This window comes from Pan paniscus, chromosome 8 (genome assembly GCF_029289425.2).
Source record: "Pan paniscus chromosome 8, NHGRI_mPanPan1-v2.0_pri, whole genome shotgun sequence".
Taxonomy (NCBI): Eukaryota; Metazoa; Chordata; class Mammalia; order Primates; family Hominidae; genus Pan; species Pan paniscus.
The window spans coordinates 74,387,920-74,532,098 of NC_073257.2; the positions used below are offsets into that span (position 1 = coordinate 74,387,920).

Consider the following 144,179-nt stretch of genomic DNA (forward strand, 5'->3'; position numbering starts at 1 on the left):
TTCTAACTAATTTGCCAGCCAAATTTCTGTTTTCAGTACTAACTTTAGATGACTCTCCTCTCATGACAGCTTGACTTGTCACTCCTTATTTCTATAATCTATCAAAAATAGGACCTCCATAGTTAAAAAAACAAACCGTCATAATTTATATGGCAGACCCTCCAAGTTGACTGGTACTCAGGCACCAAGTCAGTCCCAACCTAAGGAATATTGATTGCATCAGTTCTTCCAGCTTTCATTCAAAGATTGCTTTTGGCAGGCTGGGCACGGTGGCTCAGGCCTGTAATCCCAGTGCTTTGGGTGGCCGAGGTGGGCAGATCATGAGGTCAGGAGTTCGAGACCAGCCTGGCCAAGTTGGTGAAACCCCGTCTCTACTAAAAATACAAAAATTAGCTGGGTGCAGTGGCGGGCACCTCTAATCCCAGCTACTCAGGAGGCTGAGGCAGGAGAACCGCTTGAACCCGGGAGGTGGAGGTTGCAGTAGTGAATGGAGATCGTGCCACTGCACTCCAGCCTGGCAACAGAGCAAGACTCCGTCTCAAAAAAAAAGATTGCTTTTAGCAAAGACATTGACTCAGTTTCAAATCATGGTGAGACATCAAAGGAAAAAATTCTTGGTTTGGTTCCTTTAGGAAGAGACCCGGTTAACCTGACATCTGAATTCATGGCACAGTTACATGTGACTGCTGACTCCTCACCTTGCAGCCACCCCAATTTGGGGAGTCTCCAAAACAGTATATCAGGTGCTTCTTGTGCCCAGAACAACCTCTGGGGTTGGGATAATAGTAATAGCCACAGTAGCTAACATGTATTGATTATTTGCTGTTTTCTTGGAATTTTACGGTTTTATATATAACCTCTTATTGAATTCTTGCAGTGGTCCTATGATTACCATTTTACAGGGCCTGGGCCTTAGAAGAGTTAAGTTGAACTGCCAAAGGCCAGTCGGTGAAAGTAGCAAGGCTAGGATTTGAACCCAGGACAGTGTGCTTTCAGCACTGCAATGGCTGGAGACTGTATGGTGTGGGCCGTGGGAGGGAGCTGGGCTATCGTGCCTTTGCCTTTGTTTGCTCCATGCCTTGGCTCCCCTGCCCTGGAGCTCTCAGTCTTGCATATTCTTAACGTATATGCTTTCATTTCATCTTGTTTTGTTTTACATTAGGGGCATTTTTTATAATTCAGCTAATGTTTCTACTTAATGCATTCAGAGAGTGAGAAGTTCCAAAAAAGTTTCCTTTCTGTACATGTAGTTAGGTTTTGCTAAAGAAAGGTGAGTTAAACTGGTGATTTACTAAAAATAAGATTGATGAGGGAACCTTATCTCGTTTTGAAGATGACAAATATGGAGACTTTTCAACCACGGAGGAAGACAGAACGCAGTAGCGGAATGAAAAGGAGATTAAAGCAATAAGGAAAGTAGCTTTCTGCCCCTTGACAGAAGACGTGTGTCCTATAGAGAAGCTTCTCAGAGTGCTGGGGTGGGGGTGGGGAGAGGCATGGTGGGAGGCCAAGTGCTCCTCAACCCCTTCCCGCTCTCAAGTAGTTCCACTTGGCTCTGTCTTATGTATTAAAAGTCTACATAAACTATTGTTTGGAAATACAATTCTGCTGCTAAAAGTATGACATTGTACAATGGTTATTTTACTGCTGGTTACTGGTCAGAAAAACATTTTTTTTTTTTTTCTGACACTGGAACTAAACCCTATGAATAAATCCAACTAATTTCATCCTCCATCCTCAGGTGCCCAGGCAACTAGCAGAGTCCTGTATATGATGAGGACTAGCAATAAGTTGGTTGAGTACATTTTTCCCAAAATATTTTATTAATAGTACAAGTTATTGATTGCGTCCCAGGAAGTTTATGGCAAAAAAATTAAACATACTATTTTCACTGGTGTTGATAAGACTTGTGGTTCATTTAGTCCAAAGCTTTCTGGGTTCTCCACCCTAAGCATTTTATTTTAGTAATTGATCTGGGTTGAAATCGGTCTAAAGTGGAATTATTATCTCCAAATTATTCCAAAGTTTTACTAAACTTAATTTCTTGGGCTGCTTTGCTGCCTAATACAACAAAGATGTTGAAGTATACCAGACACACTATTCTGATTTCCCAGATAACCTTTGAGTGACTGATTCAGGGATGACGGCAGCTTTGTTCTCGTAACTGACTATTTAAGGAACACTTTTGGCATCACAAATTACAAAAAAAAAAAAAAAAGAAAAGAAAAAACATAGGGAAAAAGTTCAGTTGAATAGTCCTCAGAGGGAAGCAGAAATCAGGGACTCCATTCAAAGTCCTTGGACACATGTAAATGAGGTTTGCCTGAAGCCCCTAAAGTTTCCTCCCTTCAATCTGTTCACCCCTCTGTGTCACCCTTCAGAGCCCTCAGGCCTCTCCTTTCCTTTTGTGTACTGAAGAGAATTACATACATTCAGTCACCTTAAGATGTCACAGGTGGATGCAATTTAATGTGTCACCCTCCCCTTGCAAAAGAGCTGCCAGGCAAGAAAAATCAAGTCAATAGTGTCACATTAGTGACCTGGATATATGTGAACCACTTTTTTTTCTTTTTTAGAAATTTTTAAATCAAGTCAGGTGAGGTGTGATTCTCTCAGCATACTTATATTGACAAAGCATGCCTAAAAAACTGGCCTGTGCCCTCGGTGAACTTAACGTGTAGTGGTGGCATTTACAGGCTGCTTTTCTTCTTCTAGATACAATTTATGAGGATGCTCCCCAATACTATCTGTAGCTATCCCTGCCCCAACTACTCAGAGAGAATCTGTCAGAGATGTGATCTGAATCCACTAAAGCCCATATGGCAAATTTCTTCAGCATACCAGAAAAAAAGCAAACTTTAGACTGACATTCAAGGCCATCCATGATCTGACCACATCTGCCTTATTAACCTTATTTCTCAGTAATCCCTAACCATATACAAATGAAACAGTTTCAAGTTTTTAGGTAGACCCTATATTTTCATGCTTTTTAAGGTATCAATTACAATGGAAACAACCCCAAAACTTAGTGGTTAAAACAATATGCATTCATTTTCCTATTATCAGTTACTATAGGTCAAGAATTTAGGAGCGGCTTAGCCATGCGTTTCTGGCTTGGAATTTCTCATAAGGTCGCAGTCATGCCTACACTTGAGGGTCTGCTGCCAAAGTGTCTCACTAGTAAGTTGGGGCTGGTTATTGGTGAGAGGCCTCAGTTTCTTTCCACATGGATCTCTCCCGGGACTGTCTGAGTATAGCTACTCTCTTCCTCCTAAGTGAGTGATCCAAGAGAGGGAAACAGCAAGGGTGTGCTATCTTTTTATGACCTAGCCTCATGTGTCACAGAGTATCACTTCCATTATATTCTCTGAGTTAGAAATGAATCACTAAGTCCAGCCCACAATCAATAGGAGGAGAACTAAGCTCCACCTTTGAAGGGAAGAGTGTCAGAGAGTTCGTGAACGTATTCTAAATCACCATCCTGCTCTCACCCCTTTGCTCATTCTGTTCCTGCTGCTCAGAATGCTTTTTCCCATATCCGCGGAGCCCAATCAATCTTACGTCTTACGAGACCCAGTTCAACTGTTACTTCCTCCAAAAATCCTTCCCAAATGTCTCCTAAGAGCTTTCCTTTCTTTTCATTCCCACTATATTTTCTATATATGTATATATATATTTAAATTTTAAAAATTTTTTTATTTTTTTGAGACTGAGTCTCGCTCTGTCGCCCAGGCTGGAGTGCAGTGACGCGATCTTGGCTCACTGCAAGCTCCGCCTCCCGGGTTCACACCATTCTCTTGCCTCAGCCTCCTGAGTAGCTGGGACTACAGACGCCTGCCACCACGCCTGGCTAATTTTTTGTATTTTTAGTAGAGACGGGGGATTCACCATGCTAGCCAGGATGATCTCGATCTCCTGACCTTGTGATCCGCCCACCTCGGCCTCCCAAAGTGCTGGGATTACAGGCGTGAGCTACTGCGCCCTGCCATATTTCCTTTTTTTTTTTTTAACTACACTTGTTATTTTAGATGGTAATTATTTGGTATTCCAAGCCAGGGTTTATCAACTTTGGCATTACCAATGCTTTGGGCTGGATAATTATTTGTTGTGGGGATCTTGTCCTGTGTATTACAGGATGTTTAGCAGCATCCCTGGTCTCTTCCCACCCAACACAAGCAGCAACTTCTGCCCCTAGTTGCAACGATAAAAAATGTCCTCAGACATAGTCAAATGTTTTGTAGTGGGCAAAAAAAAATCACCCCTGGTTGAGATCATAGTTCTAGGCAATTATGTTCTGTGATTCATTTTGAATGTCCAACTCATGACTCTGAAAGGCCATTCTAACAAGCTAGGAGAGGAACAGACTGTATTCTTTCAATCTTGATGTTGCTGAGGACCCCTGAGTTTTCCTGTCAACCTTTCCTAGGCATTCTTCAGTCTTCTGAGTGATTCCAATAGCCTATCAATAAACTCACCCACCAGGTGCAGTGGCAAACGTCTGTAATCCCAGCACTTTGGAAGGCTGAGGCGGGCAGATCACCTGAGGTCAGGAGTTCAAGACCAGCCTGGCTAACATGGTGAAACCCCATCTCTACTAAAAATACAAAAATTAGCTGGGCATGGAGGCACATGCCTGTTGTCCCAGCTACTCGGGAGGCTGAGGGAGGAGAATGGCTTGAACCTGGCTTGAAGGGGAGGTTGCAGTGAGCCAAGATCACGCCACTGTAGTCCAGGCTGGGCAACAGAGATTTTTTTTTTTTTCTTAAAATAAATGAATTCACCCACCTTTTTTTTTCCTTCATTTTCAGCTTAAGTTAGTTTCTGTTGCCTTCTACCTAAAGAAATGTAATTAATGAAAACCAACTCATACTTCAAGGTCTGGTTCAAATACCACTTCTTCTAGTTGTCCCAGATGTCTCTGGATAGAATTTATCTTTTCCTCTCATTCATATTTTTTTTAGTGCTTTCTGCAGCCTGACAGTGGAGTCTATCTAGGTTTACATATGCTCAAATGTTCCTTCAACCCAGGGCCAAGCATTATGCACAGAATAATACAGGCTGGATCTAATTGCGAAGGAAATGGATTTTCATTTAGGGCTTTAATGCAAAGGAATACATCAAGTGACCACATTACTGGGGAAAAAAGAGTTTGGAGGCTGTTCTGGCAAACCTTGGTCTCAATGCTTTTTTGCTATTTCACGTTTATCAGAGGCTGTTGGTATACTGAGGATGAGAGCACTTTCTTCAATAACTGATTAGGTTCAAATCCTGTCTCCACTTACTGGGAGACTGTGAGCAAGTTACTTAATTGTTTTGTGCCTCCAATTACTAATCTGTAAAATGGGGATTGTTAAAATACTACCTCATGGGGTTAAAACATAAAACAGGTAAACTTAGAGCTGCTTTGGCCAAATTAGGAGAGATCCAGAGACTCCCTCGCTTGGCATCACCCTACTGGTTGCCACCTCCAAGGGCATCAACTCAGGGACTTCGGGCTGTCTAGATCAATTTGAGACAAACATCAGTAGCCATCCCAGTTGTTAACTAGCCATGTTGTCTAGAACAAAGTATTTACTCACCTGTTTAATGTTAATAAGGAAGTTGAACAGGTTAGTAAATACCTTGTCCAAGACAACGTGGCTAGTTAATGGTAGCCAGGGGCTGAGTGCTCATTCTACTAACTCTGTCAGCTCTAGTTCTGATGCCAACTATTCCAGCTTAACCTGTCTTACTTTCTTGAACTAGCATTCAAGGTCCTTTATGTGGTCCAGCATATCCCATCTCTCCCCTACTGCCACATTTGCTTCAATCATGCCTACTTGTTTTGCCTACAATTTACTTCACAATACGCTCATTCCATTTCTGCCCAGCCAACTGCCTTATCCATTCATTCCTTTCCACTTCTACGACTACTAACCTCCCTTTGAATGCTGCAAAATGAAACTCCTCCAGGAACCCATTGGATGAATTATCTTCTATTTTACTCATCCCTTCTAGATTTGAAAACCCTATTATTATTAATCCTTATATCTTTGCAAGATATTCATAGTACATACTTTTGCACTTCTTAACTCGTTAGTTTTTTGAGGCAGGGTCTCACTCTGCCCAGGCTGGAGTACAGTGACTCGATCACAGTTCATCGCAGCTGGAACTCTCGGCTCAAGTTACAAGTTATCCTCCCACCTCAGCTTCCCAAGTAGCTGGGACTGCAGGCATGTGCCACCACACATGTCTATGTTTTAATTATTATTATTTTTTGTAGAGACAAGGTTTCACTATACTGCCCAAGCTGCTCTTGAACTCCTGGGCTCCAGCAATCTGCCTGCCTTGGCTTCCCAAAGTACTGGGATTATAGGCATGAGCCACCGTGCCCAGCCTTAACTCAATCCGTCACAGATCTTTCACAGCACTTAAAATGAGATGCTAAATTGTGTAATACTGATTACTCTTTCATACTGCCCACAGTGTTTTATGTATTTTTTAATCTTTATAACCTAAGTTTCCCAGTGGCAGGTAGGGATTGCTTGTATCCAGACAGATTTATGTTAGATATATGGGAGGCAGGTCAAACCATGCTTCATCTCCATAGTCTCTAATGATTGGTTCTACTCACCGGAATTCACGTGAGCTTAAGAATAGGCTGTCTTTTAATTTATAAACCCCAATAGTGCCAAATATAGAGTTCAAGAGACAATGAACAATAAGTATTTGGATACACTTTTAGGTATTTCCTAAACTTTTATGCACTGTGAGCCTAACATGTTCACATCAAGCAAGAAATGAAAATAGGAGAGGGGTTATAAGTGACTAAGTTACTGTGTGTGTGTTGGGTCTCTATCAGCTGTATCCTCTTCCCTCTTCATACACGTGTTACATACTATATGTCAACCTATAGAAACAAGGCAGGAACTTAAGTATTAGGTCCTAGACTATGTGTTACATACATTATCTTATTTAATAAACACAACTATATTATAAGGTTTTTTTTTATCTTAAACATTAAAATAAAAAACCCAAATGAGGTTAAAAAAAAAAAAGCCCCAAATCATATAGCTAAGTCATGACAGAGCTAGAATTTAACCCAAGTCTAACTCCAGAGTCCATAGTCAACTACCATGCAGTATATGACCCAGAGCAAGTCTTCCACTCTTCTGTGTGTTAAGGGGGGCTACTGAGAGAATATGGTAATGATTAATTTATATAAAATATTTAACACAGTATAGCATCTTACACATATTACCCAATAAGCTGTACTCACTCTCATTACAGTATACTATGACAGGGTTAAATGTCAATAAAACATGCTTTCTGCCCTTGAAAAATCTGATAAGATGTGGTGGGTAGCCTGCTAAAATAGCACTCCAGTGGCTCTAATTCAATGGCTCTTTACCCATGCAGACCACGAGATATCACACCCATGATTACATTGCATGCAAAAGGGATTTCCGAATCAGTTGACCTGGAATTACTCAAAAGGGAAATTATCGTGGTGGGCATTCCTCATTTAATCATAAGAGCCCTTTAAAAGCAAAGCACTTTCTTCAATTGGGAGCAGCTGAAATAGTCAGAGATTTGAAGCATGAGGGAGGCTTGATGCACTGTTGCTGACTTTGAAGACCGAAGGGGCTACTAGCAAGGGCCGGAGCACAGTTTCTAGGAGCTAAGAGTGACCCCTAGCCAACAGCTAGTCCTACAAGCACAGGAACTGAGCATGAAGTACCTAGTAGGGCATGGCAGGTTGGAGCTGGGTTGTAATGGTTTCTGTAAACTATGGAAGGGGATTTGAAATTTTTATTCTGCTCCATTGGAAGCACATTTTTAAAGAATTTTTTAAAACTAACTGAAAATACCTGAAGAATCTAACACACTATGTGTATGAGTATGTATGTATGTATGTTATATCTATAGTATTATATTTTATATACATAAAACACACATTTTAATATTTGAGGTAAGTGAATAATTCCTCTTACTACTATTCTCCCTGTTAATATAAAATTATAAAATTGCTACAACTAATTCAGTTAAATGTTTATTAAGATTAAGTTCTATAAAAATGCATCCATTCATAATTTTGAGTAGATAAACAAAATATAAAAATATTTTTAAGCAAGACACCAAAAAGTATTCATTTTCAACAAAACGATTTATTTTGATATCTTGAACCATCTGACATAATTATGTATATACAAGATCTTTTCAATCTACCTCTCCTTTAGTAGTTACATTAAGAGATTACCATGTCTCAAGAGCAAACTGCTGGAATTTAAAACACAATTTTCCATGAGATCTGGAATGATCTTTCCTAATTATTAAACGTGTCAGCATTAGTATTTTCTCCCATACTCAGATAAAGAAAAATGTTTGTTAAAATTTCTGTAACTTTTTTTGTTGTTAATTGAATGTAAAGGTAGTTTGTTTCTCTAAGCACATTGATTAGTAGGCCTCTCTCCGTAAAGTTTTTTTTTAATTTTAAATATTTCTGATCACACTACAGATTTAGAAATAAAATGCTGAAATAATCCAACTGAGCCAGGATTGCTCATTTCTCTCCCCCACTCTGAGGCGCTCTGCAGGAATAAAGTACTGAGGGAGGTACATTAAAATAAGGAGACTGCTTGTGGCTAGTAGCGACTGAATATCCTACGTACCTAATTTACTGCAGTGGCTTAAGCTCCGGGGAAATTCTGGATCACTAAACTAAAAGTAAGCTTATGTCAATGGATTTTTAAAAGAGTATACTTTAAGAAGGATTATATGTAAACATTTTAATAATATTAATTATACCATGGCTTATCAGAATGTTAGTCTTATAATAATTAGCACCAGCTACTTGGTATGTCTTTTTCTGATTAAACTGATTCCACCACACTGTCTACTTCAATCAGTCTAGTCTAGAGGAGCACTTAAAGAGAAAAAGTTAGAAAACGTCTTCATGAATCAGTTCTTTTAATGTACAGAAGTTTCAATTACATGACTTGGGCTTGCTTACCAAATACCTTTGGTACTTTAAAAAATGTATGTCCATGATATAATACTTTTTAATCCAAAAGTCTGACCCATATTAAAAAATAAAAATTATAAACAAAGCCAATTACACAAGCATGTCAGAAAATCAACACACCCTAATATATTTTCAAATGATGACTTGTCTTTTAAAAACCCAAAGGTAACATCTTTCCCAGAGTTAACTAAGAACATCTATGATCCAGAATAAGCAGATTTCATTTAACTATTAATAGCAATGAAGCAGTTGCACACAAACATGTAAACATATGTAAACATTTAAAAATAGTGATGCCTTTGAAATGTAAGGGGAAAATGTCAACTTTACATTATAATTTAAGACTAACAGTGAAGATAGCTACTAGAATATAAATGGTCATCAGTTAAAGTTTAATTACTATTCAATAATTCACTCTTTAACAAGAAAATGAGTTTTGATAAATTCAGACCACAGGGACAGATATTTTTCTTGCAGAGCAGTTCTTGCTCATGGTGCAATGCAGTACTGTGTCCATGTAGTATAGCTGTGCCTCATTCGTGGTAACACAGGTGATTACATTCAAATGACATTTAACATAAATTGCACCAAACTGCCCTACAATTTCATTTTGGACTGAATTAATTAACTTCTCAGTAGGGGGCTGAGGTGCTGAACATAAGCCTAAAGAAATACTTGACTGCTTAACCTACCTTACGTGAGGTATCTCTAATTCAAGACAGCTTCCATTTTTAATAAATAGTAGCAGGTAAAATGCATTTAGTAAGATCCCAAAGGGTAAAGATAAGGCATTTATAATAAATGGATTTAGTTTTCCACATATATTCACATCCATTTAAAAGAAGTCAGGGGGCACTGCAGACAGTTAAGGAGGATTTAACAAAACTCAGCAAGAGTTGGCATGCCTGATATTTTTGAAAGACTATTTACCTTAGGAGGTGTGCATTTAGAATTTTAAAAATGCCTTCTTTGCCCTTGCAAGATATTAAAATACAAAAGTTACCACTTAGTAGCAATTAAAAATAATACTATCTTAATGCTGACTACGTAATTTATATCCCAGAGCTTGAAATGTAAAGGTAATTGTCTAAGACATTATCTTTAGATCATCAGAATTATCATATCATAAAATATCTATTCTGTTTCCCCAATTATATTATCAAGAGCTGACAGCTAACTCTTTGTTTCAAGTTTATAGTCTTCATATATCAAGAAACAAATTAAAAGGACAAACAAGGAATGTGAAAGCTCATAAAAAGCTGAAGCAGCTTTCATATTACATGGCATATTTATTTGTCATAAACTTCTGGTTTAAGAAATGAGAAAACAAACAATTCTTTTGAAACACTCTTTGACACAGTGCTTAACTATTTTTAGATTTTTTTTTTAAACTGTAAAGGAAGGGAGGAAGGAGAGACAGAAGGAAAGTGGGAAAAGGGGATGAGACAGAGAGAGAGGACAGGGGGCCAGAGAAAGAAACAAAAACAAAAAGGAAGGAAGGCGGGAAGGAGGGAAGGAGGGACGGACGGAGGGAAGGAGGGAAGGAAGGAAGGAAGGAAGGAAGGAAGGAAGGAAGGAAGGAAGGAAACCAACTTTGTATTATAACTACACTCCTTAGGTAAGGGGTAAATTAGCATTTCAGGAGCTGAAGACACCAGACCCATTTCAAAGACTTGTAACATACAGTAAGCTGGGCCCCCCAGAAAGAGACCGAATAATTTGGTGGGGAGGGGGTGGTGGTCCTTGCTCAGGCTTTTAAATGGTTCTAGGTAAAAAGGGCTTCAAGTCCTGTTTCAAAGTTCTACTCTGAGGGAAAAACTGCTAGGTAATTTCTGTATGAATACTTTCTTTTTCTTATACACCTTAAGTCCTTCCTGCTGTTATCTGCATGAGGAAAAATGACAAGAATATAATCTGGAAGTTTTAATACTGATTTGTAATAAAGGAAGGCATCAACTAGGAAAAAAAAAGAATGCTTAGATGCCAGCTTCAAAACAATTTTCCCTGCAGCATCTTCTAGCTCAATAATTTAGTGGCAATGACAGTCACAAATGCTGTCAAAAACAGCAATGAAGTTTTAAAAAATAACCCCAAAATTCAAACAATAATATCCTTTAGATTTTTAATGTCATTTATTGAAATGGCAATCATAACAGAAACTTATGAGAGCCTTCTAGTTAGAAAAAATAAGTTTACTTTTTAAGGTTTCCATACATGTGATGATCTCTACATGCTATCAAGCAGGCATATAGTATTTTCTCCTCACCAAAAACTGTGTCTGTCCTGATGTTACCAGTCACAAGAAACCTTTTGTTATCATTACTCCCTCAAGATTCAATTCTTACTAGGAGTCCTGGGCAAACACAAAAGTGTCCTGGCAGTTACATCATTCTCTATAAATGAAAAAGACCCTGCTATCTGAAAATAATGAAAGGCTCCATTTAAATTAATGTGGTTTTTTGGTCAAGTGTTCATTTTGTTTTATAATAATGTAGTTCTCATCCAAATAGAGTTCTTGCTAGCTTTAAAAAGATCTCAAGAGATTATACACAGGGCAGCAATTTAATTCTTAAATTTTTATTTCTTGCAATGACATTTAGGGTTCAGTGTGATTTGAGATTTTTAGTGCTGTTGCTGACACCTTATGGAAACTGTTTTATTTGGAAATTCTAATTAGATTTTTAAAACTGTTCTGCTCTTGTTTACAAAAAGCATTATTATAAAAAATGGATTTTTTGTTCCTTTAAGGTATTTTTCTGCTATTTATTCCTCACTTGACTTTATAATCCTGTTTGGGTCACTATGATTAGTTGCTATGGAAATTACCTCCTATGGAAATGATTCCAATGTCATTGTTGTAAGAATATGACATTTAATGAAAAATACCACTAGCAGACATCAACTCTTACTAGGAAAAGGAAATCTAATTAAAATTTTAAAAAAGAATTCTGAAAATTATTTACCATGGCCAACTTTTCTGATATTTTTGAATCTCTCATCTCCTTTTTAAATAAGTATTAAATGAATTTTAAGGTGTTGATCAGCTACTCACTTCCCTAAATTCCAAAGTCACAATGGAAATTAGCACCACACACAGAAAATTGAATGTAAAGAGCATTTCATCTACCATTTCTCTAAACTAGTAAGTGTTATGCTTCATTTATGAAAGTTAATGTCAACAGTATTTCAGGGCTCATCAAGGAAACAAGTTTGAATAGCACATTACAAATTCCCTTTAAAGATGAAGAATTTAATATTCTAAAATTTATCCCAGGAATTTAAAAGGTCAGGCCTATAAACTAGTGAGTTAAACAACAGATGAGAGCCAGTGAACCATTAGATGAGAATTCCAGAATGCTAAGAAGAAAATTTTCTTGGGTGGATTCTATAATTTGTGGTTTGAATAAAACCTTTGAAACATTCCATTAGTATTAAAATTCTCACAATGAGAATATGGCTCATATTTAACACATTTTAAATTACTAGACAGTCTCTCCCCAAAAGAAATTTTAATGCTTTATTCTGCCTAGGGCTTATTCACTGCCTGGTACTAATTCAGGAATAAATTAACCCTTCCAACAATTAGGATATTGTCTAGAAACTGCCTCTTGCACACTGCTGGAGAAATCACTTACATTCTGCAAATCAGGAGTAAAAGAGAAATCCACTTCTTCATTACAAAATGTTTTTCTATACCTAATAGCTTATTAATTATTGGTATAAATCACTATATTTACCTATATAATTACACATTATTCTATAATGCCTCTGAATTAAGCTTCACAGTTATAGATTTTGTTAAATGTTTTATCATTAAGAGTTTTCTATACTTGTGCCTGCAGCCATGATCTAGGGTCCAGAATGTCTTTGATGGATTTCTGCCTTGGAGCTGGCACTGGCTTGGCTTCAAAATTGGTTTTAGTGTCTGTGTGCTTACCATCACTTAATCTATTTCTCCTGGCAGGCAGAAGTTTTCGAGGAGCAGCCATTGGTTTCTGTAAGTGATGCATTAGAGTTGATAGTTTGGTATCCAAAGACGATGTCTGAGATACACTTGTTTTTCCCCAGTTGTCCTTAACCAATTGATCTGTGTTACTCTGTGATTTTAAGCTGAATGGAAGTTTATCAGAAGGAGGAAGGGGAGCTTGTCTCTTTTTCCCTTTTTCATCATGTAATGGCTCACTTGCAGGAGACAGTACCTTTTTCTGGATGACCATTTGATGGTTACCATCAAAGAGTGTGGCCCAAGGAGGTGGTAAGGATTCTTCATGCTGACCAATAAGGAACTGCCCATTTGTCTCTTCAATTTTTTTTTGTATTATATCCGTTAAACTTTCAAGTTTCATAGGTGAATCAATGCCTATAATAATTTTAAGAAAAAAAAACATGGAAAAATTCAAAAGCAGTATGCACTTTATCTGAATAAGTTCTTTTCCAAACCAATATGCTATATACAATGGTCATCAAAGACTATGATAAGGAAAACGTTCACTTGTAAAAATAACCACACCATCAGAACTAAAAAGATCATGTGCTGAACTAATCATACATTATATATATAAACATACACATAATATAGTATATAAAACATATATAACATACATATAATTTACATAATACATACACATGTATAAATATATTCCTATATAGATTAGCAAAATCCATCTTTCAAAGAAGTGGAGTTATATGAGTTTTCTAAAAAATTCTATAGATTAAGTATTTATGAGATAACATTTCCTGGATTTAAAACCTTATTCTGACTGCTAGGTAAGAGATTTCCTTTTTTACAAAAGCTAGATATATATTAGGATGACTGCATTTGGATGAGTATTCTTTCCTGTAGACCAGCAAAGTCTCTGTTAAAAGGGAAAATGCTTAAAACCAAAAACCCAGGAAAACAGAGTAAAGCCCTCATACCACTTTGGTAATAAGGGTGGTGGGTGAAACTTTCCTTGGGAAAAATAAAAGAACAGAGATAAATCTCTATTAAATAAATTACTGGTATTTTAAAACGTGTGAACCCAAATGTATCATTTTTAACCTGACATTTTAAAGTGAATGTAAGTACAGGAACATTAGTGGCAAATTAAACAGAATTTAGACTGACTTGCACTTGTTCACAACATTATTTACTGAGGCAACGGCACAAAAAAAAACACCCTTCAAGGTGTGGGAAATTGAATATTAGTGAGTCTAGAAATTTAAAATTTTCCAAAGTATTAAACTTAACCAATTTTTTTTTCTGGCGAGAGATGAAAGCTTCCATTCATTAATATGCATCTATCAACACTACTTGAAAACAAATTTAATAAAATACAGAAAAAAATTACTGAACATGATTACATTTTAGAATGTGCAAGTGTTTATTTTCAGAATTTTCATCAGCTACTCAGCTAATATTTATTTTCAGTGCACCTTTACTCATTTTAAGCCTTAAATTTTTTGTCTGATCTTAAGCATTCAGACTATGAAAAAATGTGTATTCATTATTTTGTATTAATTCATCTATTAAACATGAGTTCCTTAGTCTATAATCAGTCTTTTTTCATTCATTTTGATTGTGCCCTGAAAATTTTAGCATTTTAATGTCAATAGAATAAGCTGCTTCAGTATGGACAATGTTGTTTTTGTTATCCTGCAGCTTAGAAAAGACAAACCCCACTTACTCATATCATGGTAGACTGAGGTTGCCTCTTTTGTCAAGAACAAAGGTGGTTTCCGTGGTGACATAATCTCAATTTTCATAAGTTCTTCACAACAGTGCTTCCATTGGCCTAAGACAGACAGAAAAAAGGTAGACTAGTTTAAAACATAAATGTGAAGATATATATTTCATTTTTAATAGATAGCAATACATTTTTGCTTTGAATAAAAATCAGTGAATTTATACATAAAGCACTGCCTTAAGGGAGGCTTGCAGAAAAACCTAATACTATCCATAATTTCAAAGTCCAGTTCTGAACATAAAAGTAATCTATTTAAAAAATAAAGTTTGGCCGGGCACGGTGGCTCATGCCTGTAATCCCAGCAAGTTGGAAGGCCTAGGTGGGCAGATCACCTGAGGTCAGGAGTCTTGACCAGCCTGGCCAACATGGGGAAACCCCTTCTCTACTAAAAATACAAAAATTAGCTGGGTATGGTGGCAGGTGGCTGTAGTCCCCGCTACTTGGGAGGCTGACGCAGGAGGATCACTTGAACTCGGGAGGCAGAGGTTACAATGAGCCGAGATTGCACCACTGCACTCCAGACTGGGCAACAGAGGGAGACTCCGTCTCAAAAAAAAAAAAAAAAAAGAAAGAAAAAGAAGTACTTCTATGCAAAGACACTAGGCTAAAATCTCTAGGCTATTAAATACTATCCTATTTCACTAAATGGTTAATAACTACTTTAAAATTTCTATTTATTGCAAAAGTTTGGGAAGGGTTTTCTTCTTTTGAATAGTAAACATTAAGTATTCAAGATGTTGAAAGGTTAAACAATCAACTGAAATATAGTTACCTAGAAGGAAATAGAAAAAAACATAAAGGAGTGAGGTTTTCAAAAATGGTTTTAACTATGAAAATTTTGATTAAGAAATAAAAATTATTTATTTAACAACTGTCCCTTTAAGATGATTATCATGCTTTTCAAAATCATTTAACTCTAGAAAAACACTGTATTTTCATTTAGGTTTTAAAAGGTATATAAAAACCTATTATTATAAAGTCATATCACCCAATAAAATTCTGAGTCTAATTTGTTTTAGGAAGGACACATTAAATAAAGGCATTTGGAATAAGAAAAAAATAGTCTTGAATAAAATCTTTCAACTATTAAGTTAAAATTTGAGTGTGGACATTAATTTTTATTTTAATTATGTTTCACACTATTTTAATCTTAAATTTTTTAGATTTCTCCTGAGTGATGTCTAAAAATTTAATCTTTTCATACTTATTGTGCACCTGCATGCTGGATAGCAACTATGCTAGTTCCTACGTATCTGTATATTAATTTTATAAGAGTTAGTTACTGAGGTTCACGTTCTTATAGCCTATCTTATACCAATAGAAAAGTAAATGTAATACACCTATGTTGTATATCCATATTTCATATCCAACTTGATTATTTTCTGTGACTTAAAAACTAAGGACACTTCATGTTTAGTAAAATTACTCATTTTTGTTGTTTGTAGTTGAATATACTATCATAGTAATATGATAATATACGCATAAATTAAAAATCCACCACCATTAGTTAAGAAACATAAAAAAGCCTTTCAGTATGTTTTATTATGATGCTAAGCACAGAATATGATAAAAATTTCAAAATAAGCCACATAGCAACTGATAAAGGGAATAAATTCTTGAGTACAAGGCTTCAAAGGTTGATCTCTAGAATGTACATCTAGTAGGATCTGAGATCTGATAACTTACTCCTCCCCACACTTCCTTTTATAGATAAATATATAAGAGCCAGTTTTTTTCTTCTTAGGGGCAGGAAAAAAACCCATATCTAATGGAAAAATAATGAAACACTTCAAACTGGCACACGTTTCTGTCACATTCTTAGAAAAACTTTTATAAAGTACAGTATTTCCTCTATATCGATAAATGAAAGCATTTCATTGTTAAACTAGTAGCAGAATATGAGTTACAATGAAAACTGGAATATAATGCCACATTATTTCACGTGTTACTAAAGTCAGAGGTATAAACGTGTTCATGGGTCAAGACTTTACGATTGAAACATTTATTTTGCCAGCAAATAAATCTCTATGCATAGCTATACATGATAGCCAATATGCTAACATGAAAACAAGGGCGCAATATGAAATATTAAATGGGTATGTTTTGTTCACATAACAATTTATATATTGAAGATGTTTCCTAAAATACCATTTACTGTTATAGTGTTCCCAGTCAAAATAATTTTTTATGCTAAGCTCCTAATGTAACTCAATATTTATATTGTTAAATATTTTTTAAAAATTTAATGTTCCAGATCTACCTTAATTTTCTCTATCTTTGACCTACCATTCTTTGCTCCACTCCTATTGACCATCCAGAACATGTGTCACTCCTCTTTTACATGATTGTTAACTCACAAATGTTAAAAATAGCTATTACATCCCCCTTGCCCACCAACATCCACCCGAGGCTATTCTTCCCCGGGCTAAACAGATCTACTTCCATAAGTGTTTCCTCCTGAGTTCTAATTATCTCACCTTCCTGGTTTTCTATTCTTAAATAGAGTCAAATAATTGAAATTTGCTCTCAATATTAAATTTCTCTTACTTTATTCTGCCCTGAATACCTATCCTGTACTTTCTTCTACATACCATACTTCAACCAGGATCACAAGAGGTTGCACCTGTCACTAGGAAAGTTAAAATTTTAAAGTACAAGTCAAATTTTTAGTATGGTATAAATACCTCCATCTTTGCTTCATATATCCATACACAATGAATTCTGAATTTTGAAGTACAAATGTAATAGAATTTGTACTTTAAAAATTACATAGGTTGGCAGTTTTTATGCAAAAAAGCATTAAATACCAAAAATGTAACCAGACCCGAGAACCAAGTTGTCATCACTTCCTTATTATGTTGACAGTACAAAAATGTCATGAGGTTCTTATTCCTTCAAATCTCCATTTCAGCATGATAAATTATTTCACATAATCTAGAGAACGAAAGCATGAGATGATCATCTAATAGTAGTTGATATCTAGACTACAAGATTCTGGTATTATCACCTTCATTTACCTCTCCTCCTGTTTTTATGCACATAACAATTATAAAATAGCTGGGTGCGGTGGCTCACACCTGTAATCCCAGCACTTTGGGGGGTCAAGGTGGGCGGATCACCTGAGGTCTGGAGTTTGAGACCAGCCTGACCAACATGGAGAAATCCCGTCTCTACTAAAAATACAATATTAGCTGGGCGTGGTGGCACATGCCTGTAATCCCAGCTACTAGGGAGACTGAGGCAGGAGAATCACTTGAACCCAGGAGGCAGAGGTTGCGGTGAGCCAAGATTGCGCCATTGCACTCCAGCCTGGGCAAGAAGAGCGAAACTCCATCTCAAAAAATAAAAATAAAAATAAAACAAATAAAAATATCAAAATCATTTCTAAAAATAAGATAGTCATTTATAAGACGGATTCTCTAAGACAGAACATTTAGTAAAATGGTTAAAGTTTTAGCTATGATTAGCAAAAGCAAGGAATTTCTTGTCTTTTAAGTTATACACCTGAGATCTGCTGAATTTTTTTTTTTTTTTAAAGACAAGAGTCTTGCTCTATCGCCCAGGTTGGAGTATACAGGTGAGATCTTGGCTCACTGCAACCTCCGCCTCCTGGCTTCAAGCAATTCTCCTGCCTCAGCCTCCCAAGTAGCTGGGACTACAGGCACGTGCCACCACGCCTGGCTAATTTTTGTATTTTTAGTAGATACGGGGTTTTACCATGTTGGTCAGGCTGGTCTCAAACTCCTGACTTCAGGTGATCCGCCTGCCTCGGCCTCCCAGAGTGCTGGGATTACAGGCGTGAGCCACCGTGCCTGGCCTGAAAATTTTAACTAAATAAATGTGGTACACGCTGATAAGCATGAAATGAATATTTGAACATTTATTGAGTGTCTAGGGATGATACTTAAGGAAAACAAGTCCTAAACAATCCAAGAAGGCCATGGAGGGAATCCTCTAGTTCGATGCTGTGAACCAGAAACCTCTTCAGGCCTAAGTTTTCTCATCTTCAGAGCAAAGGGAAATAATTTCTACCTCACAGGAGTGTTATGAGAAATAAATGAAATAATCTGTTATATGGGAAATAATCCATAAATTTAGATCCCTTTCTTGCCTCTTACCCAACTTCTAACTTGAGGGCTGCAAGTATTAACTCTTCCTCATAGTGCTCCAGAAAACAGAATTCCTAAAATGTCTGTCCCTAGGATTATTTCCATGAGTTGCAGAAATAATTTTCCTTTTTTGGAAATGTCTCAACTTTCTATGGAATAGCATTCAGTAGACAAAATACTGGTAGTATCTATCAGTAGGCTTTGTTTGATCAGAAACAGACATTATCAACATTCTACGTTTTCAATATAATGATAATATGCTGTTTGACTTATTGTCAGTAAACACAAAGAACTGTTACGATTTCAGTATTTTCCTGTTGATAAAATTCCTCGAGAAATATTAGAACCTCATATATTTTATACACTAGAGCCCTATTACATTACCATACATTGTTTTTATGTCCATGTCATTGGACTGTATTATTGAGATGAGAAAATCCTATGTGTGTGGTTTAAAAAGAAACCTGTCTGGATGATGTCCAAGAAGATGATAACGAATCTGGAGTTAAGGGAAGGCTACAAAGTGAGACTCCTGAATGTTTCAATATTTTAGGATCATCATTATCCTGGAAAAGTTTTTTGTTCCTCAAATGGCTTCTTATCCCTTGGATCAAACACATTGCCTTCAACAGTTAAATCCTAACATTTTGAGAGAATACGGTCTGGTTGTTTTAGTGACCAGAGGGAGCTTCAAAAAGTAGGAGGTAGAGATGCTAGAATCCAAACGTATACTATACAATAGTCAGGCACTGGAAAGAGATTGACAGAAAGAAGCATCAGTGCATTGATGATATACTACCATTCTTTCAAGAACATAAAAAATTTTTGCTACAAACTCTAAGATTACAATTTTAAGACTGCTGTGCACATCCTTTTAGGCTACATAAATACACAACTAAAAAAATCCAAATATCTATTTACTAAGATCAAAGAAATGCTGCCAGAAGGCTTCCATCCACTTCTGAAGATCTTCTCTATTGTCAACTGCAAAAATCTGAGTTATAGCTTGTCCAGGAACAGGATTGATGACAGAGAAATTATGGATTCTTTTCTTGGCATCCTTATCCATTGCCCGGATTCTGGTTTCCTAAAAATTAAGAAAAAAATTGGGGTTTTGCATGAGAAAATTTCTGTAATGATCAAACAAATGTTTTATTGCTTAGCTACCATATTTATACCTGATGTAACCATAATCTTATTGCTGATCATTTGAAATTTAAAACATGTAATTTTGAGAATTTTTTATATTCAAACTCCAATCTAGGTTTTTAAAAAAGAATGCTTTATATAAAATACTGAATAATGTCTTAAATTATGCTATATATAGCACTTATGCTAAATTACATGAGATTAAAACATAACCCCTGTTTTGATCTATCTCAGTTTAAGTGGAAGTTTACTGTCTTTTATATACATCTTAAAATTTCCAATAAAACAAGTACAGCATGTCATAGCTGTAATGTGGATTACATGTTAACCATATTTCAAATTAATAAAACAGAAGAATCAGTAAAGTATGTTTCTTATTCTAATATTCATGCATAATATCTAGTGCTATCAGTTAAAGCAGTAAAACCGTAACTTAGTGTTTACTGTAGCAAAACAGGTTTTCCTCATTAACATTTATTTTGTACGTAATGTTCATTTACAAAGTTCATAGCTAAAGATCCATAAAATAATATAATCTTTATAATGTTTAAATTATTTTTAAAGTGCTAAGTACAACACTACCACAAGGACAATGGTTTCATTCACGCTGACAGTACCTTTTTTCTGAGTGATACTAGAATGCTATTATGATGACACTTATTGATTCTATACTTAGAAGATTCTGAGAAGTCTATTCCCAAGTCACACACAGGCACAGCCATGCCACATGGTAAGCTGGCAACTACATGTGGCTTTGACCAAGGAATATTGGGGGATAAAGTCTGTACTAGAACTATCTATTACACAAAGATAGAGATTTGATGCCTAGATAATGACTCACTTACACTATTCTAGGGCAATGCTGTCCAGTATAAGTACAATGTGAGCCACATATGTAATTGAAAATTTTCTAAAAACCACAATAAGTAAAAAGAAACTCCTGAAATTAATTTAACGATGTATTTCATGTAACTCAGCATATCTGAAATATGTTGAAGGCTTTCATACTAAGCCTTCAAAATCCAGTTTGTATTTTACACTTACAGCACATCTCGATCTGGACCAGCCATATTGTAAGTGTCTAACAGTCACTCCAGGATAGTGGCTACTGCACTGTACATAGTGGTTCAAGAGAATCATGGTTAAGCCTACTGTAATGTGTGACAATAATATTTTGGCTGGTAGTAATAAAGGCTGATTAAGAATAGAAAGAAATTCTTCACTGAGTAAAGTGTGAAGAGAGGCTATACAGTCACACACCAAAACCTACATATACATACAATATGGATATTATGTAGTCATTACAGAAGTAGCAGGGTTAGGAAGAAAAGCTATCCATTCCCTGAAAAATGGATAAATACAGGCAGGTGAACACCATATATACTACACAAGGAATTCCCTTCTGAAGGAATAAATTCTTATTCAAACACCGCAGGGGAAAAATGTATGTTGTATAAAGCAGCAACATAACTTTGAACCTTTAGAGTATCACAAAATATAACAATCATTAACCATCTTAGAGACAGTCTATCCTGTCACAGTAGAAATCTAGGAATGTGAGGGTCTTTAGAGGACTGTAACCTTAATTTTACCATAATAGAGTATAAAATTATAAATTATATATGTTACTTTTGACTATACGCCCAGTATCTTAATTTTATCATAATAGAGTCTTTTTACACTTCTATGTCTTGGTAATAAACTTTGTGAATTAGTTCTTTTAAGTAATTATTTTTATTATGTAACAAATTTTGCCCTAAATGGTATCCTTCGAGCTCAACGATGCACCTAATCATCCACTGTAAATATAAAGCTTATAATCACAAGCAGAGAATGACTTAAGCTCTAGGAAGAATCTTTGATATGCTACTCTTATCAGACTAATTGAAGGTTAAATCATAGTAGGGGAAAAGCCCTCTATTGTGTTACAAAATAAAATAAAATAAAAAGTATTCTTGTTACTGAAATTGTGCTTCCCTCCACCAATTCCATTTTAATAAACATTTCTGACTACTTTTTGTATAAAGGATTAAAGTGGATTCAATCTTTAAATAAGGGAAATTTGATTTTTATAGATGAATTTGGATATTTTTACCAAGGTATCATTTCATATGAAACCACTACATAGAAAATCTGATGAACTCAATCATTTATATCCTTCTAAGAGAATATAATGCAAAAATATATAAATACTACTGTATATACTCCATTAATTCTGGTAGCCATAAATATCACTACATTTTTAAAACATCAGAGGTTTCTGAAAGGTGCAAATGAAATGCAGAATTTGAATTAACTTCTATATGTTATCATCCAAAATAATTTAATGGAAAACTTTTAATCAAAAAAATGCGTGTTGAAGACAAAGTGATTAATACAAGTAAAGTTTCTTAGAGTGTCAGAAAGTTCATGCAAGCTGTTTTTTCACTGTGGAAAAATATCAACAATAGTTCTCACGTCTTCAATTCTCAAAAAAGGAAGTGATTAGAAAACACTAAGGTGAATTTTAGGACTGTTATTTATGGGCTTATGTGTTTATATAAGTGACTCCTCTTAGGGTATGAAAACAAGGAACTTGGTAATTCCTTGCCTCCCCCCCATATTTCTGCCACCTAAAATATTGCCTAGTACTCAGTAAATGGCTAAAAAACATTTAAAGAATAAACAAATGAAACAGGAAAAGAACAACTCAAATAATGATTAAAAAGTTTTGTATTGATAGACCCAGATCCTAGAAATAATCTCCAATCCAATTCTTTATGAGGAAACATGTTCTGTGAGAATTATTCTATTAAGCCCAGCGTTTCCTGTATTGTTTTTGCTAATCTCAAAACTTCAATTATCTAGGAGGTTTTATAGTCAACTTTTCTTGATTTGTAAATAGATTTGAGATTATTCACTGTGTAATTTTAATCTGTAGCTGGATTTGCTTTTCGTCAGTCTGCAATTTTTCACTCCATGAGATGGTGTTGTTACCTAGAGAATGCCAAGTGAAGTCAATAAAAACATAAACTGGGAAGTCAATTTTGTAATAAAATATAAACTCTAAAGTCACAGGAAAGTTTCATTTAGGTTTTTTAAAATTATTATTTTGAATTAAAACTGTACTTCCTCCTCTTCATTTCCATATACGTGGAAAATTACTAGATCAGGACTAGATTTATAAATTATATATGTTACTTTTGACTATACGACCATAAAAAATGCACCCAGATTATGGTCTCTAAATACTCTTTACTAAAAACATCAGAGCTTTTCAAATAAATGGCTGACTCTCAGCCTGGGCCAGGAAATGTATAAGACGATTCTGGAACATCTTGTCCTATCAGAAATCTAAGATTCCTAGGGTTATGTCAAAAGGATTCAAGAGTCAACTCGAAGGGGCTTCTACTAGTCAAACATTGGACATTGATTAGAACATTGATTAGAATAGCAATGGCAATGGACAGACACATGACATGTATTTAAATCCAAAAATTCATAACGATATTTAAAAACGAACTCATTGGTCACCTGTGAAAGATGGTAGGAAACTATCTCATTGTTTTGGTAACTGACATATAAATGGGAAAAAACAAACAAGCAAACAAACAAACAAAAAAACAAAAAAAACCCCAAGCACTTTTCCTGTCTTCCCTATAAGAATTGTACTTCAGGGTAATCAAATAGCTGATGAAGTAGAGGCATTCCAGCTACAAGGAATGTATAAATACTACCAGTTTGTAATCCTTAATGAAATAAAGGATCTAAAACAATGCTCATCAGTGGTTGTTAAGATGAGTGGAAGACCTAGATATATGATATGCTTCTTGATGAAAGTATATGACCCTTCCTAAAATGTATTCTTACTAACCAACCAACAAATCTGAATATGATCCAAAAATATAAGAAAAAAGGCAGGCTGGGTGCGGTGGCTCATGCCAGTAATCCCAGCACTTTGGGAGGCAGAGGCAGGTGGATCACTTGAGGTCGGGAGTTCGAGACCAGCCTGACCAACGCGGAGAAACCCCATCTCTACTAAAAATACAAAATTAGCTGGGTGTGGTGGCGCATGCCTGTAATCCCAGCTACCCGGGAGGCTGAGGCAGGAGAATCGCTTAAACTTGGGAAGCAGAGGTTGCAATAAGCCGAGATTGCTCCACTGCTCTCCAGCCTGGGCAACATGAGCGAAACTCCATCTCAAAAAAAAAAGAAGAAGAAAAGAAAAATGGCAACCCAGGTATGCAACTAGAAAAATCCGGACTATGGAAAAACCCTGCAGGATAAAAGATCAATTTCTTCAGCAAATAAATTGTCTATGGTGTGTGTGTGTGTGTGTGTTTGAAGTGGGGAGTTAGAGGTGTGAGTGAACATAAGCCAACATATTCATTATTATTATTATTATTGTTAAACTTTTAAGTTCAGGGGTACAAGTGCAGGTTTGTTACATAGGTAAACTTGTGTCATGGGGGTCTACTGTAAAGATTATTTAATCACCCAGGTATTAAGCCTAGTTATTTTTCCTGATCTCCCTCTTCCCACCCTCCACACTCTCCGATAGGCCTCAGAGTGTGTTGTTACCCTCTATATGTCCATGTGTTCTCATCATTTAGCTCTCACTTATAAGTGAGAAAATGTGGTATTTGGTTTTCTGTTCCTGTGTTAGTTTGCTAAGGATAATGGCCTCCAGCTCCATCTATGTCCTTGCAAAGGACATGATCTAGTTCATTTTTATGGCTGCAGAGCATTCCATGGTATATGTGTACCACATTTTCTTGATCCAGCCCACCACTGATGGGCATTTAGGTTGATTCCATGTCTTTGCTACTGTGAATGGTGCTGCAATGAAAATATGTGTGCATGTGTCTTTATAATAGAATGATTTATATTCTTTTGGGTATATACCCAGTAATGGGATTGCTGGGTCGAATGGTATCTGTCTTTAGGTCTTTGAGGAATCAACACACTGTCTTTCACAATGGCTGAACTAATTTACACCCCCACCAACAATGTATGAGCATTCCTTTTTCTAAAGAGACTTAAAAGACCTAACCAATCAACCATAATATGTGGCCCTTATTTGGATCCTAACTCAAAAACTGACAAAAATTGAGACTAGGGATCTTAAAGACTGCCTGGATTTTTAACGATATATTAACTACATATAATTATATCTACATATGACAACTTATATATAAAACCATAAATTTTCTTAAGTGTGACAACTGGAATATTTACAAGTAAAATGATATGGTCTCTAGGATTTGCTTCAAAATATATCTAATGTGGGGGCAATGTGTGAGAGTACAAATGGGTTCATTTATACTATTCTATGTATAAATTACCTTGAATTTTTTTCCAAAGAAAATAATTAAAAAATAAAATACAAACACAAAAACCAAAGTCAGTCTATTATTAATGCCTCTTTCTTGGCTGTAATGCAGATATCTCACATCTTCCTTACAAACATGCTGTAAAGATAAATGAGTTATTTGAAAAGTGCTTCATCTGAAGTCCCGTTAATCAGCAATGAAGACAAAATGTTGGTGCTAAAAACAAGCTTTAGACTTTATATATACTCTAATGACAAAAAAGGATATCTTCATGTATACGACAAGGAATGTTTGAAATATGTAATGCATAGCTGTAAGTTAAACCAACCATGAGGTATGATTAGTATCAGTTTAATATAATTATTTTAAATTTATATTAATTAAATCAGATGTAAACTCCTACAGGAAAATGTTTGAAAAATTATTTTTGCTATATTTACTTTTAAAAATCTGAATAGTTGATATGATTAGATATTAAGGAAACTAATATAATTGGATTAAAATCCCATGTGCTTCATAATAATTTTGCTTTCTAGGTTCTATGATCAATATAATAGTTAAAAGTATTTTCAAAACAATTTATCCAAAGTCTACTACACTAAATAGTGTTATTGACTTGTTTAGTACAGATTTTATTAAAATGAATGATGTATATAATATTTAAAACAAGAAAAGGCTTGATCTCAAAGACTCGCACTTTTTTTTAACCATCACACCCCTCACCATATTGACAATGGATAAAGCTTTAGTTAACAAAATGCTTTCTATAATGTGTAGGAAATTCAGTTAAGTACCTGTTATTGAGAATGTCTTGCTCAAGAACATTCTTGTGAAGTTTTCTGAATTTGAAGCAATCACTTTGAAGTAAATCACCCTTTCAAATTTGGATTGACAATGGGAGGGGAATAGCTTTTAGGCTTTTCTTCCCTTAATGTGACTATTTCCACAGACGGCTCCCTATGAAAATTAATGAACTAACTTAGCCTTACAAGAAATGCCATTTAGAAGGACAAGAATTATAGCTTGAGAACAGATCCTGTGATCTAAATAACAGAACTATTATTTATATACCTTAGCAACTGTGAAATTTATGTTTTCAAATAATTTTTAAGTAGCATTAAGGAAAATTATTTTCATGAGAAAAGAAGAAAAACAATCAAAAGACAAAAAACTCTGATTTGTATTTAATGTTTAACATTATTAAGCTTAAATATCTTAGAGACCATTAGAAATATACTAAAAACTAAAAGAGAAACACTATTCTTTTTTCTTGAGATGGAGTCTCACTCTGTCACCCAGGCTGGAGTGCAGTGGCACAATCTCGGCTCACTGCAACCTCCATCTCCCAAGTTCAAGCAATTATCCTGCCTTAGCCTCCCGAGTAACTGGGACTACAGGCGTGTGCCACCATGCCTGGCTAATTTTTTGTGTTTTTAGTAGAGATGAGGTTTCACCCTGTTATCCAGGATGGTCTTGATCTCCTGATCTCCTGATCTGCCCGAGCTGACCTCCCAAAGTGCTGGGATTACAGGCGTGAGCTACCGCACCTAGCCGAGAAACACTATTCTTAAAAGTTTTACTTGATCCTTACCTGCTGTATCAGAAAATACCAAACTGGTTTTTATCCTTTGTTTATTTAAGAATACATTGTTCGAGACCACCCTGGGCAACATGGTGAAACTCCATCTCTACTTAAAAAAAAATATATATATATGGGGTAATTAAAACTTTTAGGTAAATAATAGTTATGGCCAGTAGCTAGCTGTTTTGTAGGCACTACCAACAGGGCACAGCGAAAACTTCAAAAATTAGCCGGGCATGGTGGTAGGTGCCTATAATCCCAGCTACTCAGGAGGCTGAGGCAGGAGAATAGCTGGAACCTGGGAGGTGGAGGTTGCAGTGAGCCAAGATGGCACCACTGCAATCCAGCCTGGGCAACAGAGTAAGACTCCGTCTCAAAAATAAATAAATAAATAAATAGGAAAAAAAAAAGAATATACTAAGAAACTGGGTATGGTGGCTCATACTTGCAATCCCAGCACTTTGGGAGGCTGAGGCAGGCAGAATTGCTTGAGCCCAGGAGTTTGAGACCAGCCTGGGTAACATGGTGAAACCCTGTCTCTACAAAAAATACAAAAATTAGCCAGGTGTGGTGGCATGTACCTGTAGTCCCAGCTACTAGGGAGGTTAAGGTGGGAGGATCCCTTGTGTCTGGGAGGTGGAGGCTGCAGTGAGCTGTGATGGCACCATTGCACTCCAGCCTGAGAGACAGGGCCAGACCCTGTCTCAAACAAACAAACAAACAAACAAACAAAAAACCAAAAAGAAAACGCTAATAGCATGTCTCCCTTACAAATCTGCAAGGTAAGAAAAACAATCAAAATATCTACGTTAGATTTAAAAACCAAGTAATTTAAAACACTGAATAGATAAAAACCTATGAATTTATCACTATATGAGACAGTGAAGGTAGGGCAGGGAGGAAGATAACACTCATCTGCTACCCCTGGAGGGAGTAATATCAACTCCAATATATATCACCAATACCAATGCTATACCAATACATGACACCAACTTCTTACCCTGAAAATTGGCAATTAAGATACCAAGTATTTATCCTGCCTTTTCACAAGAGACTGTAATTCATCCCTAGTTGATAAGAAAAACTTCTTTACAAAAAGAATGCCAAAAGGAAGGACATATGTAGAAGGAAAGTAGTATGAGAAAATCACCCAGAATCTCCCGTGTAATAACTGATTTAGGCAAAGACAATCACAGGTGGCTAAAACCATTATGTGAAAGATTGTTAGAAAACAAACACAGTCACACAGTGCCAAAGTGTCTCCTCACTGACTACTTGCTAATAGTAAAGAGGGAAGATTATGTTGGAGAGAGGGCATCACCAGTAGTGGCGACAACCTGACATCATGAGCCTCCTAACGGGAGGCTCTATAAAGTACTTGTCTGATCGACCATAAAATATTCTAATAAAAATATTTTACATAAATACAATCAAGCCTCTAGACCTAATTTACAAATTAGAAGAACTGTCGAGGATGCATAATCCCTGAATAATCCTGGACTGAAGACCTGAGCTAAAAGGCCATTTTGGGAAAACGGGGAAATCTGAATATGGACTGAATACTAGGTGACATAAGAAAGTTATTTTTAATTTTCTTAGCTGTGATAACGGTATTATGATTATGTATATATATGAAAGGTCCCTATTTTTATTAATAGGAGTTACATGTTGAAGTATTCAGGAATGAAGTATCATGATATCAAAGTCTTATGTTCAAATGGGTCATCAAAAATATAGATTTAATCAAAGAGATAATGTAAATATGACAAAATGTTAACTGCTGAGTCTAGGTGGTATGCATATGGGCCATCAGTATGGTTTTTTTTTTTTCAACTTTTCTGTACATTTGAATCATTTTGTAAGTTAAGAAAAAACAAAAATTACTTTAAAAGGAAAAATAATTATATAACAGTCATGTTTTAGGAAGTAACAAATATATTTCTTGACTGGGATAGTGCTTGATTTTTTCAATAAGGAGATCAGTGAATTCACTATTAAGAGGGAAGTTTTCAGGTGAATGGAAAAATTCAAAAGAAGCCTGAGGTAGAAGTAAGAACCACAAAGAGAAAAAGGCTTCTAAAGAGAAAAACACAGGAAACCAACACTGGAGAAAATTAAGATGGCAATATTGCAAAGAAGGAAAACAGAATACTTTGTCATCAGTTTCATCTTTGAGATTAACAATTAAATTATATTTATTTATATTCTATAATAATAATAAATATATCTTTCCAACCTTAACTCTTATTTTATGTCTAATTTTAAAATGCTCTTTTGTACTTTAGACAGAAGTTATGTACAATGGAAGAGATAATTAAGTCACCAGTCCTCAAGGTCAAATGTAGCTCACATTGTCTCCAAGTATAAGGCTAAATCTATACAAATTACTAAATTAATAATTTTCCTGTGATATGTAACGGCCAATTGTGGAAGAAACACTGGAATTTGTAAGTCTGCTGACTTCAGTCATCTTACAATGCCACTGATTGACTACAAAATCTCATTAGTCACCTGGCCATCAGCCTTTATTACCACAAGGAAAAGTAAATCAATTAAAATAGGTCAATTCAGTCAGGCCATATAAACATTGTCACCACTTTTCTGGAATTAGATCCTTGTCATCAGACTGAAAATACAGACACACTGACTACAATAACACAGTTTTATTATAAATGTTCTCTTAAATTTAAATCGTAGAGTTTCGACACACATGCCTAAGCCATCGCCTATAAGTCTACTGTGGTTTCATGCTCAGAACCTCATTTTATAGCTACTTTTTAACTTTCAAAATTGATTTACAGTGATATGAAGAGAGGAAAAAGTCTAATTTTGCCTTCCAAATCTGGTCTAGCAGTATGCCTATGAGGAAATAGCAAAAACAGTCCATGAATTTTTATCTATTTTTTCCTACTCATTAGGAGAAGGGTGAGCCATATAATTTTCCTTACTAGTTTGGAAAGTTCTATCTGATCTCTGAGACTATTTCTTCACTTGTAAAAGAAATAATATACCTGTAAAACAGGGCTGCCATCCCTGCTTTGCCTACCTTAAAGGACTGAGATAAGGTGAATTGAATTCCTTCAAGACTGTCTTCAAATAAAACTAATGCCTTCAAAAATATCATTTGTTTAGATTACATTTTAATTTATTTTATGACTGAATATTCTATGGTATAAAATATAAGAAAAAAATTAGTAGGATTTCATTTTTACTCCTCAGCTATTTAGTAAAAGCCAAAGTAGACATAATCATATACACAGAACTTTTACCAAAATTATTTAAGCTGAATCTAGTGAAATAATTAGTTACATATAGATTTGGAGAGATTCTAAGAAGAAAACTGGCCTGGACTTTTAAAAAATGTCAATGTAATGAAAGGCATAAATAAATAAAGGCAGGAGGTGAAGGGCACAATTTAGATGAAAGGAATCAAAGGAAATGCTGACCAGATGCAGTATAGGATCCTTGATGAGGTCCTGGATCAGACACTAAATAAAAATTAGAAAGGATATTTTGGGGACAATTAGAGCAATTTCTTCTGTATATTAGATAATACTGTATCAACAATAAACTTTTTGAGCATGACAATAATATTATGGTTACGAAAAAGTGTCCTTGGTTTTAGGAGAAATATGCTAACATATTCAGAGAAGAAATGTTACGTTGTTTGCAACTGATTTTAAAATGGTTCAGAAAAAAATTTTAACTAGAGAGAAAGCAAATGTGGCAAAATGTTAACAACAGCTGAATAGTCTAGATGAATGGTATACAGGTGTTCATTATTCTGTTTCAATTTTTCCATCTGAAATTTTCAAAAGACTAAAGTATGAAAAAGCGACAGGAAATACAACACTGCATAAACCAAACAAAATAAAAAATTGGCAAGTAATGAAAAACGCATGTCAATTTTTCATTAATAAAATTATACATTTCAAAAACCTAATTTTCTAAGCCAAAATAGATTCATTATAATACTGATGTATTATGTCCTTGATTTGTCAAAACAAAACAGTTTAAACAAAACAGTTAAATTAGGTGAATTTATATAATAAAAGGTCTCACTAAAAGACTTTCTGTAAGTAAAAAGCAGTGTAATTTCTAAAAGCGGAATAGAAACAGACAAAAATGTTATTATTGGAAAATATCATGAAACTAAACTCCAGTCTTTATAGATTAGTAGACTGGTACCCACGGGTTTTCAGGAATACAACTATTATATAAAAGGACATACAACTTTACATTCTTCTTTAAAGGATAATTTCAAAGACAAGGAGAACAAATGTGATGGTTCATGTTTTATCACACACGTCAACTACACCAAAGACAAGCAAAGTAGAACAACTAGAAACAATTAGGGGCAGCCCACAGGCAAAAACCATGATATTTTGGTCTAGAAATGCAATTATTTTAGAGTAGGAATGCTCTAAAAAATGAGGAAAGAAAAATCCTCTAATCAACACTAGACTTGAATAACAGACAAAGCTAAATTTAAGACCGTGAGGTAGAAGAAACTAAGTTTGCCTTATATTGAAGTTTTCCTATAGGATTCTAGATGAAAAAATTGTAGCTAGATTTCAATAGTCTCCTTTGTAACAAACCAGTATATATATACTTGACAAATTTTCTAGGTAGTGTGGTACTACTTTTTCAATGCAGTATAAGCACTCAACTATTCTAAATGGACTGTCAGGCTTTTCTGTTCTGTCAGAAGATTGGACAATTGCCTATCAATCCCATAAGAAATCAGAAAGTATAGTCAAGAATGTCTTTTTATGGCTTCATTTGAATGCTAACTAGAAACAGCATCACTATAATAACATGAGCTAACAATTTATGTTTAATCTGTTAAGTAAATTCATAAAAAATTTAAATATACTGCTAATGTGGAGTTACATTCTCTGCCTTAAAACCTATTTACTGGTATAGATGTCCATTACTATGTTTTCTTAGGAAATATACATTTTCTTATAACAGATAAGCTCTAATAGAAAAACAGAAATAGATTAAATCATATTTATGAAGTAACCTGTTTTTACCAGTACTTCTCTTTTATTTATAAGACAACAACAATGTAAACTGCACAGACAAAAACAAACTTCCTAAGATGTATATTTTTTTCTCAAAATAGCATATCCTTTACCTTGTTAATGGGTACTACCAAAGCTGGTTCCACTTTAGCTTCAATTTCCTCTGGACTGTAAAAACAATAGAGTTTACCTCCTCGCAAAACACAATACAACCTTCTCCAACTAATCAGACCTTCTACCATTTGCTGAAAAAAAAAAAAAAATCAAGAGACTATCAATTTTAAGTTATTATCACTTTAAATTCATCCAAATACTTATCAAGGTTAAATTAGTTATTTAGAATTTTTAAAATGTGATGGAATTATCCATTAATTTGATATACAAAAGGTTAATTGCCCCAAATCCAAGAGTATGTTAATATCAGAGAAGAAAAGTTTGGAATTCTTAAAGGCATTAAGTGAAATGGAGGCAACGATTACCACCTAACTTTTACACACATAAAACCATAGATCAATGGTGTTTTAGAAAAGCTAGTCAATTAAAAATTAGTGCTTAGAATTCTGTAGCAATTCATCAAATGACTCAGGAAAATTATAAAAACAATTCTGTATGTTCAAAATATTATTTTCCCTTACTGTTCTCAGAGCATCGGAAAATGTCAACTACCCTTTAAGAATGCAAATTTTCTTTCCTCCTAATGGAATCTTTTAGAAAAAGCTATTGATTCATTGAAGTTCACAATTAATTATTTACTGAATATAAATAACTATGGTTATAAATAAATCAGCAGTAGGTGGCACAGAGGCAGGCAGCTTTGGAAGCTCAGAGTCCTAAACCGTGCCAAACGCTGTCTGCCAGAAAGACCTTTATGTGAAAGGTGTTGAGCAGCCCTCATCAGTTTCCACAAGGAGCCCTCTGTTGCTGATTATCCTGTTGCTGCTATTAATGAAGCAGAGGAGCATGGAGAGGTAGCGCCTTAGCCATCAACATTGCAGTAGATCCCTCCCTACCTTGTCATTCTTTTCACCCCGCACCCCCTACAGTTTATATCTGATAACATTTAGAAAACTGACATTTAAAAAAAGACTTAAAAAATACTTCTCAATATCAGAAGGTGAAACAACTGCCTGTATATTAAGATTTAAAGTAGAGCTACAATTGTTGTAGGATATTTAAAGTCCTCTAACCTGCTGATTAAGAAATCCTGCAAATGCATCCTCAGCCATACAAGCTGGCTGGGCAACTAGTCGGCAGCACATGTTGCCATACAGGGGAAGCCAAAATGAAGACTCCTCTATTTAAAGGAGAAAGAAAAAAAAAATCAAGTTATAAATATAAGTTTATTTAAGGTCATCATACATTTTGATTTTTCTCTTTTTACAATTTTGTTTTGCTTTGTACAGAACATATTTTAGAATTAGTTTCATGTAAAGATTCATCCTACCCAAATACCAGTGCCATATTTAGTGAGAAAATCAAATATGAGAATAGAAAGGACAGGATAATATTAAACTGACAGTTTATAGCATGCTATCTCCTGAATAAAAATGAACTGTTTAGTCTCTTGTTTGATTTTAATTATCCAATGAAAGTTGTTCAGAGAATATAAGTGATCTCATTTAATATAAAAACATTCTAATAAAGTAATTTATGTTTGTCAAATTCTACTTTTTGCTCTGATTTTCATTATAATAATTAGAAAAGTGATCCTCTGAATAAAACATTATTTCACTTTGCGAGGCCGAGGCAGGCGGATCACTTGAGGTCAGGAGTTTGAGATCAGCCTGGCCAATATGGTGAAACCCTGTCTCTACTAAAAATACAAAAATTAGCTGGGCATGGTGGTGCATGCTTGTAGTCCCAGCTGCTTGGGAGGCTGAGGCAGAAGAATCGCTTGAGCCCAGGAGACGGAGGTTGCAGTGAACTCAGACTGCACCACTGCACTTCAGCCTGGGCAACAGAGCTAGACTCCATCTCAAAAACAAAGCAAAACAAAAACAAAAACAAAAAACATTATTTCAGAGAACTTAAGATAACTTCATCAACATTTTTGGCCCTTCCTCCTCCCCTTCTCTTGCTGAACAATTCAGTCATAAGCCATTAGATAGAGCCCCCAACATGAATATCTGTGCCAGGACTGGAGAAGAAGCTGTGGTGTGCTAGAAATGGATGATGGAGACAGGCAGAATGAGAATGGTGAGTAGCAGGGGCTGCCTGCAGGAGGTATCAGCACCTGAAGGGCCTGAGAGGGTGATGACACTGGGGCGCAGCCTAGATTTGGGACTCTGTCTTGAGCAAGCAGGGTAAAAGAGGTATGCCTGGGAAGAGGAGCCTGACATTGAACATTAGAGCCCAATGAATGAAGAAGTAGCCCAGATTGAAGGAAAATTAAAAAGCATGATAATTAAATGAAATGTATGATTCTGCACTGTATCGCTCTGCCATAAAGAGCATTATTGTGACAATGGGCAACATCTTGAATGGACTCTGAGGATTATATGGTGGTAATGTATTAGTATTCATTTCTTGACTTCAAGAGTGATGATGATGTAGCTGAATGTCCTGATAGTAGGAAATATGTATTAATACATTTTGGGGTACAGACTATCACGTAAGCAACTTGCTGTCATAATTTTTTTGAGAAAAAAAAGATCTTGACATTTAAGCTGAGTGTGGTGGTGTCTGCCTGTAGTCCCAGCTACTCCAGAGGCCAAGGTGGGAGGAGTGCTTGCACCCAGGAGTTTGAGGCCAGACTAGGTAATATACCGATACCCATCTCTAATTAAAAAAAAAAAATCTTGACATTCAACTTGCAACTTTTCTGTAAGTTTGACATTGTTTAAAAAAGTTACTTCAAAAAACATTAAGATAGTCCTTTAATGAAGATACCTACCTGTGTACTACCTATCTATATGGAGGAAAGCATTAAATAATTTATTCTAGACATCAGAGTATAAATAGAAACCAAACATATGGCCCTTAGTTCACACTGGATCACATAAAAATGATTTTTAAAGTTTTGGCTGTGCCCTGTTGGTAGTGCCTACAAAATCGCTAGCTACTGGCCGTAATTATTATTCACCAAAAAGTTTTAATTACCCCAGAATTTTTTTTGTAAAAATAGTTAATATATACATGCAAGGCAGCGAAGGTTTGTAGTAAAACCAAAAAGTTTTAAATTTACCTATCCAAGATTCTACTATAGAATAGTACACAACAATGTTCTGAGACTATTCAAATCTTTTTCATTAATACATTTTAAAGCTTCTATATTTTAGAAATAAGGGGCTTAATCTGGGAAAAATAAATGCACGAGCATAATACATACAATTCCAAAATGCAAACACAAATAAACAAAAGTTATCTTTCCTAAAACAGGCAGCAAATGAAATGAAAATTCTGTAAAAGCATGTATTTCAGTAATACATCTGAAATCAACTTTGTGATTTGTAAATTTAGAAGTTTGAAAGCAAATTTCTTTATATAGGCAATCTCAGATTTGTGAATAGCTTATGTTCTAAAAATCTGTAAGTTAGTTGAAAAGTACATCATAAAGAGTAAGAAACACGAAGGATACAATGAAAAAGACTAACATAGGTTTAACAGGCATGCAAAAAGTACAAAAGCTACACAACAGCAGAGGCAGTTTCAAACAGGTAGGAGAGATTTTGTCCAAACTGATGAAACATATCAACAATGTAAAGAAGCTCAAGAAACCCCAAGCAGCATAAATAAACTCTACACCTAATTATACCATGGTAAAATTTTAGAAAACCAAAGGCAAAAAGAAATAAAAAGATTACACTCATAGTGGTGACATACTGGCAAATGATTTACAACATTTATAGTAAAATAATAAAAGCCAAAAATGTTGGAATTATATGTTCAATATTCAACAAGAAAAAATTAAAACTGCAGAATTAAGAAATATCTTCAATAATGAGGCAAAATAAAGCCATCTTCAGATAAACAAAAAGAACAAGAAGTCTGATATCAGCATAACTCACTAAAAGAAATTCTAAGGCTCATAATTCAAGCAGAGGGAAAAGTATCCCAGATGCAAGGCATAAGATACAAGTAGTGCACAGAAACATGTAGGTAAATCTAAATAAGTATTAAATCTAAATAAGTACTAAAAAAAAAAGAATTACAATATATAACAATAGCACATAGGTTAGGGAAAAGAGTTTAATTGTTCTAAAGTCCTTGCATTGTCTGAGAAAAGCACAAAACTATTTTTTAAGTTTAGTTTTTAATAAGTATGATTAATGAAATTTTTAGGGGTAAATTCTAAAAAATGAGAAAAAGGATGTATAACTTTAATTCAAACAAGGAAAAATTGCCTTAAAAGGCAAGAAAAAATAACCACGGAATAGGTGAGACAAAGAGAAAACACAGGTTATCATAGATTTAAACCTAAATACACAGCTATTTGATATTAAATACGAAAGGACTAAAAGCTTCGGTAAAAAAAAGATTGTCAAATTAGAGAAAAATTAAAATCCAATATAATGCTGTTTGAAGAGGCATGTTTGTAACATAAAAATAAGTACAGTTTGAGGTAAAAGAAGAAAATACACAATTTAAACACTTACATGCATCAAATAACAAAGGTTCAAATTATATACAGTAAAAATAGATATAACTATGGGTCGAAAAATCCACAATCACAGAAGGAGATTTTATCATACCTCTTGTAGTAATATGAAGTATATAGACTACAATCATTACTCCTAACAAATAATTAGCAAATATGGAACACACGGGTGAATAAAACTGACTAATCTATTACAAGAATGAGAATTAAAAAACAGAGATGGTACAGAAAGCAAATATCAGAATGGAAAAGAGGGAACAATGCTACAGAGGCTGCAGAAATTCAATAGATATAAGGACATTATAGAAAATTTAATGCCTATAAATCTCAAAGTTTAGATCAAATAGGTAGATATCTATAAAAACATAACTTATTGAAACTGACCCAAGAAATAGAAAAGCTGAAGAACCCTGTAACTATTAAGAATAATTAAATCAGTCTAAGAGATAAATGGAGACATATGTACAGCTAGGGTAACCGAGGGAAAGGAGAGGTAGTAACATTCTATGTCTTGACATGTTCTATTTCTTGAGACAGGGTCTCACTCTGTAGCCCAGGCTGGCGAACAATGGTACAATCATACCTCACTGCAGCCTTGAACTTCTGGGGTCAGGCGATCCTCCTACCTCAGTATCCTGAGTAGCTGGGATTACATGCATGCACGACCATGGCCAGCTACTTTTTTTTAATTTTTGTAGAGATAGGGTCTCACTATGTTACCCAGGCAGGTCTCAAACTCCTGGGCTCATGTGATCCTCCCATCTCGTCCTCCCAAAGAACTGGGATTACAGATGAGCCACCACACCTAGCCTCATAATTATTTTTTAAACTACATATTTACATTTCATGAACTTTTCCCTATTTTTAACATAATTTCTCATTGTGAAACAAAAAAATATTGGTATAACATTATCAATCTTATCAGTACAGAGCCACAATCCTTACAACAGTAAGTATAATTAGGACTTTACCACATATTTTTATTTATTTTGCTTGGAGAAAATGAACAAAAGTAAATAATCCAAATCATACTTCCAAACTGCCTTACCAGCACTGCTCCATATTTTTTCATCACGAGTAAAATAACCTGGGAGAGTAGCAAGTGCTCATGCTAAGTTTTACAAATCTTCCTAATGACCTAAACCCCTTCTTCAGTTTCCTGTATCTTTATTTTGGATAAACTATAACTACCACTGCCATCCAAAGAGAAAAAGGTAAACTCTAAATACCACCGCCATCCAAAGAGAAAAAAGTTAAGATAATTTAACCCTTTCTCTTTCTTACATTCTCTGCTTCCTACTAACAGAAAGGCTGGCTTCCTTGATTTCAAATTTAAAAATAAGTCAGGTCTTTAATTTCCAGCTAGAAGAGTGGTGAAGTCATAAACTCCAAGTCAAAAACAAGGATTGAGCATACCTGAGACCCTTCTTTTCCCACTACGCCTTGCAAGCAAATCTCAGTGTAGAGAAAGGAAAATAAACTTTTCTCCTTTGGGGAAGAGGGACAGATATATTTTAAAGAACCAATAGAATCACTCATGTCTCCATTATTTAAGCCGATATCCACTTGAGGGGAACATACTATAATTAGAAATATAGACAGAATATATGTAATAAGTAAAATATATACTGTACTTACCATTTCCATTAATAGACAGATTATGGGTCTTGAAACTATCCTCAGCACTTTCCAAGGTTAGGGTAGTGTGAGCTAGCAAATTATACTTTACACCACTAATAGTAAGAAAGAAGACATGTTTTAAGTATTTTTGTATTTCTACTACTACACAAAATATTTGTATGTTCAACAACAAATAATAAACAACCTGATTTAAAGATAAGCAAAGGACGTGAATAGACATTTCTCCAAAGAGAGGACAAGATCCAGCATTACATTCTGATACATTTCTCCAAAGAGAGAAATGTCTATTTCTCTTTTGTTGACAAATGGTCAACAAAACATAAAAAGATGCTCAGTATCATCAGTCATCGGGGAAATGTAAATCAAAACCACAATGAGATATCAGTTCATACTCATTAAGATTAGTAAAACAAACAAAAAAACAGTAACACATGTTAGCTGGTATGTGGAGAAACTAAAACCTTTGTACATTGCTGGTCGGAATGGAAAATGATACCACCTCTGTGGAAAACATTTTGGTGGTTCCTCAAAAAATAAGAAATAAAATTACTGATCCAGCAATTCTACTCTGATATATACCCAAAAGAACTGACAGCAGAGACTCAGATATTTGTACACCTAAGTTCACAGCAGCATTATTGACAATAGCCTAAAGGTAGAAGAAACCCAAGTGTCTATCCAGGGATGAAGGAATCAACAAAATGTGGGGTAGGGGTGTGTGTGTGTGTGTATACACATACATATGCATAATGGAATATTACTCAGCCTTAAAAAAGAAGAAAATTCTGACATACTATGACATGGATGAATCTTGAAGACATTATGCTAAGTGAAATAAGCCAGTCACAAAAGGACAAACACTATATATGATTTCACTTATAAGAGGTACCTAGAGTAGTGAAATTCATAGAGATGGAATCTAGAATGGTGGCTGCCAGGAGGATAGAAGGAGGAATTAGTGTTCAATAGGTACAGAATTTCAGCTTGAGAAGATGAAAAACTTCTGGAGATGGAGGGTGGTGATGCTTGTACAATATGAATGTACTTAATGCCTCTGAATGTATATTCAAGAATGCTTTACTAAAAAAAGAAAAAAATTTAGATATAATAGATGACATTTTTCAACGATGCAAGTTATTAACTTAGCAAGTTTATCTCTATACTTTGTCAATAAAAATCTGCACATTATTTGTTTTAATTCACACAAATGTTTCTCTGAAGGGTCCCCGTTCATTTAATAAATATTTACTGAACACTTAAAATGTGCCAAGTCCAATGCTAGGTGATGGGCATTCAATGGTAAACAAGATCCAGCATTACATTCTGATGCAGGCAGAATGAAAAAAAAAGTAGGTAGAGGAATAAACCAAATACCAGCATTTGCAAGTTGGAATGCAACTTTTTCTATGAAAGAAACAAAGGAGATGAGAAAACTGAGGACCTGTGGTAGGTAGGTGAACTGGGGAAGGACTTTCTGAGGAGTTAACAGTTATCCAGTCATAAAAGAATCTAGCCAAGCAAAGAATGCAGGAAAACATTCCAAGCAGAGTGAGTATCTGCAAAGGGAGGGCTGAAGGAAAACCAGTGTGGCTAGTGCACAGCAAGCAAGCAGCAAGCATGGTGCAATGCAAGGCTGGAAATACAGGGAGTGATGAGCTCACCTGGAGGCGCTGTGAGCCCTGGAAGAGGAGTGGATTTAATTCTAAGTGTAATAGGAAAGTTGATAAAAAGTGGAATGATAGGGTCTGATTTATATTAATTTCCCAGGGACAAAGGCTGTCTTTTTGACCAAACTCTAGCCATGATCCTCTGAGTCCTTTACTCAACTAGGCCTCAACCTTGGCCTCTAAGGACCTGAACAAACACTAGCATTGTTTCTAGCAGCTCTAACCTGCATCCCTAAGATGTCTTCTTAAAGTGCCTGCTTGAGAAAACTCGAGGCTGACAAAAGAATTTATTGTTTTTTCCAACCAAGAGCTGAAAACAGGGCCTTTGTCTTTCAGTCTCTGTGAGAGGGTAGGAGACTAATTTTGATAAATACCAGCTAAAGCACCCAGGTGGGTTCCACATGGACCAATCCCCCCTTCCCACTATCTGGAACTTTTCACTTAGCTAACTCTGAGCCTCACTCAACCTCTCCCAGTTTCCTCATTTTCCTTTAAAATGACCAGTTGTCTCTACACAAATCAAAGTTGAGTGCAATTCATGTGTGACTCTTCTTATTGTAATAGCACATTACTGATTCAAATCTGTCCTTACCACTTTAGCATCCAACTTTTTTTATTTTTCACAGAATGAATCTCCTTCTTCTGGTTATCTACATCAGAGATTTGAGGGTTTTATCTATAGTGTGAGAACATGGAGGACTTCATTACACTCATTCCATTTTTTTCATTATAGTTCCCTTTGTGGTACTTACGTTAAAATAGCACTCTTACCAAAATACCTAGAATTTCTCGTGATGAATTTCATATCCTGGCACTTCGTGGTGATAAAAAGTGAATTTATGTTCAGTAACAACTGTATTTTCTTTTCTTTTTTTTTTTTTTGAGACGGAGTCTCACTCTGTCACCCAGGCTGGAGTGCAGTGGCACAATCTCGACTCACTGCAAGCTCCGCCTTCCGGGTTCATGCCATTCTCCTCCCTCAGCCTCCCGAGTAGCTGGGACTACAGGCGCCTGCCACCATGCCCAGCTTATTTTTCGTATTTTTAGTAGAGACGGGGTTTCACCGTGTTAGCCAGGAATGGTCTCGATCTCCTGACCTCATGATCCGCCTGCCTTGGCCTCCCAAAGTGCTGGGATTACAGGTGTGAGCCACTGCGCCCGGCAACAACTGTATTTTCTATGCTAGCAATCCTAATTTTTTTCATGATTTTATTTTTTTTCCAAATCAGTAAAATCTCAAAACATCAACGAGTATATTAAAAGAGAGAGACAAAGAGAGATATAGAAGACAGTGATGTCTGATGGGAATTTATATTAATTATGCTAGGTGTTATGTTTCATAAACCTCCTTTGTTTCTTACTAAATCCTTAATAAAGTCTCTATTACAAAAATATATATGCATACACTTAGTAAGTATGCAATGTATGCATGCACTTCAATAAATAATAGCATACTTCATAGAATACTACTCCCTTGGAGAATGCCTCTTGGCTTTTACTATATAGTCATTACAGACCAAAGATAACTCTCTATACCCAGTGTTTCTGGTCAATGTTTATATAGGAAAATTTATGTTTCTGTCTCCAAATTTCAACATAACATTTTAAACAAAACAATGCATGAGTACATTTTCGAGTTACATTCTGAATTGGTATAATGTCAGACTCACACTTAGGCTTTTCAAAAGTTCACTATATATCAACAAATCTTACCTGCTGCTAGAACTAAGAGAGGGACAAGTGGCCATTCTCTGCTATTATTCATTTATTCTGAACAAGTTTCTACAGTGCCTTTCACAATAAGCTCTTATTTTTCCCTATTGTTCACATAATGAATCCCCAAAAAGTTGAAGTATTAAAGAAAACTGTGGAGAAAGAATCAAAGTAGGCTGGGCATGGTGGCTCACGCCTATAATGCCAGAACTTTGGGAGGGTGAGGCAGGAGAATTGCTTGAACCCGGGAGGCGGAGGCTGCAGTGAGCCAAGATCGTGCCACTGCACTCCAGCCTGAGTGACAGAACGAGACTGTCTCAAAAAAATAACTAGATGGGGGTTTTAAATTGATAACACATTATAACGTTTCCCACTTAAAATAATGGGAAGTAGACTCACTGTGAGCACTTTAGGGCAGAATATGTTATTTTCAAGAAAAGATTATCGATAATAAGTGGGGTGCCTTCATTTGCCAGGCACTGTTCCAGGTGTTAAAACGACAACAATCAACGAAATAGGGGAGGAGAATGTATAAATATGTAAACATACATTTATATATTTATCTATTTTTCCTCTCTTATACAGGAAGAAAAATAGATAGAAAAATATATAATTGTATCAAGCCCATGAAGCTAAGTAAAGCATGGTGAAGGGATTAAGGTCAGGGGAGAGTGCTATTTCAGATGGCCAAAGGAGAAGAAGGCCTATCTGCAAAAGTAACACTTGAGTGAAGACCTGAAAGGAAGAAAGGAGCCACAAGAAAAACAGAAGGAAGAGTATTTCAGGCAGAGGACAATACATATAAAGGCCCAGGTGAGTACATGCTAGGTGTGTTTGACAAACAAGGAGGTCACTGTGACTGGAGTATAGTGAGGGAGGCAGAGTGATTTGAGATGTCCAAAAGGTAAGTAGGGGGCAGACAGACAGACAATACCACAGTCCTGGTGGGGCATGGTAAGGAACACTGGATTTGGAGTGAGATGTGCAGCAAATGGTAGGTTCCGAGCAGTCATGTGCTATGATCTGACTTGTATCAAAATTAAATGATCCCTCTGGCTGCTGTGTGGAGAACAGACTACAGAGGCCAGGAGTGAAAAATGAAGACACCAACTAAAAGGCTACTGCAACTGACCAGGCAAGAGCTGTTGCAGGCCTGGAATAGAATGGTGGTGGTGGGGTGGTGAGAAATGGTTGAGATTCCTGATATATTCTCTAAGTTTCAGTGCAAAGACAGGATGTGAAAGCAGGGAAAGAATTAAAGACATCTCCAAGGCTTCTGGTCCAAGCAACTAGAAAAATGGAATTGTTATGAACTGAAATGAGGCTGACTGAGAGAGAAACAGATAAAGGAGGTAAGAATTCAGTTTGGGGCAAATAAGTTTAAGACTGTTTTTGATATCTAGGTGCATCATTTGAGATTGTTTTCAGTATCTAGATGCATCCAGGCAACTGGATATATGAGTCTGGAGTTAGAAGAGAAATAGGTATTGGAGATATAAATTTGGGAGTTATCAGTATATACATGAAATTTAATGAAAGTTAGTTAGGTGAAGTCCAAGGACCAAATACTGGGACACAAGCACTCCATTAAATGAAGAGCAATGAACAAAGGAGACAAGCAATGAATAAATGGTTACTGAGGTGGAAGAAAAATCAAGAAAGTGGTATTCTAGACGCCACATAAAAATAGTATTTCAAGGAGAGTGATCAATTGTGTTAATACCAAAAGGTCCAGGAAGAGGAACTCCAATAACTGACAATCAAATGTGGCAACATTAGATCACTGTTGACCTTGACGAGACTAGTTTCTGTAGGATGGGATGGAGGTAACATGAGGTAAGCCAACTGAAATGGTTCAATAGAGAATGGCAGAAGAGGAAGTAGAGATAGGAATATAAAAAATTATTTTCCATGAAGGATAGTTATGAAATAAAAAATTATTTTCCATGAAGGATAGTTATGAAATTGAAGGTATTTCAGCATGTTTATAAGTATACAGAAATGATGCCGTACTAAAGTTGGTGATGTAGGATAGGTGGGGAGGAAACATGCAGGAGCCTACTGTGAGTAACTGAGAAGTGGGCTCTAGCGCACAAGCAGACAGGCCTTAGATGAGGTGAAGGCAGTTCACAAGAAAGGAAACAGCAAACACTGAGGCAGATGTGGGTAGGCTGGCAGATTTGGTGGATGGAGGATATTTTTCTCTTCCAATTACTTCAGTAATACCAATGACATATGAAACAAAGTTATCAGCTATGAATGAGGGGCAGAGAGAGGATATTGGCAGTTAGAGAGGAGAACATGTGAAATACTTACCTTGAAGAGAGGTAAAGTAGAAGACTATAGAAACAGTAGAATTGCTCGGTCATACTGGGAACCCACTTAAGGTTAGGGATTATGTATCTCAAGTGAGACCAGGAAGTATAACTGTTTTTCTCTTGCTTCTTCATCTATTCCTCATGAGTACGAGTGCAAAGGAGCTAAAAGTAGGAGTTAACCAAGGTTGGAGTTTTTCCAAGGCAAGTATGACAAAAGAAGAGAGATGCTAGGAAAGGATAAAACAGTACATTATGTATTCTAAGCTAAGTTGGAGTCAGAGTACTGAAGGGAAGAACCTGGAAATGTGGGATATGGTGGAGAGAGTGGGATACCTACTACAAAGATTACAGAGGACATGCAATTACTAGTAATGACAAGATCTAGAATACAATCACGGGGTAGATGGTTGAATTGAAAGAGGACAAGATTACTGGTGCAAGGTCATGAAACTGAGAGGTCAAGGTATTAGATGGGCTAACACTTGTATTATTCTTAACACACGTATGTTAAGTCTATCAAGAAAAATATCTGAAATGGTAGGATACAGAAATAAAGACAATGAAGACACTTTTGGGTTTTATTTTTAGGACTGACACTGTAATTTATTCTCATTGACCACTAAAAACATTTGAGTAGTCTTCACTTTAGGAAGAGTCATTTCAATATACTGTAGAATGTTAAACACTATTAGTGTGCACAGGAAGAAACTATGTTATTCATTGCATCTGTACTGGGTGCACTGGAGAGATGGCATGTTTAGAAGGCAATTTGTGTGGCAGAATTGACTAAAATTATGTGATAACCAAACTATATGTTTAAATTTTTTTCTTGGGCCTTAAGAAATGATTGTGACTAAGACATCTTTTAACTACTTTAAGGTTAATATGTAAGATATTTACCTCTATTTCCAATGAATGACACATAACAATATGAAAAAAATTATTGATAGCCTCCTCGAAAAACAGTTGAACTATGATATAGCCAACTAACAGATAATGTGGCCATCAAAATAATTATGTAAAGACTCTGTAACAAATTCTGAAGAAAGTTGAATGTGCAGTATAATTATTATCTAAATATCCCCCAAAGCTAGACATTTAAAAACCTGAAAGTAAAATATCAGCTTGAAATGATAAAAATTATTTGGTTTAGAAACTACGAGTAACTTTTTCCTTCTAGGTTCTATTTCCAAGTTTCTATTATTTTTCTTTTTTTCTTTTTCTTTTTGTATTTTGAGACGGAGTCTCTCTCTTGTTGCCCAGGTTGGTGTGCAATGGCTCAGTCTCAGCTCACTGCAACCTCTGCCTCCTGCGTTCAAGCGATTCTCCTGCCTCAGCCTCCCAAGTAGCTGGGATTACAGGCGCTCACCACCACGCCTGGTTAATTTTTTGTATTTTTTTTAGTAGAGACAGAGTTTCACCATGTTGGCCAGGCTGGTCTCAAACTCCTGACTTCAGGTGATCCACCCACCTCGGCCTCCCAAAGTGCTGAGATTACAGGCATGAGCAAATGCACTGGGCCTATTATTTTTCTAACAAAATGATTAATGTGGTTAAGTGGTAACAGGATGAAAACCACCCCTAGGAATCAACTGCATGCAAAGCATTGTCATACTTCATCTCTATGTGCAGTTTAAGGCACTTTGACAAGCAACATCTTTTTTAAGGTTCAAAAAAACTGCTAGAGGTAGGCAGGGCAGATATTTTGTTCCACATTTTCAGATGAAGAAACTGATGTTCAGAGAATGTAACTGACTTGCCTGTAGCTTGCAAGAGGTATACTGGAAAGAGAGCCCCAGTGTATCATATTGGCTTTATAACTCACTGAGCCCCAGTGTATTATATTGGCTTTATAACTCATTAATACATAGTTTAAGATACTTTTTCCTTTAAAACAAATAATGACTACATTTTACTAAACTGGAAGAATTTTGAGTGCAGGGACCTATTAACCTTTGAATTTACCAAATGACATAATTGCTGAATAATCATTTCTACAATGATTTAATTAATTATATATAATAGTTGAGTAACTTCTTAGTTATGTTTACAAACTGTATTATCTGTCACATCACCAAATCTTTAACAGTCTCGTTCCTCAAAACATAAATAATCCGTGTATTCTGAACAAGTGTTTGGATACACGTTTTATAACTTTAATCATATTTAAAATGTAGTATTATAAAATGTAGTATTAGTGGCTTATTTTTAAGAAACAATACATCTTTTGTCAAGTAAATAATCATGCTGAATTTTACCAGTTTTCACAAGATGATTGCTTAAAATGATGTATATTTAAAGAATAATGTACTAAATAGTTATCAAGGAACATAAAATAGTTAATTCAGCTATTAGATGCACTGGGAAAATCTGGCTAAAGGAATTTTAGTAAGCTAAATTCCACAATAAAATGAATAGATGAATCTTATCAGGGAGCTTACTAAAAATTACCAAAAATGTTCACTGTCTTCTTTCAGATCAAACAATACTTTATGATATTTCAAGTTGCTTCATTTTTAAAACATGACTAACTACAATGCCAGTGCTTCCAAAACCAACAGTGACCTCACTTTTAAAACATTCTTGTCAGGATAACATTTTCTTTCTAAAACATCACACTCATTCCTTTTAGCCAACCCTAATTTTGAGTTCCCAAAAGTTTAATCAGCTACATTTTTTTTTCTATCAAATAGGCCAATTGTTACAACATTTTTTTGGAGGAAGGGGAATGTTATTAAAAAAAATGGCTTAAATGGTAGTCTAAAAAATGCACTCTTGTCAGGAAGAACGGCTATATTTGGTCACATATCATATTACTAGGGAAAATTTTTATCATTTTATATGTGTCCATTTTGGTTAAAGACTAAAAGCTGTATTAGAAATCTTCGCATTGACCTAGATCACTTAAATATACAAAATTGATCCCCTTATGCATCCTGATTTTTAAACTCCTACCATGGTGCTGAAGTGGTCAGTTAAGGAAGCATCAGGTAAGAGTAGTCCTGGGCTATGAGTTAACCTAGCAGACTCTGGGTTCACACTACAGTGTCAACAGAATGCTGGTATTAGAAGGACATGATTTGTGAAATGTTGTAAAAGGTTTTATTGTATCTTTTGACCCACTTTAATGGTATCAAATAAACAAATGGCACGCAAGATTCAAGGGGGAAATGTTTATAAAGAAAATTCGTGTTTGAACTCAGAATAAACCAAATAGAATGAAAAATCCTGAACAGGAAAACAGACACTCCAAGATCTATATGGCTGTCTATTAAAAATAACGTAATGCACAATAATTTATTCTCAAAAATTCCTCTAGGCTTCAAAAAGAAATATAGATTAAATATAATTTCTTTCTTTCTTGTTTTTTTTTTTTTTTTTTTTTGAGACAGGGTCTCACTCTGTCATCCAGGCTGGAGTGCAGTGGCATGATCACAGCTCACTGTAGCCTCAACCTCCCAGGCTCAGGTGATCCTCCTACTTCAGCCTCCTGGGTAGTTGGGACTACAGCTGGGGCTGGGTTTTTGTATTTTTAGTAGAGAAGGGGTTTCACCATGGTGCCCAGGCTGGTCACGAACTCCTGGGCTCAAGCAATTTGCCTGCCTCGGCCTCCCAAAATGTTGGGATTACAGGTATGAGCCACTGCCCCCAGCCTTAAATATAGTTTCTAACATCATTTAAATGACCTCCTATAAAATTATAAACGTAGTTTAAATGAAAAAATGTGGCTACATTTTATAATCCTATGTCAAGTTTCTAAACTGTGAAGTTTTAGCATGAGTTTAAAAAAAAAAGGCCTAGAAAAAGCACTGGTCTGGGAACAGTAAAAATAGTAACCATAATGGTAACAGAGCTTACTACAAAATGCTTCCTTTATAAACCAAATCCATGAATTATCTTATTAAATCTCGTAATTATCCTACGGAGTTGAGATATTATTATGTATTATTATTACAGAAGGAAAAACAAAAACTCAGAGTAAATTAATCTCTCTTGGGTCACAGAAGTAATAAATTACAGAAATTAAAAATTGAGTATTCATGGACAAACAATGAAGTTTTAAACTGTTTAAGAAGCACATTCATTGTTTTTACATGCTGTAAAGGTGCATGAAACTCCAAAAATGTTTCTGAAAAGCTTTCTAAAAAGAAGTGATTGTGTATGAACATCTTTGCCTTTCATATGAGAAAGTGAGAGAAAAATGTAACTTTTCTACCATATAGTGTAGTTGGATAAAAGACACTACTGGTCCTGTCACTTTTAAAATAGGAGCTTTGCTACTTAAAAAATGTAAAAATTATTGAACTGGGTAATTATCTCTAAGATCTCTTTCTGCACTAAAACCTGCTTAAACCTGGAAATAGAATTGTTTATCTAATCATTAAAAAGAATTAATTCCACCACCTTATGACTGAATTAAAGTACCTTCCAGCAAATCCTTGATATAATATTAATGCAGAAAAGTTTTAAAGATGGTCTTAGATCTAAGAGAAGAAAATTAAAGGTCTCTTGCCTCCTTTTAAATGACATTTATATTGGAAAGACATCTTCTATGACTGTTTTTCAGAATGTAGACTGGGACTGATTCATGGGTCATGAAATCAATTTAATGATTTACAAACAGCATTAAAAAAAACTGAAAGCAAAAGAATAAGAAAATGCCTGATAATTATATCGTAAATAGTAAGGGTTAAGAATTACTTCATAAAATCTATCTGCTTACATAACTGTGCACTCAGTCACGATGTAAAATGTATTTTTTTAGCGTGAGCATCAATCCAAAGAGATTGAAAGACACTATGCTAGAGTGCCAAAGTATATTTTGCATGTAATATATATCACATGAAAAGAGTAATTTCATTAAATTCTGATGACTGGCATTTCTAGGATCTATACCTAAAATATTTTGCTTTTTATAATTACAGTAAAATTACTGACATGCTGAAGAGCCAACTCGACGAAACATGCAAAGAAATTCTAGGAATGCAGCTTGATCAACAGTGTTCCAAAGAAACATCAACATAAAACTATTTGTGAAGAAACAAATACAATGTTTAAAGAAGGTATCTGAAGGAAACCACGCTCCTTGGAGAAATGGTGTTTCCAAGTCTTGGCAGAAAAATACAAGGTGAAAGGGGAACATCTTACTGTGTCAGAAAGCAAAAAAGCTATCAAAGATTAGGTTGTGTCAAAGGATGTAGAAGTCAGCTTAACGGTTTCCCACTGATCAAAGATGAACAACTTGGGCATCAAAGAGAATGGCAGATTGAAACACAAACATTATAAAAATTCAAGGCTGGGTGTGGTGGCCTCATACCTGTAATCCCAGCACTTTGGGAAGCTGAGGCAAGCGGATTGCTTGAGCCCATGAGGTTGAGATCAGCCTGAGCAATGTGGTGAAACCCTATCTCTACAAGAAAAATACAAAAATTAGCCACCAGGCATGGTAGCATGTGCCAGTAGTCCTAGCTACTCAGGAGGCTGAGGCTGCAGGGAGCTGAGAGCTCCACTGCACTCCAGACTGGGCAACAGATCCAGACTTGTCTTAAAAAAAAAGAAAAGAAAAAGAAAAAGAAAAGAAAAGAAAATTCAAGAGTTCAAATAAAACAACACTGATCACCTCCATGATTGCTAGGGTTTCAACTTAATATTCTAAAATCTAGTAAACGGAAGAATCAGGCATTTTTTTCTTCTGTTTCCTCCACCAATGTTATTGTAGTTGTATCCAGAGAGTTTACAAGGACACGTTCTTTGCAAGAATTCCAGTTTGGAAGAAAAGAATGCAGGACAGATATACAAAGTCACCAAATTATAATCCATAATGAAATAATAAATGATTATCTTTGGCTGTTAAAAACCATAAATAAAAGACTGATAGAGAACTTTATATTGGATGGGTTTGGCTGGCAACACCTAACATTTTAACATCATCAATTTTAATATTACTGAAAGTGGGACAAAGCCCCCTACTAGAAGCTAGTAGGAAGTACATCTAATAATATGAATATTATTCCCCTAAAAGAGAACTGAATCTAATCAGTCCTCTAGATCTAACTGCGAGGTTATAGGAAATACAAGGGCCAGAAAAAAATGTAAAAAAAGACCACAAAGATGCAATCAACTAAATTCAAAATATGGAAAATTCTACAAGACCTAGTCTCTTCAATAAATAATGACAAGAAAAAAAGAGGACAGGAAATTGTAGTAGGCTAAAAGAAACTTAAAAGACTCACTTTAATGTAATATTGTAGACCTTGTTTGGATTCCGATTTGAACAAATCAAAACAGTATTTTTTCCAGAATTGGGCAATATGAATATAGACTGGATATTAATGACTTATTTTTTATTTAGTTAAGTAGATAATGATAATGTGGTTTTGTTAAAAAGAGATAAAATATTTTCTATAAGAATAAAGCATGACATACATACAGCAATTTAATTAGTAGATTAATATGTAAAGAAATACTTTGACATATACATAGTTCCTTTCCAACAACATTTCATTTTTTTGGTAGATACAAGCTGAGCATCTCTGCTCTGAAAATCTGAAATGCTCCAAAATCTGAAACTTTTTGAATGCCTATATGACACCACAAGTGGAAAATTCTACACCTGACTTCATGTGATGTTTGAAGTCAAAACTCAGTCAAAACTTTGTTTTATGCACAAAATTATTAAAAATATCATGGAAAATTACCTTCAGGCTATATGTATAAGGTGTGTGTGTGTGTGTGTGTATGTATACATGTATATATATAAAATTAATGTAATGTTTAGTCCTGGGTGCCATCCCTAAGGTATCTAATTATGTATATACAAATATTCCAAAATCTGAAAAAGTCCAAATCTAAAACACTTCTGGTCTGAAGGCTTTCAGATAAGGGATATTCAACTTGTATTAGAATTCCAAATCACTAAAAACACTCTCACCCAACTTCCTACCTTTAAAGGAGGGTATTAAGGATACCTCAGTTGAGTAAATGTCAAACAACTAAGTTTTGTTTTTGTTTCCTGATGTTTTTCCATTTATAAAGTAAACATACACTTCACATATAATACTTTAAAATATCACAAATGTATAATTATGTCACCATAAATACAGTATTAAAAACTTACAAAACAGCAGAGCTGAGGAGCAAGCACATTTCATCATCCTCTTCTTGAAGCACTGAGCTTATTTTCTTTCCTGTAGCTTTACTTATAGATGTCTTGAATTTCTTAGCTAGCTTTTTTGGTGTGTTGGTTATAGAAGATTCTTCTGTACAGCAACTATATACTTCCACCTTTATCTGAAAGTCTGGCCCTGCTTCATTACTAAAAACAAGGGCATTCATAATGTTGGAAATTTAACTCAGTAGAAAATAAAATTATACCATTCTTTTATGTTTATGTAACATTTAAAATCAGCATTTAACATCAGGAAAATGCAAATTAAAACCACTATGAGATACTACTTCACACCCATAAGGATGGCTATTATCAAAAAGGCATGAGATAAATTGTTGACGAGGGTATGGAGAAAAGGGAACCCTAGTACACTGCTGGCGGAGTCATTATGGAAAGCAGTATAGAGGTTCCTAAAGAAATTAAAAAGGAAACTACTATATGATCCAGCAGTCCTTCTTCTGGGTTTATACTGGAAGGAGTAAAATCATTACCTTGTGAAGTTATCTGCACTCCCCTGTTCATTGCAGCATTATTCACAATAGCCAAGATATTGAAGAAACTATAAGAATGCAGCATTATTCACAATCGCCAAGGTATGTCCATCAATGGTAAAACAGATAAAGAAAATAAGGTACGTGTGTATACACACACACAACGGACAACCATTCTGCCTTAAAAAAGGAGATCTTGCCATTTGCTACAACACGGATGAACTTGGAAGATATTAAGTTAAATAAGCCAAGCATAGAAATAAAAATATTGTGTGATCTCAATTATATATGGAATATTAAAAAAAAAGAGCTCAAAACCATAGAAATAGAGAAAAAAACAGTGGTTACCATGGGCAAGGATTGAGGGAGAGGAAATGGGGAGATATAGGTCAAAGGACACAAAATAGCAGATATGTAGGATGAATAAGTTTAGAGATATAATGTACTGTAAAAACATGAGGTGAATGTTAATAAAATCATGTTAGAGATTTTTGTTAAATAGATTTTAGCTGCTTTTGTCACAAAAAGTAACTATGTGAGATGATAGATGTTAAACTGTTTGATTATAGTAACATTTTACTATTTATATGTATCCTGTAACATCGTGTTATAAACCTCAAATATACACAATAAAATTTCTTTTTAAAATAAATAAAAGACTGCAGGGGAGCCAAGAGAAGATTGCAAAATCTCCTCAATAAGTGCAAGGTTTATGGGGAAAAAAATAAGAATTTGGAATAAGTTTATGTTAATGTATGTTAATGAGACAGAATCTCTCAGTGTTTATTTAGCATCTAAATGGCCTGAGAGAGTTACCGCAACTTTCACAGATATCAGCTTCAAAACTAGGGCAATCTTAACTCAATTTAACCAATATATACATAGGCATGTTAAAGAAAGCATAAAATACCCTGGTCATTTTGTTGCCAATACTATTTCTCCTTGTCATTCCTTTAATACATTTTTAAGGTATTTATATGTGTAATTTTCTGAAATGACTGTTCTTCCAAAAAAAATCTGCTAAACCTTTAGTTTTCATTTCTTCTTTATAAAGAGTCACTTATAGTGCACTCGTCACTGTGTCCCCTGACCCTCCCCCACTTTTGTACCTAATAACTATAAATAACATTTTACTATCTGGTTATATAGGGGAAAAATGTACTTCAAAGCATGAACTCCTTGAGAATGGGTGCTGTCTGGGTGATCTTTGTGTTCTTAATCTAGTATTGTGCCTGGAATGTAGGAGGTATTAGATATATATTTATTAAATAAATATGCAAAATTCTGCAATTTTAGCAAATGTTAAGATTGGCTTTACCCTTTTTCAGACACAACGAACTACCTTTGAACTACCTTTAGCATTAAAGACTGTGGTGGTGTTACTAACAATAAAATATACTTAAGACTGCAAAAGAGGTCCATCAGCAGCAGATGTTACTTGCAGATGGAAGATCCATCAGTTTCAGAGATTTAAAAAATGGAGCACAGACTTTTAAAGATATAAATGGCCAATCTATAGTTTGAAAAAATCCCAGGAATAACTTCCAGCTATTTTTATAGTTTATTATTTGGCAACTTTAAAACATACAGTATTCCTGGTAATGACTAACAAATGTCAATATTTAGAGAAAAACCAGAGATTCATAAATATTGAATACTTATTAAAAACAATCATCATAACAAAAAGCACATTTTTCAACATTTAGAACATTTGTCAGCAGTTATTTTTAGTACAATTTAAAATATTTACAGAATTCTCAAAAAATTATAAATCATGTGTTGTCTTCCTCAGTAACTTCTATTGTTCTTTCCCTGGAAAAAAAAGTCTGAATTTTGTCTCCATGATCAAAACAAACAATAGCAAAATGATGTGAAGAAAAGGGCCCATCAACTGGTAATTTTGGCAGAAAAAAAAGTTCACTAGCAATAGTTGATAATGGAAATACATGTATTCAGATAACCAAGAAAAAAGTAATTTTTTTAGCCTCAATTATATAAGCATTTGGGGATATGTTTTGGATCCTAAATAAATTCCTTTGGTTCAATACAGCTTGTAAGAAGGCCTGAATTACTACTTATAACTCAGAACAATGCATTTTATTTTTCCAGGCTATACTATTACTATGAGACACTGGACCAGAAGCCACAAAATATGGTTTGCTATAGGTTTTTTTAATGTTATGTGAGTGGCAAAACTAGGCCTCTAAAATCTCACCTGTCTAGCTCCATAGCTGAAAACGGCAAAAACCATGCACATGGATTTTTATATTAATAGTTAGTAGCTATTAACATTTAGATCTAAAGATCGTGTCTTTAAAAGTCTAAAATACAAATCCCACACTGATTTAGGCACATAAAACCTTTGAAGGAGGGCAGGAAAAACTATGTTAGTTAAAAATGATTTCTATGGCTACCCAAGGAGTTCCTTCTTGTTCTGTATTATGACCACAATAAAATGAGCCTGTAAAAGAGCAGGGACAATAAAAACAGCCCTGAGATCACCCATTTTTTTTTTTTATTGTTTTGAAGTACATGAAAGAAGTGCACCATAAGAAAAAGAACACCCCAAAATTTCAAAGTGCTCTTCCTATATAGCATGTACTTCAGGACTATCTTGTAAATAAAGTTGCTATACTATTTTAGTATTTCTGCAACCAAATATCCTACATGAGATAAAAATCCTGTTTTATGCTTAAATTCTCTCTATATCAAATAACATTACAGGATATTCTGTTGTATGCATAGCTTTGTTAATAACTGAACTATATTTATTAACAATTTAAAAATGGGTCATATCTAATAAGTCAAATATTTACTGCTAATAGTAATTACAAGATTTCCATTTTTATTTCACATCAGAAAACTGCAGATAGAGAAATGGACTTCTTCTGAACAAAGTAATTTTTAAAATCATATTAAACATTTAAAGATCACTTAAACATTTAAACATAAAATGAATCCAAAGAACCAATAATAAGAACTTTCTTTTAAAAAAGAAGAATTTTAAATTATTTTTATTCTCTGAAGATTAAAAAATACTTACAATATGGTTACATTTTCAAAACATATATCTGTGATTGTTTTATCCACATTCACCACATCAGTATCAAACACATTAGCTCCCATTTTGAATAAACAAAAAATGGCATAGCGTCGTGATCCTGGAGGAAAAATAACAACATATTAAGCAACAATCCATGTAATAAATCATTATGTTAAAATCTACTTGAAAATAAATATTAGGTTAAATATTATTAATAGATTCTTTTCATACATTGTATACTGTAACCCTTAAGTCTTACAGTGACTGTTCTCCCAGTATATAGGAATACCTTACTCAACTAGAACACAATTAAACAAGGAAGCAAAAAATAAAGTTAAATATACAGGCCTCTCAGCAGCCTAAAGAAACCACCAAACTCATAAATTTTATTCCTATTAAACTTCTTAAGCTTTAATTAATAGTAAACTTTATATACACACATGCGCGGGCATGCAAGCGTGCACACACACACTACTACTACCGCTGTCATTTTGGTTTCCAAGTCTATTTAAGAAAAAGATGTTTTTTATTAGAAGAGGTTAAGAGTAGGCACATTAACGACAGCAAAATATTTTCCACCAAACTAACAGCAAGGGAGGAAACCACAAGAAAAAAACAAAACAAAACAATAAAATAGACATGAGAACACAAAAAATATAGCTGCTGGGCCTTTTGATTTGGTGATGTTTTAAAAAGTATTAGGTGATTAAAAGGCTAAATCCTCATTATTGAGAAAATGTAGCTCTTCAGAAAAACTTACTCTCTTTAGTAATCAGAAAGCTTTACTTGATTCCCACATGTATTCCTTTGTAAAGTAAATTATATTTCCTAATTGAATAATAAACACTAACCTGATTTTAAATTCTTCATATAAAACTAATTGTGCTTAATATGATTCAGTTTTTAAAGTACAAGGAACAAAGCTATCACAATAGACAAGAAAGATAAAGTATTATCATATCTTTCCTGCTTTGCCTCTAATAGCTAGAAATCATTCGAGGTTAATTTCCATGACCTAAGCAATACACGGATTTGTAAAGACTGTATAAAACCATAAAATATTGAAGGAAAAAAATCAGATCAAGCTAAAAATCTTTCCCTATTTCATCCTGTTAAATAACCTGAAGTAATGAAATAAGGCAGAAAAATCTTCCAGATTCTGGTCAAATACAAGAAATGTTGGCTTTACCTTTATTCGCTAAACATTTTCTTTTGTTCTATATTTCCCTTCCCCCGTTCCCACTCTGAACCCGGTACTTACTGTCCTAGCACTGGTTCCTATCAACAACTAAAAGTACACTACATATGCACTATATTAATTAGTATCAAGTGACTGCAACATATTTATATTAAAAATCAGAAAACAGTTCAAGATGCTGCTTATTCTTTCAAATGACATCAATTTATTTCAGCAAGGAAGCAGTCTTTTTTCTCAATAATCAGATACACTACATACTAAAGAAAACATTTCAATTACCAATTAAAATCATACATACGTTCTTTATTGCTGAAGTGATCAGAGTCTTTCCACATTAGTGGTATTCGAATATCTATAAAGAAGGGAAAAAGAAATGACAAGTAATAATTTTGGTAAGTTTTATTCTTTACAGTGACCTGAAACTCTGCATTCCATAATAATTCTGACTACTATAGCTAAAATAAAGTGTTATTTAACAGCACATTTTCTAGACATTGTTTATAGTTTGTACTTTTAAAAAGTTAATCCGTGAAATTTTTGTGAGGTAAAAATATATTCTTCTTATAAAAATAACTGTTCTAACTCTATATATATCTGTTTCTTCCTTACTGATTATGACATCTTTATCATATATGCCATTCTGAGTAAATGTCTGTTCCTTGGCTATACTTTTATGAATTTGAATCATTTATTAATTACTGTCTAGCTAAATACCAACACCATACTATTTTTCTTTTTTTTGTTTTTTGACAGGGTCTTGCTCTGTTGCTTAGGCTGGAGTGCAGTGGTGCCATCATGGCTCACTGCAGCCTTGAACTCTAGGACTCAAGCAAACCTCCCACCTAAGCCTCCCATGTAGCTGAGATTACAGGTGTGTGCCATCTGTTGCCCAGGCTGGAGTGCAGTGGCACGATCTCAGCTCACTGCAACCTCCACCTCCTGGGTTCAAGCGATTCTCCAGCCTCAGCCTCCCGAGTAGCTGGGACTACAGGCATGTGCCACCACACCTGGCTAATTTTTTTCTATTTTTAGGAGAGATGGGGTTTTACCGTGTTAGCCAGGATGGTCTTGATCTCCTGACCTCGTGATCCGCCTGCCTAGGCCTCCCAAAGTGCTGGGATTACAGGCGTGAGCCACTGCGCCCGGCTGCCTAATTATTATACTTTTTTTTTTTTTTTTTTTTGTAGAGACAGAGTTCACTATGTTTGCCAGGCTGTTCTTCAACTTCTGGGCTCAAGCAATCTGCCCTCCTTGGCCTCCCCAAGTGCTGGGATTACAGGCATGAGCCACCATGCCTGGCAACACTATACTATTGTTAACTATTGTACCTTTATAATATACTTACAAATTTGTTAGATATATTTCTTTTTTGAAAACACCTTACTCTTACTTGCTAATTTCTTTATATAAATTTTAGAAAAAATTTTGTCAAAATTTCCCTTTCCCAAGTGTTTTATTAGTATTCCATTATCCAAATTAATTTGGGAACTGATAACTTTATAATATTCTATCTTTACACAGAATAGCATAATAATTTGTCTTTACATTTTTATTAAGGTTATTCTTGAATAATTAATATTTTTGTTTTTTGGAGGTTTTCTTGTAAAGGGTATCTTTTTGCTATTATATTTTCTAATTAGTTATTGTTGATTTTAAGATAAACTACCACTTTTTGTATATTTATCTTGAATCCAGCCACTTTTACTGAATTCTTTATTCATTCAAATAGTGTTGCAGTAAATTCTCTTAAGTTTTGTAAGTCTACAATCTATTATCTTTTTTTTTTTTTGAGACAGCGTCTTGCTCTACCACCCAGGCTGGAGTGCAATCATGCGATCTCACTGCAACCTCCACCCTCCCCTACCACCCCTGCCCCCGGGGTTCAAGTGATTCTCCTGCCTCAGCCTCTGGAGTAGCTGGGATTACGGGCATGCACCACCACACCCGGCTAATTTTTTGATTTTCAGTAGAGACAAGGGGTTCACCATGTAGGCCAGGTTGGTCTCGAACTCCTGACCTCAAGTGATCTGCCTGCTTTGGCCTCTCAATGTGCTGGGATTACAGGCATGAGCCACTGTGCTGGGCCTACAATCTATTATCTTCAAACAGTATTCAATTTATCTATTTATTTACTTTTTAAATTTTATTATTATTATACTTTAAGTTTTAGGGTACATGTGCACGACGTGCAGGTTACATATGTATACATGTGCCATGCTGGTATGCTGCACCCATTAACTCATCATTTAGCATTAGATATATCTCCTAATGCTATCCCTCCCCCCTCCCCCCACCCCACAACAGTCCCCAGTGAGTGATGTTCCCCTTCCTGTGTCCATGTGTTCTCATTGTTCAATTTCCACCTATGAATTTATTTTCAATAGTTTCATCTTTTATTCTTATTATTTTAGCTAGAACTTCTAAAATTGTTAAATTATATTGGCATAACAGACATTGTAATTTTGTTTTTGATTTCTATGAGAATGCTTTATTGTTTTGTAATTATGACTTGGCTGATATCCTGCCAAAAAGTCCACTTCTTCTTGCTTGACCACAGCTGCTGACTCATTTCATTTCACAACTGTACTTATTCACAGCTGTTCTTGCTCTGTTAGGATTAACAGAGCATTAACTATTTACACTATCATGGGAGGGACATGGATCCTGACTTCCTTTGCTGTACACCCACAACCTGTGGGTCAGCCTTCTTCTATCCCATGCCGAAGAGAGGAGGGTAGATATCAGCTCCACAAGAGGAGAAGCTGGATACCGATTTTCCAGGTAGTCTTGTGCTCTTCAGATAGCAATGGATTTGTAACCCATCAACTCTATTTCTGAATTCAGCTTCCAATGATAGAACTTCCTTCCAGATTCTTGCAAATGGCTCAGTTTCAGTTTACAGTACTCTAACTTTTGTCTTGTTTTATGTCTTCATTGCCATTTTAATGGTAAACTGGGAGAGTCATAATAAGACAGCTGACTTGATGCTATCAAGTCCCAGAAGTCTGTCTATCATTTTCAAAAGTGAAAACTAAGGTACTTGGTGAACTGATTTGGTTTATTCATTAAATTAGTAGTCGGTGACTAAGCTAATTACCACAATATAATTACGGTAAATACTACATTTACATATGGTAAATATTTGATGTTCAGCAGAAATAATAAATTTGTGATTTAGTTTCATAAAGACCTGGCCAGGGACTGGTGTAGCTGGAAACAGAAAACCCAGGTATTTTCTGGCTATCAATGTAATCTCAAAACATTATGAAACTTTGTTGCAAATATTCATCTTTACCAAAACAAAGGTCACATTTTCATCCCAATATCAAGAGAAAATGGATTTATAAAGGTGAATTCATTTTTTATTTTGTTTTTACAAACACATACAAGATATAATTAAGTCTAGGCAAAGATGAAAAGACATTACGTAAGTATCCGATTTTCTCAGAGTTTCCGTTCCTTAATTTAAAATTATCTTTTGGAAAGAAGAAACACATGCAGAAATAAGTTCAATTTTTACACTTGAGTAATTGTGGGCAGGAAATAGTTTTTTATTTTATTTTAAATACTTTTACTTGAGCCTCCTTCTAAATGTACAGTTATTTCTAATATTATGAATTGCTACAATCAATAAACTGTTATGAAATGACAATAGATGTTGACTATCATGGCATTTGAGTGTTTAACAGCAACTTAACATATGTCATTTATATACTGAGTGACACTATATTAGAAGCAAGAAATGAAGGATATGTTTAGTTTTTATAAAATCTCAAAGATCTATAGTAATTTATTCACAAAAAATTTATTGCACATAATGAACAATACCACATAAAAATACATGTTTGATAGCAAAAGAATACAAGGATAAAACATGTTTTGTTTTGTATTATAAAGATAAAAACAAATATAAATAACTATAAAACAAGCAACAAATTTTTACATATTCCAGTTATTTTCTGAAGAATATTTTGCTTAGCTGAATGCAATTCTTCAGATTTTGGCCATTTATGTACTTTGTAAAATGTAGGTCTACCGTCCTGTGTGATAATTTTGTTTATCCAGAAAAATATTACTAGAAACAGTTCCTTAGGTGACAGTACCTCAAATGTAGCAGCAGGCTCTCTAGTACAAGACTTTTAGCCAATAACCTAGTGATTACTTAAGGACCAATGGAGGTATATACTATTGTTTCAAAAATGTACTGATAAGAAAATATTTGTAAAAGTGCATTATCTGACTAGTGTACACACGAGTCAGCCATGTATTCATTTCAATCTGTGGCATCTCCAAGCCCCCACTTTGGAGAAACTGAGACTGCACAGCATAAGTGCCATCTAGTGGTGAAGGGTCTCCTAACTGCATTAGGAATTGAGAGAAAGGAAACATCCTTTCTAGTTGGAACGGTAACAGAGATTATATTATATATAGATAAACAAACAGATATTTAAGAGAATGTAGTTATTTCACAAGCTAACTGGGTGTCAGAAGCATGGGTTATGTTGCCAGGACAAGGAGAGAAATGTCTGCTAAAGGCGACAGCTTATGTTTAGGAATAATAGAAGATATGACTAGAAAAAAAATTGGGTCAAAATGGAAGACTGGAGAAAAATGTTTGGTCTTTACACTACAGGCAATGAAGAGCAGCCATCCATCCAAGAGTCACTGAGCAATTACTATGAGCCAAGCACCATGCTAGCTTCTGGGTGTAAAGTGATGACCAAAATAAACATGGTACCAAAACCTCATGGAACTTCTGACCTAGACAAAACATTAAAAACATTATTATAGCTTCTGAGCAGGAAAGGAACAGAGTCAAAAGACTTGGGTTTGGCCCAGCTCAGTCACTTAGCCTCTGAGTCTGTAGAAAATAACAATTACTCTACCTATTTTACAAGACTGCACTAGGGAGAAAACTGTAGAGTATGTAACATATGAAACAGTTTTCTTAAACTCTAAAGTTCTATATCAATGTAGCATATAATGCTGAAAACAGTGTTTTAGAACAAATATTCTGATAGAGGTATGAAAAACAAAATGAAGAGAATGGAGACAGGGCATAAAACAAAATCCACCATGTAGTTACGTTATAGAATTTATTCCGCAATATAAAAGATTCATTTATAGCATACCTGATATGGCAATCTTTCCTTTACATGCTGTTCGTTCTTTACTTTCAAATTTCACATCACTGTCAAAACAAAAAAACTTATGGAAAAAAGATCTTTTCTAATAAGCAATTATTTTAACAGTGTTTCACAAATGTCAAAATATTAAAAGCAAATGCATATCCGTGAATAATAATGACTTCCAGTTAATGTAAACTATTTGACTCAAACTTTAAGATGTTTAGTCAAGTTAGCAAGTTAAAAGAAATATCTGGAGCCACTCCCGATTTTTCATATAAACTTTATATTCCTTGATGACTGTATACTGGTTACTTTACAATGAAAGACTTTTGTGATCATTTATATCTGTAAACAAGATGTACAATATTTGTCCATGTCCCCAGAAGTATAATACCTTAGATCACAATTTCATATATTACATTTCTAACTTATCAGATACAGTGGCCTGGAAAAGTTAATGAACTTCCCAATCATGCAATTTACTGTCCAGGAGTATCTTATCCTTATAGAATCTGATAAATATCCAAAAAAGTACCCTCTGCTGTATAATCATATTTAATATCATATTTAATTTCCCCAAGATTCCAAAGAACTAAGTGTATGTTAAAACAATAAATTAACAAACTAAGATGAGAAACAGAGTAGCTCTGTAGACAGAATAAAATTTAGAGAGAAATATATTACGATTCAAAGGAAATTCTGGGGATATAAGACACTTCCAAATCTGAAGTTGGAATATTTTATTACCATGAAAACTTTAAAAAGATAGAAACAATCCAATCTTTGACTATTTCCCTAATATCCTATTTTCCTAATAAACTGCATTTAGAGATTAGCATTCCATTTACAGGGCAATATTTCTAAGAGTATTCTTTGTATTTTTCATTCCTATTTAATTTGGTCAGCTAATTAACTACCAGCTAATTTAATTTGTTACTTCAAATAAGTGATAAGATGGAAATTTTCCATTTGGATATTGTTTGATTCTAAGAAGGCTTCTGGAGAAAGACTGATGGGAGTTTGAAATGGGACTTTATCTAAGTAATTTTTGGAAGAGGATGACAGCAACACACTGCTTTCAGTAGGTCTGTTAAAAAGACTGCCAATATATTCATTATAATGCATCCAAATTTGAAAACAAATATATCATCCTACTTTTTTGCCCCTTTACTGGATTAAACTCATAAATATATAGGTGACATATATTTTGAATGAGCTAAAATAATTTACTGATGTAAAGTTCGTACGTTTATATGAGATATTTACATAGTATTTATAGAATTATACATTAGGTATGACTAAAATAATGCAGTATATTTAAAGCCATATATTCCCAGAATTCTACCTAATTACTTTATGGCCATATCTGGTATTAAAACTAGGGAATTCACTCAGTGAAACATACAAATACTCACTGTTTATTTCAAAATAAAGTTTCATTGAATCATAAATTTTAAAAAGAGTGAAGTTCAACATTTTATATTAGTTTGTAATGTCAGAGAAGATTATCTTGCTTATTACTTCCTCACAGAATAAAAAGTTCAATTCAACAGTTCAATTGAACAGTTTATTATCTATTTTGGTGAAATAATATATTGAAAGGCCCACTAGAAATCAAACACAAATCTCAATTTCTTCAAACTTGTGCAAGAAATACAATACAAACATAATTGGTTGGCATTTGAAAGTAATATTTCTGAAAATGCCTATATGAGCAATGCATAATATAAATTCTTAAAATACTTATTTCAGTGAAAAAGTACAAGGAAGCTCAAATATAGTGAGTAACTTAAGTATTATGGAATAGGTCACAGATTATTCTAAAGTTGAGATCCATTAGGTATTATTAAATTGGATTAAATTTGAGGCTTTGGCAGGCGAATGAAATTCTGAAATACTAGAACTACCAAAAGCAAACTTGATGAATATTTACCAAGAAAAATTTCCCCCTTCCAAACTACTCAACTACCTGGCAGAGTATAGCTTTCTCTCCTGCAATTATAAATTATTTGCATAGGCATTTCCAGGACTGGTAAGCAAACTTAGTATACACAAATATTGTCAAACTATAATATAAATTCAATTAACCATATAATCTTAGAGAATTAAGTCTGTCTTTTAAAAAATGAGAGGAGAAAAACTGAAGTAATTCAGCCTCAATTTTCTGAAGCTTGAATTACTTTCAATTCAAATAACAAAACTGCTATTTAGGGTACTAAAATGTGATGTTTTTCTAATTAATCCAAATTGACAATGAAATTGTTAAACACTATCTGTCTAATAATGTGCTACTGTAGCTAATAGTTTGCTTAATATAAATACTTGTTCAAAAATCTGCAATATTAATTCTAATTCTGAATGCTAGAATTAGAGAGCCAGCCTGAGGAAATAGCAAATAACCACAAAATTACCAAAACAAAGCACAGCTAGATAATAGTGGACCTTATCCATATGAACCCAGTCTAGAGCATTATTTTGGCTGAGATTTGTAAATGCTAATTTAAAAGACAGAGATAAACATATAAAAGACAAAGTTAATTTTTATTACTTATATTTCTGCCTGTAGGTAAATAAAATGACCAAAAGAGGGTGCCAATCTGCCACACTGTTGCTCAAAAATTTGTATTAAAATTGACTGAGTAAATACAGATTATCCTACCTTATATTGTTCCAAGCGGGAATTTAAAACAGCATTTCTTTGCCAAAATTAACAAGTTATAATGAGAAATAGCCCAATGATGAAAGCATTTTACATTTTCTTAACGAAGTACTAAAATAATTATAAATGGGAGTCTATTATTTGAAAGCAGGTTATAAAATCCTTTACCTCTGATACAAATAAGTAAAAATTAAAACACTCAAACGTTTAGCATGAAATTTTAACCCATCCTAAAACTATGCTATAAAATTTATAGCTTCATAAATATCTTAAAAATAAAATCAGTAATGTCTTTAAATACAAGTTTTATTATAAAACTAAGAGTACACAATTTTCACTTCCAACCTATACGTTTTCTTTTTTGAGATACAGTACCTGAGCAATGAACAAAAAAACTGGAGGATGAGAGAGTAGGATAATCATACAAAACTCACAAAATTATTTTGGCAATATTAAAAATCACAATTATGTTGAATGACACACATAATTCAGTGCTATAAATGACACCGATTAGTATTGTTTTTACAAAGCCAAATAAAGCATTTCAGAAGTAGGTCAAGAAGAATGAACTGGGTTGAGCAGGGGTTGCGGGGTTGGGGGGTGGTGGGGGCAGTGGGAAGGGCACAGATGGAGGATATTGCTGAAATATAAGCTCCGTGTGTACTTTTTTTGTGCATGGGGGTGGGGCGTCTACTTTGTTCAGTGCTCTATCACCAGTGCCTGGTATTCAGCTCAGTACATTCTAAAGAACTCAATGAATGTTTAGGGACTGTTAAATGAAATGAAATAAGGATACGTTCATTTTGATGGAACAGGCAGTAGATAGGGATTCTAAAGTCTTAGAATTGGATTTTACTCATTATTAACTAATTACATAAGTGGGTTGCTATTAATCTTTTAACCTCAGCATCTTTATCTGTAAAATGGCAAAAAGATTCACTGTCTCACAGAGATACTAAATGAATTAATATTTTAAATGTATCCTATGTCATTCTTCAAAATGTTACACAAATACAAGGATTACTTTCTGAGTATTTATATTTTTGGCCTCAGTATTTAGGTTGGGGCTCACATAGAAGAGGCACTAAACCATTTGTTAAAGTGATCAGGGAATGACTTACCAGTTCCTGTAAAACAGTAGTAGCCATCTAAATCAGATTTTCACACATTCTACAAAAGCCTTCAGATCAACAAGGAAAGCAAATAAAATGACCTATAGTCCACACCAACAGCATAGCTAGAAAACAGAGACTTCTACAAATTTTAATTTACCGTAAATGGGGAAACTAACATCTGAAACCGTCAAAACCAGCTTGTAGAAGCCTTGCATATAAGAATGAGGTGGGCATTGCAAAACACAAGCAATATCAACTTGGGATTTCCCCTAGAAGAAGTGTGAATGGGTCTAAGACCTAGTGGATACCAGAGCACTGGTTCCAGGAGAGGTAAAAGAAAGGGCTCCAAAAGTACTTTGATTCAAAAGTTAAGTCCTGTGAGATACACAAGAATGAGTGAGGTGTCCTTTGGAGCCTTGGCTACGAAGAAAAAGAAGGAAGAAAGTAGACGAAGTTTAATATCCCAAGAAACACTAGTTTCAAACATTAGTATCAAAGAACAGAAAATTAACCAACTAGCATCCCAAAAGACATCATTTATTAAGGAAACTACTCTTCACAGTTCCAATAATAAAAAACATTCTTGAACTAAGAAACCAAATACCGTATTCTCTTCTTAGCCATGGTTTTGCTTTCCATGGTTTCAGTTGTCCAGAGTAAACTGCAGTCTGAAAATATTAAATGAAAAATTCCAGAAATAAATAATTCATAAGTTTTATTATTTTTATTTATTTTTGAGGAAGGGTCTCACTCTGTTGCCCAGGCTGAAGTGCAGTGGCATGATCTCGGCTCACTGCAACCTCCACCTCCCGGGTTGAAGCAATCCTACCACCTCAGCTTCCTGAGTAGCTGGGACTACAGGCACATGCCACCATGCCCAGCTAATGTTTATGTTATTTGGTAGAGACAGTGTTTTACGATGTTGCCCAAGCTGGTCTCGAACTCCTGGATTCAAGTGATCCACCCACCTCGGCCTCCCAAAGGGCTGGGATTATAGTCATGAGCCACTGTGCCTGGCCTAACAATTCATAAGTTTTAAACTGCACACCATTCTGAGTAGTGTAATGAAACCTCACACTGCCCTGTGGGATGTGAATCATCCCTTTGTCCAGTGTATCCATGCTGTACACATCACCTGCTCATTAGTCACTTAGCTGCCATCTAGATTATCAGACTAACTCTCAAGGTATCACAGTGCTTGTGCTCAAGGTCCACAGTAGCCTAATGCTATACCACAATGCCTATGACATTCATCTCATTTAAACTCATCACGAAAGCAATTTATCACCTCACATCATCACAAAAAGGGTAAATATTTTGAAAGAGGGAACACATTTGCATAGCTTTTATTACAGTATATTGTTATAATTGTTCTATTTTATTATTAGTTAGTGTTGTTCATCTCTTACTGTGCCTAATTTACAAATTAAACTTTATCATAGGGGTATATGTATAGGAAAAAACATAGTGTGCATAGGGCTTAGTATTATCTGTGGTTTCAGGAATCCAGGAAGGATGATGGAACATACCCCCTCAAGGGTAAGGGGTCCTGTGATCCCTTCTAGTAACCTTCCACCTGACTTCTAATCACTTGGCTCAGAAAAATCCTACATATTTCATTAGGGAGAAAAATGAACTCCAATTACCCATAGAAAACTACTATAAATAAAAGTAGATAATCAAAACTCTTCATTTGATTAAAATCCTCTACCAACTCCACCTCCAAAAAATATAAAGTAACAAAAACCATAATACAATACTCCAAAATGAATTAAGTGCATTTATACAAATTATTGCAAATATGAAAGAAACCAGGAATCTAAAATCCAAAATTTGAGACTAGTAAAGAATAAACAATAGGCAGATATGCAAAGAGAGGAGAGAATGAGAGGAAAGAACAAGGAGAGAAACTGGAAAAATAAAATCATTTCTGAAATGAACATTAAAATATAAGGTGTCCAATGATAAATATATAGAAGCAAAAGTACACAAAGGGACATAGTAAATGGGAATGAAAAGAACCAAAAGAACAAAAATGAAATAAAGTATTAAAAAAGATCAGAAAGTGATAGACACAGAGGACAGGCAAAGAAGATCCAACGTATATGTAATCAGAATTCTTAAACAGGAAAAACAAAACAATGAGATAGAAATAATATTTTTATATAATTCAGAAAGATGTTCTGAAAATAAAAAAGAAAAATCTACATATCAAAAGAGCCCCAAAATGTGCCAAATGGTCAGCCTTACACACATTCCAGTAAAATAATCAGACTTTAAGATAAAGAAAAGTACTTTCAGTCTCCAGGCAAAAAGTCAAACTCATTTACAAAGGAAAGAAAATGAAAGATTAGATTTCTTAATAACAATATAACAATGGAGCAAAGTCTTCACAAAACTCAAGGAAAGAATGTGTTGGCTAAGGAATTTATAACTAGCAAAGTCACCCTAAAAGTAGAAACACTAAAGAAAAACACCTTAAACATGCAAGAAAGTGAAGAAAACCGTACTCATGTGGAAGAATCTTCTAGCTGATGAACTTCTTCCAAAAGAGATGATTTTGGAAAGTACAACGGAAGAACAAGAAGTGAAAATTATACCTATTTAATTGCATATCAAAGACTAAAGGTGAAGATATGACTATAAGATTATTATGTAAATATTATCCATTCCACCAAAGTAGAAATAACACAACTTGAAAAAAAAAGTGGAGTAGGGGAAATACAATAAGCTCATTGATCTTGACATAGATAGTAGCTGGAAAAAAATGATATTACTAAAAGCAAAAAATCAAAATAGCAGAAGCCTGAGTTAGGCCATTCTTGCATTGCTATAAAGGAATACCTAAGGCTAGGTAAATTAAGAAGAGGTTTAGTTGGCTCATGGAGCTAAGGGAAACACATAAAAAAACTTATAAGAACTAAGGGCATTATATAGTTATCAGTATATAAAGTTTTTTTATATAAAATTATAGTAACTACTATGACTTATAAAATGCTTCCAAAATTTAAGAAAACAGACCACATAGTAAAAGACTAATTATAATACACACAGTTAACATAATATAAAAGAATATTACAGTGGCTGAAACCAGATATATCAGTTATATCAGTAAATATAAAATGTCTTAATTTTCCCATTAAAAGGATTTCCAGATTGGCTCGTAATATAAAACCCAACTCTAGGATGAACACAAGAAACAAGTCTTCAAAGGTGAGTCAGAAAGGCTAAAAATAAGGAGATGGACAAAGATATATGAAACAAATACAAATAAGAAAACAGAGGATGTGATTTTGTTACCAGGCAAAATTCAGGTTCAAAAACATTACCTGAGACAACAACAGAAGGACACTTTATAATGCAAAAGGCTGCAGCTAACAATGAATATATCGCAAGTACCGAATGTACCAAATGTTACAGAGCATCTTCCTAAAGCACAATGTACAGAAGATACGAGGATGAAGACAAGCTTTAATAATAAAAAATCTTAACCTATCTGTTTCAGTACAAGACAGTTCAACGGGTCAAAAAATAAGGAAGGTTACAGAAAAACTAACACAGTCATTAACACAGATCTTTCGAACTCCTTTGGCTAACTTTACACCCTTATAAAAAGAAATGTAACTTCAAAAGCCAATGTGACAGTCATGAAAACAGACCATATTAAGTCATAAAGAAAACCTCAACATGTTCCATAAAGTAGAAAAAATAAAAATTTATTTGATTAAAATGCAATTTTAATCAATTAAAATTCCTCTTTTGGTAATGGCAGAGTAGCTCATGCTGGAGAAATCTTCCCACAGAAAACAATAAAAAATATAGAAAAACTATTTTAAAAACATCTACCTGAAGTGACTGGCATGTGACCAAAACTATACAGAAATTTGAAAAGAATCAACACTGGAAAAAGTGATACAGTGGAAAAAAAAATAATTGATACATGATGAATCTCAAAAGCATTATGCTGAAAGAAAGAAACCTCCACTGTATAGTTCTATTTATACTAAGTTCCAGAACAGGCAAAATTAACCTACAGTGGAAAAAAAAGTCAGAATAGTGGCTGATTCTTGGGGTGGGAACCGTGGCAAGAGCTACTAATTGGAAACTGGGAAGGAGGACACAGAAACACTATCTATCCAAAAAATGTAATTAATTCAAAGAGAAAAAAAGCAAACAGAAACAAATAAGTCTGTTTATGATTTAATAACAAGACCATAAGAAAAAGTTCATTGATATGGTTTGGCTCTGTGTCCCACCCAAATCTCATGTTGAATTGTAATCCCCAGTGCTGGGGGAGAGACCTGGTGGGAGGTGATTGGATCATGGGGGCGGATTTCCCCCTTGCTATTCTCATGATAGTGAGTTCTCAAGAGATCTGGTTGTTTAAAAGTGTGTAGCATTTCCCCATTAGTTCGCTCGCTCTTCTGTCGCCATGTGAAGGAAATGCTTGCTTTCCCTTCACCCTTTTGCCATGACTGTAAGTTTCTTCAGGCCTCCAAGCCATGCTTCCTGTATAGCATGTAGAACTGTGAGTCAATTAAACCTCTTTTCTTCTTAAATTACCCAATCTCAGGTGGTCCTTTATAGCATTGTGAGAACAAAGTAATACAATTATTTCAAGTAATTTTTGAGTACTCTCCACCTATATCCACAGGGATGTACATATATGTGTATATATATGTATACACACACAAAGAACTGCAAAGAACTTATTTTAAATTGTGTCATAAAGAAATAAAATAGATTAGGCTGAACATGGTGGCTCACACCTGTAATCCCAGTGTTTTGGGAGGCTGAGGTGGGAGGACTGCTTGAGGCCAGGAGTTCAAGATCAGCCTGGGCAAGATAGTAAGACCCTGTTTTTACAAAATAAAAAAATCAGCAAGCTGAGAGACAAAAAATAAATAAGTTAGCTGGGTGTGTTGGCATGAACCTGTAGTCCTAGGTACTTGGGAGGCTGAGGCAGGAAGATTACTTGAACCCAGAAGTTTGAGGCTACAGCAAGCTATCATTGTGTCACTGCACTCTAGCCTGGGAGACACAGTGAGACCCTGTCTCTAAAAAAATTAAAAAATAAAAATGAAATAAAATGGACTGGACAGAGGAATAAAACAAATATTAATTGTAGAACCTTAGTGGTAGGTATATGGGTATTCACTGTATAATTCTTTCAACTTTTCTGTATGTTGGAAAATTTTCATAATTTCTGTATGTTAAAAAAGAATTGTAAGGAAATCTTGAACTTGCCTAAGTAGGTTTACTGTCAGTAATAATATTGGTACTGTAATCAAAAACCTATAAATATTGATATAAACTCATGATTTTTTCATCTCTTTCATCACTATGTCCACTGAAAAAGCCTAGAAGCAGTGATACCCCAGGAACCGTGAGCATACCTAGTGCCCAGGTTTGGCATTCAAAATATGATTCACCAGTAAAGGGAGCCAGGTGTCAGAGAAATGGCTGACTCTAGGCTTGGGGCAGGGAAAATATAAAGCAAGAATGGATTGTCTTTTTGTGTCAGGAAGCAAGAGATTCTTAGTGACTATAAATGATAATAAAACATTGAATAAAAATCCAGGAATGGAGAGACTAAAGAGAGGAATGTCCTTCTTTATAGAAGAGTATCAGCCAATAAGTGTAGAAGGAATACTAGAATTAGATAATCACAGTTTTACAAACCCCATTATAAATATAATTGATTTAGGGAAGAATCATAAATGGATGATAAAGCCATTAAGTTAAAGCTCATTGGATAACAGAATAGTCACCCAATTCCAACACCCCACAGATTATTTATGAACTGCAAAGGGAAAAAACCATTTTATCATGAAGAAGAAAGCTGGCAACTGCCATCTAAAGCAAGGGTTTAAACTCAGCATTACCTGGTGGTAAGACCAGATATCATATTGCATCAATTGGGAGCATATAATGGTCCCCAGCCTCACCTAGAAAAAAATGTTTAACTTGAGTCTGATAAAGCCTTTAGACTCAATGTCCATCTATGGCAAAAACACAGAATATGAGAAAAGGTTCAATGATACTTCAAGGAAACAACCAGGCAAATGCAGAATGCAGGATATTTTAAAGGCTATATTTTAAAAATCTAGACTCTTTTTTTTTTTTTTTGAGACAGGGTCTTACTCTGACACCCAGGCTGGAGTGCAGTGGCATGATTGTCGCTCACTGCAATCTCAAGCTTCTGGATGCAAGTGATCCTCCTGCCTCAGCCTCTTGTGTAGCTGAGATCACAGGCACACACCAGCACACCTGGCTAAATCTTTCTGTATTTTTTTGTAGAAACGAGGTCTTATTATGTTGCCCAGGTTGGTCTTGAACTCCTGGGCTACAGCCATCCTCCCACCTCAGCCTCCCAAAGTCTTGGGATTACAGGCGTGAGCCACCATTCCTTGCCGAGGCTCTTCTAAGTATAAATGACAAGGGGTTTTTAGAAATAGGCAGAGTAATTAAAAGAAACTGGAGTTATAACCAAATGTACTGCATAGATCTTGACTGAATTCTGGTTTGGGGGAAAAAAAGATAAACAGTTTTCTTCTGACAACTTGGTAAAATTGAATATGGACGGGATATTAGATTATTATGGAATTACTAATATTTTGTATATAATATTTTGATTATGTAGAAGAATGTTATTTTTAAAAGATCCATGCCAAATTATTGTGGTGTGTGTGCCATGTTGTCTGCAACTTATTTTTAAATGGTTCAACAACAAAAAAGAAAAATGTGTGCATATATACACACGCTAGTATGTGTATTTGTGTGTGTGTGTGTGTGTGTGTATAGAAAAAATGGTAGAGTAGATGAAGTGAATATATATAGCAAGCTATTAACTGGACAACCTAGGGGGAGAATATACATGATGTTGATTGTACTATTCTTGTAATTTTTACATATGTAAATTTCATAATAAAAAGTTGATTAAAAAGCAAACATAGTTAGGAATAAATGACAATCTGGAACATGATGAACAGACACTTAGACCAACAAATGACAGTAAGAACCTAAGAACATAAAAGAAGGTGACAAAAAAAAAAGTAACTGGTATATAATTAACTCCTATTAAATTCTAAGCCCTATTTGCTCATCATACACATTAAGGGGATACAAGGCAAAACTTATTTATGAAGCATACATTAAATTGTTCTTAAGTAAGTACACAACACTGTTGGTGTTCTGCGGGATATAAGGTAGAAAGAAGGAGAGAACCAAGAGTTACCTCAGCTATGAGTTGCCTCTAAGCTCCAGGCACCAAATCCTCACAGTAATCCTGTGAAATTAATGGTGATATCAACTCTATTTCACTGATAAGAAGTAAGAATCAGACATTGTCCCTGTTTCCAAAAGCTTATAATTTATGAAAAGATATGTTGCTTATAAATAGCTCTATTAGAATTTAGTATGTTATAGTGAGGTATTCATGATTTGGATGGTACTAGAAGTAAAAGGAGGTAAATAGTCATTTTTTGGGTCCTTACCATGGACATAAAGGAATAATTATTTTCTGAATACAATTATCAAGGAAACTTTGAGGCAGGTGTGGTGTCCCAGAACAAGTGGGTTTTATCAAGTGAGAATGAAAGATATGGCATTTCAGTGTAAGCAAACACACTGGAGATGTGAAAATCCAAGAACTATTTTCGGGATACCAATCAAGCATTTGGCTGCAATAAATTTGTAAAGCAGAAATTGAAAGATAAGAGTGCAAGGAGTTTGGGATCAGACCACAAGGATTCTGGAATGCCTATTTCAGTAAATGGAAACCAATAGCTATTTTTTGAAAGTAGACTGAAATAAACCATCTTTTAAGTAGCCATATCCAGCCACAGCATGCAGAAAAAAAGGTACAATGATAGTTTACTAGTCAAAAGTCCAGCAAATTAACAGACTGCTATAACCAAGCCACGATACCTCTAAATTGAGGCAGTAAGCAACCTATGCACCTCATCCTAACGACCTACTGCCTACCCAATCCAGAAAGGTTTTTACATCCTGACTCCATTGGGAACTGTACAGAAGCCTGGGTATTTTGGCTTGTTCAAGCATAAAGAACAGGCAATGTACTAGGTATTTCATACCCAAACACAATTTAGAAAAAAGTTTTTGTTATATTATTGGAACAGTATGGTAAAAGAACATTTAACCAGTTGCCAATATTCTCAGGATTGTGTGGTTTTAAAAAAACAACAAATGATATTAGTGATTTCTTAACTGTGGTTCCTCATCTAAAGCAGAGTAACCACTGATTGAATTCTTCCAAGGGTGGTACAAAAGTAGCACTGTTCTATACGCAGCAGTTAAGTCAATGCATACAATGAACTTCTTAGGACATTAGGACTTAATTCTTTCCTGGAACCCGAGTTTTAGAAGGCTTTAGAATGAAGTAAGATTATTTGACTTCTTAAATAATTTCACTGGATTGAGAAATAACTTAAAACTTCTTGCAGAATGATTATGTACAGAGAGCACTTTGAGTGAAGATCTATTAGAAAAGCCCTAAAGAAATCCACAGTTTTGATTTCCTCATTTCTCTAATAAAAGCTTACTTCTTTATATGATCATTTCTATGTCTGCCTATTCTTAAATATTTTCCCTAAAAACTGGTTATTTCAATTATTTACTCTCATCTTTTTAATACCCTGCTGCCAAATAACCTTCCCCAAATACTTGTTTTTATCATACTTCTTCCTTGCTTAAAATAAAATGATAAAACATAACAGGATATAGAATATTCAAGATTTTTTAAATTCCAGAATTCAATAATTAAGAGAAACAATGTTTTTATATGAATGATGAAGAAATATAATGTGTATATGTAACATAAAAGATATTTTCACGGGTAAGCAAATATATATATAAAGCCCTGTAATAGCTCACCATGGCAGCTTGGAGCAATAGTTAAAAAAAAGTACAGGTTCTTTTTTGGACGGAGTGGGAGATGGAGGTACATGGGTTTTTAAGTCACCTGGATTCATGACCTAGCCACAAAGGCACTGTGTATCCTTAAAGAGTTACAGCCTTTAAAAGAGGTTTATATCTGATATGGTTTGGCTGTCTCCCCACCCAAATCTCATCTTGAATTGCAGCTCCCATAATCCCCATGTGTCATGGGAGGGACCATCAGGAGGTAACTGAATCATAGGGGCAGGTTTTTCCTGCACTGTTCTCATGATAGTGAGTAAGTCTCACAAGATCTGATGGTTTTATAAAGGGCAGTTCCCCTGCACATGATCTCTTGCCTGCTGCCATGTAAGACATGACTTTGCTTTTCCTTCGCCTTCTGCCATGATTATGAGGCCTCCCCAGTCATGTGAACCGTGAGTGCATTAAACCTCTTTTTCTTAATAAATTACTCAGTCTCGGGTATGTCTGTATTAACAGTGTGAAAATGAACTAATACAATATCTTTCTCCATTTTTAATGTGATATTTGTGAACATCTTACACAATGCCTGGCACCTGGAAAGGCTGTTAATTAATACCAAAGAAATTTGTAGCATTCCAGGCTTTCTTGAATCTTGCTTCCTCCTTCCTTTTCATCTTTGCCTTGATCTTCAGACTCAACACAACAGATCTTTTCCCTGCTCCTGAATAATTCATATTTATTTTTCAAAGTAAATTTTTCTTTTGCTATTTCTTTTTGAGACAGAATCTCACTCTTTTGCGCTGGCTGGAGTGCTGTGGTGCAATCACAGCTCACTCCAGCCTTGATATCCCAAGCTTGAGCAATCCTCCCGCCTCAGTCTCTTGAGTAGCTGGGAGTACAGGCACATGCCACCATGCCTGGCTAATTTTTGTCTTTTTTGTAGAGACAGGTTTTTGCCATGTTGCCTAAGCTGATCTCGAACTCCTGAGCTCAAGCAATCTGACCACCTTGGCCTCCCAAATTGTTGAGATTACAGGTGTGAACCACTTCACCCGGCCTATTTTGTAATTTTTCTTGGAATGCTGCCTTCCTCCTGCTCACCTACCTGGACTCTATCCATCCTTCACAATCTAGAAGATCCAAACCCAATTGTTCTATTAGATATTCCTCAATTCCACCATTTCACACTTATTGGATTCTTCTTTGAAAAAGTCTAGATTTAGTGTCTATACTTATTTTTTGACATCTTATCATAAAATTTAGAGAAGGTAGACTAGTGTTCTCATTAAAATGCTATTTGTTTTAACTCTGGCAGCAATATAAAACTGAGCATTTTTCCACCTTAAGGACTAACCAAACTAAGGTACAGACTGCTAAGTCTCTAAAGGCAAAATATTTGCTGAATATACAATATTGTCATATTTTGACAAATTCTGTTCTTTTAACATAGACACCCTAGCACAGTGCTTAATAAGTGTTCTGCAAGCGGTAGATATTCAGTATATCTGCATAATTTACATAACTTTCTTCAAGGAACTAAATCATTAATCTTCAAGTCATTTTTGTGTAATGACAAAGCAATTATAATTTCTAGTTACATCTGATCAGTCACCTCAGGTTATATCTTCACATACAAAATGAAGGTATAAACAAAGAATACATATAGACTATACAAGATTTTTTTAAATTCCAGCAATAATTAAGGGAAACACTGTTTTTACATGAATGATGAACAAATATATGTGTGTGTGTGTGTATAGTGACAAAGATATTCTCATCTATCACAGATAATTAGTAAAGAAACTGAAAATTATACACATTTCCAGTTAGGGATCCTAATTTTTCCCCATCACTGCTATATAAATTGAACAGGCATTAGGCTTATTTAATAGTTTTTATAAATCAGCAACTTCAGAAAAGCCACACTGCCGAATTTAAGAAACAGTCAATTCATAACTCATTATAAATATTTAAAGAGCATTAAATATGGAGGCAGATATGATCCCAAAAATAATATTCCAGATATTGTGATAGATGACATAATGTTTAGTCCCATACTTTCTAAAATCAGGGCTTCTCAAACTTTTCCATTGAAACTGCCCCTCTTGACAAAATATCCTAATAAAAAGGCTGAGAGGGAACATATATCCCCTATCCCCAGGAATAAGAAAGCAGAACCTCCAAATACTCCACTATTCTAAACTTCTCATGCTTAATCTTAAAAATTCATGCTCTAAGAAGACATGCCATATTTATTCTATGACTTTGCATCATGTACTCTCAGTGCTACAAGTTACCAACTTTGAGAAGCACTCACTTAAACCAATGTATGTCTATCTGAAAAACATTTTCCTACATTATGCTAATGGAACAATTTCATTGTATAATGCTGGAGGCATATAAGAATGAAAACTGACATTTGTTGAGTATTAAGTATGTAAAAGGCATTACATTAGGTTTTTGTATATATAAAATCTCAATTTTCAAAATGTAAATATTATCATGCCCACTGTAAGGAAGGAACTGAGGCACAAGGAGATTAAAATAGCTATCCCGGCAGGGCACAGTGGCTCATGCCTGTAATCCCAGCACTCTGGGAGGCCGAGGTGGCCAAATCACGAGGTCAGGAGATTGAAACCATCCTGGCTAACATGGTGAAACCCCATCTCTACTAAAAATACAAATACAAAAAAAAAAAATCAGCTGGGTGTGGTGGCACACGCCTATAGTCCCAGTTACTCGGGAGGCTGAGGCAGGAGAATCGCTTGAACCCGGGAGGCAGAGGTTGCAGTGAGCTGAGATCACACCACTGCACTCCAGCCTGGGTGACAGAGCGAGACTATGTCTTTAAAAAATAAATAAATAAATAAAAGCTATCCCATGGCAATATAGCTAATAAGGTTGGCTACTTTGTATCCAGGTCTCTATTACATTACATCCTCATCAAAATTTTATTTTTACAGAAATCTCAGACTCGGACTGGTGTTTTTAACTTACTTTTCAAGAATTTAATGATGCTATGCTCAGCCCAACAGTCACTATTGTCTAACAAGAAACTCTTCCCTTGTGTCAGAGCTGTGAATCAACAAAGGGGAATGTAAGACTGTTTTTATTTAAAATACACCAAAATCCAGCCTCTAAATTGAACCAATTCTTAGGTTCAAGTAAGATTTGGCATTGTAAAAAGATAGGATATAAATTTCATATACAAATCATAGATCTAATCTAAAAGAACAGCATGAGATGACAGAACACATGAGCAGAAGTTATTAATACTTAGCAAATCTTAAATCTCATTAGCTTCCATCACTTGTTGCATGAATGTCCTTGAGGTTTTTTGCCTCTCTGGGACTTATGTTCACCATATCAAGAGATGGGCTAGCAGATTTTTAAGTTCCTTTCCATTCATAAGGTTTTATCTCCTTATAATTTTGCTGCTCACTCATCTCAATTTCTATACTTGAGTTTCCATGTCTCACAGCTAGTACCTTTATATTAGCATATTTCTAAGCAATTAATTTTCTTACTCTACATTTCTATCAATATTGGTACTTTCTTCTTAAAATGCTCCCTCAGTCATTGCTTCTGGATAATTTTCATTTTATAATTACATATTGAACACAACAGCCCAATAAAAGCTGCTGCCTAAGTTCACTCTGAGCTGTGTCGGCAAACTGTTTATGATGTCAGCTGCTACTTCAGTGTATTTGTTTTTTAAAACAGTTTGGTGATTTGACATTGGTACTTAAGCTTAAATTATACTATGTTTTAAATTTACATATTTAAGTACATTAAAAGCCACAGGTAAACTATGTTACTAACCATCTTCCAGTCTGATTTGCAATCTGTTCTTCTAATTTCTGTAGCTCCGATGTATAGGCCATTAGTCGAGCATTGCACACCATGAGATTCTTAACTGCATGTAAAACTTGATCTTTCTGAGTGCTCAGAGAAAGGAGTTTCCATATTCCTTCTCGCATTCGAATTTCTAAGTCTATTTTTTCTTGAATGTTGCAGTCCTAAAAAAAAAAATGCATCTTGAAAATATAGCAAAAACCCAAAATTACATCTTAACCCATAATAGATCGAAAATAGATATCATAATTGTATACCATATTGAGAAAGCAACAAAGTTTTAATATATGTAGTGTAAAAATAGCTATTTTAAAATGCTCTTTGCAATTCTTAACTTCTTGCTTCATTAGGAAGTCTTTACAATCTAAAGAAACGGAATAAACGAACATAAACAAAGGTGAGAAACATTATGTGTTCTTATAACTATACGAAGTTTCATAGCATCCCTCCAAAATTTATGTCCATCCAGAACCTCAGAATGTAGCCTTATTTGGATACAGGGTTTTGCAGATGTAATTAGGTAAAATGAGAACATACTGGATTAGAGTGGGTCCTAAATCTAATGACTAGTGTCCTTAAAGAAAGGTCCCATGAAGACACAGTCACATACAGAGAGAATGACATGTGAAGACAGAGACTATTATGTCTATAAGCCAAAAAAATACCAAGGATTGATGGCAATAATCAGAAGCTGGAAAAGGCAAGAAAAGAATTCTTTCCTAGGGCCTGCAGAGGAGCATGACCCTGCCAATTCCTTGATTTCAGACGTCTGGCCTCCATAAGTTTGAGAATAAATTTCTCTTGTTTTCACCCACTCAGTCTTGGTCATTTGTTATAGCAGCCTTAGAAAACATACAATAACTAATGTGAACAATATATCACACATATATATTATATACATTGTATTAAGAGATGGCAGTGTGGTTGATGACAGTGAATTAACCAAGAAAAACATTCTGAAAAAGCAGATACTGAGTAAAGGAGCCAAGGTTTAGTAGCAGGGAGGAAACAGCCTATTTGTAACAGTAGGCAGTGTAAATACAATCTCAGAAGCAAGAGAGTGAAAGCGCTGTACACTGAAAATGTCAGAAGCCTTAGCTATCTGGAACAGAGCTTTAGAATACAATTCTGGACATACCATTTATTTTAGTTTTAGGGTTCACCATGAAACTACTAAGTATTTTATTGCTGAAAGTCTTTTATTCCATATAATTATCTTTTAATGGCCTGATTCTACATATAAGTTTCACACGCAACATTAAAATTCTACAAACTGAATGTACAGTTCTGATTTAATTCACAATGACTTTATAAAAATTATAAATCAAAGGTACTCTTTATTGTATCACAAACATGTAATGTTTCTGGTATGTCTATTTCTAAAACATAAAGTGACCACCCTAGTTTCTATGGCAAAAAAATAAAGACTATAATTTACCTTCTGAATGGATCAAAATGTAAATTTAAAAATGTAAATGAAATCTAATACCAAAAGGGCTATACAACCTTTTCAAAAAGAAAAGATGAAAGTTAGGAGAGCTAATAGTTTTTGAAGACTACCCCAAAAGACAAACTACAGTAGATGATTTAACTTGACTATCCAAATCAATCAACTGTACTATTTACACACAGAAAACAGCTCTGTTTAATTACCTTCTGTAATTACATCATGTAATCACCACATAAAAACCTTCTCATATAGTGTTGTAACTCAAAACTGGTGTACTATATAAATGTAGTCATTTGCTGGTTTTCCTTCATTACACATGACTGAATTTCAACAACTCCATTTCATCTTTTTATGACTTACTAGCCCCAAAGTAAATTCTTCTTCAATGTAATTAGCAATTAATTATAAGAATTATCTATGTGACCCATATGTCTATAGAAATAAACTCTGGCAGACTGACTATATTAGGGAGTGCACATAGGGAGCAACCTAAAGCTGGGATGAATAGCTTTACCCCACAACTCAAATATAAACAAATACCATCTGGTGCCACTAAATTCAATTTTGGTTTTAAATGATGCAATGAAACAGGCAGTTGAACTAGCACAGTGGTTCTCAAAGCTGGCTGCATATTAGAATCATCTAAGGCAGAGAGGAAGGGCCTTATAGAAGTACCTAAACCTGTGACCTACGCCAAACCAATCAGGCTCTCTGGAGGTGGGGCTTGAGCATTTTTTTTTTTTTACAGTTCCTCTGGTGATTCAATGGTCAGCTAGGGTAGAGAAGCACAGCTGGACTATTTGAAATTCCACAGCAATCTTGAAACTTGCAACAACCTTAAAGAACCAGCAGGTGGCTACAGCCACATTAAGGAATCAGTTTGTGTTTCTATCACATAAATGAAGAGTATCTTCTCACCATCACTTATAATGAAGACTCCATAAAACTATAGAAGCTTGGGAAATAGTAGAGAAAGAAAATGTAAAGTCAGGATTAAAAAAAAAATGTACGTGTAAAAAGTTTGAAGATGATGTAAGATTAAAGTACTATTTATTAAGGAAATGAGGTGTATCTAACAGATACTACTATTAAGATTTTTTCCTTTAGAGCAAGGGTCAGAAAACTATGGCCTGGCTTTGTAAATAAAGTTACACTGGAGCACAGACTCACTCATTCATATTGTCTATGGCTCCTTTAAGCTACAAGGGCAGAGTTGAGCAACTTCAACAGAGACTGAGTGGCCTGCAAAGCTGAAAATACTTACTGTTTGCCCCTTTATAGAAATAGTTTACTGACCCATAATCCAGCCAAATTAACATACACAGTAAACTATAATCTTACCTCCCTCACTGAGGCAGGTCTCAGGCAAATGTCAGTTAAGTGGATCCCAGAAGGCTAACATAAGCAGGATGAATTGTTAAGTGTACATATGGTTTTCAATGTATTCTGAGCTGTTGTTGTTTTTTTTTTTTTTAAGGCTACTGTTTTAGCCAGTTTTGTATTTCCCATGCAACTTCTTTTAGTACACATCTACACTTTACATGCAGAAAAAGCCTCTCTGGTTAAGCAGTGCTAGCTCTAGCAAGGAAGGGTTTATGGAACCAAAACTCTTTAGAGTTGTCTTTAGTTACTAAGGGTATACAATGCATCAGGGGTAAGGGTTGATGTCTAGTGCTATCCCCAGCAAGAATAATGATCATGTAATAAGGGTACTGATTGGGCATTCAATAGTGATGTTTATTAACCTCAAAGAAGAGGAGTAGGGAATGGAAAATCATCAGTGTCGCTCCCTCAGCCATAATGGCTTGGCCAGGTAGAGTCAAGGCTGATTAGGACCAAAGACAAAAGCTGGTCTCCCTGTAACCATTCCTTTTAGGATTGTTTGAATGCCAGTCTCCAGGAACAGCAGAGAATGAGGTAAGGCCATCATACTCTTATTTCTTTTCCAATTTTCTGAGTAAGGGCTTGCCTCTAATCAAGTCAAACAGAAGCCGGTGTCACTGTCCTGACGCTATAAGTAGTTAAAGTCAGGCTGATAAAAATATATGGACAAGGCTATGAATGAAATAGGAGCATACCTTAAAAATAGAAATTTAGGTTAAGTAGGAAACAGAAACCTACTAGGTTTTAAGAGCTAGCCTAGCATGAAGGAAGTGCAAAGAAAATGGCTTTATTGTTGGTATTAAAAACTGACTAAAAAAACCTGAAGTTGAACTCCTGGTAAGACAACTGCAGTAATCAAGACAGAAACTATGATTCACCTAATGGATATAGTTAAGCCATGTTAACAAAGACCAAGGTGAAGAAGAAAAGAGTAAATACAGTACGTTCTCATTTTGCTAAAAGAAATTGTGTGGATTTTAAGAATTGTTTATGTACAGAAAAAAGTCTGGAAATTGTTAACAGCGGCCATTCTGGGGAATGGAACTGGAGACCGAATTCTTAAATTCATGTTTCTGTATATGTTGACTTTTCTGCAATGAGATAGTATTACTTTTTGAATTTTATTTTTATTAAGATGCCAAAAGCTTAAACATTTGTAAGAAAAGTAGGGGACTGCCCTAACCACTCAGATGAATAGGACAAAGGATAATAACAACAATAGTCATCTCTGAAGCACATCCTGAGTGCTAGGTGCTGTGATAAGTACTTTAGAGAGGTTCTCCAATTCCAACAGCTGTCTGGGATAGGCGGAATACCCAAGCTACAACTGTGGAAACTGAAACTTAGAAAACAGAGATAACTTATTCAAGGTTGCACAATAAGAAGAGTTTGGTTTGACCTGAATCTGACTCCAAAGCCAATACTCTATGCTGTGAGGAGTCGCAGAGGACTCCAGGGTTTCAGTAGAGGTGTTTGACTAATGTGTGACCACCTCAAAATCTTTGGCCTTATCTCGATTACATGGCAGCTTCGTTCATGCATCAAAGGAAATACCAAATAAAAATTCAGTGTTAGTCAAGTATAAAATTATCTGACCGACTCTCAATGTTCCTGTTAGGTTGAAACCTACTACTATTTTGTGTTTTTTCTTCAAATCCAAACTGAGGAAGTAATTCCACATTTCAATCATTTTGATTTTGTCCTGCCTAAGAAATTAAGTATTGTATCTTCCCACATGTAAATAACCCAGCCTTTATGTATATTTAAACATTTATTTTCATTCCATGCAACTAAACTTCAAGATTTTATCCTCTTGTCGCTTCTGTACCATTCCTATTCTTGCAGCCTGCAGCTCAATAAATACACCTGGACAGCTACACCTACACCTATATGATACGTGCAAGAACATCAATAGAATGGCAATTCACTATAAATCAAGATTTTGTTAGCAATCAGGACAGCCAAAGTACATAACAGGACAGGACTGAAAAAAAGTACATCAAAATCTTTGAAATTTTTGAAAATGCTGGCATAAAACAGCGTAAGTATTACTGATAAAGACACTGGACTTCTTTTGCATAATGAATCTTAATGTCTTGCTTTATTTTTCACAGTATTATTGAAAACTAATAATTTTGTGTCTGCTAAGGAAATCCCAGATTTTTAAACAAAGATATCAGGTGCCTCCATATGAATGAAATTGCAAATATTCTACCAATTTTGACCTACAAAACTGGCAATTTCATATGGCTTAACCTATTTCTGAAGTAGGTAAAAGAAGGTAGAGATTAAAATAGAAGTGAAGGTCCAGCTTAAAGACATCAGAGTTTTCTTTTAAGACCCTAAAGTTATGGTTAAGAGTGAAAAGTGGTAACATTTTAATAACTGATGCTGCCAAGAAATAATGTTGGTCTAGTAAAAAGTAAAATAAAAAGGTTTCTAACGCATTTTACATGGCTCAAAAGCAAACATCAAACTTCTATCCAATGTCACGTGTACTCCCTCTTTCCTTTCAAATAATTTGAGAAAGAACCCAGTATCAAACCTTCAACTATTTCTAAAGTGCAGAGGTTGCTGTTTGCCTCTACTCCGCTCCGACCCCCCTCCCCCCAACCAGTTCTGTGTTGTGTGTAGACATCGCTCCATTACTGTGCTTCCCATTAAATCCGTAATAAGCCAGCTGTCCACTGGCTTCGCTGGGTTTCTTGGGAATCGAGGGGCTCCCATTTCCCCGGCATCACCTACACCTGCAAAAAGATAGGCGTCCAAAGCCTGGGGAGGGCAGCGGACAGGTGCGCCCGCAAACGCGCGCCTGGACCCCGGCACCGCCTTCCCAATCCGGACCTCAGCTGCCTGAGAAACTCGGGGGTTCCGATGTCCAGGCCCTTTAGAGCCCCAAGAGCGCAGTCTCCTAATCCCTCCCTTTGTTTCTGGCCACCGCTGAAACAGAGGAGCGGGGGAGAGGCTTTCCCGACTCCTCCACAAAGCAAATGCGCGAGGAACAGAACCCCGGCTCCCTCACCTTCCGCGGCAGGGTCCCTCCCGCAACTCACCTGCTGGGTGGGAAGCCCCGCCAGGCCGAGCGCAGGACCCCTCAGGCTCGGCCCCTCCATCTCCAACGCGAACTGTCCGGGCCGTCGCCACTCCTTCAAAGGGAAGATTTGAAAAGCCCGCCCCTGGCAGGAGCCGCAGAGGACGCCAACCGCCCGGCCGTACCAAGTCCCAGTCGCAGGGGCCGGGGGCGCAGGAGGAGCCGGGCCGAAGCGCACGCGCAGTGGGCGCGCCTCGCGCTCTGCAGCTCCCGCCGCCGGAAGTTGCCGAGACCCCAGGCTCTAGCGCGGCGGGGCAGGGGAGAGGGCGGCGGTGCCGGACTTAAGGCCCGGACAGGGATGTGGGCGGGCCTGGGACGGGAGTGGGAGGGGCCGCGGGGAAAGCTTCGGCGGCGGAGCGCACCTGTCCCAGCTCAGGTTTCTGGCTGGTGGTTTTCGTGGCACGCCCTTTGCACTGGGAGCTTTCTGCCCGCATCCCACCGAAGGCCTTCCAAAGTGATCGTAGCTGGACAGACTCGAGGCTGCAGTCCCTGTACTCCCAGACAACTCAGGAACCCACAGTGTCACTAAGAGCCCACGGTCTCGTTCCTAGAGAACCAATAACATTACTCTCAAACACAGCGCTCGCTGTCTCCTCTCACCTTGCCCAGCGTTGTCACCAGGGTCACCCAGATATCATGGTTTTATTCATCAGGTTCGTGAGATACTATGTCAGGCATTTCACAAGGTCTTGTCTTTGCCCCCAGTGTTTATAATCCCAGATGTTCCCCGCCAACTACTCTGTCCACTTACTTTGTTTTCTTGCGAAGGATTTCTTTCAGCTCTCTCGCCCTCTCTTTCCCTCTCCAACATCTAAGGGGACAGCAAAATGGGGTACTATTTCTCAAGAGCCTCATTTCTTGCTGCCCTAAAGATTAGCACAAAGACCCATTTTAATTCATGGATTTTGTTAATTATAAAGGGAAACATGGGATTTTTAAAAATCAAAATGAAAGCAGCAAAGATATCACACCCTTGAAAAGTCCTTAAAATTCATTGTCCCTAGTTTATCTTTATTTCCCCCTTGAAAAGGCAAGAGGAAGCCTCTTCTTGAAGAGTCTACCAAATCAACCCTCCAGCCCTCATCGCCTAGAAACCCTTGGGCATTTTTCCTCCATAAATAGGTGCCCATGTTTTTTCATTTGCCTGGGACAGACCCTGTGTGGGTCTGTTGTCCCAATGTTGCACCAATCTTGCACTTATCCCGTAGTGGATATTATGTGGTCATTTTAACTGCAAGACCCTTTTAAAAGCAGTTGGTTTGAGAATATACTTTAAAAATATAATGGATACCCTTCCTCAAATAGGTAAAATGCCTCTTTAAGACCTTTTGGACTAGGTGATACTAGAAGCTTCCCAGTTGGGAATGATGGTCCCCTTGCATTATGAATGACCCATATCCTTACAACAATAAAATATGTGTTCAAAATTATCAACACGGAGCTCACCTCATTTTCTACAAACACAGGTCTGAATTTCAGAATCATTATGTGCCCTTTCCTCCAATGCACATCTCTCTCTTATGCTACCACTTTGTGGTGTAATTATCCCCTACTCAGTATGAGGCTGCATGAGCCTAGCTGTAGTACCTGACTCAAAAGAAAAACACACCGCGAGCCCATCATCAGACACATAGTACTTACAACACATACAGCTCTCAGATGCAGCTCAAAATACATGTAGAAGCCAGCACTTCATTAAAACAGAGGTGAGTCAACCAGTTTAGAATTGGACACTGATAAAGGAGTATTTGATGAGTTAAAACCAGATATTTAACTGGAGATACATTTATTTATGATACTAGAAGAAAGAGATTAGGCAAGATCATATTTAGTAATTATCTGTAGAATACAGTTGTTACAAAAGACCTTTCTCTTTGGAGAAGAAGTTATGATGTGGTCCTGTTTTTATTATACACCGGGAGAGGTCCCCAGGAAGTGCTTAAGTACTTAATTATTATATGATGATTAAAATACCTTGGAGTAGGACTTATGTTTCCTTATTTATCCTCAAGTCCTTACTTGTTACTGCTAATTTCATCAGACACAGTTTTCTCTGGTGTATGTAATGCACATAAAATATAATCATCCATGGAAACTACAAAATTTAAAGAGTTCATATGCAGTGGCTTCATTAGCTTGAGGATTTCTCTATCGATCTATTTATTTTACAGTTCCCAGAAAGTGAGAAGTACTACGTTTTACCATCTCAAATATCTGAGAGAGAACATTTGGGCATCTCTTAACCCATCATCCCTGGGCTCTTACAGAAGGTCTATATCCACCGAACTGCCCAGATGTAGTAGCTTCAGCTAGAGGATGAGTGATGGAATTACTGTCCTACCAATATTACTTCTCACTATAAGGTCAATATTTAATACTAATTAAAAAAAACATATATTAGTTATCCCTAATATAGCAGATAGTATTATAATAAATTAAAAACTACAGAAGCCAATCTAGATAATACCAATAGATGCCAAAGTATATTTTTCTTCTCTTATTTTCTGTATTCTTGTTTTAAACTAAGAGGCTAAAGGAAAAGAAAACACTGAACTTAAAATCAGCTCTCTGTTACACAACAGATCCATTATTTTGAAAAATGTGGTTTGACACAGAACAGATAACTTGTGATTTTGAATATCCTCCTAGCCTCTCTTATAAAAAAAAAAGTCCTCTTAAAAATTCTCTTGGTGCTTTCTTTTACTCATCTGTTCATCTTGTAGATAATCTGTTTAGGTTGAACTGAATAAATTAAAGCTATATTTTGAATTATATATGGAAGAAACAGAGAGAAAGAAGGAACTGAGGTCAAGGTGCTAAGCAGAAGTGCAGCATTTTCTTAAATGAATGTCTATGAATAGCTGAAGCATCACATAATCAGAAGGATGCTATGGAATGTGGAGTCTGAGGATTTATTAGCCCGATTACCTTGGGCAAGCCACTCAGTTTTCTTATCTATAAAACAAATATAATAACACCCATCTTGTTTTTTAAAGTTGTTGGGAGACTCAGATAAGATTTTTGAGAGTGCTTTGTAAACTGTCCCACAAAAACAGGAGTTGTTACTACTGTAGGAAGAAAACATGAGTACCGAAAGGCAACTGTAAAGTACCTATAGAACTATGAGAACTGAATGAGAAAAATTTATGTGAATTGGATATATTCAAGATATATCACCTACCACTGCTAAATAATATGCTATATATAAAGAACTCCTATAAATCAATAAAAATTCAACTGGAAAATGGTCAAAAGGTATGGTAGGCATATTATAGGAGAGTAAATCCAAGTGACAAATAAAATAGGAAAGGTTGCTTAACCTTATTATTAGTCTGTAAACTGCAGATTAAGATCCCAAAGAGATATTTTACAGTCACTATTGAGAAATATTAAGAAATCTGATAATACTAGGGGTTGGCAAAGATGCAAGTCCAAGAGATGTTATATGCTGGTGGAGGAGATAGAAATATGTCCAATCACTTTGGAAAAAACAAATTTAGAACTGTCTTGTAAAGTTGAAAATGTGTTTACCTAGCAATTCTCCTCCTTGGTATGTATCCTGTGGGAAATTCTTGCAAATTTGTATAGGCAACATTGCTTATCATAGCAAAAGTATTTTTAAAATCCAAATGCTCATTTCAGGAGCATGGATTAATAAATTGTGATTTACCCAGTAGAATGTCACGTATCTTTTAAAAAATAAGCCATAATTATGTTTAGTAACATACACATAACTAAATCTTAGAAATACTGAATGAAGAAAACTAGTTGCAGAAGAGTACGCAGAATATATAATCTTTGTAAACTTGAATAACAAGAGACTCTAAACAACACATTGTTTAAGGAAACAGGTGTGTGATAAAAGTTTATTCTTAACAGGAAAGGAATGCTAAAAACAAAATTCAGGCTAATGGCCAGCTTTGGAAGGAAGGCAGGAGAACAGGATAGTCACAGAGCCTGCAGATATAGAGCTACTTACTTGTCATGTTTTAGTTCTTAAGTTGGGTGATGGGTTCACCAGTATTAATTGTAATGTTTACCTGGTAACTTACATATATAACATATATTTAGTATGCATCAAACCTTTCATAATAAGAAATTTTTAATATGTAAAAAGGTCCTTGTAAATGTTAAACAATAGTGATAACGTGTGGGTTTTTTATAAAACTAATAATACATATTATTATAATATAATAATACATGTTTTAAAACTAATCAAACATATTTTGGCTTACAGAATTTGACTTGACATTTGATCCATTACCTTTGTATTTTTATTATGTGAAAGCATGGAAAGCACAGCTGTAATGCATTGGTACCTATAACCAGAAAAAAGATGCTGAAGAATTGGCTATGTAGATTTATTTGTGCACACTTAAGAACCACTGCTTGGGAGAAGTAAGGGGTAGGAGTCTGGCAGAATTTGCAAGGGATGAGAGCTCTTGTCAGCAGACGGGAACAAAATTAAGTGCAATTTAAGTTATTACTGTCAGTGTGACCTACATATTACATACAATCCTGAGGAAATTCAAGTGACATTATAATCAGAATGCTCTTTACTCACCAAGCAAATCAGTCACAGGAATTAGTTGTATAACTTGAATCGGTGGTTCTTAAATTGCGGGACACAAAGACTTTGCAAGGCCTGAGTATATGTAAAGGTCTGACTGTTTAAAGGAACGCATTGTTAAGATTTTCGACTTAGGTTCCCTCATTCTGAAATTGATTGGCCTAACAACTTACCTGCTGTCTAGGCCTCCCCTTGGTCCCCCTTTCACAATCACCTTTTCCCATTTGACAAAAGAAAGCCATCACTTCCACCCATTGCATTGTCCTGGAATATAAAAACCATCTGGAGGTCAAAGGGACCGTTAAAATTATTGGTATTGGGCCGGGATTAGTGGCTCAGGCCTGTAATCCTGCACTTTGGGAGGCTGAGGGGATGGATCACCTGAGGTCAGGAGTTCAAGGCCAGCCTGGCCACCATGGTGAAATCCCATCTCCACTAAAAATACAAAAATTAGCTGGGTGCGGTGGCAGGTGCCTGTAATCCCAGCTACTCGGGAGGCTGAGGCATGAGAATTGCTTGAACCCGGGAGGTGGAGGTTGCAGTGAGCCAAGATCACGCCACTGCACTCCAGCCTGGGTGACAGAGTAAGACCCTATCTCAAATATACGTATATATATATATTGGTATTGATTCTACATTAAGTAATAGTTACCTATGAATACATAACTAATTGGAGGAAAAAGGGTTCATCCAACATATGATATGTGAAGATGTATAAAATTTCAATTTATATACATATGTTTGTTGCAGAGAAATATTATAAGATGAGCAGTAAAGACTTCTCTTGCATAAACATATTTTATTTTAGCATAAAATTCTGTGGGGGAAGTGGAATAAAAATACAAGTTCAAGTAGGAAAAGAAATAATGTACAATTTCCAGCATAAAATTGTTTATATATTTTTTACATGGATACATGGATGATGCTGGATGGATATCAACTGTTAACATTTTAGATTCCACTGGATACATTTAATAAATAGAATTTTTGAAATTTGAAATTTTAATTATTTTCAATATACCCACAATTACATCCTTTGTAACTATTTAAATGTATGGTAAAACATGACAAATGCCACCTTAAAAATATGTAAGGGGTAAAAAGATTTTTAAAATTATTTTAAAATAATGAAATCATGTCATTTGTAGCAGCAACATGGATGGAACCGGAAGTCGTTCTGTTAAGTGAAATAAGCCAGTCACAGAAAGACAAATACTGCATGTTCTCATATGCTGGAGCTAAGAAACTATCTCATGGAGATATAGAGAGTAGAATGATAGCCAGGTGGGATGGCTCATTCCTGTAATCCCAGTGCTTTGGGAGGCTGAGACAGGAGAATCACTTGAGCCCAGGAGTTCCAGATCAGTTCTGACAACAAAACAAGACTCCGTCTCTAGAAAAAAAAAAAAAAGTAAAGAAATTAGTTGGTTGTGATGGCACACACCTGTGGTCCCAGCTACTCAGCAGGCTGAGGTAGGAGGATTGCTTGAACCTGGGAGGTTGAGGCTGCAGTGAGCCATGATCATACGACTGCACTTCAGCCTGGGCCACAGAGTGAGACATTGTGTCAAAAAAGTATTTATATATATATAAAATATATATACATGAGACAGAGACAGAGACAGAAAGAGGGAGAGAGAGATATCAGAGGCTGGGAAGGATGTGAGGATAGAAAACAGTAGGAAGTGGGAATGAAAAGAGATTGGTGAATGGGTACAAAGATACAGTTAAGCAGAAGAAATAAGTTCTAATGTTTGATAGCAGGCTAGGATGACTGTACTTAGTAATAATATTATGTATATTTCAAAGTAACTAGAAAAGAGGACTTGAAATGATACCAACACATAGAAATGATAATGCTCAGGTGATGGAGACCCCAAATACCCTGACTTGATTATTACAAATTCTATGCATATAGAAAATATTTACATGTACCTCATATATATGAAAATATTACATATGAATAGAAGAGAAAATATTTTAGGGGTATTTGCATAAAAATGTTTGAAAAGTGCTGATTTAATTATCTGATGGCACCCACAACAATACCCAGATGCATTGATATACAGCAGAAGGTCCACTTGCAGATGGAGCCAGACCTCCTTCCTCAAATTCCCCTCTGACCATTTCCTCCACTGTCTGCAATCCCTCATATTCTCTCACATGGCCCTCTAGTTTCCAAGCCAGTCTCAGCTCCTTTCTTAGGTAATTTTTTTTCTTTAGATGGATTAATATTATGAATTAGGCTAAGGACAGATTCCTCTTTTCCTGCTTTAGTTCTGGAAATGTTCTTTTTGTAGATATTTACTACCTTTTTCTCCTGAGGAGTATCTTGGCTATTATTGTGCTTTTGCTCTTTCACATGAAATTTTGATTCAGCTCCTCAAGTTTGAAGGAACAAAACAGAAGCGTGTTGGAGTTTTTGTATGAATTGCATTGAATTTAGAGAGAAATTGTTTATTTAGGATATTGGGTATTCCAATCCATGAACATCATGTATGTTGCAAATTTAGATTTTCGTTTGAGGTCTTTTGATGAAGTTTTGCAGTTTTTTCCACATAGGCCTATGCATATCTTTAGTTCCATGTATTCTTGGGTTCCTTATATCTCTTCTTGCTATTGTAAATAATACTTAAAAAACATATCTTCTGTTTGTGGCTGGTGTATAGAAATAAAACTGATTTTTATCTGTTGGTCTTATATCCAAGTGCCTTGCTAAATTTGCTCATTATTTCTAATAAATCATCTATAGGTTTTTTAGGTATATTCTGTATGAAATCAAGTGTGAATAATAACACTTTTGTTTCTTTTCTGATTCTCATATTTCTTTTTACTTGACTTACTACATTGGCTAAGGCAGCCAATACAATATTAAATGGAGGTGGCATTCTTGTTTTATTCCTGATTTTAATCTTTATCTCACTAAGTACACATCGTTTACCTTGCAGCTTTGGGTTTAAGCCTTTCTTAATCTATTGCCTTTATCTCCTAACTTTTCTTTTATATTCTCTACTTTCTGGACTCTTCTTGCTGAATTCGGAGTATTTTTCCATCTTCTCATTTTTTTCTTTTATCTGTGTCCAATTTTCTCTTAAATCCACCCACTGAGTTTTTTATTTCAACCATTAATTTTTTCATTTATAACAGTGCTGTTGTAATGACTTTTACAAATCTCCCTGGTCATTTTGAATAATCTTTTGTTACCTGTTCATTTCTGTGATTCTTCTATTTTTTTAGGTCTTTTTCACAATTGTTCTACATTCTGTTTCTCATCATTATAATATTTGTAGTGCTTAAGGATATTAATTTGATGTTATTTCCACCGACATTTACTCACGTTGATTGATTTCCTTGAGATTTGTAATCATTGACTGGGTGTTCATTTTTACCTAATCCAAGCTTTCTTACGGGGGGGATTTACATATGCTTTTACTGGGAATCATAGGCTCTAGATGCCTGAGACCAGTTAACTCAGGTTTCTAAGCACAATATAAGAATCTCAGATGCAGGTCCTTCCACTTGCCATTGGCAGAGCAAAAACCATTTGTGTGTGTGCACCTGCATTTGTGCACTAGTAACTTCCAACTGTGGTTTTCACTCAAGTTTTTTGATTGGTTGTTTTTGTTGTTACTCTATTTCTAGTTCCTTAAAGGTGTTTATTTTTTCCTGAGATCCCAGCAATGCTATAAAAGTTATATTTATGTGAAATATATCTATTTTACAAAAAATTATTCATCAGTGAGAGGAAACATTATTCATAAAGTCCACTGAACCTGTAATATAGAAGTCCACAGAAGGCCAGGGGCGGTGGCTCACGCTTGTAATCCCAGCACTTTGGAGGCCGAGGCGGGCGGATCATGAGGTCAGGAGTTCAAGACCAGTCTGGCCAACATAGTGAAACCCCGTCTCTACTAAAAATACAAAAAATTAGCCAGGTGTGGTGGTGTGCACCTGTAATCCCAGTTACCCAGGAGGCTGAGGCAGGAGGATGGCATGAACCCGGGAGGCGGAGGTTGCAGTGAGCTGAGATCACACCATTGCACTCCAGCCTGGGTGACAGAGCGAGACTCTGCACTGCCCCCCGCCACCGCCCCCCAAAGAAAAGAAGTCCATAGAAACTGCTAATGCAGAAATTCACAAGAAAGGATAGTTTAATACCAAAATATAATAAGTACATAATTATACATAAAATGTAAGAATAAAGAACTGTCCTTTAAATTGCACTCATTTGGTTTTAAGGGAAACTCACCACGTTATATTTTTCTCCTGCAGATGTAGCTGCCTAAAAAAGCTGGTCAGTGTCCCAACAGGGTCGGATTCCTTAATGGTCACTTTGAATATATTCCATTTTGAGGAAAATGGAAAAGCAAGAATTTTTCAGATGGTAGAACAAAGTGCTATGAAGAACAATGGACTGGGGAGTGTTCTCCAAGGTCTAATCAAGAAACCTTTCTTTCCTTTTGGGATAGAGGATCGTTAAAATTTCTACTTGCTGAGATTTCAGTTACTACAGACCAGCACTGCTGTGTCTCCCCTTCTTCTCCTTTCTAAATGGGAAGAGTTATATGGAGGTTATCCTGAACATGTATCCCCAGTATGTATTGGATGTATGTGGGGCAGATAACTTGCCCTTTTTGTTCAGAGGTTTCCGGTTCAAGAGGACTCCCATCCTCACATGAAGCACATTGCTCCCTGAGGTAAGGACTACAGTGTATTACCAAAGATCCTTCTTTTTGAGCTTGATGCCCTTACCACATGGGACTTTTGGGTTTTCTCCTTCCCGGAGTGCATATTTCCAACAGGAAAGAGAGTGGACTGAATACTTAGTGCCTAGGAAGACTATTGTAATCAGTGACACAACATAGTTCTGGATCGGTTTACTTCCTCATAGGTTTGCCTGTTTGAGGTCAGCCTTGACCATGAGACTTGCTTTCTTTGCTGAACCATGAGCAGAAGGGTCTGTGAAGCAGCTGTAAGAGCAAGTGTTTGACTTGCTGTCATTTCTTCCCCCTGTGTCCCAGTGACAGGCAACTTTCCAGATTGTAGATGGTATAATATTGCATGGTTCAGAGTGAGATAACTAAAGAGAGCGCCCACCTGTCTTGTGCTGAACACACATTAACAGCAATAAACATATCTTTGTTATTTTGAGCATTAAATAATCTTTGTTATTTTTAGCATTATTTTGAGCCTCTGAATCTGGGAATTGTTTGATGCTACAGTGTTACTTAGCTTGTTCTGGTTTGATGCAAGCACCAAACTGGAAGACAGAGGACTTAAATTATAGTCTCAGTCCTGCCATCTGATAGCCATTTGGCAAGTCACTTGACGTCTGTAAAGCTGAGTTTCTTAATCTGTAATATACAACTAATAATCCTTCCTCTGTCTGCTTCATAGGCTTGTCTTGGGTATCCAGCATATATGAAAGTATTTGAAAAATGTAGGGCATGTACAAATATCTGCCAGCAGTGTCATTAACATTGAATTGGTTTATTCCATCTATGTAATGCCAATCCCCAAAAAGAAAACATTAGAGAAGTTATGAAAACTAAAGATTTAAATCAGATAACGGTGGAATGAAAGACTTGATAAGTTCAGCATGAAGTAGAGATATTTCCATCTAAAATATTTCAATGACTATGCACACCCTATTTTATAACCATAAATTTCTTTAAAGAGTCATTAATGTTTTTGAAATCCTATTGTAAGTTAAAAGTTATGACTAACAAAGCCAAAACCAAAGGTATTTTTAGAAGAAAAAAAGTTTATTTTGGACTTAGAAAATACTGTATTTTTCTTTTGTGTGATATCAAAGTGAAGCTTGATTGAGTTGGCTTGCTTACTACACATTCCAGAGTCAAATCTACTAAACTGCTATGTTTTCAAACTCCATCTGTCTTTCTCTCACCCCCAAATTCCGAGCACCTAGGGGTTGATCCTCGCCTTCCAGTGAAATCACCACATTAGAAAGAACAAATCATAGGCCGGGCACAGGGGCTCATGCCTGTAATCCCAGCACTTTGGGAGGCCGAGGCGGGAGGATTACGAGGCAAGGAGATCGAGACCATCCTGGCTAACAAACATGGTGAAACCCCGTCTCTACTAAAAATAAAATTAGCCGGGCGTGGTGGCAGGCGCCTGTAGTCCCAGCTACTCGGGAGGCTGAGGCAGGAGAATGGTGTGAACCCGGGAGGCGGAGCTTGCAGTGAGCCGAGATCGCGCTACTGCACTCCAGCCTGGGCGACAGAGTTGAGACTCCGTCTCGAAAAAAAACAGAAGAAGAAAGAACAAATCATAGACTCTTGTAGCGTGCCCTTCCTATTATTTTCTGAAAACCTAAAGGCAGGAGAACATTCTATGATGACTTTCCAGAGTATGTGAGCCTGTTAGTAGTTCTGCATCGGTTGATGAAGAATATACACTGATCACTGAAGCTGTCAGTGAGAAGGAACTCTGCGCCTTACGGAATGTTGTTTTTGGCTTGCCATTTGCTGTTATGAATGTCCAGGCAGGTAGGGCAGGCCCCCACAGTGATGCTATGAAGTGCTACATTTACTGGTGCTATCACAGTAAAGATGATGATGTGTAATGAATAATTATACACGAAACTCTGAGTTCCTTCTCGTATTAGACGCCTGGAATGAATTACTTATCTCTGTCCTTTCTAGTTTTGCATTGGGAGGCCTAAAATATTCGGGTTTCATTTTGAGCTGTACAAATTTTACTGATTATAGGTGCTAAATAATTTCTTTTTCTTCCTTTTTTTTTATATATTTTATTTTTTGAGATGGAGTTTCACTTTTTTTTTTGCCCAGGCTGGAGTGCAATGGCCAGATCTCGGCTCACTGAAACCTCCGCCTCCCAGATTCAGGTGATTCTCCTACCTCATCCTCCTAAGTAGCTGGGATTACAGGTGCCCGCCACTGCGCCCAGCTAATTTTTTTTATTTTTAGTGGAGACAGGGTTTCACCTTGTTGGCCAGGCTGGTCTCGAACTCCTGACCTCAGGCAATCCACCCGCCTCAGCCTCCCAAAGTGCTAGTGAGAGGTGACAGCGTGCTGGCAGTCCTCAGAGCCCTCGCTTGCTCTCAGCACCTCCCCTGCCTGGGCTCCCACTTTGATGGCATTTGAGGAGCCCTTCAGCCCCCCCCCACTGCACTGTGGGAGCCCCTTTTTGGGCTGGCCAAGGCTGGAGCCCACTCCCTCAGCTTGCAGGAACGTGTGGAGGGAGAGGCACGAGCGGGAACCGGGGCTGCGTGCGGCGCTTGCGGGCCAGCTGGAGTTCCGGGTGGGCGTGGGCTTGGCGGGCCCCGCACTCGGAGCAGCCGGCCAGCCCTGCTGGCCCCGGGAAAAGAGGGACTTAGCACCCGGGCCAGTGGCTGCGGAGGGTGTACTGGGTCCCCCAGCAGTGCCAGCCCACCGGCGCTGCACTCGATTTCTCACCCAGCCTTAGCTGCCTTCCCTCGGGGCAGGGCTCGGGACCTGCAGCCCGCCATGCCTGAGCCTCCCACCCACTCCATGGGCTCCTGTGCAGCCCGAGCCTCTCCAACGAGCACCACCCCCTGCTCCACGGCACCCAGTCCCATCGACCACCCAAGGGCTGGGGAATGTGAGCGCACGGCGCGGGACTGGCAGGCAGCTCCACCTGCATCCCTGGTGCGGGATCCACTAGGTGAAGCCAGCTGGGCTCCTGAGTCTGGTGGGGACGTGGAGAGTCTTTATATCTAGCTCAGGGATTGTAAATACACCAATCAGCACCCTGTGTTTAGCTCAAGGTTTGTGAGTGCAGCAATCGACACTCTGTATCTAGCTGCTCTGGTGAGGACGTGGAGAACCTTAATGTCTAGCTCAGGGCTTGTAAATACACCAATGGACACTCTGTATCTAGCTGCTCTGGTGAGGACGTGGAGAACCTTTATGTCTAGCTCAGGGATTGTAAATACACCAATTGGCACTCTGTATCTAGCTCAAGGTTTGTAAACACACCAATCAGCACCCTGTGTTTAGCTCAAGGTTTGTGAATGCACATATCGACACTCTGTATCTAGCTGCTCTGGTGGGGCCTTGGAGAACCTGTGTGTCAAAACTCTGTATCTAACTAATCTGATGGGGACGTGGAGAACCTTTGTATCTAGCTCAGGGATTGTAAACGCACCAATCAGTGCCCTGACAAAACAGGCCACTCGGCTCTACCAATCAGCAGGATGTGGGTGGGGCCAGATAAGAGAATAAAAGCAGGCTGCCCGAGCCAGCATTGGCAACTCGCTCGGGTAACTTTCCTCACGGTGGAAGCTTTGTTCTTTCGCTGTTCGCAATAAATCTTGCTGCTGCTCACTCTTTGGGTCCACGCTGCTTTTATGAGCTGTAACACTAACCGCGAAGATCTGCAGTTTCACTCCTAAGCCCAGCGAGAGGAACGAACAACTCCGACGCGCTACCTTAAGAGCTGTAACACTCACTACCAAGGTCTGCAGCTTCACTCGTGAGCCAGCGAGACGACGAACCTACCAGAAGGAAGAAACTCCGAACACATCTGAACATCAGAAGGGACAGATTCCAGACGCGCCACCTTAAGAGCTGTAACACTCACCGCGAGGGTCCACGGCTTCATTCTTGAAGTCAGTGAGACCAAGAACCCACCAATTCCGGAGACACTAGGTTTACAGGCATGAGCCACTGCGACCAGCCTGGTGTTAAATAATTTCTAATGCTGAAGGTAAGCTTGCTTTTTGCTGGTCACTGTTCTAATTTTTTCCATCTATGAAATCCGCCATGAATATAATTTCATCAAACCATTTTTCTGTCACTTAGAAAACGCAATCATTCATTTCTGAAATACCTAATAAATTCTTTAGTTGAAATAAAGTGTAAAATAGCTTATACTATCAACAAAGAATTTTTTGCCAGTCGTTACCCAAATAATGTGGCTCTGACTTTTTTTTTTTTTTTTTTTTTAAAGACAGGGTCTCACTCTGTCATCCAGGTTGGAGTGCAGTGGCATGATCATGGCTCACTGCAACCTTGACCTCTTGGGCTCTAGCAATCCCCCACACTCACCTCTTGAGGAGCTGGGACTACAAGTGTTTGCCACCACACACCCGGCTGATTTTTTAACTTTTTTGTAGAGATAAGGGAGGTCTCACGTTTTCCAGACTGGTCTGGAACTCCTGGCTTCAAAGGATCCTCCCACCTCGGCCTCCCAAAGTGCGGGGATTAGAGGTGTGAGCCGCTGTGCCAGGCTGGCTTTAATTATTTCAAAGGACATTTGTGCATGTCAGAGAATGTATCATCACATATATGCCTTTATTTTTTGTGTCCTAACAATTTCTTCATCTTTTGGCGTTTCATTTCTTTGCTTTCATTTATATGAATTTGTTTCATTTATATGAATTCGTGGAAGTTTATTTAACAACATCACTCCTTTCTAGCATAGTATATAAATAAAAGATGAGATTTTATCTGCAGGTTCAATGTATGTTGCTTAATGTGTAGTTTTAAATATTTCAAAGAATTGTGTATATTAATCATATATTTGATTCATATGTGAAAAGTGTTGAACCAAAACATGCTTTTAAAATGTTGCTATGCCCAGAAACAACTACTACTTAATAAATATTAGAGGGTAGATATAATGTAATTATTATAAAATGTTATAAAAGTAACAAAATACTGTTTATTAAGTAGTAAAAGCACACTACTGGGGCATATTGACGATCTCTTCTAATACAAAAGACCAGGTCATCTCACTTCTAAAAAATTTTCAGATCTCTTCTAATACAAAAGACCAGGTCATCTCACTTCTAAAAAATTTTCAATGTCCAATATTACATTTTTCTCTATAGTTTTTATTTAACTGAATTCTACTTGGAATTTCTTTACTTAATAGTTATGTTCAAGCTCATTATAGAAATTATATACAAAATGATATATATTTTATTATCTAAAATAGTTTCCCCTTTTCGGATATTACTTATTTATTTACTGAAACTAATTTTTTTAAATTACTGGTATTTTAAATTCATAAAATTAATAAAATAAAAGGATGGTTAAAGAAATTATGATATTCATAAATCACTTTTTAACATAATGCTGTTTTAATGAGAATGAGTTTATAAATTGAAATTGTCTGTGGAAAGGAATAAAACAATTCTTAAGATCCCTTAGTATATTTTACTGATTTTTTTTCTATTTCTTAATCAATATGGGAAACAAAAGGAGAAACTAATCTTGTTTATCAGCTTTCATTAGTCAAACAAAATATTTTCCCCTAAAAACTTTTAGGGAAAATTGCAAATTTAGGTTGTACTAGAAAATTCATTTTAATATAATGACTGGTTAGATTTGTTAAATAAATACAAGATTTTGCCATATATATTTTGAATATGAGAATGGTTTAGTAATTATTATCATGTACAAAGTGGATGTTATGCTGTTTTTCTAAGGTACAGAATAAAACCTACTGTGCAACAATTTTAGCATAAAAGATCTAGTTTGATGTCATTTTTTTATGGCTTAATTAGATCAGAATTTTAGGACTCATGGGAAAATGTATTACAGGACTTTCAAAGCAAAAAAGATTCAATCATGGTATTTATAAATTAGAACAAGCCTTGGAGAGTATCTACCTACTTCTATACCACACTTTTCTAGAAGAGAGTAGATATAATCATTATAAAATGTTATTTAAAATAACAAAATAATTTGCTATTTATTAAGTACCTTTAGTCTGCGGCAGGGGCATGGTGATAATCTACAAATAATTACAAAATATTTTTAGTAATGTGATAAATTGTTAGCTTCCACTTACTATGGTATTCCTGTAATTGTTGATGTATACTCTATGGCATCTTCAGGTACGATTTCGGTATCTGATAAAAGAACATTTCACAAAGTGGTTTTCTGATGTGGTGTTTTCCATGACAGCATTTATTAAAGGACATGAATTGGTTATTAATGGCTGCCGACCACTATATTTTTCCATTGTTTAAAAATGACTGCTCACAGTATTGGCAAAAACTTTGCCCAGGTACATTATGTCCTCAAGGCCCATCCCCTTATATTCCTCTCTCAACAGCAGCAACATTTGAAAGACTCTTGGTGCAGTTTGTCTTTCCAGCTGTGAGCCTAAAAGCTGTAAGTGCTATTGGAGGAACAGACAGTTAAATGGGAAGAAAAGAGACTGAGAAAGAAAGATGCCCAGTGCTGAGGATCCTGGTGTGCTACTTGTTTTTCTGCCTCCCATACCCAATTGTCACCATTTATATGAAATTCATTAACCAACTGGGAACTCAGTGGTCATGACAGCTGCAATGTCTTTTAAATAAAATGCTTCCTTGATGATGCCATGTCTGCAGTATGGTACAGCTGCACCCACCACAGAACAAATATATTCATTTGTCCACTGATAAAGTCATTTGTTTCTTCCTTGCAGTAGCAGCAATTTTTCTCTTCAAAAATAAAGCAAAATCTCTTAAGATACAGCTCTTGAACAATAGTCACATCTATCTCTTTAAAGCCAAGAGTCAGTCTCAATGTTGCTAAGTTCATTTTCAGCTTTCTTTAGAGGAAGGTTACTGTTAGTAGTATAACCAAACAAATGATATTATCTGCTGAATTGTGAGTCTTAAATTTTTCAAATGAAAAGTGCAATGAAAAGTCCTACCATCTCCATTCTCAGCCTCATACTTACATATACTTTGTAAAGTTCTATATGTTGAATTAAATAATTTCCATGATCACCATTATTTCTGTGGCTGCATTGCATTGCAAACTTCAAATTAACAAGATTAATGCCAAAAGATGACACAACAGTAAGTGTTTGATACCATAGTCATCAATTTAAAAAATAAGACTACAAATCTGATTCTGTTATTATGATCATCATATTTATGCTTGTTTGAATAAAATTATTCATCCAGAATGTTAACAAGATATCTTTCATGTGTCATTAAAATAACTTATGTCAAATACTTGGCTAAATTGATTGAAGTACTTTCAATATTAATTCCATGCAAATGTCTAGCAAGAATAACCAGTCAAAATTAATTAATGATCAATTATTATGGATTATTTATCTTGGCTCTCATTTGCTTTCCCAATAATCAACCTACTTTTTTTCTAAAATAGGTCAATATGAAATGAGTCCTAGTGATTTCACACTTCTATTTTTTAATAAATCAAAATGGTTAAAAGAATTAGTTATTCTCTTATAAGTTATTAATCTTTATGGATATTATAAATCATGTTTCCATCCCTTAAATTTGATATGCTCATTTTCTTTTTAATTATCATATACTAATATAATAGTACTGCAGTAATTTTATTAGTTCTACTTCTAATACGTTTTGTAAAAATGGATTTATTCTCAAATTAATCATATTTGACTTCATAGTACAAACATCCCTCTCATTATTACACTACTGGTTAGGAGAAGCTCTTTTTCAAGATGTTTAGCTAAAAGTATAGAAAGGGAACATTCATGTCTTTAACTTTGTAATCATTTTGTTTCTGATTTGGATCTTTGCGACTCAGTATTAGGTACACAAATTTCCCATTGATTTAAGCAAGAATCCAAGAGATTAAGAATCAAACTCCTTGATTTTTATTTAGCAGAGGATATATGAGCAAGAGTCATATTATCTAGGAAGCTATAGTAAAGAATACAGATTTGAAATGTTGAGTATGGGCCAAGCGCAGTGGCTCATGCCTGTAATCCCAGAACTTTGGGAGGCCAATGCCGGAGGATTGCTTGAAGTCAGGGGTTCAAAACAAGCCTGGGCAACAAAGGGAAACCTTGTCTCTATGAAAATAAAGTAAAATAAAATGAATAAAAGGAATATGATTAAAACAATGTTGAGTATAAATTAAACCTTTGAATCTTAGGCGTATTGAAAAGATGCTGGGTTTCTGACAAAGGGTTAAGCTTCTTCCGTGGTTACTATATTTGAGAAAAGTCATTCCCCTTTTGCATTTGTAGAATTTAACACTTCATTTTGCAATTGCTAAGTCACAGGTGAATGTTAAAATGTCAAACAACTGAAAATAACTACAGAACAAAGATAAAGCAAGGTTATTATCCTGAAAATTCAATTCTTTTTTAAAAAATTCTGCCAGTCAATTCTTACTGTGCATCAGGAAGAATAGCTAATGGATGCTGATTTTAATACCTAGGTGATGGGTTGATCTGTGCAGCAAACCGCCATGGCACACGTTTACCTATGTAACAAACCTACAGATGTACCCCGGAACTTAAAATTCAAAAAAAAAATTTAAAAAGTTTATCATGTAACTCAGTTGGACTCAATTCCTTTTTTACCTACATTACTAAAAAGTAGTATTTTTGTCCTAATGGTTTTGATTTCATAGCTTATGCAACCTCTCTTAAATTATTTCTATGGATCTTAGTAGAGATAAGCCAAAAGCATATCCACCTTTGAAGTATTTTCTTCACCTTTTAAATATTCTCATTTGAAAATGGAATTGGAGTCTATTCACTTAGGTAACTAAATCTTTTTAGTATGATATAAAGTATGAATTAGAGAATTTACATGTAATAACAATAGCAGAAACAGTTAATATTTAGTTTTTTTTTTTTTGCTGTCATGGTGGTTAGATATGTTCTATCTCATTTAATCCTTACAACCCTGAGGCAGGTAAATACAGAAAAGGAAGCCACAAAGACTCAAAAGTTTAAAAAAACTTGCTCAACTCAAACAGCTGCAAGTGGCCAACCTGGCTGGGACTTAAACCAGATCTGTTTGATTCTAGAACGTACTGCACTACCTTTTTAATTAATAGAATAGAATAAAATAGAATGGATTTCTTCTACCAGATTTTGTATTTCATCACTGGCAAGTTCTGCCTTCCACAAAACTCTTGGAGACAATACAATTCAGCCAAGTTGTTTGCACCTTTATAACAAGGATAGCTTTTCCTCCAGTTTCCAACAACATGTTTCTTATTGCACAAGCATTTAGGTAATCTCTAAGAATATCACGGCTTTTCTCTACAGCTCTCCTCTTCTGAGCTCTCACCAGAATCACCTTTATGGTCCATTCATGGCAAGCCAGGCTTTTTCCAGCATGTACCTCCAAATTTTTCCAGCCTCTATTCATTACCCAGTTGCAAAGCTGCTTCCACATTTTTAGGTATTTGTTATATAGCAACAACCCACCTGTTGTTACCAATTTCTGTTTTAGTCTGTTCAGGTTGTAGGACAAAATATCTTAGACTGGGTAATTTATGAACAATATGAATTTAGCACTCCCAGTTCTAGAGACTGGGAAGTCCAAGATCAAGGTACTAGCAGGTTTGGTGTCTGGTGAGGATCTGTTTGTTCTTCATAGATGGCACCTTCTATGTATCCTCACATGGCAGAAGGGGCAAGGCAGCTCCCTGCAACCTCTTTTATAATGACACTAACGTCATTCAGTAGGATACAGCCTGCATGACCTAATCACTTCCCCAAAGTTCCCGTCTCTTAATGCTATCATATTGGATATTGGATATTAGGTTCCAACATGAATTTGGAGTGGAGGGTGGGAATACCAAGATTCAGACCATAGCTATTATGTTGCTCAAAGATAACAAAAAATTAATATTTGGATATTATGGTTGTAAGTTATAGTCATAAAGCACTTAAAACATTCAAAATTTTGGAGGGTTATAAAATGTTGAGAAAACTCAGATTCACATAAACTAGTTAAGATGAATTGTGTACTACTTTCCAACCACTCACCTTGCAATCTCAGGATGTTCTTTATTCAATTAAACAGTGATGACAGAAATAATCTTACTTCTTAGTCAGGAAAATTGAGTTAACCTGCATACATGGTAACAGGCAGGTAATTCTTCGAGCTGGGTTTTTTAAATGACGGTTTTTGTTTTGTTTTGTTTTGTTTTGTTTTTTTGAGACAGTCCACTCTGTTGCCCAGGCTGGAGTGCAGTGATGCAATCTCGGCTCACTGCAACCTCCGCCTCCTGGGTTCAAGCGATTCTCATGCCTCAGCCTCCCAAGTAGCCTGGGATTACAGGCGGGTGCCACCACACCAGGCTAATTTTTGTATTTTTAGTAGAGACGGGATTTCGCCATGTTAGCCAGGCTGGTCTTGAACTCCTGGCCTCAAGTAATCCACCAGCCTCGGCCTTCCAAAGTGCTGGGATTATAGGTGTGAGCCATCGCTCCCAGCCTAAAGTGACAGTTTTAAACATAATTAGAAAATATGTAAAAGGTGAAATGTGAATCAAATATTTGTGGAAGCCCAGGGTTGGTGGTGGGCACTACTAGAACACTGCTGCACTGGGCACCGTGCCATATTTTGCTGTCTACTTAATATAAGACAACAATTTAGCAGCACTTTTTAAAGTTGATAAACAGAGTCGGCCAACTTAAGTTAAAACAAATGCATTGTGTTTTCCTTTGGGCAATTCACTTAGTAATTAATAAATCACTTTCTGAAAAAAATTAAGCCATTAATATAGGGATAGTGTATGACCCTAAAATTATTTAAAAAGACATGTCTAAATATTTTTAAAATTTGTATTATGGCAAATGTAAAATATAATCCAAAGTAAAAAGACTGATTAAAATAAATTCTCATAAACCCATCATCCGGTTTCAAGACTGTGAACCCATAACCAATCTTGTTTTATCTAAATTGCTCCCCTCCTCCCAGCCCAAGCCAAATTGATCCAAGCCATGGATCAATTTGAAGCAAATCTCAAACAGCATATCTTTTCTTCTCAAAGTATTTCATAGGTGTTCTAAAAGATGAAAGGGTTTTCTTTAAGAACATAACCATAGTCCTATAATTCCAATATTCCTTACTGTCATCAAATATCCACTCAGTGTGTTCATAGTTTTCTTGTTGTTGCATAGTTTATAATACTTTGTTTGTATGAACCAGGATCAAAATATGTTCCACACAGCCAGGGACAGTGCCTTATGTCTGTAATCCCAGCACTTTGGGAGGCCGAGGCGGGCAGAACACCTGAGGTCAGGAGTTCTAGATCAGCCTGGCCAACATGGTGAAACCCTGTCTCTACTGAAAATGCAAAAAATTAGCCAGGTGTGGTGGCACTTGCCTATAATCCCAGCTACTTGGGAGGCTGAGGTGGGAGAATAGCTGGAACCTGGGAGGCAGAGGTTGCAGTGAGTCGAGATCGCACCATTACACTCCAGCCTAGGAAGCAGAGCAGGACTCTGTTTCAAAAAAAGAAAAGAAAAAAGAAAAAGTGCACTAAAGAAATATATTTTTTACAGGAAGTAGGCTAGGTTTTTCTTCCATCTTTTGCTGAAGAGAAGAAAATGTCTTAGTTTCAATTCTCCCAATCAACTAAGTGCAGTTTTTATGTCTTTATCCTCTATAAATTATCTTTTTTGAAACAGTGAACGATGAAATGACATGCGTTTGGAGAATGTGTGGTGGATACAAGAGCATATTAATGTTAAACTCCAAAAATATTTTTATCTCAAAGATTGAAAACAAGATAAAGATGAAGGACTCTACAAAATAGTAAGTGATTTTATGTTGACATTGTACCAAAGCCCTGTTTGTGAGATAATGGCTCAATTATTCAGCATGAATGGCTCTGCTTAAAATGCATGATTATTTGGGTCAAGCTATATGAAAATAAAGAAATCAAACTCATATTCTAAAACAAAAGAACTTTTCTAAATATTTATTTCTTTGGTAGTAGTACACTGATTTCTAAGAAATTTCCCTTAAAACATTTTATTATATTTATTTATTTATTGAGATAAAGTCTCACTCTGTTGTCCAGGCTAGAGTGCAGTGGCGTGATCTCAGCTCACTGCAACCTTCGCCTCCCAAGTTCCAGCGATTCTTCCTGCCTCAGCCTCCTGAGTAGCTGGGATTACAGGCATGCATCACCATGCCTGGCTAATTTTTGTATTTTTAGTAGAGACGGGATTTCACCATGTTGGCCAGGCTGGTCTCAAACTCCTGACCTCAGGTGATTCACCTGCCTTGGCCTCCCAAAGTGCTGGGATTACAGGTGTAAGCCACCATGCCTGGCCCCTTAAAACATTTTAAAATTTTTAATAGAAGATACATTTTTTAAAATAAAATATTTTATTGTACACAATTGGTTGTGAGGGGTGGAAACCTGGCTCAAAGTGTCTTGAATAAGTGAACTACTTTTCTTTATGTACCAAAAAAATCCGTTGAAAATCAATGTAATGGATCCTGCTAATGGTCGACTTCCCCTCCTACCACCTTTTTCCTTGCTGGAACAACCTGCCTCTCACTCTGGAGATGGAAAATGACAGATCTGCACTTTTCCAGCCTCCCTTGCAGCTAGGGTATGGATATGCGACCCAATCCTGGCCAAGGAAACATAAGAAGTCAATTGGGACCCTTGGAAAAGACATTCCTACTTGATTAAAAGAGAAAGGCCTTAAGAAAATTCACTTTTCTTTCCTGTCTTTGGAGATGGTTACATGAGGCTATGATGCTGCAGTAATTGGATAAGAGGTGTGTGCTGAAAGCCTTGATTTGTTCTACTGAATCAGTGCTGGAAAACCCTATCTGATGAACTCTTTGTTATATGAGCAAAATAAATGTTCACTTTTAATGGAATGTCTTGTTATTCGCAGCCAAATGAATTCTAATATTGTTGACTTGAGGCATAGCTAGGTTCAGAAGCTTAACGGATATTACCAAATCTTTTCTCTTCCTGTCAACTCTGTATTCCTCAGAGCTGGCTTCATTATTAGGCCCTAGTTAGTGGCCCAGGCAGGTTCAAACTATTAATAGTATCCTATTTACTGATATCAGTGTCTGCCTAAAGAGAGCTGCTTCCTCCAAAAATATTTCTAGAGCAGTTTTAGGATTTAGTCAGTTCATCCAATTTCAGTTCCATACTTGAGATCTTGAAACTATCCCTCTGGCCACATACACAAAATATAATGACTGCGTCTCCAGATCACTCCCAGCGCTAGAGGTGGGGGCCCATCCTACCCAAACCACACAGAGAGTGGAGTTATTTCCCAATGTCATTAACTGAAAAATGAAGGCAGATGCTCTGTAGATAAAACAAATCAGCAAACAAAGTCCCAGATGTTCAGTGCAATAATAAAAATAAATAAATGTTTACATTGCCTAAGTATAGGACACAGAGTGAAAAAAGCAGAATTGTGGTAGAGAGACATTGGTTCTGTTTACTGAATCTTTTAAAGACATCCATCGTTAAACTCTAATGTATTCCGAGTATTAGGTAAGTGCTGCAGATACAGACATGAAAACACAGAGCACCTGCTCTTCTAGTCTAACAAGGGAGATAGAGGGAAATCCGTAATTACAATGCAGCAGATGAATGCATGTGCACTGTGTGTCGTGGTTTTGCAAAGGAAAGGAAGAAGAGGGGCATCTACCTCAGTCTAGGGGTGAGTGAAAGTTTTCATGAAACCTTCCAAGAGTGGGTGAGAGGACTACTGAGTTTTAGAAAGTTGTGTTAGTGAGGACACCATGAGCAAAATCAGATGGGCAGGTGAACTTTTGATGTATTTGGCTAATTATCGGCTAATTCCAACTCTTGGACTTGAACAAACTTTCTAGCCTCTCTGTTTTGTCATCAAAAATAAACAGGGCTGGGCACAATGGTTCACACCTGTAATCCCAGCACTCTGAGGGCCAAGGTGGGAAGATTGCTAGAGGCCAAGAGTTTGAGACCAATCTGGACAACATACTGAGACCTTGTCTATACAAAACAAAATAAACAGTGGGTGGGTTGAGAAGTAAAGAAAGGGTAGTCAGGATTGGACTTTTAAATGTGTTCTAAGGTTTTTTTTACAGATTTAGAATCTGATTATTCTATTACAACTTCTTGTACTTCAGTCTAACCACTGAATAACAAAGTCATAATGTTTAAATCATGTTCCCTTAAAATTAACTCTCTTAAAGTTAATAGCCTATTTTCTAGAGATAACATTTTACTATTTTCCTCTCAGTGAGTTCTCCAGGAAGCTGCACTGTTAAAGTTAAAAGTTCAGTTGGTACTTTCTGAGTTGCTTTGTTCTGTTTTGTTTGGCTGACATATATTTTGATAACACTTAAGTCATCTTAAAGCTAAAATTATCTAGACCTGCCTTTGAAGCTTGGATCTTTGAGGCTTCAACAGCCCATTCACACTCAGTTACCCATATGTTGGAACATATATATATATATATATATATATATATATATATGTATTTTTAAATAATTAAAATTTTATTTTAATAGCAAAAGTGCATTCTTTTTTAAAAATTGATTTTAAGTTCTGTGGTACATGTGCAGGCTTGTTACATAGGTAAACGTGTGCCATAGTGGTTTGCTGCACCTGTCAACCCATCACCTAGGTATTAGGCCCGGCAATTTATCCTGATGCTCTCCCCCACCCACCCCAGCCCTTCCCCGACAGGCCCCATTGTGTGTTGTTCCCCTCCCTGTGTCAATGTGTTCTCATTGACTAGAACATATTTAATATAATTATTGTGAAAATCTGAATTACTGAGCCCCCATTGTAGCCCTCTATATACTACAGTAAAGTTCAGAAAGTGAAGAGGAAGAAAGGAAGGGAACAGAAATTCCCCAGGAAGGTTAAAATTGATGAGAGAAAATGTCTTCTGGGACAGATCCTATGGTGAAATGTGAAGAACATGAGTCAGGTTACTGTTCATCCTGAACTCGGCGCCTAATCACTTTTTCTCTTAATATCTTTTATTTAATGAATACTGATTTATTCTTCATCTTGACTTTTGACTTTGGCCATGCTATCAAATTACTATTGCAAAATAACTCCCACCTTAAAAACTTCTATTATTCTAAAATCTCTCCTAATATTCACATTAACTTGGAATAAACCTATCTTGAACTTCCTCTTAGAAAACATCTTCCTCTGTAGAAATAAAAAAGATTCTAATCTTTTTCTTGACCCCCTCTTTTAAATAATCCAAAACAACATCAACAGCTATACAAAATTCTAATGTCTATTAAAGTCAACATTTGAACATAAGAGATAAGTTAATATTTGTGGGATAAACATTAAAAGATTTCAGAATTGAGGCTTAGGATTTTTTGTGTCTTGTATTTTTTATCAGATTCAAGAAATTATACTCAAGAAAGGAGGCAGTTATTATGCCTCTGTTATTCTTTCTGAAATTAGAATGGGAGAAATAGAATGAGCTTTAGAAGCATTTGAAACTATATAGAGTTATTCTGCTGTTATGGGACTGTTTATTTCAAAGTTTGACAGCAAATTGATAAGAAAACAACAATGTCATACATATTAACTGTGTGATACATTAATTTGAAAATATTCATTATGACAAGTAATGAGAGGAACGGAATGCTCCATTGGTTTAAGTGATCAGAAAACTCATTTGGAGGAATTATGTGCTTTCTCTGGGAATCCGACATAGGAAACTATGAGAAGGCACACACAGTTAGTTAAAGCAGGTCTTTGTATTTGCTTTTATTAGAAAGTTTCAACCTTTTGTAGATGAACTCAAGTGATTATTTTGGAAGACAGAGTGTTCTTAGGTTGGACAGAGTTAACTGGATATTCACCTTGCTTCAGTTAGTGATGTGGAACAACCAGGACAGGAAAAAGAGAAATTACTACAATTTAATATATATTGGGATAAAAGAGCTCACCTTGATTTATCACTCTGAACAAAAGGGGTCTTCCCTCCTTGGAATCCCACACTATTAAGGGAATTTCTGTTGAGAGTATCAATTCCAGACAGTGTTGCTCCAATCTGCTCATCACAGACTGTCTTGGCTGCAGCTCTATGCTGTTGGTGTGCATGGGCTGCACTTGGAAGGTAAAACCTTTAGGGTGGCCAGTTCTCATCATACAGGGCTCCCTTTGCTAACCCCTTGCAACCACAGACACACAAGTCTCTGAGTCTCTCAGGGAACTTTTTGGAGCTTTGGCCAAAACTATCATTGCAGTCATCTTTGACAGCACCAGCAGAATCAAACTTCTCTTTGGGGTGGCTCAAAACTTCTCACCTGCTTTTCTGCTTTTGACAAACAGGCAACAATTAAAACAACCAAGCATCACTTGTCCTGAGGACTTGGCCCACTGTCTTCTTGTTCTGAGAATCAAGAAAGCAAGATATGGAAGGGATAAACACCATGAACAGGCTTCAATAGCCTGTGATTATAAAATGAAGGGCACTATAACTTTTAAAAGTTATTCTGTTTTTCATATGGGTAATACATGCATGTGATATGAAATTCAAAAGGCACTGAAAGGAATGTAGTGAAAATCTTCCTTCCACCTCATTTCCCAGATAGTTCCTTTCCCCAGAGAAAACCAATTTCACAGGTATTTTCTGTGTAGATAACTTTATACGTATATTATTCTTCCTCCTTTCTCTTCCTTCCTCCTCCTCCTCCATCTCTTCCTCTTCTTCCTCCAGCTCCTCCTTCTCCTCTTACTCTGCTTTCAATGACCTCATAGTAGTCAATTTTGTGGTGGTGGCATAATTTACTCAGTAGTCTCCCATTCATGAATATTCAGGCAGATAACACTTTTGACATAGGTGCAAAATAAATTCACTGATGAAAGGATAGTCTTTTCAACAACAGGGGCTGGAGCAATTTGATCTATAGGCAAAAACAAAATAAAACAAAATCATGCAAAATAATTTTGACCTAAACGTCTCACTTTATTCAAAAATTAATTTTAAATGAATAATTTAACCTAACACTTTTAGAATGAAACGTAGGTTAACAATCTTCATGACTTGGGAGTAGGGAAAAAATATATATCTATATTTTATATATATACCTCAGGCATATATATGTGTGTGTGTGTATATATATATAGGTATATATGTGTATATATATATAGGTATATATACGTGTATATATATATAGGTATATATACGTGTATATATATATATAGGTATACATATGTGTATATATATATACCTCAGAAGTTGGTTTATCATGCTGTGGTGAGCCTGTCTTTCCATTTAATATATATATATACATATAAAATGGATTATATATATATATAATACCAAAAGCATAATTCATAAAGGAAAAAATTATAAATAATTATTTATCAAAATTAAAAGATATTTTCTCTGTGAAGGACACTTAAGAGAATGAAAAGAGAAGTTAAAGAGTAAGATAAAATATTTTCAAATCACATATTCTACAAAAAAGACCTGTATCCAGTATACATAAAATTCAACAATACGAAAGCAAACTCCCTAAGTTAAAAAATGAGCAAAAGACTTGACTAGACACTTCATCACAAAAAATATACAAAAGGCAAATATGCACATGAAAAGATGCTCAACATTGTTAGACACATAGGAAATGCCAATTAAAACAAATGAGATATCACTTTAAGGCTATTAGAAGGTTAAAAAAAGGTAATATCAAATGTTCTGCCACTGAAACTCTAAATGTTCTGCCACGGAAACTCTCAAACATTGCCAGTGGGAATACAGAATGGTACAACCACTGTGGAAAAGAGTTTGGCAGTTTCTCATAAAATTAAACATACGTTTATGGTCCAGCAATCTCGCTCCTAGGTATTTACCCAAATGAAATGAAAACCTATGTTCCAGTAAAAATCTATATACAAATGTTTATAGCAGTTCTCTTCATGATAGCTAAAACTGGAAACCACCCAAAGGGTCAATAGGTAAACAAAACTGTGGTTCACCTTTCAAAAAGTGAATGCATAAACAGGACAGTGGTACAAACATCCAATCGAATACTACTCAGTAACAAAAAGGAACCAAATTATTGATACATACAGCCGCTTGAGTGTATATCAAAGACATTGTGCTGAGTTAAAGAAGCCAATTTCAAAATGTTACATGCTATATGATTCCATATAGATGATCTTTTTAAGAAGAAAGAATTATGTCAATGGAGAACAGTCCAGTGTTTGCCAGGGGTTGGGGTTGAGGGAAAATATGACTACAAAGGGGTAGCATGAGACTTTTTTTTTGGTGTTGTGGGACTGTCTATATCCTGACTTTGGTGGTGGTGGTTATATGAATCTATATTTGTGTCAAAATTCACAGAACTATACTCTTTCAAAAAATCAATATTATCATGTTTATTTTTAAAAAATTAAAAACAAAATAGAAAAACCCTCCCAGCACTCCCTATGCTCCTAAAGAAATAAAAGAATAGTCAAGACAATTTTGAAAAGAAAGAACTCGGTGAAAGGATCTATTTTGTTAGATATCAAGACTTATTGTAAAGTTATATTAATTAAAATGGTATGGTATTTTCACAAGATTAGACAGACCAATGAAATAGACTGAAGCCCAGAAATAGATCTACGCATAGACAGATATCTAATTTATGAAAAAGGTGGCATTACAGAGCAATGGACAAAGGATGGTCATTTAAATAGATGGTGCTGGGACAGCCTGAGTGCCTACACAGAAGAAAGATCAACTACAAGTTATATTGTAGGTCTAAATATGAAAGACAAAACAATAAAGCTTTTGGAAGACAATATGGAAGAATGTGTTCATAGCCTCAGTGTGGGGAAATATCTATTTAAACAGAATAAAAATACAAATAAGTCTATTCATCACAGTTGTTTATATAATAATAAGTTAGAAATAATCCAAGTGTTCAATAATCATAAAGCCTTAAATTATGAATAGAATAAATATTACCATGCAAGTAATCTTTTTAAATAATATTTAATAATATGGCAAAATGTTTGCAATATAACATTAAGTGACAAAAGCATGAGCTAAACTATAAATATTTGTTACTAGAAACATATTAGAAAATAAATATACAAGATATTATCTCTGGTCTTTGAGTCAGGTTCCTGACAGGATATGGTTAGCACACTCAGACTAGGTATTTTGAAAAGCATTTAATAAAGGAACATTTTACAAAGATGTGAGAAGGATTTAAAGAGAGAGATTGCCAGAACCCGAGTGGGTGGCTGTGTGGAGTGGGCTGTCTGACAGGAGCCCTTTCATAGACAGATGCAGCAGGGAGTGAACAAGGAGAGTAAATACCCCAGTCTCTCTCCTCCACCCCTCCACTCTCCTGCTGGTGCCTCCCATTGTCCAAGCCCAACTGGAAGGCACAAGGCAAGGAAGCTGGTTGATGCAGCCCCTACAGATCAGGCTCCAAGGGCACAACACAGGGTGAAGAAGGCAGGAGAGTGGATTTGCAGGGGCACATGGGCGGTATCCAGCACATCTGTATGGTGGGATTAGTGGTGATGATTTTTTTTTTTTCATTATAGGCTTTTTTTTTTTCCTCCAAATTTCAAGAAAGAACATGCATTAAAGTGGGGAAAAAGTGTTATCAAACCCTAGACATATTATCTGAACATCTAAACATAGCATGTGTTAGGGGCTGGGGAGTATGTGCATGCAAGGGAGTGTACATATATCCCTTTATTGTAGAACCTGTCGTTCATCTATATCTGACACTTTTCTGCCTGTATGATGGTTATTTACTGTCACTTCCCACCACAATGTAAACTCTCGGAAAGCAGGGGCCCCATGGATCTTGAACACCATCATCTCCACCTAGAGTGCCCACTCATAGGCACTGAATTCTTAGTTTAATGAACGTATGTCCACCACACATGTCCATGCATACATGCACCTGGGGCACCAAGCAGGGAACGGGGGATGAGAAGGCCATCTCCCTGTTAATTATTAAGCCCGAATGAGTACAAAACACCTTTAGGTCTGTTTTGAAATTCAGTGCTGAAATGATGATAAGTGGTTATTTAATCTTACATAAAATTTCAAAAGTAAAGTCCCACTTGCCAAGAGAAAATTGTTTGTTTTTACAGAACATACTATTTCTTTTGAATATTAACTACGCAATTATACCTCAGAAGTTGGTTTGCCATGCTGTGGTGAGCCTGACTTTCCATTTAATATAAACGAACAGATGTTCCATGCATGCTGGGGACAGGGGAATCTGTCCTCCTTTCTCTTGTTTCCCACCCACAACCCCGCTGACTGTTCTCCACATTGTGGGTACATCCACTCTTCAAATTATGCAACACAGAATCAGGAACCATGCTCCCAGTTTCTTGGCATTAGATCACCATTTTGCTTTAAAAAGAGAAGTTTTTGAGGTTAATCATAAAGGTAAATGAAAGTTTGGAACAACCCAGGGAGAAGGAGTGGAGGCTCAGGGATAAAGTTTAGAGGCAGAATACAATTTGTGAGAGTTAAAAGATAAATTTAGAATGTGTTATTTCGAATCTAATTACATTTCCAGCGGCAGTTGCTCACCAAGGACTAAAATCTTGATATCTTGATTCTAATCAGTAAATAAAGAGAATGAGAATTTATCTTCTAGGAATTCTACTTAAATAATTTTGAAATTATTTTGTTACTAAATGTTTTCTTGCATGTGCCTTCTAATATATTTTGTTTCAAGTCCATGCTATAAGCCATTATTAATGGTTTGCTTCTTAGGAATTTATGATCAAGACATACAGGAGAGCCCCTTATTTTTTGGGTTCCATCTTCCACATCAGGCGGGAATTGGGTGTGGAAAAGGAACTGCCCACAGGGTAGCTCTGGGAAGTGGACGCTTTCAGGGAGTCAACGCAGAGAAGGCTGATAGCTAAGAAGTGTCATGTACCTGGAAGGACCATCCAGTGCAGAAGGGGAGAGGACCAAGGTCACTAGTCCTGTTGAAGGGCAAAGGTGAAAAGATAGAGTGGCAATAATGTTGGTTACCAGGAAGTTTTCTAGATACTATAATTTTGGTTTTAGTTGTTTTAAAAATGGGGTGGAACCAACAGAATGTTTCTACTGTTTCAACTTCCCAAGTAAGAATGTTGTGGCAGCCACTACAAGCTACCTACTCAGTAGCCATTCCCTCCTTCTCTTCCTTGCTAATAGTCAGACTTGTTCAGTTAGACAGGACAGATCCCTTACCATAGGAAAGATTGGCCTCTTCTTCAACCCTAAGGGTGAATCATGAGACTTTAGACTAGTGCGGTAATTCATTCATTTATTCAACAATTGTTAATTGAGTACTTACTATGAATCAGGCATAATTGTAATCATTAAGGATACAGCACTGAATGAAACAGATAAAGTTCTTGCCCTCAAGGAGCTTATATTTTAGTGAGAGGAGATGAACGATAACTAAGTACATAAGCCAAGAGACTATGTCAGAAGATGGGCTAGGGAGAACAATTAAGCAAGGTGAGCTAGGAAATGATGTATTGAGAGGTCAGGGATGATGGTTCTTTTACATAGGATGGTTAGAGGGGACCCCTAGGAGAAGGGAGTGAGTCATGCCAGTATCTGGAGGCTGGAAGGCCTTGAGGAAAAGTCAGCCTGGGTGTGTTCAAAGACCAGCAAAGAAGCCAGGAGGTTTGGAACAGAGAGGGGGAAAACAGAAAGAGACCCAATCAGACAGGGAACACAGAAGATGAGTAGGAGGAGGTCAGATTGTGTAGGCCCACTACACTTTGGCTTTTACCCTACCTACAATGGGAAACTGCTGGAGGATTTGAAGACATGATTTGCAATTTGTTTTAAAAAGAGCTCTTTGGCTGTCATGATGTCCCCTGGTCAGTGATTGGTCTAAAGATTGTCATCTGACCCTGTTCTGTCCATTTACTGTGGAAGTCTTCTGTTGTCAAATTAAAACTAAACTAAACTAAACCAAACATTATGAATAGAAGGCCCTTGCCTTTCCCTGCTTCTTTCTGTCTGTAGCTTTGATGTGATGCTTGGACTTGTAGCAGCTGTCTTGCTACCAAGAGGGAGGAAGGCATCGTGCTGTGGATGGTAGACTAGACATATAGATGGAGCCTGGGTCTTTGATAACATCACTGAACACTTATAGCAGCCCTTGATCTTCTACTTCCAAACTTTTTATTAGACCTATTTTAGCAGGTTCCTTGCAGTTGAATACATTCTAAACTGGAACTGACATTGAAAAATAAAAATAAAAAAAAACGTGACTATGCACACTTGAAATTATATTTAAGTACCAAAAAAGTGGAAGAGACATATTCTCAGAATAAAAGATACAAATCTTTAAATGGAATCAGTTTAGTTTTATAAAAATCTCATAATCGTTTCCTAATTCTTCTCATATCCTCAGGGAGCACTGAAAAGCTTGCACAGACTAAGCTCTAAATCTTAAGGAAGGAGCAGCTGGACAGGTCAGCAAATCAGGTCCTTCAATGGTGGTTATGAACTAGACTCACTCTACTAGAGGCAGGGTAGCATTTCAGGTTGGGTGACCCTATGTTAAGGTTTTCTCAGGACAGTCCTGGTTTACACTTGCTGTCTTGTAGTATATCTTCTTTCACCGTCAAGAATGTCTTGGTTTGGATAATAAGTTATAACATCACCCTACTTAAAGGTGTTACTGTACAATTATTGGTTTTCTTCATGTAAACATTTTCTTTTTTAGGAATTGTTTAGAAATTTATTCATTTCTCAAAAATCTTAGGGAGAGCTATACAAGAATCGATGATCCTCAGTAAAATTGGCAGGTTGCACTTGGTCTTTGTAAATGCTTAAGGCAACACACTTTACCAAAATAGTATGTGAACTCTAAGACATTTTTCATGCATCCCTTCCCAAATGTCACCTTGTAAAGGACACCAGCATGAACTTGATATGAATGCTGGAACTAAAGAGGTCATAAGCTGGTCTTGAAAATTCTTTGAATACATGTTCTATATTCCAAGCACAAAAACTGTATAGTCTGATTTGATTTCCACAATATCTCATAAGGTATGTAGAGAAGAAATTCTTATTCTCACTTTATAGACAAGAATATGAAAGTGGAGAGAAGTTCAGTGACTTTCACAAGAGAGTGTTAAAATAACTTCTCAATCCTGTTTTAGGATCAGCCCAAAGTGGACTTTAACTTCACTCTTCTTTCCACTACATCATGTAGTTTTTCACTTGCGGGTATTTTGGAGAATACTTTATTCAAGTGAGTGGAAAGGACTGAAATGAAGGGAAGGTGATATGGTTTGACTGTGTCCCACACAAATTTCATCTTTTATTGTGGTTCCCATAATCCCCACATGTTGTGGGAGGGACCCGGTGGGAGGTGGTTGAATCATGGGGGTGGCTACCCCCATGCTGCTATTCTCATGACAGTGAGTGAGTTCTCACAAGATCTGATGGTTTTATAAGGGGCTTTCCCACCTTTAGCTCAGCACTTCTCCTTCCTCCTGCCATGTGAAGAAGGACATGTTTGCTTCCCCTTCTGCCATGATTGTAAGTTTCCTGACACCTCCCCAGCCATGCTGAACTGTGAGTCAATTAAACCTCTTAATTACCCAGTCTCAGGAATGTCTCTATTAACAGCATGAGAATGGACTAATACAGAAGGTAACTGCAAGTAAGGAAAATAAAAACTTTTAAAGTAATGCTTCAGGGTTTTTTATCTTAAGATAATAGTTTTTATTTTGTTTGTGAAGGTTGCTTAGATTTCTCTTACTAAAGTAATTGAGAGAAAAGCTTGGGAATGGTATCTAGTAACAACCTCTTAGATTTCTGCCATATTTTGTAGCTATATACTAAAATTTGATGTTTAAAAGATACATACTTACATTACACTTTAAAAGCACTTACCTTGAAAACACACACACACACACACACCACACACCTCCTCCCCATATACACATGGAAGTAAATAAATAAAATGTTTCTGAAAAGATGTACAAAAACTGAAAAGAGGCCGGGCATGGTGGCTCATGCCTGTAATGCCAGCTCTTAGGGAGGCCAAGGCGGGTGAATCACGACGTCAGGAGATCGAGACCATGCTGGCTAACATGGTGAAACCCCGTCTCTACTATAAATACAAAAAAATTAGCCGGGCGAGGTGGTGGGTGCCTGTAGTCCCAGCTACTCAGGAGGCTGAGGCAGGAGAATGGTGTGAACCCGGGAGGCAGAGCTTGCAGTGAGACAAGACAGCACCACTGCACTCCAGCCTGGGCGACAGAGCGAGACTCCATCTCAAAAACAAAACAAAACAAAACAAAACAAAACAAAACAAACAGAAAAGAGGCTTGCTTTGGAAATGGGCCCAGGTTTGGGGAAAAGTTATATTTTATATATTATTTGTATGAGTTTTGTATCACTGTACGTTTTACTTTCAAAATTAAATAAAAAGTTTAAGACAAAGGAAGCATCTATGAATTAATAAGAATTCTAAACTTTATTTTTCCTATTTAGGAAGTCAATTGTGGAAGGAAATGTCATATTCAACATCTTAATGAGGTAAAAAGTGAATATTTGAGACTGAATGTCAGTGACTTGGCTCTGAGAATATGGTTAGTATACAGGGTAGAACCCTAGGGACTTGGTTCTGGTGCTGGCTGTGCCCTTTACTCAGTTCCCCCTCCTCCTGAGGAGAAATGTGCTCCCTAATACTATTGCAGCTTAGAGATGAAGGACGGAATGCATATGATTTCTGTAACATTCAACAAATACTCAAAAAATATTTAACAAATGCCCAGGAAGGAAACCAAAATATGCTACTCCAAAATATAGTTATTTGGCACATTTTGAGATGGATATTCAGATGAGTTGCACACACAGAAACAGCTCTAAAAACAGTCCTTTGTAAGGCAGGTTTGCATCTGTAGAGAAAATCTATATTAGTGAAGTAAACAGCAGAGACAGAGGCTTTCTGCGGGGTTTTCTTATCCAGATCTAGGAAAGTTTAAATCGCAGAAAAAGAAGGCTAAATGTCTGACACTTTTAAAAGTTCCAACAGAGAAACTGCTATCACAGACTACCATCTATTCTTTCTGATGGCTGCTACCTGTGAGGTTTCATCTGCATACCATGACAGCTTTTGCTCACCACGCCTTTTCTCCCCTCTGCCTCCCATAACCTGCTACCAGCTTGTATTACTTCCTGTATTGGTACAAAAACTTAAATCATCTGGCTCTTCTTTGAGTCTCATATTTGAAATATTCCTGTGTCCATATGTGCATTAATAAATTTGTATGTCTTTTCTCCTGTTGATCTATTATCAATTCACTTCAGTAGATTTTGACTTGAACCTTCAGAGGGAAAAATTTCAACTTCCCTATATCCACTATGTGTAGGGCACTGGGCTGGGCTCTGGGTAACACACACTGTCAGTTAAACCAACCTGCTCCCTACCCCTGTGGACTTACAGTCTAGTAGGAGAAACAGACAACAAATAAATATGCACATAGGTATGAAATTGCAAAGTGTAATAAATATTGTGAAGCAAATGAAAAAGGCACAGTGCTGGAGAATAAATGAATGTAAGAATGAACTAACACACTCTAACACATGTTTAATTCGCCACAGTAACCACACAACAAAACTGCTCAAAGCCTTTTTTTTTCTTTTTTTTCTCCTTCTGTGAGAGGAATAGGGTCGAGGAGTGAAAAGAAGACAGGATTCAGTCAGAAGAGCTGAGTTCTGGTTCCTCCACATAATACCATGGCTGTAGAAGTGATACATATTCTAAGCCTCAATTTTTTGGTCGACTTTCCTCATTCATAAGGTTGTTGTAAAAAACAAAGCAAAACTAATCAATATGAGTAAACTGCTATGAAACACTGTCTATTATATATTTTCTTGATAAAGATTTATTGAGTGCTGTCTTTCAGTTGGACTCCTGTGTTAGTAGCTTGTCATATAGAGCTTCAAGAAGTCAAGCTTCAGGCCATAGTCACAAAGAGTTCAGCTCTGATTTGGAGAGATAAATAAGTACTTAGGGTGAGGTTATGTACTAACAAACCCACTGTAAAGTCAAAAAATTGTAAGCCAAACGGTCAAAAGTAAGAGACTGTATATGTAACTATGTGTGTGTGTTGTTGTTGTTTTTAAGATGTGTTTTAGACCAACGAAAGTAAAATCTCATTTAAAAGATTGATTTTAAAAGCTTCCTCAAAGTTTTGTCAGTGCATTATTAGAGATCCAGCCCAATATTTGTCATCATTTGTATCTATTATTGCAGACAATGAGAATAAATGTTTACAAGGTGATGCAGCTATGCTATGTGAATCACCAAAGATTAAATAATCATCAGTATACATTTGTGTGACATATTTTTGCTTGTATTTTATAGATGTAAAAACAAATAATTCATCTATAATAAAAATGATTGGCTGGGCGCAGTGGCTCACGCCTGTAATCCCAGCCCTTTGGGAGGCCGAGGCGGGCGGATCATGCGGTCCGGAGATCGAGACCATCCTGGCTAACATGGTGAAACCCCGTCTCTACTAAAAATACAAAAAATTAGCCGGGCGTGGTGGCAGGTGCCTGTAGTCCCAGCTACTCGGAAGGCTGAGGCAGGAGAATGGGTGAACACCAGAGGCGGAGCTTGCAGTGACCTGAGATCGCGCCACTGCACTCCAGCCTGGGAGACAGAGCAAGACTCCATCACAAAAAAAAAAAAAAAAAAAATCACTCTTTCTAGAATTCTAGCTTGTTGCAACACACTATTCCATGATGACAATGTCAGATAAGTTAGCTTTCTCTATTAAAAAAGAAAAGCACTTTCTGATTTAAATTATGGATTATGAAAAGTAAATGGTTTGTGGATAAACTGAAGATGCTTTTGCCAAAACTAGAATTTTTTAAAGAAGAAAATGATTTGGAAAGGTTGTTCCTACAGCTAGAATTTCTCAAGAGTTGAAGCAGAGCCTTTATATATTTAAATTAAAATGAAAATAGAAAGTTTAAAATATCCCTCTTGCACCTTTAAAAATAAAGACTCCACTGTGTTCATTCAATCATTAGAGTTCTTTGGTTCACAAGTTCTACAAGTGATTTGTCTGAAGGGACTGAATTTTTATAACTGAATCAATGACCTATTTTGATCAATTATCTCTATATCTAAAGAACCTCAGAAATTACCCACGTCAATATACTCTCTCAAGTGGCTTATTTATTTTTCAAAACCTTTCTCACATTCCTACTTGTGTTTAGTTTGATCTTTAAATAGAATGTTATATAAAATGCTTCTTGAAAAGTGTAGTGCTTGAAAAAAATTCATGGAATAATTAAAGCAATATTCTCAAACAAAATAAAATAACATGAAGAAGTGAGTAAACTTCTTTAAAAATCATTTTGGCAATTTTGTAGCAATTTCAAAAGTCTATGTTACTGGTGCTCTTATAGAAACAGTACTACTCCACTTATTTGGTACCTAATTGTTCCTGCTTCTGGATTGTTATAGTTCCCTAATTCCTTCCTATTCCTCTATCACAACTTAACTCCTGTGCTCTGCAAGAGACTAAATCATATGACTTTTGATGTTTTCTCTGTTGATAGTTCCTGTTAGGAATAAGATGGGGACAGAAGCTGAAGCTACTTATAGAAAGGAAACAAATGGATTATTGGTTGAAAATTATTACCTATCAAGTTATAACCCCAATCACATCGATGACCATGACCATCATGCTCAATACTGCACCTGGTGTGGAGACTGGCATGGTGTTCAATAAATATTGGTTGGATAAAATGACTCCTATCAGTCCTGAGTCTTGCTAATATGCATGACAAAGGCAGATTGTATAAACATGGCAAAATCACTGGAATATTAATCATAAGACCGAATTGGTCAACAATATAACACTGGACAAGATGCTTTGTTTATCAGGTCATGGCTTTTAAATTTTAAAATGAGTCTCTTAGACTGGAATACTACTTCAAAAATATTTTTATCTGTTTGTTTTTGTTTTAGTAAGGGGGCATTATATTAACAAGATATCTTACGTGGAATATCAGCATCTTTATACAACTATTAGAAGGAGAACACATTTGGTTTCAAACAAGATCAGAAACCCTCCTACTCTTTGTTGACTATCCTGCACTGCTTCGTCTCCTAGCATGAGTCTTCAGTGACCATTTTTTGAACTCTCAAGCTCCAGAGAACACAGTTTGAAAGCCAATGGACTTAGTTATTTTAAGATGCTTGTTTGAAAATTTTATGACCAACAAGAAAAGATGGCATAGTGAAGAAAAAACACACAGTTCTCAATGATAGTTGGAATCAGGCTCTACCCCTGAGCTATGGTTGGAATATGTTCCCAAAATTTATATATTGGAAACTTAATCTCCAGTGCAGCAGTGTTAGGAGGTAGTGGTTACCAGGAAGTGTTTACGTTATGAGGGCTGCATCCTCATGAATGGATTAATACTGTTATTAAAAAGGCTTCAGGAGTGGGTTCACTCTCTCTTGCCTTTTGTCTTCTACCATATGAGGATGTAGCAAGAAAGTCCTCACCAGACCAATTGCTGGTATCTTCCTCTTGGACTTCCCAGCATCCAGAAATATGAGATAGTAAGTTTCTGTTCTTTATGAATTACTCAGTCTCAGATATTCTGCTATAGCAACACAAAATGGACTAAAACACCCTACATTACTCTGTGACTTTGTAAGTCATTTCTTGTCTGTCAGATAGAACTACCCTGCCTAATAGTGGTGTACTGATCAATGACTATTTAACTCAGGAAGTAATTGTTCTGGTTATTGCTAGAAAACAAATTTCCTAAAACTTTGTGGTTGAAATAGCACCTCAAGATTTTGTGGGTCAGGATTTCCAAAGCGTTTCCTTAGAGGAATTTTCTGTTTGCTTGAAGGTATTCAGCTGGAAAATGGGCTAGTTAGGATGGTCCACGTGAGTTTCACTCACATGTCTGTATTCTTGGCAGTGAAACAGGAAATTTACCCTGACTGCTTTGTGGGCAGGATCTAGAGTGCGGGCACTGGAGCTAGCTAGCTGCTTCAGCAACAGCAGGGGCAAACTTCACTCACTGGAACCTACTGTGCTCAACCCCTCGCGGGAAGGAGCATGTGGGTGCAGGAGCCGGGGCAACTGCTTCTGGGCACCAGCAGGAGCACAACTCCATGCGGGGCCTGCAGCAGCATCTAGCGGGGGGCACTCCCCCTTAAGCCCAAAAAGAAGTGTTACAGTCAGCAATCCTTTACCATTGCTGTCTGCGGACGGCTTATGTGTTAGCAGCTCAGTGTAGGGTCAGTGTGACACCTTTTGCATGCACCCTCTTGGCACCCAAGTTCTTGTCTAGCATTCAGGAGGAATTAGCTCACATAAATGAGTTGAAGATGGTAAAGGTGGGGGATTTTATTGCTGGTGAAAGTGGCTCTCAGTGGGAAGGGGAGCTGAATAGGGGATGGAGCAGGAAGGTGATCTTCCCCTGGAGTCCAGTTGTCTAGGTTGGACTCCTCTCTGAAGCTACCCCATCAAGCTGTCCCTCTGAAGTCAAATGCTTCTCTCCAACATTCAACCATAGTCTCTGATGTCCAACTGTTTTTCCTCTTCTCTCTCTGCTGGCAGAGCCTAGGATTTTTATGGACACACAATGAGGGGTGGGGTGAGCCATGGGTGGTTTTGGAAATGTCAGCATTTGAGTGGGAAAACAGGGATGTATGTTCTCACTTTGGGCTGTGGTTCCAGGCTTGAGGGTAGGGCCCTCGCTGGGGACCCATCCTCTTCTGCCCAGAATTTCCCTGCCTCTTGTCCCTATCATTAGGGATGGATGGATGACTGGAAGCCTGGACTCAGTCGAGACTGGCAACAGGAGTGCCTACCCCAGTTCTTTCCAGCATGACAGACTCAGGCTGAAGTCTCCAAGAAGAATTTTCCAGCAAATGGGGCAGAAGCTGTATGGCCCTTTATGCCCCAGCTCTGGAAATCACTTAGCATTCCTTCTGCCATACTCTACTGGCCTAAGATTTCACAAGCTTGTCAAGGTTCAAGAGGGAGGAACGGAGACCACACCTCTCAATGGGAAGAATGTCACAGAATTTGCAGCCATGTTTTAAAACTATCAAAGTTATTATAATCTTTAGAATCTGCCTCTTACTGCGTAAGTCAAGAAAAATTGATAAGAGTAATAGAATTCTCTCCACTGCCATAGGAAGAGAATATTGCAAGGGTCCACACTTTTTTGCAAATTTTATATTATGATTAAATGTACCATGCTGAACCAAATGCCAGGGGTCTCTTGAGTTCTATCCTTCAGGCAAGACTTTTACCTGTGCTATAGAATGTTTTTGGCAGAATTATTTGCCATCAGTATCCTTCAACATAAACAAGGCTTTTCTAGTAAGAAAGTGCTAACTCACTCAAGCATTGTTTGGATAATGGAAATAGGGCATGCACATTTGAAGAGCTGCTTTTGGGAATGACTCTTACAGTTCCTGGTATGTAGACTTTGTTATGCAACTAGAATCATTTGAATTTTTTTTCTTGCCTCCAGTTATACCAGAAACAAATAAGTTAAAATTCTAGAATGTTTGTTGTCTGGAGAAATATATTGAACACACTTTTGGACGCAGCTTACTCTTTTAAAAAAATGTGCTATTATGTGGAAAGATAATTTAAAACTGTTTAGGAAGCTAAGTTACATGTTGTCTTTGATACCGATAAAATGGACTTGGCTGGACTTTTCCTAAACAGATGAACGGTATCAACGAGTCTTGTTCCACCACCGAAAGTCATTTTTTTTTTTTTTACTTCTACTAATTCCACATATCGCCTGGAGAATTCTTCTCCTTGTGTGGAATGTATAACTAAGAATTTTAAAAGATACATTAGGGAAAACAATATTGGGAATCAAATCAGAATACTTTGATGGAGAATTGCCATAGAATTTTTCGTAGAACTAAATATGAATGATTTTTCTTGTGTCTTGCACAAGACCACCTTATACCAAGTGGGTCTGCAGTCAATGACGATATAACCACCAAAATGTCTCTTTAGTCACCACAGCAGTCTCTAAAACTACCAGTACAGGTTAAGTCCTTTGTTTAAATTAAGGTAACTGGTCAGTTAGAGTTCTTGCTACCCTTGGAGAGGTAACAACGAATAATTATCAGCAAGTGCTGCAGAGCTCAGTATTATTATCTAGGTAACTCGGCATCACTGAAGAGAAGGGAGGACAGTGTTCTGAGAGCTTGTAGCACAGGGAAGATTACCACAGCAAGGAGCACTGCTGGGATGACAGACCAGAGACACCACAACAGGGATCCTTGAACTCCAAGGGGTAGCAACAGGATATTGCAAGCAAGAGACACAGAGAGAAAAGCTGGGATGGAGAGCAAGATGGAAGGGTACACCATGATAAATCCTGCTTGTATTGTTTTGTATAAGGTCCAGCCTATCTCTATATGTGTCCAGGTTAGGAAAATAAAAGAACCTAGTCAACACCTTGGTTACGATTCACTCAGCCTCTCTATTTTTCAGCCTTACTAGGCAAACTATAGACAAGATTGTAAAGATTTGATGAAATGGTATACCTAGCAGTAGCTGCCAAAAAAGAAACACTTCATAAGAAGTTCTTCAGTTCCCAGAAAGAAACAGATGGCACATTGCAATGAATTAATTTAAGAGTGTTTTGAAAAGGGACTTTTTATAAAAAAGACATGGATAGAATATAGTGAAAACTCAAGCTCAGTACAGCTGGCCACAATGACTACCTGAGGCCCACAGACGGAAGAAAAGGGGCAGTTGTGAGAACCTGGAGACAGAGAATAGTGTGAAGCGAGCTGCCTGACTGGAAGCCAGACAAAGCCAGTTTACAGCAATCCTGCAGTGGGGAGCTGATATGGTGTGGTTGTGTCCCCATCCAGATCTCCTCTTGAGCTGTAGCTCCCATAATTCCCACATGTAGCTCCCAGTGGGAGGGACCCAGTAGGAGATAATTGAATCACGTGGTAGTTTCTCCCATACTGTTCCTGTAAGTCTCACGAGATCTAATGGTTTTATTAGGGGAAACCCCTTTTGCTTGGTTCTCATTCTCTCTTGTTGCTGCCATGTAAGAAGTACCTTTAGCCTTCTGCCAGGATTGTGAGGCCTCCCCAGCCACGTGGAACTGTGAATCCATTAAACCTCTTTTTCTTTATAAATTAGGCAGTCGCAGACATGTCTTTATCAGCAGCATGAAAATGGACTAATACAAGAGCTGGGGGAATAAACACTCCAACCTCTTCCTCCTCTCTCCTTTTAGCTCCCGCTGGTTCTCTTCACTGACCACATCCAACTGGAGCTAAAGGGTAAGGAAGCCCACTCGTGGTATCCATATAGGTCAGCCTCCTAGGGGCACAAAATGGGGTGTGTGGAGAGTGGATTTGGAGGGGCAAGTGGAAAAGGAAGCTAACACAGTATCCATAATAGTAACAATAATTACTATTTTTATTTTTATTATTCCAGCACCTGGCACCAGAATACTGAATGCTTAGCATAATGTCTGGAGCCTGGATGTGCAATAATAATCTGTTGAACGAATGAACAAATTCCTGTCCACGATTGCATCTGTAATGCAAAATGTTCACCACTTGCAGAGTCCAATTAACAAAAGCAAGGGCTAACACAAAGAAAGTGACTGTATTGCAAATATAACTTATGGGAAGAAGTACAGGATTCCTGCCTTAAGGGTATTACTTTGCTTCTGGAGAGAATGTGGATGCTTTTAAAGGGGGAGACCTGCACTGAGGTGGAAGTAAGCAGGTGCGGGGTCTGCATACTTACTTTGGTGACTTATCTACTGGGCAGTAATGTTAGCATCTTCATAGGCAGAAATAGGTTGTAAAAGTGGCTAAAAACTCTCATGGATATACTTTGGGTTATAAATTGACTGTTATTTGTCAAGGCAACCTTCTAGTGGGTGAGAGATCCGCTCTGGAGGTTCTAAGCACATAGATGAACTTGTCCTGTAGGAAGTGTCTGGTGAAGAGGAGGTAAAAGGCTATAATTGCATCTCTAAAGAGCTAAGTAGGAAGTGAAGAAAAGGAGGAAAGAGAAAATAAGAGAGAGAAAAATAATTAAACTATCTTGTAGAAAAATGAAGGTACTCAGTTAAATATCCATTAGACATTAAACCAGGTTGATATTAAAAGATGCCAAAGTATAAGTTGCTTAAAAAAACACAAGGGTTAGTTTCTACATAAAAGAAATCTGCCAGCTTGGTCAACATGGTGAAACCCTGTCTCTACGGAAAATACAAAGTTTAGCCAGGTGCACGCATATAGTCTCAACTACTTAGGAGGCTGAGTTGGGAGGATCTCCTAACCCAGGGGAGGTTGAGGCTGCAGTGAGCTGTGATTGTACCATTGCATTCCAGCATGGGTGACAGACTAAGACCCTGAAAAAAAAAACAGAAAGAAAGAAAAATAAGAAAGAAAGAAAGAAAGAAACAAACAAACAAACAAGAAAGAAATCTGGAGGCAGACTTTCAGGACTGAAAACTGATACAGAGCGTCCATTAAGTCATAAAGGACCCTGGTCCCTGGTTCTTTCCTTCTTTCTATTTCTCTGGGGTGGCTTTCAACCTTGAGGTCTTACAGTCCTTGAAGATGCATCTTATGATCCAAGATGGTTGTGTAAACCAAAAGGTATCTGAGACAGGTCTCAATCAATTTAGAAAGTTTATTCTGCCAAGATTAACGATTTGCCTGTGACACAGCCTCAGGAGGTCCTGACGACATGTGTCCGAGGTGGTCAGGGTACAGCTTGCTTTTATACATTCTAGGGAGACATAAGACATTGGTCAATATGTCTAAGATGTACATTGGTTTGTGACAATTTGAGGTGGGGGCTTCCAGGTTATAAGTAGATACAAAACAAAAGGTTGTATTCTTTTGAGTCCTTGATCAGCCTTCCACTGAATGCACAATTTCGTCTGGCTCAGTGAATCTTCATTTTTACATAAACAAAAGGCAGAGGAAGCAATCAGATACACATTTGTCTCAGGTGAGCCTTGGAGAGATGACTTTGAGTTCTATCTGTCCTGTGTCCGCAAGGAACTTCCTTGTGGGCAAATTGTGAGGGAGGTATGTAGCTTTTTGTCTTTGTAGCTATCTTATAAAATGGAAAGCAGGTTTGTCTGACATAGTTCCCAGCTTGGCTTTTCCCTTGGCTTAGTGATTTTGGCGTCCTAAGATTTATTTTCCTTTTACAGCTGCCAGATCTCCAGATATTGTATCCACATTTCAAGAAATGAGACAAAGAAAAGGGGAAGGGGAGTTAGCTTTCTCTGAGTTGTTCTACTGGAAGTCCCATATGACATTAACTCATATCTTTTTGGCCAGAATTTAGCCACATGGGCATAATTATCTACAAAGGAGATGGGGAAGTGGTTTCTGCATACATTGTTACCTTGAATAAAATCTGTTATTGCTATGGAGGAAGGTCAGCATTCTCTCGAACAGGCAGTATGGACTTCAAAGACTAAATTTTGAGACCTGAGAAAAGATAGTTATAGAGGAGCCACATAAGTTATCCCTTCTTACCTGTTTGCTAGACTGAGTCTGAACTAGCTGAATAAACTAGTGATCCAAGACAATTATCTGGTTATTAGAAGAAAAAGAAACCATCACTGAGCTATTGGTGGTGGTATCGATGAGAATTTTATCTTCCATTTAAAGTTTTCTTCTTACTAGTTGTGAGCCCACAAACTAAACCCATCATGATGTTGAATTAAATCCCAGCTTGTTCCCCCAAAATAGTTCTAAAAATGGTCCTGAAACATCATTAAAACTGGGACTGAATTAAATTTTTTGTCTTCAAATATTTTAAAAATAAAAATAAGAAAAAAATTTAGAAAAGTACAAAGGACAGTACATAAAACTCTCATGTTCCCACCAATGATAATAGAAAATTAGCATCTTGAAAGTATTTGCTCATTTTAAAAATAAAAATTATAAAACAAAGTCCTTCCCCTCTGGGCCAAACCCAAGCATGTAAAAAAAGTGGAGGGGAATGCTAAGGGCAGGGGCTTTGCCTAGTTTTACATTTGGATCTCTGGTTGGAGATAGCATTGCAAGTTTTCCGCATACTGTAGAAACCTGGGGACTGGCCACATCAGTGTGAACTTGGAGATTCTCTCCAACGTAGATACAAGGAGGACTCTGGTTTAGCTTTCCAGCGTTCTTCTAATTCCTATGTGCCAGGGCTTGGGCCAGGGGTTCCTATAACTGGGGGAAAGGAGAGTGGGGGTGGGTGGGCTTGAGTCACATCAGGAGATTGTTTAGTGGCAGTCAGCAGGCCTGGGCAGGATGATTGTATAGCAGAAGGTACGGGATGGGACTTAAAGCAGAGCCAGAGGGAGGATATGGAAGAGACCCAGGAGGTCTTGAGCATCAACAGGTGCTAAGATAAAGCCATGTCAGCCTGGTAGGACCACTCGGCCTGACTCCATTAGGAAAGGCCAGACAGCCAGGTGTGGTGGCTCATGTCTGTAATCCCACCAATTATGGAGGCCAAGGTAGAAGAACTGCCCAAGGTCAGAAGTTTGAGACCAGCCTGGGACACATAGTGAGACCCCCATATCTAAAACAAGTAACAACTAGCCAGGTGTAGTGGTATACTCTTGTAGACCCAGCTACTTGGGAGGCTGAGGCAGGAGGATCTCTTGAGCTATGATCTTGCCTTTGTACTTCAGCCTGAGTGACAGAGAGAAACCTTGTTTCAAAAAAAAAAAAGCCAGACAGTAAACTACGTATATCAGTTGCTAGCTTCAGCTACGGATGCTAGCAGGGAAAGCATGAAGCATGACCAGGTAGAGAAGAGAGGTCACCAGCAGGGATCAGAGTTCCCCTCACTCTACCATCATGAGATAACTTAATTTATTTCTAATCAGATGCTATATAGGGGGACTTAGGGTAAGTTTGAGGGACTGATGATTTTGCCCAGAGTCACACAAAAGATACTATTTAAATCACTCTCAGAAGAGATTATTACACTTGAAAATATGCTTCATTTTTAATTTTTTTTGAGACAGAGTTTCACCTGTCACTCAGGCTGGAGTGCAGTGGCATGATCTCAGCTCACTGCAACCTCCACCTCTCGGGTTCAAGCAATTCTCCTGCCTCAGCCTCCCAAGTAGCTGGGACTACAGGCGTGCACCACCATGTCCAGCTAATTTTTTTGTATTTTTAGTAGAGACGGGGTTTCACCATGCTGGCCAGGCTGGTCTCAAACCCCTGACCTTGTGATCTGCCCACCTTGGCCTCCCAAAGTGCTAGGATTACAGTTGTGAGCCACCGTGCCCGGCCATGCTTCATTTTTATAGTAATATATTCATGTGGTCCATAAATTGGAACAAAACAAAGACTTACAGGAAGAGTCTTTCTTTCCATCCACCTCATTACTAGTCCCCTAGTGCCATGCCTCCCAAAGGATGCCATTTTAATTGGCTTCTTGTGTATCTTTCCAGAGTTTCTTTATGCTATTACTAAAAAATGTGAGCATGTAATCTTATTCTTATTTTTTTCTTTTCTTAAGTAAATGGTAACATAAGTATTTTTGACCTTTTAAATATATTTCTATTTAAAATATATCACTGGGATTTCCATATCAGTATATAGTGTACTCATTCTTTTGCTTGTTGATTTTCGGAAAGTAATTTCATTGTAAGGCTGCTTCATAATTTATTTAATTCTTTCCTTATCAACAGACAGAGATTAAGTTTTGCTCTTACAAATAATACTGTGATGAATAGCCTTACAAATATGTTATTTTCTGCACATGCAAGTATATATTTAACAATAACCTAGGGGGTTGAACTTTTTATTGATTGATTGATTGACTGAGACAAGGTCTCACTCTGTTGCCCAGTCTGGAGTGCAGTGGCATGATCCATGACTCACTGCGGCTTCAATCTCCCAGGCGCAAGGTATCCATCCTCTCGCCTCAGCCTCTCAAGTATTAATAGCTGGGACTACAGGCATGCACCATCACATCCAGCTAATTCTAAAAGTTTTTAGTAGAGACAAAGTCTCACTGTGTTGCCCAGGCTGATCTCGAACTCCTGGGCTCAAGTAATCCTCCCACCTCAGCCTCCCAAAGTACTGGGATTACAGGCATGAGCCACCACGCCCAGCCAAACTTTAAATAAATGTGTGAACTGAAGGGAGACGTTTATGCCACAGAAGATTGGAACATTGCCAAGTCTAATTGTCCCAGGGAGCCAGTGGGAAGTGTCTTTTAGGTGATCAGATCAGTTAGTGGAGAAATAAAGAAGCCACCTAATCTTGGTACACTGAAAAATGCTATTGGCAATTACGTGACACTGTTTTATAACCATGCATATGTGTAAGCACACACTGAAAATATAAAATTGGGCTTGCAATCTACACAGTCTTTCATAACAGTTGCAAGATGGAGACTCACTGAAGGCAGTCCATTCAAAGGGCTTACTGAAAGGATTTACAAGAAATGACAAGGACATTGTCTTGGAAATCCAAGAACAGATCCCAGGTTAGGATAAGTCCCTTGGGGGAGCTGGGCTAGAGTGTGAGTCTGAAACTGCAGCAGCTCTCAACACCTCAGCAACAGGAGCTCCAAGTCCTTCCTGTGGACAACAAGGCTGGCTAGCCTCTATCTACTTCTTGCCCTGTTTCCTACAAGCTTTCTTTTATTCTTAATTTCTGCTCCCCCATACTTTCAGTTTACTACTTACAGTGGCTCCTCAAGCTTCAACTCTACCTTGTGACTTTATAACTGAGCCCTTACCCTTACTGTCTGATACATTCTGAGTTTTTAGTCTACATTTCAGACTTTGCCCTTTTCATTTTTCCATCATGTCCACATAGATAAGAGCTTTCTGGCAAGTCTACTGATTGGTTGCTTTTGGACCTGTTACTCACACCTGAGCCAATCAGCGATAGAGGAGGGAGGAGGGAGAAGCCAAGCGGTGAAATAAGGGCCCTGCTTCCAGAATGGTGGATAGGGCTGTTTCTCTGGAAATGTGGTGTAGTCAGGGCAGAAACATTAACATTTCCAACATACAGAATCATGGCAATAATTTTCCATGCCATTTAATATCCACACATGATTATAAAAAACTGCATAGTCATCTATCATATTTTATAGTTTATATTATGAATTCCTACTGCTACTTAAATTATCCTCCAAATTATTTTGATAATTTTCTGCATCTGTGGATTTGGATCAAAAATATTTGGAAAACCCAATAAACAATGACAATACAACAATAAAAATAATACTATGTTTACATTTAACAATAATAAAATAATATAAATTGTATAATATAAAGGTATAACAACTATTTACATAGCATTTACATTGTATTAGGTGTTATAAGTAACCTAGATATGATTTAAAGTATACAGGAGGATGTTCATAGGTTATATGCAAACACTACACCATTTTATATCAAGGACTTAAGCATCCACAGATTTTAGTATCTGGGGATGAGGGGAGGATCAGAATCAATCTCCCAAGAATGCCGAGGGATGACAGTACCAATTACACTCCACCGAAAATCGAAGAAAAATATGTTTTAAGAGCTAAAGACAGGGCCAGCTTTGTAGGTGTGGACATACGCGGTCATACAGGGCAATTGTATTCAGAAAGGCCCCGTGTGTGGTTTAACACTCTGCTATAGCCGTCTTGAAATTCATTGTATCAGGTTAGGGCAAAAGTAATTGCAGTTTTGCCTTTTTTTTTTAAGTGATGGCAAAAACCTCAATTACTTTTGCACTAACCTAATAATTTTTGAACAAGGAGCCTCACACTTTTATTTTGTACATTTTATTTTATACCTTATTTTGTACAGAACCTGATCAATATGCATGTGTAGGAAGTTAGAATATTGATGTATTAACTAACTTGTTTATTCCCTCATCTTCCTTTGTCTCCTGTGACTCTCCTCAACTCCACTGGGGCAGCTCCTGGGAAGAAATGATAGAAGAGAAAGGAAGAATGAGCAGGCAATTGTTTGTATTTGGCTTTAAAATAGGCCGTTGTAAACAATTGCCTTGAGAAAAAAAAAAGTGTTTTGAGTTGCAAAAGCCTGGATTCTTAAGGCTCCAGAACAGAATAATAGTTTGAGAAGACAATGTTCTCAGTTCTAGAGTTTTTCCTCCCCTTGGAATGCAATCTCCTTAAGAAAGGAGAGTTGGTGATACATAGACACTGATGGTTCCCACAGAGAGACCCTATGCCTGGGTCCCCACTACTGGGGCTGTTCCTTTGAGAAAGCTTTGGGGATCCAGCAGCAGGAAAGGTCTGTGCCTTGCTTCCAGTGTGGAGCTAGGAGAGGCAGCAAGCTTCACAGATGCCCGCTTGGCAGTATGGCGGGGAAGCAATGGAGTAGAAATGGTGGAAGGGGTGTCTGAACAGAGGAGCCTGAGACACCCTCACAAGGTCCCCCAAACCCAGGACGGCTGGGGGAGCAGCAGGATGCTTTCTAGAGAGACCAAGCGATAGGCAAAGGCCATTGATAGAAAGCTGGACCCCAGAGGCTTTATAGTTAGGAATGAAAGGGCTCTGTGTGTACTCATGCCCTGAGGCTCGGTGAGATGGAGGGTATCCTAGAGGATGCCAGTGAGGTCAGACAAGCACCAGGGACCAGAGCCCTTCCCTGATGCCTTGGAACTGTCTAACCTCCCCAAATTAGGCCCAACCACGGGCAGGAACAGTACCCTTAATATTACATATCAGAGTAATGAGATATGAACTAGAAATTGTCAGTTTCAAAAAAAAAAAATTTGTTTTTAATTTAATAAACTTGCACCTGTGACCTGGGATTCTTACGTGTGACACATATTTTTCATGGGTGCTAATATTTGAACTCACATATCTCCTTAGAGCTCACCAAACACCTGAAAAAAAAATGTGACTTGAGAATAAACACTCCTCTGTTCTTTGAAGTGTTTTTAAATTTCATTATTAGTTGAACTGGTGTCTGGCTCCTAAGAGACTTTGATAAACATCTCAGACATGGACATTATTAACATCACGTTCACAGTTTTAGTGGAGTGATTTCTCAGACTTGGCATATTTTAGTAGTGGAACCCTCTTTTCAAACAAAATATTAAGAACCCCAGTATACAGTTAGGACTGGTTCTCTGGTGAGAGATGAGAATCTGCTCCCTCCTCATGTCCCCTTTCACCCTCTAAGGAGACCCTGGAGACATCCTTTGTAACCCCGGTGGCTCATACCCAAGCTTGGAAACCACCAAGTATTTAGACGGCTCCAGTCCTGATTGTCTTGGGAAGAATAAATGAAATGGTAACAGCTCACTTAGCTGGCTGGCCCTCGGCTCCCAAGTCCGTAAAATGAGCAGAATAGACAAGCCCAATGGTGTGATTGTCATGAGAATCTACTGAGTGGTTTTAAGGATGTCTTTGCTTGGCCCTCCTACTCTTTCCTCCCCATGCTGAGATTAGTCTGGGGTGGTGCCCAGGAATCTACATTTTCAAAAGGCTACCCCCAGACCCAGTTATTCCAGTATGCATCCAGGATGAGAATCTTGGAGGAAGATGAACTTTGAGGACTGCTATCAAAAATAAAATGCCAGGAATAGGAATTTGGGAGAAGAGATATCTCATATTTTAGCCAAATCTTTAAGTGACTGGAATAATTTCCTGGTTTACCTTAGTTTGATGATCCAATTGGAACAAACTCTAGAAGGCAGAAAGATTTTTGAGGACTCATAGGAAGTAGAAATAATACATTTCATTTTCAATTTCAGTGGTGTTAAATTAGACAGTGAAGCAGAACAAATTCTATTCTCCTAAGAATACAAGCATTTCTCTCTAGCAAAGAGTCCTTGAAATAGTTATTTGTCCTTGGCTCTTTGGAAAATCATGGCTCATTGCCAGATAGGTACAGAAAAATGGTAATTTTATTCATGTAAATGTCAATATTGCCTTCATTAGGTAAAAATGTTAAAATCGGTGTTTGAAAATTTTGGAGCCCAGTTACCATATAATTAAATTAAGTCTCAGCTACAATTTTGCCTTCTTTGAGAAGAGTATTACTCTATTTTTAAAAAATATTTAAAAATTAACCTATAAGGAAATGAAAATCATCATTTTAATCTTGTCTCATATTTGTTTAATAATCTCAAATGATTAATTTTCTAATTAAGGAAATTGAATTGATTTTGGAAAGTTATGTAGTATTCATGGTTGAAGTTTTCAATATTTCACTATGACATTTAGCCTAGCTTAATAGAAATTCTTCTGCAGTTTTCTAGCAGAGCTTTCCCAAAATGTGTCTTACCGCCACTGCAAGAGGTTAATAGTGGTCATATAGACAAAATATTTCTATACTGAAAGACGCTTGGGGAGCACACTATATATATATGAATTTAAATTTTAAATACCCTAATTAAAGTTCTTAGAAATTCCCTTTATAATAGATGATTTTACCTCGAGGCTATTTATAGACTTAGTATAAAAGGTAGAGACAGACTTTATTTAAGTCATTACTTTCAGCCCCATCTCTGTTTACTCCGAGAACACAAGGAGGAGTGTCTTACTTATGCTTTCTGATTCTTGGGTTTGCGTATGGAGATATTGACAGGTAATTTGGTAACTCTAAGCAGCTCAGGTAGATCAAGGTCTAAGTAGTAAGGTTCCTCTCAGAATTCTGAGGGATATGCACATGGAAAAGACACAATTTTGGGGTGAGTTGTTGGAGATTTTTATCCCTTCATCAGAGTAAAGTCCTGCATGTGATGTAGTATCTGCACTATCCAATATTGTAGTCACTGGCCACATGTGGTTATTTAAATTTAAATGATAGTTAAGCAAAATTAAATACAATTAAAAATTCAGCTCCAAAGATACACTAGTCACATTTCAAGTACTCAGTAGCTACATATTTTTTTCATCATCATAGAAAATTCCACTGGAAACACAGTTGTAAAATATCAGTCCTAGCTGCTGAAGTCTAACTCAGGATTAGAGTTTTGTACTGTCTCATTGGTCTGGGGCCTCTCCCATCCATCTACACTGAGCTCGCGTGTCTTGACAATTGGTTTTCATTCTACAATTCACGTGATTTTGTCTCTCAGTACTATTGTCAGCTCTACTTTAACATTTAGGTACTGTTACAATCCCTCCCTTTGTTATTTATTCAATTTTTCATGGTCTTGTGGGTTGGCTGGGCTCAGTTGGGGTACTTCCTCTTCACATGATATTGGCTAGGATCCCTCATGTGATTACAATCTGCTGGGAGCTTGGCTTGAGCTGGAATGTCCAAGATGGCTTCACGCACATGTTGGGCACTTCATCTAGGTTGGCTGCAAGCTGGATGGGCCTGTTTTTCTCTCTCTTACATTACGGCCAACCCCAGGTTTCACTCCATAATCAAGTAAAAGCAGAAGTTGCCAGATCTCTTAAGGGCTGGGCATTCGCACAGCACCACTTCCATCATATTCTATAAGTTGCTGCAAATCACAGTGCCAATGGGAGTTAAAAGGAGGTGAAATGGTCTTCACTGTTGATGGGAGGAGCAGCTTGCTGGTGTTGGGAAGGGATGGATTTTTGGTAGTCATCTTTGCAAGTTTCTATACTTTTTTGTAGTTTATCTAATCCCCCTTTTGTCATCATCTAAGACAGTTTTTAATGGTACATACTATAACTATATAGTTAAATATATTAACTTAAATATATTTAACTATATAGTTATATAGCAATAACCATTCACTCTATAATTTTTACACACAGTAATATATACTCATAAATAATATTTTCTACAGCATCTAGGAACCAGAGGTGGAATCATTATAAGCTGTTGAGGTAAGAAAGGTAGGGGAAGAAGAGTGTGAAATGAAGATTTTCCTTCAAACCTTTCTCTTCCATCTCCCTCTTGAAAAATTACAGTGCACATAAGTGTAGTAAAAATCTGAGCAGTTCTGCAGAAAAGATAATTTTTTTTCCAAAGGGAATTTGGGTTTGTCTTCATTCATATTTATCTGTCATGAAATGATTTCCCCATTTTGTTTTGAAATTCTTAAAAGAAATTATTAGGCAGGGAAGTCATAAGTAAAAGAATATGTGATGCTAAAACCCATTCATAATTTAAGCATACAATTGAAAACCAAGATACCATATTTTACAAATTATATTATCCACAATTAGAACCCTGATATTGCCCAGGATAAAAATGTGTGTATGTGTGTGTACATGCACATTTGTGTGTGTTGAGGGAGTGAGAGTAGTATAAACATGTAAGAATATAAATTTAAAGATATTTTCAGAAAATATTTTGACAATATTTACAAAATTGAAAAGGCATGTCATTTAAGTAAACAATTCCACTTTTGGGAGTTCACCATTATTCCAATAAATCCTTAGTGAACCTTCCCCTTTTTAAGGTACTCTATTTATTGATTGTGTGTGTGTGTGTCTTAAGGAAACACAGAAATACCAAATTGTGAGATAACAATCATTCTCAAGTAAGTCACATCAAGATCCGCATGCTCCTTTCTGAAAAGAATGACTTCACATGATTGCTACAAACTGAACATGGAATGATTGCAGAGTTTATGGAAAATGTATGTTCAAAAAACTATTCCAGCACGTTGTTTAATATCACTTTACCAAATTAGCAATAGGTAGTTTCTCTTAGAACAGTTCTCAAAGGGGCACTCACAATGATTTCCACCTTAATCAAAAGAGCCAGAACGTACTCTCCCTTTGAAGATGTCACTCACAGTAGGCAAAACCCCCCATGATCATGTTGGTAAAACATGGTGAGTCCAGAGAGCTCAGATGTTTGAAAGACTTCCGCTCACCAGCAATGAAAAGAAGCCAATGTTATAACATCTTAATTCTGGATGATATTCACTTGAGTAGAGAATAAAGAGGTTGTACAATACATTTTTAAAACTGGTTTCTTAGTCTCTTGGGTCCCTGAAATTTCTGTCCCATTACTTACTATAACCAAAATTTGCTTAAAGGGCTAATCCTTGATTTTGCAAGCACCTAATTCAATTTTTCTGTGCAATAAAAAAGGGAAATAACAAAACAGATGTTAAACTAACAAAGATTAAGAAAGACAAAGAAGGGCATTACATAGTGGTAAAGGGTTCAATTCAACAAGAAGATCTAACTATCCTAAATATATATGCACCCAACACAAAAGCACCCAGATTCATAAAGCAAGTTCTTAGAGACCTACAAAAAGACTTAGACTCCCACACAATAATAGTGAGAAATTGCAAAACTCCACTGACAGTATTAGACAGGTCATCAAGGCAGAAAATTAACAAAAATATTCAGGACCTGAACTCAACATTGGACCAAATGGATCCGATAAACCTTTACAGAACTCTCCACCCAAAACGAACAAAATATACATTCTTCTCATCACCACATGTTCATACTCTAAAACTGACCACACAATCAGACATAAAATAATCCTCAGCAAATACAAAAGAATCAAAATTATACCAAATACAGTATCAGACCACCACAGCACAATAAAAATAGAAATCAAGACTTAAAAAAATCACTCAAAACCATACAAGTACATGCAAATTAAACAACTTGCTCCTGAATGCCTTTTGGGTAAATAATGAAATTAGGCAGAAATCAAGAAGTTCTTTGAAACTAATGTGAACAAAAATAACAACATATTAGAATCTCTGGGACACAGCTAAGGCAGTGTTAAGTGGGAAAATGTATAGCACTAAATGCCCGCATCAAAAAGTTAGAAAGATCTCAAATTAACAACCTAACATTACAATTAAAAGAACTAGAGAAGCAAGCGAAAACCACTGCAAAGGAAGCAGAAGACAAGAAGTAACCAAATTCAGAGCTGAACTGAAGGAGATTAAGACGTGAAAAGCCATTCAAAGGATCAATGAATCCAGGAGTTGGTTTTTTGAGAAGAATAATTAGATAGGCCACAAACTAGACTAATAAAGAAGAAAAGAAAAGAGATCCAAATAAACACAATCAGAAATGATAAAGGGGATGTTACCGCTGATCCCACTGAAATACAAATAACCATCAGATAATATTAAAAAGAGCTCCATGCACACAATCTAGAAAACATAGAAAAGATGGATAAATTCCTGGACACGTACACCCTCTCAAGAAGAAATCAGGAAGAAATTGATTTGGACCAATAATGAGCTCCAAAATTGAATCAGTAATAAACAACCTACCCACCAAAAAAAGCCCAGGATCAGATGAATTCGCAGCCGAATTCTACCAGATGTACAAAGAAGAGCCGGTACTATTCTTACTGAAACTATTCCAAAAAACCAAAGAGGGACTCCTCCTCAATTCATTCTAGGAAGTCAGCATCATCTTGATATCAAAACCTGGCAGAGACACAACAAAAAAAGAGAACTTCAGGCCAATATCCTTGATGAACACTAATGCAAAAATTCTCAATAAAATACTTGCAAACTGAATCTAGCAGCACATCGAAAAGCTAACCTACCATGATCAAGTAGGCTTTATCCCTGGGATGCAAGGTTGGTTCAAACATATGCAAATCAATAAATGTGATTCATCACATATATAGAACTAAAGATAAAAATCACATAATTCTCTCAAAAAAAGGCTTTCAATAAAATTCAACATTCTTTCATGTTAAAAATTATCAATAAGCTAGGTATAGAAGGAACATATCTCAAAATAATAAAAGCCATCTATGACAAACCCAAAGTCACCATCATACTTAATAGGTGAAAACTAGAAGCATTCCCCTTGAAAACTGGCACAAGACAAGAATGCCACCTCTCACCACTACTATTCAACATAGTACTGGAAGCCCTGGCTAGGTAAATCAGGCAAGAGAAAGAAATAAAGGACATCCAAATAAGAAGAAAGGAAGTCAACCTATCCCTCTTTGCAGATGACATGCTTCTATATCTAGAAAACCCTGTAGTCTCAGCCCAAAAGCTCCTTCAGCTGGTAAACAAGTTTGGCAAAGTTTTGGGATGCAAAATCAACATAAAAAAATTGCTAGCATTCCTTTACACCAACACCAGCCAAGCCAAGAGCCAAATCAGGAATGTAATCTCATTCACAGTTGTTACAAAACAATAAAATACCTAGGAATACAGCTAACCACGAAGGTGAAAGATCTCTACAATAAGAATTACAAAACATTGCTCAAATAAATCAGAGATGACACAAACAAGTGGAAAAACATTCCATGCTCATGAATTAGAAGACTCAATATCATTAAAATGGCCATACTGCCCAAAGCAATTTACAGATTCAATGCTATTCCTATCAAACTACCAATGATGTTCTTCACAGAACTAGAAAAAACTATCTTAAAATTTATATGGAACAAAAAAAGAGCCCAAATAGCCAAGGCAATCTCAAGTAAAAAGAACAAAGCTGGAGGCCTCACATTACTGGATTTAAAACTACACTACAGGGCTACAGTAACCAAAACAGCATGGTACTGGTACAAAAACAGACACATTGACCAATGGAACAGAATAGAGAGCCCAGAAATAAGGCCATACACCTACAGCCATCTGATCTTCAACAAAGCCAACAAAAACAAGCAATGGGGAAAGACTCCCTATTCAATAAATGGCACTAGGATAACTGGCTAGCCATATGCAAAAGACTGAAACTGGACCCCTTCCTTACACCATGTACAAAAATCAACTCATGATGGATTAAAGACTTAAATGTAAAATCCAAGACTATAAAAACCCTGGAAGACAACCTAGGCAGTACCATTCTGGCCGTAGAAATGTGCAAAGATTTCATGACAAAGATGCCAAAAGCTATCTCAACAAAAGCAAAAATTGACAAATGAGTTCCAATTAAACTTAAGAACTTTTGCACAGCAAAGGAAACTGTTAACAGGCTAAACAGACAACCTACAGAATGGGATAAAATATTTGAAAACTGTGCATCTGACGAAGGTCTAATATCCAGAATCTATAAATAACTTGAATTTACAAGCAACAAACAACCTCATTAAAAAGTGGGTGAAAGACATGAACAGATACCTTTCAAAAGAAGACATACATGCATGCAAAAAGCATATGAAAACATGCTCAACATCACTGATAATTCAAGAAATGCAAATCAAACCCACAATGAGATTCTATTTCATGCCAGTCAGAATGGCTATTATTAAAAAGTCAAAAGATAACAGATGCTGCTGAGGTTGCAGAGAACAGGGAACGTTTATATACTGTTGATGACAGCGTAAATTAGTTCAATCATTGTGGAAAGCAGTGTGGCAACTCCTCAAAGAGCTAAACACAGAACTACCATTTGACCTAGTAATCTTATTACTGACTATATACCCAAAGGAAGATAAATCGTTCTACCATAAAGGCATATGCACACATATGTTCACTGCAGCAGTATTCACAATAGCAAAGACATGGAGTCAACCTAAATGCCCAACAATGGTAGACTGGTTAAAGAAAATATGGTATATATACACCGTGGAATACTAAGCAGCCATAAAACAGAATGAGATCATGCCCTTTGCAGGAACATGGATGGAGTTGGAGGCTATTATCTTTAGCAAACTAATGCAGGAACAGAAAACCAAATACCATGTGTTCACACAAGTGGGAGCTAAATGATGAAAACACATGGGCACATAGAGGGGAACAACAGACACTGGGGCCTATGGGAGTATAGAGGGTGGGAGGAGGGAGAGGAGCAGAAAAAAATAACTATTGGATACTAGGCTTAGTACTTGGGTGACAAAATAATCTGTACAACAAAGCCACATAACGCAAGTTTACCTAAATAATAAACCGGTCCATGTACCCCTGAACCTAAGGTAAAAGTTAAAAAATTAAATTTAATTTAAAAAGGGAAATAACCATAGTAGGGCTTGGTTACATGGATTGTGTAAATCCATACAAAGAAATATGAATAGGAGCTCCAGTAGTATAATCAGTTAGAGCTCAGTACTTATATGACAAACAAATATGAATACATGTAGCCATTAAATTGAAAATATGGAACTATATATACCTGTACAGAAAGATATGCAAGATATGCTAAGTGAAAAAAGAAATGTGCAGCAGAGTATGCAAAATATGTATTCATCTGAGTAAACAGAAAATGTGTGTTTGTGTGTGTTTGAATATAAATAGAAGCTTTATAAAACAGCCTATGTAAGAAATCTAACAGTCATTTCTGGGAAGAATTTGGAATGGGAAAGGGGGAAATTTTTCTATACCTTTCTTATTATTTAAACTTAAAAAAACTACAAGAAGCATTATTTTTATACATTTTAAGAAACTAATGACAAAACCATTGGCAAAAAAGGGAAAAAATTGAAGATAATATGTTCTAAAACAACTCTATATGAATGTAGTTAAATGATCATTTTAATGTGAAACACATGGCAGTCAATGGCTTTATAATGCATGGGGAAGAATTACAGGGTTTGGAGCCAGACAGATCCAAGATTAAATCCCAATAGCGCAGCACTTAGTGTAAAGCTCTGAGCAGGTCATGTAAGCTTTCTGAAACCTACTTTTCACATGTGTCAAATAGATATAATCATACATTTCTTACAGGCTCATCATGAGAATGCTGATGATAGTAAAATACTTGGCTTACTGGGCACCTCACAGTGGATGTTCAATAAATTGTTGGCTGTACTCATTACACTATACAAGCTGTGTGGACTTGGGAAAGTTTCAGCATCTCTCAACTTCAGTTTCTGCATCAGATAGCAGAAAAAAATTAGTTTCTGTCATATTGACTGCAAGGAGTTGAGCTCAGGCAGTTAGCAAATGGTATTTTTCATGTGTCTCTCCAAATTTCCCAAAAACTATATGTGGAGGTAGTTTTAAACCCATGGAATAGAGGGAAACTATTTCTTTTCATTAAATACCCTCCGTGATCAGCCTACAAAGGTCAATTCTAGTTGAATGCATTCCCAATGGCATTCTCCTTTATGGCTCGTTGCTCAAAACCTTAGTTGATTCTTACATTGAAGACTACCAACTCACGTCCCTGGGCAGTAATGACAATTGACGTCCTAGCAAATTTATTTTGATCAGAAACCACACCTCAGTCTTGCTACATTAAAAAAATAATAATTTGAATAAAAATTTTTATTATGGGTTTTCTAATTACACTCTATAAATATTTCCACAGATCTACAACTGTGTATACTAGATGCTTGTGTCCAAAAATATTGGTTGGTTCAAATATTTTTGTATAGTAATAGAAAGAAAAATAATCTGTTAGCAGTAAAAGAAAAAAAGAAAAGGGACTCTATCTGTGCTTAATTAAGTCCTCTGAAAAATACCAGACCAGCTTTCCATGTGAAGCCAGTCAGCTTGGTTTATTTATCATGTATACTTTGTGAGTATGAAAAGGTATCTAGTGTAAAAGTCTTAAAGGAAATATACTTCTCAGTCTTTTCAATTTACTCTATGAACAAATTGTGTAAAATATAATAAAATTTAACCATTAACTCTTTAGTCTGTGTTTCTAGTAGATATTATTAACGCATTCAACAAATTTAATGATTACTTAATATCATCCTATTCAAAGCTTAGTCTATGTTCAAATGTCTCTGATGTTGTAAAACATATTGTTGAATCAGAGTCCAAACAAGATCTATGTACTGTATTTGTATGTATGTGACATGTTTTTCAGGGGTACATGGAGCAAACAATTGATCACACATCTCTACAAATTTGACAGGATTAAAAACAAACAGAATATGCCTTTTGATCATAATGGGATTAACTAGAAATCAATAATAAAAAGAAAACTAGAAAGCACCCCAAATCTTTGGAGATTAAGCAGATATATTTACATAGTCTATGAATCAAAGAAGAAGTCACAATGGTAGTATCTGGAATATAATAACCTGAATGTATAATTTAATAAACTGTGTAAATAGACAGAAAGATTCAATACTATAGCGATGTCAAGGATATGTATAGTTCCATCCAAAAATTTTATGTGAAGGAGCAATGACCTAAAATGAACCCAGATACAATTGTTTCACTTATTTTTTATTTTAGTAAAATATACACAACAAAAAATTTACCATTTTAGCCATTTTAAAATTAACAATTCAGTTGCACTTATTGCATTCACAATGTTGACCAACCATCACAGTAGTTTGTAACTTCTTGTGGCTAAATGATATTCCATTGTAGGGCTATGCCATATTTGTTTGTCTACTCATCAGTTGCTGGGGTGTTACCACATTTTGGTTATTGTGAACAGTGTTGCCATGAAGATTCTGTACAAAGTTTTGTTTAAACACATGTTTTCAATTCTTCGTGGTATATATCTAGGAGTGAAACTGCTGGATCATGATAAGTCTATGTTTAACCTATTAAAGAACTGCCAAACTGTCTTCCACAGTGGCTGCACCATTTTACATTCCTACCAGCAACGTATGAAAGCTCCAGTTTCTGTATATTCTCATTAACACTTATTCTCTTTTAAAAAATATATAGTCATTCTAGTGTGTGTAAAGTGGTATCTCATTATCTCATTGTGTTTGTTATTTGCATTTCCCTAGTGACTAGTGATATTGAATATCTTTTCATGTGCTGCTGACCATTTGTATATCTTGTTTCACCATTTGTATACTTTGTAGAAACGTCTATTTAAGTTCTTTGCCTATTTTAAAAATTGGACTGTTCATCCTTTTGTTGCTGAGGTGTAAGAGCTCTTTATGTATTCTGGATACTAGATTCTTATCAGAAGTATGAATTTCAAATATTTTCTCCTATTTTGTGAGTTTGATTTTTATTCTCTGGATAGTGTCCTTGATGCACAGAAGTTTTAAATTTTGATGAAGTTCAATGTATCTATATTTTTCTGTTATGGCTTATGCTGTTGGTGTCATCACTAGGAAAGTATTTCCAAATCCAAGGTCATGAAGAATTACCCCTGTATTACTTTCCCAGGCTGCTGTAATGAGGTACCAAATTGGGTGGCTTAAACAAAATAAATTTATTGCCTCATGGTCCTGGAGGCTACAGATTCAAAGATGTCAGCATGGCCAGGCCATGCTCTCTCTGGCAGCTTAGGAGAAAATCCTTCCTTACCTCTACCAGCTTCTGGTGTTTGCTGGCAATTCTTGTCATTCCATGGCTTGCAGATGCATCACTTGAGTCATGTAGCCATCTTCTTTCTGTGTAGTCACATCATATTCTCTCTGTGCACGCTTGTCTTTATGTCCACAATTTCCCTTTTTACAAAGATACCAGTCATATTGAATTAGGGCCCACCTGAATGACCTCATTTTAATTTGATTACCTTTGTAAAGATTCTATTTCTAAATAAGGTTATATTTTGAGGTATTTAGGGTTAGCATTCCTGTATGTTTTATGAGGGGCATAATTCAACCCACAACAACCCCTTTCTTGCAAGTTTTAGCTCTCGTATTTACGTTTTTGACCCATTTTGTGTTAATTTTTGTATATGGTGTGAGATGAGGGTCAAACTTCCTAGCACCATTTGCTGAATAAACTATTCTTTCCCCATTTAATGATTTGGGCACCTGTGTTGAAAATCTGCTGGCCACAGATTTATGGGTTTATTTCTGACCTTTCAATTTATTCCAA

The 144,179-nt window shown here is 36.4% G+C and overlaps 1 protein-coding gene across 1 annotated transcript; it reads right to left on the reverse strand.

Moving 5' to 3' along the window:
* Nucleotides 1-12,687: 12,687 nt before the first annotated feature.
* RTKN2 (rhotekin 2) lies at nt 12,688-89,650 on the reverse strand. Its single transcript, XM_008955799.4, has 12 exons — nt 83,273-89,650; nt 77,354-77,550; nt 60,878-60,936; nt 56,044-56,097; nt 54,548-54,665; nt 50,963-51,160; nt 38,145-38,239; nt 33,097-33,203; nt 32,023-32,154; nt 19,761-19,926; nt 14,671-14,778; nt 12,688-13,364 (listed from the first exon to the last, which is right to left on the reverse strand). Exons 1-12 carry the CDS (start codon nt 83,330-83,332, stop codon nt 12,829-12,831), a joined length of 1,830 nt encoding a protein of 609 aa, XP_008954047.2. The 5' UTR covers nt 83,333-89,650; the 3' UTR covers nt 12,688-12,828.
* Nucleotides 89,651-144,179: the final 54,529 nt, after the last annotated feature.

Coding starts and splice junctions, on each gene's coding strand:
- RTKN2 (XM_008955799.4), bottom strand. CDS start 83,332: ATGGAGGGGCCGAGCCTGAGGGGTCCTGCGCTCGGCCTGGCGGGGCTT. Junction 54,666..56,043: donor TCACTTCAGCAATAAAGAAC/GTATGTATGATT, acceptor TTTTTCCTCCAG/GATCACGACGCTATGCCATT. Junction 33,204..38,144: donor TCTGTCTATTAATGGAAATG/GTAAGTACAGTA, acceptor TCCTTTAAATAG/AGGAGTCTTCATTTTGGCTT.